The sequence below is a fragment of the Cryptomeria japonica genome, chromosome 11, assembly GCF_030272615.1.
Source record: "Cryptomeria japonica chromosome 11, Sugi_1.0, whole genome shotgun sequence".
Taxonomy (NCBI): Eukaryota; Viridiplantae; Streptophyta; class Pinopsida; order Cupressales; family Cupressaceae; genus Cryptomeria; species Cryptomeria japonica.
Genome location: NC_081415.1, coordinates 484,060,965 through 484,205,143, shown reverse-complemented (window position 1 = coordinate 484,205,143; position 144,179 = coordinate 484,060,965). Strand labels below are relative to the sequence as shown.

Genomic DNA, 144,179 nt, shown 5'->3' with positions numbered 1-144,179 from the left:
GTTAAGGTTAGAGTTAGGGTTATGGTTCAATTATATTAAGGTTACGGTTGAATTAATATTAAATTTCAATTAGAATTAGAGTTTTGGCTAGATTAAGACTAGGAATATATTATGATTAAAGTTCAGTTTGTGTTAGGGTTAAGTTTAGGATAGGATTATTGTTATGGTTAGGGTTTAGGATTATGGTTAGGTTAGTGTTATGGTTAGGGCTAGGGTAAGGATTATGATTAGGGTTATGGTTTGGGGTTATAGTTAGGTTTATTGCTTACATCATGGTTGGGGTTAAGGTTAGGTTTAGGATTATGGTTAGGGTCATAATTAGGATTATGGATAAGGTGTGAATTTACATCATAGCTAGGGTTAGGATTAAGGTTAGGGCTAGGGTTGGGGTTAGGGTTATGATTAACATCATGGTTAGGGTTAGGTTTAGGCTTATGGTTAGGATTTACATCATACTTAGTGTTAGGGTGAGGATTATGGTTGGGGTTAGGGTTTAAGATTAAGGTTAGGGGTTGGGGTTATTCTGGGTTAGGGTTTAAGATTAGGATTAGGATTATGGATATGATTTACTCTTAGGATTGGGGATACATTTCACGTTGTAGACACCTAAAATTGTCTCGTCTAATTAAATCAATACCTTTATTTATTTAATTATTTTAAGCCTAATTCTTCTATTAATTAAATAAATCCTTATTTATTTAATTAATTAATTCATCCTCTTCTAGCCTTATTTCTCATTTAAATAAACACTTTTATTTATTTAAATTATTTTTTTTCCTAAATTAAATAAATATTTTATTTATTTAATTGATCCCACTTCCTCTATTAATTAAATAAATTTTTATTTATTTAATTAATTCATTAGCCTTTTCCACCCATGACACATGTCATTCATCTCTTAATTCCTACACTACCTACTCTCTCATTATTTTCTTATTTTCTCTACCTACCCTCTAATCCTAGCCGACCATTTATCTTTTACACCTCTCAATCTTATCCCTCCATTTCTTATAATGTCTTCTATATAAGGAGATGCTTCCTTCATTATCCAACCTAAGCATTCTAATCGACGCTATAAAACTTTCATATGCCATCAAGCCTACTTGCAACCACATTTTTCATTCTTTGTTGAGCTCTTGTACACACATAAAATCTGAGAGCAAATATATCAAGCAAGATCAATGGAGATAGGAAGAATGGAGATCCAAACCCTATTGGACATGTGATGATATAATCTTTGTGATTTTATTTGATTTGAATTGTCTTAGGTAATCTTCATATGTTATGGTGGATCTTTGTTGTTGTTAGGCTAGGGTTTTGTGGTTGAATCATTTTTAGTCTTTGAACATTGTTGTTTCCATTTTCACCATAAAAATTTTGGCACGCCCCGTGGGACATGGATTTTTGTTAGATCTGTGTTTTCTTACAGGTTTTTCTAATCCTATATTGCTTTTTTGTAAAACAATTTGGAGAATAACCTTGTGTAGCTAGGGTTTTGGACACAAAATCAAGATCTTGGAGAGATTTGAACCGATCTCATAAATGGTTTGTAATTTTTACACCAATTTTGTTGACAGGTTAAAGACAACATCAAGAGCTATCAATCCAAAATTTAGAATTTTTGGAACACATTTAGATTTTCCATGAATATTTTATGAATTTTATAAAAAATTAATTTTGAGAGAAAATGAGAGAATTTTTTGGAAATATCTCAGAATTATACACAGGATCTGTTCTTTTTTATTTTAATTTTGATGCAAAATATTTCCTTAAAAATCACGTCTTTAAAAATTAGGGGTTTTCATTATTTTGATCAGATCTCACACACGACTTTGAATTTTGGCATCACATTTGGTTTTCAGATAAAAAACATTATCAGAGGAGCTCAATAAAAATTCATATTTTTTGGAGCATATTTGAATTTTCTATGAATTTTTTATGCATGTTCATAAAAAATTAATTGTGAAAGCAAATGAGCAAAGCTTTTGGATTTTCTTACATTTTTGAAAATATCACAGAATTATACACAAGATTTTTTCTTTGGGATTTTAATTTGGATGCAAAGTGGTTCCTCAAAAATTGGATCTTTAAAAATTAGGGTTTTGTATTATTTTCATCATATCACACAAACTGCTTGGAATTTTTGCAGGAATTTTTTTATGCAAGTTTGGAAGGCTATCACGAGTGTCCAGTAAAAATTTCGAATTTTGTGGATCAATTGTGCATTTTATATGATTTTTCATAAAAAAATTATTTTTGGAGCAAATTAGCAATTTTTTTTGGATTTTGTTACATTTATTGAAATGTCCTAAACTTTTACAGGTGGTCTTTTTTTAATGATTCAAAATAAATCATGGAATAATCAGATCTTTGAATCTATCAAAAAAATGCATTGTCGAAGGCCATTTTTCACAAAGTCTTTTGGATCTAAAATTTACCTAGCTTGTGCGCTTACAGGAGGGGTATTATTGCAAAACTACTAACAAATCTTTGCTACAAAATTTTTGGCAAGGGTTTTTTGATCTTTATTGTGTGCCTTTTTTTCATAGATTACCAAACAATTCAATTGGTACACTAAAATTGAACCAGTGTCTTTTGTGTCTTGAGCAACAGACTCTTTTTGTTTAATCTCTAGAGGGCTTGTCTCCCCGTGTTGTCATTAGGACTACTAGTGAGGAGAGGACAACCCAAGTGGTAGCAAGGAAAAGCCATCCTCTTCTAAATAACTATAAATAACTATATCCATGGTGAAAGCTATGGGTAATGTGTGTTGATTAGTTCATACCGACACTATGTCTCCCCATAAACCCGTTTGATTAAATTTATTTGATCAGTTGTAGGCTATAACCCCTACCGGATGGGAGCCTTCTGTATTTACAGAGCTAAAAGTACCACATGTATGACCACATGAGCGGATACCCTTACTAGCACCTTTTTGTTTTAGAAAGCCAAAATCCTTCTAGTTGTTGGGGCAGGAGGTCAGACCTCTAGATTGACCCACACACATACAGTTCTTAGTAGAGATACAAAGTTCACCACGATTAGTTTTCGTGGGGACTGATGCTTGGCTACCCTGGAGAAGTGAGTGTCAAGGGTGGAGCCAGTGGGGTCAAGCATCTAAGTATCCGCTTTGAATAGCGTAGCCTCGGGGGAAACCCTATGTGGGATCAACAACTATTGTCTTGGCCAACCATAAGAATTGTGCTTGTCTTATTTTGAACAATCAAACATTCAAGATCAAACATCAAAACATTGTGTCTTTTGTGTCTTCAAGTGTATGCAAAAGATTTTTACATCAAACAACACACTTTTCTTTGAGTCATTTTGAGTCTAAACACTTGCAAATATTGAATCTTCATCAACATTATGTCCTCTTGTCACAAAAAATAGTCAAAATTTCAGATTTGGTCACAACAAACAACTTCAGAAATTGGAAAAATTTATAGTCCAGCAAACAAGAGCATTCAGTTTCACACTTATTGAGCTTCCTAGGTTATTTCTCTGAGTTTTCATCTAGCATTCAACCTATTTCTGGGTCTCACAAAGTCCATCATTGCTTTACATCTGTCATTACATTCACATTTGTCTAAACTTGAGTCGAAAGGTCACTTGCTTGTCCTCATCTTGCTTTGTCAACACACTACATACAACAACATTTTGCTAAGTGGTCCCTCATCAAGCTCTATCACCTTTGGGTCTCATTTGGTCTTACTTAGAGTCAAGGTCAACTTACCTCATCAAGAGAAACTATCATCTCTTTGGAAGCCACACCTACTCTACTACATACATACTTGGTCTTACACTTTGGACATTGCAAGTAAACCTCAGATTCATTTACATTCCATCCAACTCTTGGTCTTTCATACTCTTTCCATCTTCATCTAGTCTCACACATCTTGGTCAAAACCTAGTTCATGGTTGAAACCCGTTCCCAAAAATATAGGAGAGAAGCTAAAGAGGCTCAAGAGTCCACAACCATGAGTACCTATGAGTATGATAATGATGTCTTTTTCAATTCTGATCATACCACATTACCTGACATGGATGCCTATAGAAACATTCCAAATGTTGAGAACATGGACACTACAAACAACAATGATACTCACAATGACAATATAGGCAACTTTTCCGTACATTCAGCAGAAGTGGAAGACTCCATTATGGATCTCCATTTCAATCGATTGGTTGAGGAAATAATGAGTAAAGATAGACAATATTTCTTACAAGTGATGGCACAAAGTGGAGCCAAGATCCCTAATGATTTCGACATGTCTCAAATAATGGAACATCGACCTTTGCAAGAACCTCAACTTAACATGGATCAAAGGAGGCCTAATAGTGGAGGCAATAGAGGACCACATATGGGGCTTGAGTCACCATCTTTGTTTCAAAAACTTGAGGTCCCACATACACATGCTCAAGCATATGATACTCACCTTCGTAGACCATTATGGAAGTCTTATGCAGAAAAATATACTCAAGCGCATACCAATGCTAAGGACCAACCACCAAAGCAATTGGATATCCAAAGGCATGTTCAAAATTTGGACACAAGGAAACCCCACATCAAATTTGGGGGCAACACACTAGAACAAACTCATAACATGCCTGTAGAGTATGGTATACATGGACAAAACAAATATTCCATTCTTCATCATGACTCTATACCAATTGGTCCTTATACGCAACATCATTATAGACCTCCTCCATATGAACATGTTTATGATTAGTATCATCCATATATGCAACATGATCCTCCTCCACTTGGTGGCTCAGGCATGGGATATGGTCTAAGAAGTCAATCTCCACCTAAGAACAATTCTGAGCAGCAAATTAAGGACTTAGAAAATAAAATGGAGGACATAAATACACCAAAGCCAACTTACGCAATGAGAGACATATGTCCCTATCCATTTGAAAAAAGCATTCCGATGCCTCCTTTTCCTACACATTTCATGACACCTAAGTTTGATAAGTACAGAGGCAAAGGAGACCCTAAGGTACATATAAGACATTTTTTCATAGCTTGCATTGAGGTAGCATCAGAAGAGACATATTTGATGAGACTATTCCCACAAAGCTTAGGTGATCAAGCTATGGAATGGTTCTCCCAACTCCCACTTGGAATTAAGTCATGGGGTGACTTAACAGAGGCATTTATCCAACATTTTTCATACAACATAGAGACAAACATATTTTGTTTGTCCACCTTCAAGGATGTCATTAAAAAAAGCTTAGCAGTAGAGAATTTCCTAATTGAGCAAGGCATCGTCAAAATATTCAAAGGGAAAAAAGAGGACTTTAAAGGAAAAGACAAGCCAAGATTTTGGAATAAAAACAAGAACACAGTCAATGATGGTGTTGTTGATGCCAATACAGTACGACCCAAACAATCAAGTGAATACTCAAATAACTTCAAAACCACGAAGGAAATACACCCCATTGGGAGAACCACTTGAGTCAACTTTCAAGAAGCTAGTGGCAAACAAGATAATAAAAATTCATGACAATCCTCCATACGATCCAAAGGTCAAACCAAATTGGTGGAATGATGATGAGTACTATGAATTTCACAAGAGCAAAGGACATAAAACAAGAAACTGTCATCGGCTGAAGAACATCATATAAGATCTTATTGATAGAGGTGACATTTAGATCGAAGGATATTCATCCAATCAAGAACATGAGATGTTTAAGGAACCATTCCCTAAACATGACAAGGGAAAATCCAAAGCCACAGATGACCAAACCAACTATACCAGAGCATCCTATAACTATTATTAAACTGTGAATCATATTTCGATGGATAATTATGTCTCTACCATTATCATCAAAGACAAAACACCTAAAAATTATACCCAAAGACCCAAGGTTGTCCTAAAAGGCATTGGATCATCTTCCAAACCTACCTCTGAATGTAATGTTACAACTCGTCAAGGTAAATTCACTTTGCAAAGTGCTCCAACTAAAAACACTGCTTCCTCATCAACCAAACTTGAGTATGACCTTGTAGAATAGTTAGGGAAGACACCCGCTTATCTCCATCCTTGAACTTTTATGCATATCTCTTGCACATAAAGCGATTCTTGGCAAAACTCTGAGAGACACTTTTGTCCCCATTGATCTGAATGTTGACCAGTTTCAAGCCAAGGTGGGATACCTTTCCAATCCACATTCCATTACATTCACTGAAGCTGACGATGCCTCCGTAAGCCAACCGCATAATGCACCTTTACACATTGAAGCCTTCCCACACAAACATCAAATAAAATCAGTCCTGATAGATGGAGGAGCAGGTCTTAACATTTGTACATTGAACACTATTATACAATTGGGATATTCTGAAGAGGCTATGAATTCTACAAACAAAATCACCATTAAGGCATATGATGACAAAGAGCGCTCATGCAAGGGCACAATCACCTTACCTCTCAGAGTTGGACCGGTAACGAAGGATATGGTTTATCAAGTCCTTGATCTAGATCTCACATACAACATGCTCTTGGGATGCCCATGGATTCATGAGATGAGCGCAGTCCCATCTACATATCATCGATGTATCAAGTTCCCACATAATAGAGTTGAAGTGAATGTCAAAGCTGACCCAAACCCATTCATATATTACAATAATCTGTGACCTAGATCAAAAATAACAATACCAGTCAATCGAGAGGCTATTCCTTCATCAACATATGTTGATCCAGAATCCTTAAAAGCTTCCACGTCAAAACAAGAAGAGATCAAAGAAAAATTCAAGGTCAAAGACCTAGGATATGGTGAGTATATCTTTCATGTTGATCAACTCCCATTATCTCCTAAGGTATTCAATCAACAGGAATAATCTACAAACAATTTGCAATATCAAGGAATTGGGTGTGAACCACCTAGTGTTGTGGCTACTAAGTCTGAATGCAAATCTCCTCTAGTGGTGCAAGCAGCACTTGATATCAATAGTCCTAAGAGTGGTTCTAGCAAGGAATCTATTGAGTGTATCGCCAATCCTCTTGAGAACTCACATAGCCTTACCATTTCATCTACTCATTCCATTTTCACTCCTCTCCTAGACTTGGATCAACAATAATTACAAAAGCCCTTACTAATTAGGGATGAAAAATCAAGCCTTGAAAAGAAAAAACTAAAGAAAAGTCCTTTAGTCCAAATCAAAATCAAAAGCTATTGGACTCTACAAAATCAAGGTCAAGGATAAAAATCCTATGAAAGAAAAAGAACAAGAGTTGATCTCCCCTAATATCAAAATAACTGGGGGCAAAAGTTTTACAATATTAAGTAAAAAAGAATACTTGTTGATCCTAAGTCTTCATCATGCCATCCTACTTTCACTTCTTTTCACAATCATAAGCCTTCATCACTCATCCTCTTGTTCTGTACATCCTAAATATCCACAAGACAAAGAGAAGAAAGGCAAGTTCGAACCAAATTGGCTTGGTCCTTACATCATTACAACAACATAAGGATCTTTTGCATATTAGCTCTCAACCCCACAAGGTGAACCTTTGGAGGATCCTATCAACAATGTGCACCTTTGTAGGTTTTACACATAGCTCTTCAGAGTATCCTAATTCAAATAATACAAAAAAAAAATTTAAAAAATAAAAAATACAAAAAAAAAAATTATAAAAATAAAAAATCAGTACTTGGTGAAAACCTGGCAAATAGGTGCCTTGTGACACAAAAAAAATTGGAAAACAAAAAAGCATTTCGTCCAGTGGTGAAAACCACTTTGGTGGTGCCCTGGGCAAGTACCATGGTGAAAATCGGGTCACCGACGGCATGTGTAGATTCATTGCTCGTCCGTCCTTCAGGATTCCATTTCATCCTTCACTTTGCACACACTCATAGCCTATCCATCCTTAATAAACACCCATTCCCATCATGGCTTGGTATTGATCTACCCAAGATTGTTAGCCATTCATAATAATCCCTCATTTTCACCCTTTCCATCCATAATAAATTAGCTCCTATCTGTGGCTAAGGCAAATCCTATGTCTAGTGATGGATGTGGAACTAAGAGCATCACACATTCTGAGGAGTACAATTTTCTTCAGTCTATCTGCGCACAATCCATAATAAAACAACACTTGCATCGCCGATCCACAATAAAGTTCCATCTTCTTCGCAATAAATTATCAGTTTCATGGATTCAGTCAGTTTCAGATGGGACACGATAGCAACAATGGCCTTCAACAAATCAAATCTTTCAAAAGACTCAAACAACATTATGGTTCAATGCTATCTATCCTTTTGTGAAGGAAAACAATGTGGCCACGATCAAATAGACTTAGACAAGTGACAAGAGACACTAAACTTGAGGACTACAGTGGATGTTGGGGTTGAGTCTTGGTTTTCTTTTGATTTTTATCTTTTTGGTGACATGTCTTTTAGCTTTTCTAGGATGTCTCTGACTAGAGATTTTATCTCCGGGATGTCTTTGACTAGAAAGGCGAGGATGGGGTATCGTCACCTATTTTTCTTTGCTGCTTGTGGATTGTCTTTTAGTAATGCTATGACTTGTCCAAGGATATGAGGACATTATGAGTCTAGTGTGAACTGGGGCATTCTTTGTTTGCGACTGTCTGATCTCCATGCAAACAGGTACAATGACTTTTCGGGTCGAACATATACCTCGATTTTCATAACCTATTTGCCATAATAAAGCTCAATGATGATAATAGCACAAGAAGCTCTTTCACTTCCATATCATCTATCTTTCATCCCCCTTTCTTGATTGACCTCCATCGTCATTGAATCTGTGTAGCCCGCTATCACACGATTGAGTATAATGACACCAAAAATATTTGCATTTCATGTAGTCTGCACCTACACTAGCACATATTAAGCATTTCATACATACATATAGATATCACAATTGCATCACATCTTGCACACAACACATGTTAGCACATTTTACATTATCATCATGTAAATAGTTATTTGCATTATCATATTCATCTGCATTTCATACATTCACATTTGCATTTGCATAAACATATTAAAAACATAAAAGAACAAAAATATTGCATTGCATCATGTACATATTTGCATCCATATCATAAGTATCACATATCATAAGAATCACATAGAAACATACATCATATAGGTACACATGCATATAGCTACGGCAAGGATGAATCATCTCATATATATATAATCATAAGTGTCATGATACAATGATGTCAAAATACATATGGCTACAATCACCCGAAGGTGTCATCATACAAAATGGTACAAAACTGATACATAGGGAGCCCTCTAAGGTTATGATGAACTCCCTCCCTCAGAGCCATCTTGCCTCCATGGATTCTGAGCCCTGGAAGGACCCGCCCCAGGATCATCTCTCCTGCCCCCTCTATCTGGTGGTGGTGGAGGACCCATGACCCCACCACTAGATGCCTGTCTCCTGTCTCTCCCTCTAGTGGTCGTCGTAGTCCACGATGGTCTCCGGAAGCTCCTAGCTCGCTGATTTGGTGGCACTGCTCCATAGTATAGGTCTCTCCAGTAGCCTATATCCTCCCCTACCCACAGAACATAGGCATATCTGGCCCCTGTGTCCTCTGCTGCCTGCCTCCCTACCCTCAGTGTTGTCTCAACCTCTATATAGTGCTGAATAGCTTGATCCCTCTCCCACTCAGTGTCCCTTAGCTGTCTCGTGAGCCTAGATGTCTCCCTCTCCAGATGCTGGATCTAATCTTCCTATCCCTAGTAGAAGTTCATCAAGGATAGTAGCTCATCCTCCTCCTCTCCCCCCCTCACCCTGTCCCTGTGGCTGTTGCTGTGGTTGTCCCTATCCCTATCCCCATCCTTGTACCTATATAGGAGCCTGTACTTTTCTGGGAACCTGTGCTTCTGGCACTTGTAATGGCAATCCACCTCTGCCCCACACTACATGAGCCTGCTGAGCTTGTCTCTCCTCTCCACCCTCTCTCCTCGGAGCCACTCTCCTCTCTATCACTGCACCCCGCCTCTACCTTCGGCCTCCATACTACACTGTCTATCTCATCAATCACCCTATGCCAATACTCCAGTCTCCCAATCTGTTGCTATGACGTAATCATATCATATAAATGCACGTAGCTATGACCATGTCCTTTGCCCTTGAAGTGTATCGAACATGTAACCGACAGATTCTCATATGCCCATACCTGCAACAATGTCACTCTGCACCCCAATCCTACTGGTCCATGATATACAAATTGATGTAGCTCATAGTACAAGTGTGCTAGCAGACATGGTCCCCATGCAAACCTGGTGTGCTCAGTCACCAATGCCTCCAGAGTCCTCCCACATGCCAGAACCAACCCTCGTGTCACCCTATCTGGACATAGGAATCCACTAATCACTCTTGCTAGCACTGCTGGTAGTGCCAATCCTGTCATTGTCATGGTATCCCAAGCCACATGTCCAACCCTCCTCTCTAGTCCTAGATCCTAAAACACTCGTCTCAGTGCATCCCTGTCTACATCTGGATCGTAAGGAACTAATCCCCATCGATCAGTATCCTCAGTATCCTGTACATATCCTCCAAGGTGACTATCATCTCACCCATTGACAAATGAAACGTGCATGTCTCTGAGTTCCATCTCTCCACTATTGCAGTCAGCAATCCCATGTTCGCCCGAAACTCAGGCACATACAAAATATATCGCAAGCCCATAGCCTGAACTTCTTCTCTATCCTTGAGTGTCAGCTCTGGTCGTAAAATCTAAGTCAAAGGGAATCTCTCCCATGACTCCAGCATCGGTATGTCCTCTTGCAATCAAGAAAATCAACTGTCTCAATCCTAGTGGCATTTCCTGTTCATCATAAAGTGCTGCTTTTTATCCTAGTGCTTATATCTATCATATAGAACTCTAGCCTAGTAGTACTCCCTGTTCATCACAAAGTACTATTTTCTATTCTAGTGGCATTCCCTGTTCATCACAAATTGCTGCTCTTTTTAGTACTCCTTGTTCATCACAAAGTACTGCTTTCTATCCTAGTAGCATTCCATGTTCATCACAAAGTGCTGCTTTGAGCCTATCTTTAGGGCACCTACTTGAGTGTATCCTCTTGAGTAGTTTATTCAATTAACAACGTATGTTCTATCATAAAATTGTCAATTTCAGCCTGATCCAATTGGCAATGTAGTTCTATCACAAAATTGTCAATTTCTTTAGTACTCCCTATTCATCACAAAGTGCCTTGCTCTATCCTATCCTAGGGCCTCTACTTGAGTGTATCCTCTTGAGTATTTTTTTTGATTGACAATGTATGTTCTATCACAAAATTGTCAATCCTAGCCCTATCTGTTATTCTAGTCTTCCCTAGAGGACCTGCTTGAGTGTATCCTCTCAACAACTTATCCAATTGATAGTGCATGTTTATCACAGAACTGCCGATTTGTCCTTGAAGACATAAACGCATCTGCTCTGCACAGACACGCCTGCATCACACAGACATGCCTTTGCTCTACATAGACACGTCTGTCCTGCATAAACGCGCTTGCATCACATAGACGCGCTCGCATTGAACGCAAACACTTCTAAAATCGCAAACGCGCCTGGCACCAACGCAGGCGCGCCTTAGCGTTTTTCCCCTGCTTGACATTTTTCTAGACCTACCTAGAGCGCATTTATTAAACTCCCTAGCATGTATTTATGACAACACTTAATGTAATAAAGTACAAGGAGTTTTTGTGGTACTCACCAACTCTCCTGCATCTGCTGGCCTCTGATATTGGCGAACACGATCAAATCTATGCACCAATGCCATCACTACTGAATGCACTCTCTACTCTCTTTGCACTTTGATCTCTTGGATGTGTGGATGACAATGAGGATGTTTTCCCTCGTAGTCTATCTTATAGACTACCCTAGCCCTAGTCTTCCGAGTTAGTCTTCTTTATCTCGTGACTCTGTCATTCTATCATAACTGGTCAGTCCATTCTACCCTTTCTTTCTTATCGAGAGATTGTCTGTGATCTTTTCAGACATTTTCATCCAATCTCTTGAGGGGGCATATCATTCCCATCTTGGGACAACTTTGTATCAATTCATCTTATCTTGTTTGAAACAACGCAACAAGCTGCATTGTCTCAAAGAGAGGCAAAATGTAGACACCTAAAAATGTCCTGTCTAATTAAATAAATACCTTTATTTATTTAATTATTTTAAGCCTAATTATTTTGTTAATTAAATAAATCCTTATATATTTAATTAATTCATTTATCCTCTTCTAGTCTTATTTATCATTTAAATAAATACTTTTATTTATCATTTAAATAAATACTTTTATTTATTTAAATAATCCTTTTTCCTAAATTAAATAAATATTTTATTTATTTAATTGATCCCACGTCCTCTATTAATTAAATAAATCTTTATTTATTTAATTAATTCATTAGCCTTTTCCACCCATGACACATGTCATTCATCTCTTAATTCCTACACTACCTACCCTCTCATTATTTTCTTATTTCCTCTACCTACCCTCTAATCCTAGCCGACCATTTATCTTTTACACCTCTCAATCTTATCCCTCCATTTCTTATAGTGTCTTCTATATAAAGAGATGCTTCCTTCATTATCAACCCTACGCATTCTAATCGATGCTTTCAAACTTTCATATGCGATCAAGCCTACTTCCAACCACATTCCAATTCTTTGTTGAGCTCTTGTGCACACATAAATTTTGAGAGCAAATACGTCAAGCAAGATCAATGGAGATAGGAAGAATGGAGATCCAAACCCTATTGGACATGTGATGGTATAATCTTTGTGATTTTATTTGATTTGCATTGTCTTAGATAATCTTTATATGTTGTGGTGGATCTTTGTTGTTGTTAGGCTAGGGTTTTGTGGTTGAATCTATTTTATTCTTTCAACATTGTTGTTTCCATTTTCACCATAAACACACGTTATGGTTAGGGTTATGTTTAGGATTAGCTTTTAGGGTTAGGGCTAATGATTATTATTAGGGTTAGGGTTTATGGTTATGATTAAATTAGGGTTAAGGTCTAGAGTTATGGTTAGGATTATGGTTAGGGTTGTGGTTTACATCATGGTTGGTTTTGGAGTTTGGGTTACAGTAATGGTTAGGATTATGGCTAGGGTTAGGGTTTATATCATGGTTAGGGTTAGTGTTAGGATTAATGTTAGTGTTTATATCATGGTTATGGTTAGTGTTAGGCTTATTGCTTGGGTTAGCGTTTAGGATTTCGATTATAGTTAGGTTTAAGGTTATAATTATGGTTATGGTTGTGGTTAGGGTTAGGGTTAAGATTTGCATCATGATTAGGATTAGGGTTTACATTATGGTTAGAATTATGGACAGGGTTAGGGTGTACATCGTGGTTAGGGTTAGATTTAGGGTTGTTTAAAGGGAAATATCTATCTAGCCCTTAGGATGCACCAAGATATTAACACCCTTCATATATTAATAATACATTATAATAGATAATTGGTACATCCTAAGGGTTGTAGTGTCATTCCCTATTTTTAGGGTTAGGGTTTAGGCTTGTGATTAGGCTAGGTTAGGGTTAGGGATATTATTAAGGTAATGGTTTAGAGTTTTAGTTAGGACTATAGTAAAGTTTATGGTTTAAATCATGTTTCAAGTTAGGGTTAGGGTTAACGTTAGTATTATAGCTAGGGTTATGGTTTACATCATTATGAGGGTTAGGGTTAAAGGTTATTGTTAGGATTAATGTTAGTGTTTACATCATGGTTAGGGTTAGGGATTTACGCCATGATTAGAGTTATTGTTAGGATTATGGATAGGGTAGGGCCTAGTATTATGGTTAGGTTTAGGGTTCAAATCATGGTTATGGTTAGGGTTATGGTTTGGGTTAGGGATTAGGATTAGGATGATAGTTAGGGTTTACATCATTGCTAGGATTAGTGTTAGTTTAGGGTTTGGGTTACAGTTAGGTTTAAGGTTATAATTTAATGGTAATTGTTAGCTTTAGAATTTACATCTTGACTAGGGTTAGGGTTATCAAGGTTTAATTAGGGTTATGGTTAAGATAAGGCATGGTGAGGGTGAGGGTTAGTATTAAATTGGGATTAGGATTCAATAAGGGTTTAAGGTTCATATTAGGTTTAGTTTAAGGTTGAAGTTGTAGGTAGGGTCTATTTCTATGGTTATAGTTAACTTTAGGGTTAGGTTGGCGTTAGCATTCAAATACAAGGATTAGAGTTAAGGGTTATGGTTATAGTTAATTAGAGTTTGGGTTCAATTATGATTAGGGTTTGATTATGGTAAGCGTTAGATTAAAATTAAATTACGGTTAGAGTCTAATTAGGGTTTGGATTAAGTTTAGGCTAGGATTTAGTTATAGTTATTTATGGTTCAAGTTGTTGTTAGGGCTTAATTATAGGGTTGTCTTGAAATTTAGGGTTAGCTTATGGTTAGGTTTGAATTATTTTTAGATTAAGGCTAAAGTTTAGGATTAGGCTATGGTTTGGGGGTAGAGGTTAGGGTTTGATTATGGCAAGGTTTTAATTATAGTTAGGGTCTGTATAAGAGTTCAGTTAGGGTAAGAATTACCTTTATGATTCAATTAGATTAGGGTTATAGTTAGATTAGGATTAAGTTTGGAGTAGAATTCAAGTAGGATTAGGGTTCAATAAGTGTTAGGGTTTGGACTAGGTTAGGGTTTAATTAGGGTTCGATTAAGGTTGAAGTTGTATGTATGGTTTAATTCTATAGTTAGAGTTATGCTTAGGGTTAGGTAATGGTTGGAATTTAATTAGGGTTCTATTTTAGGGTCTTGTTATGGTTTGGGTTAGGGGTTAGTGTTAGGATTAAGATCTTATAGTTTGGGTTTACATCATGTTTATGGTTTGGGTTAGGGGTTAGTGTTAGGATTAGGATTATGCTTTGGGTTTACATCATGTTTAGGGTTTGGGATATGAACAAGTTTAGGGTTATAATTATGGTTAGGTTAGGGTTAGGGTTTAGATTTAAATGACATAAGAGTTTAAATAATGGTTAGGGTTAGGTTTAGGCTTAGGGTTAGGGTTAGCATTAGGGTGTAGGGTTAGTGTTAGGATTATAGTTAGGGATATGGTCGACATTATGGTTAAGGTTAGGAATAGGGTTAGGGTTGGAGATACATTTTGAGTTCTGGTTAGGGTTAGGTATTAGGGTTAGGACTAAGGATTATTATTAGGGTTATGGTTAAGTAAGAGTTAGGTTTAGGGTTAAGGGTCAATGTTATAGTTTATTAGAGTTAGGGTTCAATTATGCTTAGGGTTTGATTACGGTAAGGGCTTAATTAAGATCAATGTGTGGAGTAGATTAGGGTTAGAATTTAATGAGGATTAATATCCAATTATTAATTAAAGTTAAATTAGGTTTAGGGTTATCTTTAAGGCTAGACTTCAATTAGGGTTATAGTTAAATCTAGGGCTATGGTTCAATTATTGTTATATTATAGTTTAACTTGTAGTTAGGGCTTAATTGTAGGGTTGTAGATATGTTTAGGGTTAGGTTATGGTTAGGGTTCAATTTGGTCTAGATTAGGGATATTATCAAGGTTAGGGTTTGATTATGATAAGTAGTTGATCATAGTTATCATTAGGATTAGATTTTAATTAGGGTTAGAATTACAATTAGAATTCAATTACTTTAGGCTTAGGGTTAACTTAGGGTAAGGGCTTTGGCTAGAATTCAATTAGGATTAGGGTTCAACTAGGTTCACTTTTAGTTGTAGGGTTAGAGTTAAGTTTAGGTTCAGTTAGGGTTCAAGTTCCAAGGAATGTTTAATTCTAAGGTTAGAGTTCAATTTAGGTTTAGGTTTCAATTATGAAAAGATTAATTTTAGGGTTAATATTATGATACAATTAAACTTAATATTGTAGGATTATGCATTCATTAAACTTATTATCTATTTCTTATAAAATCTTAATAAAAATATTTATTATTATTTACAATTTTTCTATATTTGTATAAAATAAATTGTTCTAAAAAAACTAAGTCATTTGAAAATAGCTTAAAGATTTTTTTAATAAAAATTATTTTCTTTTAATCTTTTAAATTTTTGATAATTAATATAAAAATTCTTTTTGACCTTTCTAAATTAATAGTTATATGATATTTTTTCATTTGGAAACATTATATTTAATGATTTGAATTTAAAAACATAGAATTTTTTTGTTATCTTCCCAAATTGAAAATTAAGATTCTTTCACTCTTTTTAAAAAAAAAAAATTGCTTCTATTTTCAATATTCCAATCCTTTTTAATCTTTCTAAATTGAAAATTAGATTATTTCCTTCCTTTTTAATCTTTGTATAACAATATGAAGACATCAATATCTTAAATCCTTTTGATCTTATTAAATTAGAAATCAATATTTTATTTATGTAATTTTGATTTTTTTTAATTTTGAAACATTATGTCTTTATGTTTAAGATTTAGAAACATATAAAATCTTTTTGATATTACTTAATTTTGGAAATTAAGATTGTTTCCTTCCTTTTTCTATCAAAATAGTGCTCTTTATTTTGTATTAAAATATTCTTTTAATTTTTATATAGATTAAATTATATTAAACAAAAATATAGATATAAATGGACAATTAGTTTATAATATATTGAAAATAAAATCTAAAAATCTAAATTCAATTTTCTATTTTATTTTTCAAATTTTCTATTTTAAAATAATTATGTTAGAGTTGTACTAATTTTTAAGTGAATCAAATAAAATCTAGATATAGAAGAAACCTTTCTTTTTCTTTTTTTCTTTAACATGCAAATGAAAAAATCATTAAATTTGAGTTATATTAATGGTTAAATTAACAAACAATTCACTTTAAAAATAATTTAAAAATAAAATATAAATAAAAATGCAATGTTTTTACATTATATACACATATTATATTTTAAAATTAAATTAAATTATATTAAAAAAATAGTTAAATTTGAATTATATTGATTTTCAAATTGACTAAAATTTGATCCATATGAACAAATAAGAAATGATTATATTAGAATTGGCAAAAAAGCATTACTTTTTTTTTGCAAGCTTGGGAAGAAAATTATGTTTCGATCCAGAGCATTACCATGCTACCAATAATGCATTTGAATTTATAGGAAAACAACACTCAAAAAATTATTAGATCCAAGTTTGTAATCCTCAAATTCCTCATGATCTCATATCATATCAATGCACTTATTGTATTGAATTTTTTTTATTTCATCACACCTTCACATTTAGAAGAAGTATTAACTATTGCTAGTTGAAAAATCTAAGTAAACTGATTTGAAATACCCTTTAATTATGAGATAATTTCATATCCTCATCTTAAATAGGAGGAAAAAAACCTCTATCAACCTGTAATATGTATACATTAAAAATGGCAATGATTGCAATTGTTTACCATTAAATAATTGCATTTTCCTCTCCTAACTTTGTCTTAAGGAAAAACTTGTTGCTGGAGAAGACTGTTTTTGATAAAGATAAATAGGTTTTACATGGACCTAAAACCAAAAGTATTACAACAACCGGCCATTAGCCAAACCAACATGAAACAACATCAAAACAAGAGGGCAACCCTGAACAGACACAGAAATAAAGAAAACGTAGATAAACAAGAAAAAACAAATGAAAAAGCTCTCAATTAAGATAGCGAACCAAATCCTTGTTCATATGGATGGAAATTTCGTTGCTTTCTTGTAGCTCTTACATAATGAATCTGGAGGTACCCTTGTTGTTGCTTCCTCTCCTAGTTCTAGAACTCGGTCCAGTGGTTTTGATGTCTCCAGCAACCATATCATCTCCTCCGAGATCTTTCACCGGTTCACTATGATAGGATATATAATCAACAACCATGTCATTAATCTTTTCAAGCCCCTCAATACTATTGTTCATGACTTCTTTACTAATGTCGACCGGGTTCTTGAGATTTTTCTTAATCTCAGCCATGGATTGCTCCACCTTATCAATCCTTTGTTTGTGATTTCATTTCATCACCTCAACATTCTAGGAGAGTTTTTGTGTCACAATCATGAGTTTCTTCAATTGGTGGGGCTCAGGGGAAGTAGTGAATATATCAATTATCTCTTTAACCCCCATTTTGAGGGTATCAATTTTGCGCTCAACCCACTTCCAGCAGATCTCCTAGCTTTTGGTAGCTTCCATAACCAGATTCATTAGATTAATAGTCTTTTGATTCCCATAGTTCTCTTTATTGGCTATGGTCCCCTATTTTTCTTTCAGGACATTGATAGGAATGTCTGGTTTAATCCCTTGGTTCATAATCTTCGGGCTGTGGTCCTTAGTTGTCAGCTTTTTCATTTTGGTGAGGGGCTCGGCCTTGGAGATCAGTTTGTTGATGGTTTTGTATTTGCTAGCCACCCATCTGGGAGGATTCTTGTTGTTGAACGTCTCAGGGGTGACCATCATCTCCCCTTCATTCGTAGGTTCATATTCAAGGTCATCAACAAGAACCCCACTTTCTTCCAGGTCCATTTCTAAGTCAAAGACATCCTATATATCCATCTGCAGGCCAGTCACATCAAGAGGGAGCACAATTTCAAGGGATTTAGTGTGCTCCATGATAAGGACAATTGTCCCTCATGGACAACAGGGTTGTTAGAGTTCTCCAAATGTTTTTCTAGGCTATTTTTGATGGAGAAGGCCATATAGAAGGGAACAAAGATGGTTTTACCGTGCCTAAAATGATTTAAGATAGTGAAATGGTAAGAAAAGATGCTTGCATACCTGCCTTTGAGAGTAATATACCTCATGATAAACTCAGCCATGTCAGCCCAGGGGGCCATGAGGTATTTTCTATTATAGCCACCACCAGCCATCTTGGTGACTCTGGAGTGCTCCTTGTCTTTGTCAAAGAAACTCGACAAGTCCTCCCCAGTTTTCCTATCACTGTAAAATCTTCTACCAGTCGTAGCCAGACCAGTGAGCATCGCCACCAAAGTTTCATCAATCTTATAATCGACACCATAAGCCCTTAGACTTCCTTTTTTCCATTCATTAACAAAGGCCCTTGTAAGCAAAGGAGATGTGTCATGAAGTCGGTCCAAGTAGGGGATGAGACCTCCATCGATGACTTCTTGCCATACATCTTTGTTCTTCTTCCACTTCTCAGAAGTAGGGGGCTCTTGTTTGTTCTTATCCCCTCCCATTATGCTCTTGGTCGCCAAATAGTAGGAGATGGGGCTCACCAAGGAAGGCACCAATGAGTCGTAGTAAATGGGCCACACCCACAAAATATCCAAACAGTAGCAAAAAAACCACATAATGAAGCAGGAAATCTAGTCGCCGATGAGGTCTCTAGATCCTTGATTAGGGAAAACCAAAAAGAGTTGTTTCCCCATCAACTTAGTCATGTCATGATGAGAGATCATTGATTGATGCAGTAATCATTATGTGCCAGCTCACATAGATTTTTGGGGAAAGCATCCCTGATGCTCCACCAGTTGGTTGCCACATATCCCACTGCTAGATTGGTCAGTAGATGCGCCACCTTGTTGCCTTCCTGGTATATGTGCGAGATTTTGAAATCTATCAGCTCATTAATTTTATTTCAGCAGTCCTTAATTAGGCTGGCAATCGTCCAACTAGGATTCATGTGTCCACTCAGACAATTGGCAGTGTTTAACGAGTCAGACTCTAGCCAAACTTTAGTAAAGCCTTCTCTTTTTGCAATGTGTAACTCAATATGGGCAGTGCTGGCTTCCGCGTAGTGGTTGGACTGGGTGATTCCTAGCCACTCCCCCGCACCCGACCGGCCCAAGATTTCCTTTAGCCACCCCATCCACATTTATTTTGATCTAGCTCATAGGGGCGAATGCCATATAACATTTTGTCTACACTGCTTAGTTTTGTGAACTGGATTGGTAGTATTCCAATCAATTTGCCACCGATTGATAGTATCCCAATCCACATGAGAGTAGGGATGGGGAATTCATTCTTTCTGTTGGGGTAGGAGTGGAGAAAGTTCACTTTGAAAGCATAGTGAATTCTAGCAGCCACAACAAAAGAAGGAATTTCCAAGTCCCTGAAGACTCTATTCTTTCTTTCTTTCCAGATTCTCTAGGCAATATGTAGAAGAGATAAGTCCAGAGAACTCCTAAGGCCTGATTATTAAAGGGTAATTCCCATTCAAACCACATTCACTGCGTAGTAATAGGGAAGACCTGGGCAATGTTTCAGATGTTAAGGAAGTGATTCCAGATATCCTTGGAATAGGTGCAATGCAACAGTAGATGGCCAGCATTTTCCTCTGACTCTTTACAAAGAAAGCATCTATTAGAGAGAGGAATACCTCTTCTGTAAATATTCTCAATGGTATAGATCTTACCCTGCATAAACAACCAAACAAAATGTTAATTTTAGGAATTAAGTGCATGTTCCTGATACCCGCTCAAACGGGGGGGGGAGAAGGATCTAGAGATGAACTTATAAGCATCAACAACTTTGAACTTCCCAGAAGAGGAGAAGTTACAATACACTTCATCCACCCCTTGAGAGTGGGGAATGTGAATACGATTCAACCAAGGTTGCATAGGAATCAAAACATTATCAACAGAAGAGAGGTACACCCAGTCTCCATGTCTAATGTAATCAGCCACCCAGGCACCAATTTTTCTGAGGCATAATTATTTGAAAGGGAGATCCCAAATAGAGTTCGATAGGGGGCCATAACCAGTCCACCAGTCGTCCCAAAACCTATTTCTGGTACCCTTACCAAGCATCCATCTACAACCATGCAAGATAACTTTGGAGGAGCCAATGAAATTGCTACAAAAATCAGAAACGGTGTTGGGAAGATCATAAGTGTCTAGAGTGTTTTGGATATCTGGAATGTGGTATTTATGTTTCAATATATCGGTCCATTCACTATTCTCTTTGAGACATCTCCATAGCTGCTTGGACACTAGGGCTTTATTGAAGTCTCTCAGATTCTAGATATCCAGACCTCCCATGGATTTGGGTAGGCAAAATTGATTCCAAGCCACAAGGTGTAATATGTTCTTAGATTCAGTTCCAGTCCACAATTTTTTTTTTGAATTCTTTCCAATTTATCAACAATTTTGGCTGGGATTTTGAATAGACTCATAGCATAAACAGGGAGGCTTTGAAGCGAGGCTTTGAGAAACTGGAGCTTATCAGCTTGGCTTATCAAGGCACCTTTCCACCCAACCAATTTGTTCTGGAATTTGTCTATATAAGATTCGCCCAAAAAGAGTTAGGAGTCGGGCCTTGGTAGAGAGGAAGGTCCAGATAGGAATCAGGCAAAGTTCCAACTTTGCAGCCAATAATCGAGGCAATCTTAACTTTCTTGTGTTTAGGGGTCTTAAAGAAGAAGATGGATCTTTTAGCCAGGATAATTTTTTACCCCAAACCATACTCATATATATTCAGAGTCTTTTTTAAATTTTTAGCTTCTTTGACTGAACCTTCCTCCATCAAGAGAGTGTCATCAACAAATTGTTGGTGTAAGCATGTGGAGGCCTGAGAGGAGGGTCATAAGCCCATAATATTGCCATTTTTGACCTTCCTCTAAATAATTCTACTAAGAGCTTCACTCATCAGAATAAAAAAGAAAGGAGATAGAGGATCCCCTTGTCTTATGCCCCTAGACCCTGAGAAAAAACCGAAGGCAGATCCATTAACCAACATAGAGAATTTTGGGGTGGAGACACATTGCTTAATGATCTGGATGAAGTTATCTCTGAAGCCAAAGGATCTGAGGATTCAGAGGAGAAAGCACCAATTAACTCTATGAAAAGCTTTCAGTAGGTCCAGTTTCAGGAGAAAACCCAATTTTTTATTGATTGAAAGGGAGTGGATGTTCTCATGAACCACAATAGAAGAATCCAAGATCTTCCTCCTAGGCACAAACCCATTTTGATGTTTAGAAATTAAAGAGGCGATAAAAATCTTAAGTCTGAGCACAAGAATCTTGGTGAAGATTTTATAGATAGAGTTGCAAAGACTACTAGGTCTAAAATCCTGAAAAGAATAGGCGTCAGATTTCTTAGGGATGAGGACCAGGAAGGTGGCATTTAGGTCATTCAGGAGAGAGCGAGATCCAAAAAATTCTTGAGCAGCAGCGACCACATCAGAGCAGATAATCTGCCAAAAATTTTGAAAGAAAAAAAGAGGGAAACCATCAGGTCCGGGGACCTTGTTACCTTCAAAAGAGAAAACTGCATTGCAAAATTCTTGAGGAGAGGGGATTCTGGTAAGCTCCAAGTTCATGTCACGAGAGATGATGGAGGGAACCTCCTGCAAGATTTCATTCTGAGTTGAAGGATCAAGAGGGTCATCCACTAAAAGGAGCTTAGAGAAAAAATTGATGGCTTCCTGGTAAATCTCATCATGCTTATTAACCCATCTCTGCCCGATCTAAATTTTGTTTATTTTGTTAGTATCCCTGTGCTTAAGAGTCATCATATTGAAGAACTTAGTGTTTTGGTCGCCACTTTTAAGCCATAAAGCTGTAGATCTCCACTTCAAAAATTCTTCTTCTTTGGAGATAATGTCATTTAATTTGGTCAAAATATCAATTTCTTTATTCAAGACATCTTTATCAAACCCGTAAGCTCGAATATGATTTTGAACCTCCACAAGATCCTATTTGAGCTTCACTTTAGCTTTGAAGATGTTGCCAAAAGTGGATTTGTTCCAACGTTGTATATTAGACTTGACATTGGAGAGCTTCTTGGCTATACGAAACATAATCGTTCCCTGGATATCAATATTCCACCATTCCAAAATTTTATCTTGGATTTCAGGGGCCATCAGGCACATTTTCTCAAATCTAAAGGGGTATGCCTTTCTGCTAGTCAATGGAGAAACTGAGAGGCAAATGGGGAAGTGATCGAATCTAACACGGGGAAAGACATTGAGTCTACAGGAGGCCATCTAAAGCCAATCAGGAGAGATAAGACCCTTATCAAGCTTGACCTGAATAAGATCCTCCCCACTGCGTCTGTTGGACTAGGTGAACTTGGCCCCAACAAGATCAAGATCCAAAAGACTCAAAGAGTTGACCATGTCAGCCAAGTCTTGTCTACTATCAATAGAAATAGGTATACCACCATATTTCTCTAGATTAGAGAGGGGTATTGAAATCGCCCATAAGGATCCATTTCTCATTAGGGAAGAGAGATCTAGCAAGGCAAATGGAAGACCATAGGGTTTTCTTTGCTGATCTCCCATTAGGAGCATAGATGTTGGAAATGATCTAGGAGGATCCATCTTTAAGATTAAAGAATCTAGTAGCAATGTGATTGGGAGAAGAGAGAACCACCTTACCACTTAGAAGTCTCAGATTCCAAAGGGTGGCAATACCTCCTGAAGCACCATCAACATCCACACAGTGAACACCACAATCTCCAAAAACTGCCAGTTTGATTTTTCCCACTTTACTACCAGGCATTATTGTTTCTTGGACAAGGCAAATATAAGGCTTGTGATTTCTGACCAAATTAGATAGAGGGTCATGCTTATGGGGGTGATTTAATCCCCTTATATTCCATGAGATGACCTTCATTTAGCATGAGGGGGGATCCCATCCCCATTTCTGGTAATGTTCTCTAAGCTCCGTCTGCAATGGCAGCCCGACTCTATCTATCTCTGCTAACTACATTAGATGGTCTCCCCACCCCCATTGTTTCTGACCTAGAGTCCACTCTTTTTCTATTTCTGGTTAAGAGCCCCCCAGAAATCGAAGTGATTTGGCCAATAGGGGAGTTTCTTCTTCTGTTTTTGGGCTTGACCTCAATAAAATGAGCGGGGTCTTCAGGAGGTGAATCCTACAAGGGATAGGTTGGGGGATTCGACTCAAAAGAGTTATCCATATCAACAGTCAACTAAATGGGATTATCCTAGGCAGATCCAGTAGAGATTGAGGAAACCCCGTCAATGCGGGGGGCATTCACATCAGAGGGTTCCCCAACAATCTCCATAGGGACCGAGATGCTCGAGTCAAGGGTAGCAGGAATGATTGGCTTAGGTTTAGTACCAACTAGATTAGAGCCCAAAACAATCAAGGAAGGCTCTGCAACCAGGGCATCCATCTTTTCTAAGAGCGGCTCATTCCTTTTTCTCCATTCCTTCTTTGGCTTAGACGGGAACTGCCTGGCCTAGTGACCAGCTTTTTTGCAATGGAAACACGTAAAGGGGATGGATTCATACTCCACTTTTTGCACCCATCTTCCAATCTTGGAGAAAAGTTCTACCTCAGAAGGTAGGTTTGAGGACTACTTGACATTAACACATAGTCTGGTATAAACCAGTCATCGTTTTGCTGCAGTCATTAGGTCGACTGAGATTAGCTCCCCAAAGCAGGAATCAATACCCACAAATATTTCTTCTCCCCAGAACTCCATGGGTAAACCTAGCAGTCTGACCCAGATAGGAGCTTCATTACATTCCTAGTCTTTGGGGTTAAAACCTAGTTCCCATTTTTTAAGGGCCAACGAAGATTTTCCTAGCATCCAAGGATCTCCCACAAAAATAGATCAAAAATATTCTTCACAAGAGAATGAAAAGGAGAAGAAGCCACCACCCATAGCCACAACATCAGTTTGACCTTTACCTTTCCATTTCCTCGCCACCCAGGATCTAACAGCCTCAATATTTGGGCGTGGGCCAATAAATTTTCCAACCAAGACCAAGTGCATGTGAGCCATATCCTGATCAACAATACTGTTCGGAATGGAGATGGAGCAAGTGCCATAATCCTGGTCCACCTTATGTGGTACTAGTGAGATGGTCTTGCCTTTAAGTTTTGTTGAAAAAAGAGAGGCCCATTTCTTGTTGCATTCCATAGAGGGAATCTTATTATTGGGGCCCTCAACCTCACCATATTTGTTGGAGGTGACAAATTTACCATTGGCAGTATTGGTACCACCATCCCAAGTATCATTCGAGGCCCCATCCAAAGGATCAGGGGGGGGATCCTCTCGGCTCCTAGTTTTAGCAAAAAGAAAATTCAAACCTGAACTAGTTCCCGCGCCAACTCCTGCTCCTATCATTGTGCTACTATTGTTATTGCATATCTTGTTGACATTTTTTTTATTTCTTTGTGTCTATCATGATGTGCTACTATTGTTATTGCATGGAGAAGACTGTTATAACCATAGGTGTATTTATTTAAATGCCATAGATTAATAGTATATGAAATTGAAATAAATATGAGAAGAAACAAAATGGCAACTATGGCGTCTCTAGCACAAGCACAATAATGTCTGCCCAGGAAACAATTTCAAGGCATGCTACTTCAAGCTTTTCTTTGATCACATCAATTAACTCGTAACCCAAGAACACTGAAAAGGGGGGGTGAATCGGCATTCTACTGGTAACACAAGATTTTAACCTTTTATAACATATACATATAAATCGGTAAATGAAGAAACATATAACATGAACCAAATATACCATCCACATAAATGAACACCATAGCACACAAAATTTATACGTGGAAAAACTCAAAGAGGAAAAACCATGGTGGGATTTGTGACCCACAATATCAATTCTCTAGCCATATGAAAGATATTACATAGCATGGACGCCTACACATGCAGGAAGGCACACTACCTAGAGCACACTGCTCAACACAAAAGAGTCTCATTGACTACAAGCTTCTATTGAAATTAAACAGTACTGGTGAACTCACAAAATGCATCTGTAATGCTAAAAAGAGTTCTAGTTAAAGCTTTGTTTTGTACCGGTTCATAACCCTGAACCTTCTACCGGTATCTCCTTCCCTCCAAGAATGCTTTACAAAATATCTATAGATATAACATTCGCATATCCTTCGCATATACCCATAATCCTATTCTCATCTCTATCATATCATAATGACCTAACAAAATGACCTATATACCCTTCACAAACAATATGCCTTATCTCGGCTTACAATTCATTACAAAAGATATACAATGTCGGCCTTATACAATAATTACAAAATGATTTTAAAAATAAAAATTTCTAATGTCGGCTTCCCTGAAGTGCTAGATGTCGGTGCCAGTGCTAGTGTCAACCTTGATTTCTCCAATACCAATGTCTACCGATGAATGCCTCCAAATGCCGATATATGACTTCTATGTAATCTTGTTGCCTTATAGAATCTTGTTTCCATCAATGAAAATATATAAATCCAATGAGTGTTAATTGCCAACAATCTCCCCCTTTGGCATTGATGACAACACTCATGAAAAATGGATTCCCTATCGATTCAACTGAAATATGACACATGCTCCCCTTGAGGAATACACTCTATTTGATATCCTTCCCATATTATTATGTTCGATATTTTCTGATATTTTTCACATATATACACTCCCCCTTTGGAATCAATGTCAAAGACCGGTGAAAGAATTGAAAGAATCTGTGCAAAAGAATTTATCGGAGCTTGACCAATTTCAAAATTTTTGGGTATGCCTTATCCAGAAATTGTAAATATGTATCCCAGCCAGATTTGAAAGTTTCAGATATGCATACCAGTCCACTCAGTAAGTGTGCAAGTTTTTCCTTCTCTGAGACTTCTGCCGATGTGGGCTTAGCAATCATATCCATACATTCTCTCTTATGTACACCGAGTAAATCCAATCATTGACTCACCAATCCTCTAAGACTCCTTTCTCTCCAAATGATCTTTTCTCTCTACTTTTCAAGAGCAAAAATTTGATTCTCCAAAGACAAAATTTTACCATCAACAGATGTTGTTAGTGAGGTTAGTCCATCAAAAGAATTTGCAATGTTAGCTATCTTATCATGTAATTCCTTTAATCTTCTATCTACATTAGTTGCAAGAGTTTCTATGTTACAACAGATCCTATAGATATTTGTACTCTACTTCAAACATATTTCAATAAGATTTAGTTTATCTTCAATTTTCTTCTTCTTTGTGTTAATGATTTGGTCAAAGGCGACTCTTTTACCCACAATAAATCTCTCAAGTGCCTGTCGATCTGAAATTTGCCTCCAAGATTGAAAATTGTTAGATATGTGCTCAGTTAGTATCTTAAGCTTGCCAGAATGGCTTGCTTCATTTTCAATCTTACAATCAGAAATTAGTCTATGTAAAATTGTGATTGAGTGATCTATTATTCCTTTATCTGCAGATCCCTCCTTTATTAGTTTTTGATTAGCCATCATCATTAACTCAGTGGGACTCATCTCAATGATTAATTTCTTCTCAACTTGAGAAGTGTCATTTACCAAAAACTTTGTCAGGGAATCAATATTAACTGTCAGTATAGTCTCAATTCCCTTTACCTTATCCTCCTTAGCACTGCTGGATTTGCCACTTGGTGTAGTATCAATTACTGTCAGTGGAGTATTATCCACAATATTGTCAGTACCCTGTACATTGCCTTGTTCAAAAGTTGTTTCTTCCGGTATTGATTGTACACTCACCTTTACTTCTGGTGGTGTTTGTATACTTATAGTTTCTGTCGGTTTATTCAAAATTGGAGCTGAACTACCTAGAATACCTTTCCCTTTAGATCTATCTGAGATGGTGGAAGTTGTTGCTTTTACAAATTCTTCTTGGGAGCTGAGAAAGTCAAGATTCTTTTGGAATAATTTGGTCCAACCATCTCTGGTCTCATTTACTACCTTATTTACCCTGCCCATCATTAGGCTTATTTGTCAGGGTTTGCTACTAAAAACTATTATGTTTGCAACATCAATGCATTGTTTCATTTCCTCACTATTTATTGAACCACACATACTCAAAAGTTCTACTTTCTCAATTTCTCTATCCTTCTTGACTGCATCAAGTATTCTAGCATCTAATTTATTGTACAGTGATAAAGGAATTTCCTTCAAAAATTTTACTAAGGCTTTCTTATATATATCTATGTGTAGCACAATTGCCTCTTCAATCTCATTATGTTCATTATCCTCTAAATCTTCATAGTAAATGGATACATTCTTTAAAATTCCATCATTTGTTATTTCATCAATCAATTCAACACAGGTCATTGTAGCCTTACCAAATTCAGTAGCATCATCACTCTTCTTCTTTTTGTTGGGGGTTGTTGGAGTGAATGGAGCAGGCTATCTCTTCTGAATAGGTTTCCTTGCCAGAGGTGGGGGTGCAGTAGGTTTTGTTGCCTTTCTTACAAGCTTCCTCCTTGGCTCCACTTTCTTCTCCAATTCTGGAAGGCTGGTCTACTTTCTTCATCTGTACCCTTCTGAATGCTAGAGGTTGGTTATCCTTTGGATCAAAATCAGAAGTGATAGGAGAAACAAAAGTTTCAGGCTTCTTCACCTTTGGAGCACTAGTCAGTGTCGGTTTTGTTGTCGGTTCTCCTGCTGGTTTGGATCCAGAACCCAGTTCTATATCTATCCTATGAATTACATTCTGTATATATGCAGACATCTTATCTACTTTCTTCTCTCTTTTCTTCCTGTTGAAGCCAGTCTTGACTTCAAGAGCCTTTTCTTCTGGAGTGCCAAAATGTGCAGTTTTGTCATCCAATGGAGCTTCTAGCAGCATCTTTGCATAAAGTTCTAGAATGTTATCATCCACCTCATATCCAAGCTCTATGACCCATATGGTCCTTGGTTCAACTTCCTCCATGAGTGTTTCATCAGTCTTCACCATAAAACAGATATCGGTGGAGTATTTTTCCATAATGTGCTTTGATATTATCTCCCACTGTCTCATATTTTCTTGAAATGTTTTGAAATAACCCCAAAGTTTTTCATCTTTGTCGGCACCAAGATCGGTGATTTCTTCCTTGATTTGCATACCTACCGGTATGTCATGAGCCCAACGCTTATTTCGTAGACCACGTAGCTCATTTATGAAGTAAAGAATTAAACAAACAATGAGATTTCCAAACCTAAATGTTCCTTTCTTAACACACTTAATCTTTCTAAGATTCAACATCAGTTCACTTCTCAGCCATTCACATAAGTCATATTTACCATCATTCCTTAGCATCTAATGTGCAACATGGATGCAAGAACTAGCAACAAAATTCAATCAGCTAGATTGAGTTACCTTATAACCAATTATTATGCTTGCAAACTTCACATCTCTGTCCTTGATTGTGCTGATCCTCATTGATCTTCCATCATGGGTTGTGCCAGTGAGCTTCTCAATCACAGTGTTGAAGATCTTCTTGCCAGGTTCTTGTCCGACTTTGGGTAAGTCGGTGACTAATTGAATAGCTTCCTTAGTGATCATGTAGGGTTGATCCAGCCAGACGAACTCATTGTGAACCCTTCTCAGAAAATGTCTAATCACCTCATCTTTAAATTTTGGTATGTATAGGATACCGGTTAACCCTAGATCCTCAATAGCTTTGTATTTTGTCTTGAATATTCTGGAGCTTCCCAGTATCATAGATTCATACATGCCCTTTATTTCCTCGATGCCTAGATCCTCCAAGGTGCAGTGAATATATGCCCTTACATCTTCAACATACATCATGTTGTCAGGAACCCTAGAGAATGCTCCCACAAAGTCTTCCTTCTTAGCTATCCGGGGAACTTCCTTGAAAATGGGTCTCAGCCAATCCTTGACTTCAACAATGGTGGGATTTGCAATGAAAGTAGGAGCAGATGATTCAGATGCCATTGTGAAGAAATACTCGAAAGTGATCGCCGATTGGAAGATTGAGTGCTTTGGAAATCCTCACAGAATGCTTTAGCTCACTCTTAATCTTCTAAGATTCACCTTTTCTTCGCTCTGGATGCTTGAATGTTGGGTGACTAAAACTGAATCCACTTTTCCCCTTTTTATCAGCGAGTGAACCCTAATTCTTCACTTTCATAAATGCTTCGTGATGAACCCTACCGAATGTCGGTTTCATAGTCTTATGTCGGGTAAACCTTCATCAATGATTAACACAACTCTCCAGATCTCTTCCAGATCTTCTTCGAGGAATATGCAATATTTTCAATGAGTTTTCCAACCCCTAAGGCGTAAGCCTCAATTACCGATGGAATTTCCTGCTGGTGCAGGAATGCTCTGGTCTACTGGTAGAGTTATAGTTGCAGTTATCGGTGTAGTTGCATATCCACTTGGTTCTTCATATTTTCTAACCCCTCTCTTGGTGTGATATTGTTGTATTTCATCTACCTTCTGTTTTCCCTTCTCATTTGCTTTATCATTGCTAACCGGTGTAGTTTTGCTTCTGCATTACTTAGCAATTTGACCTATTTTGTTGCATGCATAACATGTAACATCGTTCTTTTGAATTACTTTGATATATCCGGTGTCATTCCTTGACCTACAATGATTAGCCAAATGTCCAAACTTTCCACATGCATGACATTTAACATTCATTCTGTTGTCTTCTGACTTATGACCATATTTCTTGCAATTTGTGCATTGACCGGGAACAGAATTGTAGTTTTGATTTGCTCTATTTCTACATTGTCTAGCCATATGCCCAGTTTTATTACACACAAAACATCTACCATTGAATTTATAAGCATTAGATTGCCTTATTGGTTTCCCTTGGTCTGATGAGTTCTGCATACTGGTTGTTTGATCTTCATTTGCAGTACTAGAGCTTTCACCTTGTACAAATCCAAGTCCTCTAGAATCTTCATTCTACCTTTGTCTTCTCAATAAATCATCCAACTGCACGGTGCTAATCCTATTTTTTTCTTTATACTCACTTGCAGTGGTCAGATCATCTCTTAGAGTAGTTATTTGTCTTTTAAGCATTTGTTCATTATTCCAGGAGTGTGCCAAATTAGTTCTCAATAGATTATTTTCATGAGTCAATCTGCCACATTCTTCAAATTTGTTCTTTAGAGATATAGCAAGATTTCCTTCCTTTTTCTTTCTGTCCTCAATATCTTTTGATAACCTCACAGCCAGGTCTTGCATTTCATTCTTCATGAGAATGTTTGGTTGACTCAGTTTTTGACATTGTTCTTAAGTGCATTTTTCTCTTCATCATCCTGGTTTTGCAAAAGTTCCTTTCTCTTGGCTTGAGCTTATGATAACCTTTCTTGCAAAATAGGAATGAATTCATTAGCAGAATTCAATTCATCCTGCAGTTTCAAGTTCTTCATCTTCTTAGCATCATAGTCCTTAAGTGACATCTCAAGTTGCTTCTCTATAGCCATGTTCAATGATTCCGATTTCAGGATCTTCCTCAAGCTGTTAAACTTATTCTGAGGTACCAATCTTTGATAGCAATTGTTGGAATACAATGAACTCAAGAACACTGAGGGGGGGGTGGGGGCGGGGTGGGATGATTCAGTGTTCTACCGACAACACAATATTTTAACCTTTTATAACATACACATATAAACCAGTAAATGAAGAAACATATAACATGAACCAAATAAACCATCCACATAAATGAACACCATAACACACATAATTTATACGTGGAAAACCTCAAAGAGGAAAAACCATGGTGGGATTTGTGACCCACAATATCAATTCACTAGCCACATGATAGGTATTACTTAGCATGTGGGCCTGCACATGCAGGAAGGTACACTGCTCAACACAAAAGAGTCTCACCGACTACAAGCTTCTGCTGAAATGAAACAATACTGGTGGACTAACAAAATGCATCCGTAATGCCAAAAATAGTTCCAGATAAAGCTCTGTTTTGTACCGGTTCATAACCCTGAACATTCTACCGGTATCTCCTTCCCTCTAATAATGCCTTATAAAACATCTACAGATATAACATTTGCATATCCTTCGCATATACCCATAATCATATTATCATCTCTATCATATCATAATGACCTAACAAACTGACCTATATACCCTTCACAACTAATATGCCTTATGTCAGCTTACAATGCATTACAAAAGATATACAATGTTGACCTTATACAATAATTACAAAATACTTTTACAAATAAAACTTTCTGATGTCATCTTCCCTGAAGTGTTGGATGTCGGTGCCAGTGGCGGTGTTGACCTTGATTACTCCAATGTCGGTGTCTACCGGTGAATGCCTCCAAATGTCAGTATATGACTTCTATGGAATCTTGTTGTCTTATAGAATGTTGTTGCCATAAATGACAACATCTATGAATCCAATGAGTGTCAATTGCCAACAAGGTGTAGTTATTTAAATGCCATAGATTAATAGTTATGAAGTTGAAATAAATATGAGAAGAAACAAAATGGCAACTATGGCGTCTCTGGCACAAGCACAATAATGTCCGCCCAGGAAACAATTTCGGGGCATGCTGCTTTGAGCTTTTCTTTGATCACATCAATTAACTTGTAACCTTTGAGAGAATTGGAATTTGCAATCGATTTTTTCTCAAATACAAATCTCCCCTCCACTGAATCCAGTAAGATGGAAGCGTCACAACTCTACGCAAGGATTCAAAGATTAATTTACATGAAAGTATGAAATATCAACTAAGCTAAGTAGGTTTGAAAATTTATTGCTTATTATTACCTTGACAAAACAGTCATGGAAGGCCAATCGTACAAGGGGAGGGGCCACGGCTACATAATTCTAGAACAAGTCGTTAACTATGCTCTTCACGATTTGTTTTGCCTCTGGGAATGAATTGCGATAGAAGTCAGGGTGTAAACTAGGGGTGAAGCCATTAATCCTATTTGCCAATATCAGCAGTGCAAGAAGGCAGGCCAAAATTCCCATCTTCACTCTTCAGGCGTTCGCTAATTTGAAGACAAAACAGAGCAAATCATTAGATAGACATAGAGATCAATAAAGAACAAAAACGATTGAGTAGGGTAGACAGACTCCTTCAATCCTTCAATCCGTGCTGAATATTTGTAATTTGAAGACTCTTGCTCTTTCCTCTGTAATCTCTTCACTTCACTTATGCATGTTTGTAATGGTTAGAAGCATTTCTTTTCTTTTACACCGTTACAAATGGGTGGGTGGCATTTTAGGTTATGCCTCTTGGCGTAATTAATTAAAATACCAAAAAACAAAATATTTTTTAATTAAATTTGAGTCACATTAACCTAAAAAATATTGTCTCAAATTTCAATCCATATAACTAGAGTTAAAAAAGATTAATTAAGATATAATACAAAGGAGAAATGGATAGATAAATAGATTAATAGAAATCAAAATTTGTAAATTAGTAATCATACTTCAATTTGTAAGAGCTATGTGAAGTTTTGTACTATTTTCTTTAGCATAAAATAGATCATTGTGTTTTAGCCTATAATAATTTCTAATAAATTTTATTAATTATACAAACTTGTAGGGTCAATCAATACAATAACCATCTTGTATTTACAGTAATGGGATAGTGTATTTTATTGAGTATTTTAATAGACTAGTCAATCATTATCAATCAAAATTGTATATAAGTGGTCTTCTACTTGATTTTGTAGTGTACTATCTTTAATGCATTTAAATATTTATATGTAACCATGGGGCATGATCTGGGGCGGCTAGGGAGAACCTAGGGCCGACTGGATGTGGGGGAGATAAGAAATGAAGCTGGCTATTGTATTGCGGTGGTGGCATTCCCCATGGGATCTGAGACCAACCACTTAGCCAAAGCCATGACAACTTAACAAGCTCTTACCCTTGCTAAAAATATGAGAGATAAAAAAATTTTACTCGAGGGAGATTCAAATAGCATCATAAGATGTCTTAAGGGTCTTTCCCCCCCATCGTGGACTATCAAAAATATTATATCATTACCCAAGGAAATAATTAACTCCTTTGAGCAGTGTGTTATTTTACATGGTTATAGAGAGATCAATGCCATGGTTGATTAGGTTGCCAACATGGCTGTTCGAGCCAATCAAATGATCTTCTAGAGAGATGAGCTAGATCTTCCTGATGATACTCGTTCCATCCTCATTTATGACAGATTGCATGGAAAAGAAGGAGCTATAAGTGATGATAACAACGTACTTATCAATGAAAGTTTCTATAATGAATCGTAAAGGATGGTGCTTGAAGGATGAGCTGGCATTTAATGCTAACAAGACCTTGCACACTTTCTGGGTATCCATTTCTTTTTCAAGGGTTTCTATTCTCTACATTTTGGCCCCTATTTTTGTTCTATTCTGTGTTGTGAAGGGTGTGAGAAACTCTGTTGTGGCTGCAATGGGAGGCAATAGGAAGAGGATTGAACCGCTTTTTGTGATGAATGGAAGAAGAAGTTGAAAGCGTGGGCTATTATGGAAACTACTAAAATGATGAGGTATATGGAGCGAATTCTTGGCAAAAACCCTATTGTTATCAGGTTATTCAAGAAGAATTGGAAGGAGAGAAAAATCGCCATAGGTGGAAGGAAGGTGGAAATTGATGAAGGAATGATTGTTGAAGTTACTAGGATACCAATGGAGGGCAGAAAATTCTATACAGATAGAAAGCTCACAGAGGCAGCTATTAAGCGGTTCCCAAAGGAAGACTCTGAGAAAGCCAAATTGGTGAAATCTAGCAAGACCTATTATTCGCCAAAGGTGATTAAAAAGGTATGGAGATGGGTTTTGTTTGTTGTGATGCAATAAGTCACTCTTGATGGTAGATACTCTCGGTTTTACGGCTACTATTTTGTGCTCTTGAGTCACTTTTGCCAAAAATGATATGTTGTCAATTCCTTTCTACTTGCATTGTTCCTTGAATACTAGTATACAAGATTTTAGGGCTAACCCAGATAGAAATCTGCCCATGCATAAAGGGTTAATGTTTTGTTTATATAACCATGTTAAGGCCACCTTTGCTCAACACTCCATCACAAAGTTTTTGACCTCAGAAGAGGAGTTGGAGAACACAAATAAAAATGAAGATGAGGGGTCTGATACAGAGCTGGAAGGTGATTTTGACATGGATAACACCACTAAGGGAACTAGAAAGGGGAAGGATAAAGATATGGCTTCTAGGTCTAGCAGAAAGACTCTCGGCAAAGGGGTTAAAGGATATAGGAAAAAGGTACAGGGGGAGGATAGCTAGTTTGAAGAAGATGATAAGGATGATGATGGTATGGAGACTGAAAGTGAAAATGCCACCCCACCACCTAAGAAGAAAACTAAGCGTAGTCCAGCTATCACTGATATTAGCCTAGAGAAGGAGGTTGGTACCTCACAGGCCCCTTCTCCTCCTTTAGATCCTAATATATGGATTTGTGGTGTGGAGAAAGAGGGAAAGAATGTGGTGAAAGGGGAGACTCTGTCTCCTAAAGACAAAGTCACACTTGTTGGTGTGGAAACCCTGGAGAATAATGTTGATTTTTCAAACTTCAATAAAGATAGCAGTGATTCTCCCATAGCTATGCTTCAAAATACAAAGACTAGGGTGATGGAGTTTTATAAGGTTATAAAATAGGTCTTTTTGGAGATTGAAAGTTTGAAGTCTAAATAGGAGGCCTCTTCAAACAAAATGGACATTTTGGAAGTTGTCAAGACGGGTAATCTCAGTTCCTTGCCTAATAATCTGAAGGAATTAACTAAAGCCATCAATAATGCAAGGGCTATTACTGAGGCTTATGGTTCCAAATTCAAGACTATGGAGGCTAGGTTCAATGAGCTGGAAAAGAGGGTTTACAATCATGAAGAAACCTTGAAGAAGATCAGAGAACAAAGTCACAAAATTCTGAAAGCCTCAGTTGATAATTTTAGAGTGCTAATTAGTAAACTGGAACAAATTGAGCTGGAAAATAATATGATAGATATTTTTTAGGACAAGGACTTGATCCCTGAAGGTGTGGTTGTTGGACCTAATAAAAGAACCAAGGAAAATATGAGGAAGATGACTCATCAAGATAAGGGATTGGATGATCTCAAGAGTGTTGCTGCCTCTATGGTTCAGTTGGAGAAAGAGGTTGTGGAGCTTCTTAAAACTTTCTCTTAGTTCTATTGTACTGTGCTCTTGGATGTCCCTTTGGTGTCGATGTGTTTTCCTTCTATTACTTTTGGTTCTCTTTTTGGCTTTTTATTTCTACCAGTTGTTTCTGTTTGTTGTTATGTTCTTTCTAGCTGGGCCTTTCTTGTTTGATCTCTTTTGAAATTTATTGTAAAGGGTTTTAGTGCCCCTTCAAAACCTATTTTTCATGTAATTGAAAACCATGGGGCATGATCTATGTCATTTTAATTAGCAATTGACAAAAACCATCTTACGTTCTGATTAATAAAAAGTGGGTTAGGCATGTATCATCACATATTTGTTAAAAAGGCACTACCTAGGGCACATGAGAAGTGCACATCTAGCTAAGAAAGAGACTAGAAAATAGTAAACAACCAAAAACCACTAAACACAAAAAGGAACAAAGACAAAAGCAATAGAAAAAACTACCTAGAACTATACCAAAACCAGCTAACCACCATAGACACAAAGAGATGGTGTATTGGTAGGAGGCATTGCCTTCTTTCCAATCCTTACATAAACTAAGGAATTTATTAGAAGAACGATATTTTTTTTGTTGGAATCATTAGCAGAGTTTGGGGTACCCAAATCAGGAGTATCTTTAACCACGAGCATAACGGGCTTCATAGACATAGAAGGGGAAAGAGTGTGTCTCTTTTGTTTGTATTCCCCATAGTCAATCTCCTCCTATATAGCTTTCAGGGAAGCTCAATTCTTGAGGACTATCTCTTAGTTTTGATTATACATCTCACCACTTTTTCTTTTAAGGATCTCTTGATTTTCCTTTAAATCTAGAACCATCCTATCTTCTTTCTTCAGCAGCACCTTTTCTGAGAGCTCATTTATCTTCCCCTCCACCATCTCCAAATTTTCTATCTTCTCAGTCATAAAGTTTGTCTCTTTCTAGACATGTTCTTCCTTTAAGTCCATGACCCATTTGTCTGCTCTAGTCCCTGGCTCTACAAGTACCTCGATTCTATTAATTTTATTGATAGCCACATCAAACTATGAAAGAAGTCATTTGATAACCAATTTCTGTCATTCCACATTCTCTTCCATCTTTAAGATAGTAGATTCCAAATTAATGGGGCTCTTTTCATGGTTAAGAATCTCATGTTTAGGGATAAGAGGGGCAGTCTCCTTAGAAGCCATCGAAGACCATTCATATTTTGAATCATAAGAGGACTTTGAAACATCCACCTCCTCCTCATCACTTGACTCCATCACCTCCACCTTCTTAGGAGGTGGAGTAAAAGGCTTCTACTTTGCTTCTCTTAAGGGATTAAAGTAGGTGGGAACGAACTCAGGTCTAGAAGAGAAACCAATGGGTATGTACACAAAGATGGTGGTCAGAAAAGTGGACACCACCCCAAAAAAACATGGAAAAACAAGTAGCATGTACATGGTTCTAAAATTTTAATTCATAGCATGCGCGCTTAGGTTTGTTATTCTCGAGCCTAGAGAAGGTAGCGTGTACACGCTGATTTTAGGAAAATGAGCGCATACGCGCTACGCCTAGGAAAATGAGCACGTATGCACTAGTTATAGGAAAATGAGCACATACGCGCTAATAATCCCAACATAATGGCATACATGGTGCTTGTCAAAAAAAGTTTTTAAAAAAAAACTAGGTCTTATTTTCCCGTGAATAGCGTGTTTTAACTTTTTTTCTTCATTTTCTCTCCTAAACTGCAAACGGGGTGCTAGTTTTCTCCTCCAGACTATGGATCAAGGTTAGATTTTGTTTATTTTTTTCTTTCTTTCCCGTTTGTTCAATTTGTTTTATATTTTGAATTTAATTTCATTAATTTTGATTAGGTTTTTTCTTTTTTTGTTTCAAAAACTAGATTCTTCTAATCCACAATAGGAACAACCAAATGTACCTCCTAAAAACACACAAGAACAACCAAATGCACCTCCTGAAAACCCACAAGATACACCCCTAATTCCTCCTTTTGACCGCACACCTGGAACATAGGAGCAATTAATTAATCAGTTAGGACAAAATACGTCTAAAATCAATAGACTGATTGTTAAATTGAAAACATCCGAACTTGAGCATCATCAATCCCTCGCCACTAGCCTAGAAACATTAGCTAGTGGTGCCATAGTTGTTTCCACACAAATTACCAAATGGGGAAGCTTTAGGGATAGGTGTCGTCAATTCTGTGCCAATGGGCTATCATACGAGGGAGTAAAAAACAAAAATATTAGTAAACAACAAATATGTGCCCTTTTCATTGATCCCAAAGCTGGTCAGTAATTACCTCTTAATGCAAAGAGGTTTCCCATACATTGGTGTACCAATGTGTAGATGAAGAATCTTTTTTGTCAAAGGTGGTGGATGGTCTTTGATGATCCACCTTGTAATAATTATGAGGTGTCATTATATTTTTTGAGAAAAGTATATTGTGAGTTTGTGCTCAATGTGTGCCCAAACTATTTTGACATGAGAGAGTTCCATGGTAGAGGTGGTGCCTTTGCCCAAGATATACCTGGAGCCCATAGGCGATTACCTGCGGAGAGTCGTCGTACCTAGCACCCAAACTCGAGGTGCATCAAGCTATCCTAGTAGAGCTGAAAGAGTCGATGGAGCTACAGACTCTTCAGGAGGCCACAGCGTTGACTAGTGCCATCATCCAACATGGGATGTCGTTAGCACACCCTATTGTATTGGATGATTATCCATTAGGTTCTCCAGGTGGTGATAGAGAGCCCATCCAACATATGTGTGTCAGTTGCTTGGGGATATGCTCAGGGATAGATGTTGCAGCCGGTGCAGATGGATCCTCATCTCATATGTGCATAATTCATGGGAGTAGATGTCAGGACTGCACAACTAAGGATTTCACACTGACAGCTGACTTGATGGACATGGTGTTTGCCCATGAGCGATAGACATAGATGTGTTGATTTGAATTCATAGAATTTTATTTATCAGTCACTTTAAATTTGTAATTAAAAATAAATGAATTTTCATTTATACATCGATTTAAATTGAGATAAATAATATGCATTTTAGGATGTAGTAGCGGTATCCCATACTCCTCCCCTAGTTACTATAGCCGCAACTTCGATGCCTGAGGTATAAATTTTGTAACATGTTAAAATAAAATAGTACACTTTCAATTCAAAAAAATACAAGATATACTAACTATCTTTAATGCTTGGTCCAATTTTTGGTTTGTAGGTGCTGACAGGGGACCAAATGTCCCAGATTGATGACATCACGCTCTCAGCGATCGGTTTTGGCCTACAAGGCTATACGGTATCATATTTTGTACAACCCTTTTTATGTATTGTTTTGATGGAATATGCAAGTCATTTCATTTTAGATTTTTAAAATTATGTTTAATTTATTATCTGTACTAATATCTCATGTTAATTTATTTTTTTAGGGTACCCTCTCCACATCTAGGGCTCGTCCTAAGAAAAAGAATTTCTTGAAGATGCCAAAATGTGGGAAGAAGGTAATTGAACACATTTTTAGTTCTACAATTGTTTGAAAATATTGAAATCAAGTATTAGTTGGGGTTTGTAGATTGATTAGTGTTTTTTGTCTATTTTACATGTACAACGGTCATTGAGCTATGTGGATTTGTTGAATGCACCTGATTCACCCGTGGATCAAGAGAGGAAGGAGGTATGTATCTCTACTTTATTTTCTTGATTTCATGATTATATGCACGTGTACATGTGAACTTGTGATATTTTATAATATTATAATTTTTTCATATAGGAAATATCCATACCTATTTCATCAATGGCGAACCCTCCTCCATGCACTAGAGAAGCATCTCAGGGTCTGGTACACTTTTGTTTGATATGTAAAATTAATTGTTTTTAACCTACAATACTTATCATTATATTAATTGTATTTAATCTTTGAACATTTTTTGTATAGGTAATAGTGACAGTTTCTCCATTGATGGTGAGCCATCCTTAGTCCAATGGAGAAGCATCTCAGGCATAGGTACGTCATTGTTCTCTATATTATAGCTTTTAAGTGTTTTTGATATATTTATGTTAGTATATTGTATTAATTGTATTTTTAATCTATAATAGACCCATTCATGGTACAACCATAACGTGGATCCATTTAAGTATGTCTTCAAGAAAACTCCTAAGAGTGAAGAGGAGAGGAGAGTGAAGACATTAGCTCCTAGATCAGCCGATGAGGTAATATACATTTCAATTGCAAAGGAATTATAGTTAAATGCATAGTTATGTTGTTAATTGTGAACTATTTTCTACAAAAGAATTCTAACTTGGCTTTTGAATTTTGGTTTTACAACCATCTACAGAGTCGCGTACTACATCGAAGAGGCTTGATTTTGATTATCCACCACAAGTTTAGGATCATATAGTTTTAGTTTTGTTCATAGAATGACCAATACATGTAGATATATTCTACATTTTTATTGTATATCGATTTGGACATGGCATATGCCACATTTTTGTAATACTTGTATTGACTTGGCAGACATGCCTTTTATATATATATATAAATGTCGATATTCGATCCAATAAAATGTGTACTGAGTTCATTAGTTTGTATTCGTTGTATTTTGTGGTTGTTCTTTAATTCATTTAATTTATCATTTGCCTATGTAATCAACAATATGAATATAAACAACAAAAATATATGATATAAAACATTGCAATCATGAAATATGATTTGATAAAATTTCTAAAATGTTGAATTAACCCTACAAAAGTCCTTGTATTCAGTTCATTATTGTGTATTCACTGTATTTAATGGCTTCCCTTTTATAAATTTAAATGAATATTTGCATATGTAATCAACAATATGTGTTTGGTGCGAGAGCACCCTCACGCTCGCAATAGTAAAATTTTGTTCGTCATGTGCACAAACTGACATCGTGAGCATGTCTGGGTAGGAAATTTTATGCTAGGAATTCCCTTGTCATGTATCCCAAAGCGCCAAAACGTCGAGAGTCATACCCTATCGGTGCGATCTCTCAAGTGCCTTGAGTCCAAAAAATTGTCAAAATTTGATGAACTATTTCTTTAAATCCAGGAAACATATGGTCAATTCATTTGAACCCATGGGGTTGTGTGAGGCTCATCTACAATGGCCTATCTCATTTTTTAATGACTCAGAGCCATTTTCAATTGGTAGAATTTTTTCACCTGCTGCAAAAACCGTCAGTTGCATGCAATGCAAAGTTGCAAGATTATCTAGAATTGATTATGTTCGTCATGTTTACAAACCGACATCACGAGCATGTCTCAGTGGGTAGGTTTATGCTAGGCATGCCCCTTTCATGTATCCCAAAGCGTCGAAACGTCGAGAGTCATACCATACCGGTGCGATCTCTCAAGTGCCCTAAGTCCAAAAAATTAACAAAATTTGACGGACTGTTTCTTCAAATCCATGAAATATATGGTCGATCAGTTTGAACCCATGGGGTCATGTGAGGCTCATCTACAATGGCCTATCTCATTTTTTGATGACTCGGAGTCATTTTCAATTGGTAGCATTTTGTCGCCTGCTACAAAAATCATCAGTTGCATGCAATGCAAAGCTGCAAGATTGGCTAGAATTGATTCTATTCATCATGTGCATAAATCAACATCGTGAGCACATCTGGGTGGGAAGGTTTACGCTAGGCATGCCCCTATCATGCATCCCAAAGCATCGAAATGCCAAGAGTCATACCATACCGGTGCGATCTCTCAAGTGCCATGAGTCCAAAAAATTGTCAAAATTTGACGGACTATTTCTTCAAATCCAGGACACATATGGTCAGTCCGTTTAAACCCATGGATTCAAATGAGGCTCCTCTACAATGGCCTATCTCATTTTTTGATGACTCGGAGCCATTTTCAATTGGTAGCATTTTTTTGCCTACTGCCAAAACCGTCAGTTGCATTCAATGCAAAGTTGCAAGATTGGCTAGAATTGATTCGGTTCATCGTGTGCACAAACTGACATTGCAAGGGCATCTGAGTGGGTAGGTTTATGCTAGGTATGCCCCTATTGTGCATCCCAAAGCACCGAAATGTCGAGAGTCATACCGTACTGGGGCGATCTCTCAAGTGCCATGAGTCCAAAAAATTGTCAAAATTTGATAGACTGTTTCTTCCAATCCAGGATACATATGGTCAATCCGTTTGAACCTGTGGGGTTGCATGAGACTCCTCTACAATCTACTATCTCGGTTTTTGATGACTCATATCCATTTTCAATTGGTAGAATTTTTTTGTTTGCTGCAAAAACCGTCAGTTGCATGCAATGCAAAGTTGCAAGATTGGCTAGAATTTATTCGGTTCATCGTGTGTGCAAACTGACATCACAAGAGCATTTGTGTGGGAAGTTTTACACTAGGCATGCCCCTACCATGCATCCCAAAGTGTCAGAATGTCAAGAGTCATACCCTACCGACGCAATGTAGAAGTTGCTTGACAACAATGACAATTTTTGCTCAAATTGTATCTAGTCTCAATCTATGACCCCTATGACCCGATAATGACTCAAATAATTCTCCATGATTTTACAAGAATCAAGAATGCTCATTATTGACCAGGGACACATCACATATACTCAAAACATAGTCACAAAACATTGACACACAAAATAGTCACAAAACATTGTCACATATTATTCAAAGATTTGCCTCTAAATATGGTCAAATTAGCTCTTGGCCGTTTCATTATACAAAAAAATGTCTTATAAATCATCTCATGGGCTTTTATACAAAATTTGGCATTACAATATGTGTGATTCAACTCATCGCCATTTTAATATACAAATCATCTCATGGGCTTTTATACAAAATTTGGCATTACAATATGTGCAATTGAGCTCATTGCCATTTTAATATACAAAATTTGGTATGTACATATGTACAAATCAACTCATTGCCATTTAAATATACAAAATTATGCCCCTAAACATGTAAAAACCAGCTAATGGGCATTTATATATACAAAAAACGAATATAGAACAATTCATCTATGATTTATACAAAATTCTCAAAATTATTCTACTCTGAACCATAGAATCAATCAAGTAAGCCTTCAGGATCATCTGTAACCCGTATTGTGTCAAGTATTGCCTCGTGGTCAGATTCACGAACTTTCCATTAAATCTTGTTATGAGGTCTACCATGATACTTAATCAAATGAATATTTTTTGCAACAACAAGGTTAGAGAAATGAAGAATATGTCTATGTGTTTCAAAGTCCTCGAACAACCAAACATTAGAATTCTTGATAGGGTATCTCCAGAGCCATGTTCCTATCATGACAACAGACACTATTGGGTACTCAATACCCTCTCCGTCAATGATTGTGGTTGTCAATTTTCTATTTGGCTCAACACAATGACACAAAAAGTAATCTGTTCCTTCTTCATTGTTCTCTTCTGCAACAACTGCATACACATGACTTGCATTTTATAAAGTGTTAATTAATATAAAAAATAAAGTATGATGTACAACGAAATGAACCAAAAAGAATACTTGCAAAAAAATTAACTCAAAAAATCACCTGAATCTACTAGGTCGGATACATGGTCAAAATCCACTGATGTCTCCATCTGGCTGAATTGTAGTGCTTTGGGAATTTGATATGAATCAATGGGAACCAATGGTCTACAAGACCATTTATCAACCTACTCTTGTGATTCACATTCTTCCCACAAACAATACATGCATGAAGAGCAAAAACATACCATTTGTCTCGTGTAAATTACCAGTGAACTTGAATTTGAACTCATAAATGAGTGCATGTCACTCGATCCTACAACTGTACAACAATCTAGATAGTTTTCAATGTTAGATTTAGTGATCAACCAAAAATATCTATGAACCATTGACATACCTGGATTACTTGGACCCATCGTAGACTTACACCATTGCACAATTGTTTCTGCATCTATCAACTCAACACCACCTTCGTACTTCAATTCTTCTCTAGCTAGGGCTCTTCTCACACATGCTTCCGCACCATTGTGCTCTCCCTTACCATGTCCAGCCTCAGTGAAATTCCAAAAATGTTGTACACCACTTGTCATCTGCATCCTTGTCAACCAATAAAACATCCTTGCATTCTTGAATTGTGCGGTGCAATTATCTAACCATATTAAGTGTCAGTTGTATTGTATGTTCCTTTCCCTTAAACTATCATAGAAAACTTTAAAGAATCCTTGTACAAACTCTGATGAATGAGTACGATCATCACTTATGTAGAAGTGATACTCTCTTACAACCTTTCTATCCTCCTCTATGCTATCATCTGCATGTATGAATGCTATGTGTACAAAAATAGAAACTTGTGTAGAGTGATAATACATAGATTGCACTTCATTTTGAGGTTGTAGTGTATAATTTTCAGAGAAAACAATGATAGAGACAATGGTGCCAAGATGAAATGTGTTCTTACATAGCTTGAATTTCTCATCTAACCATTGAGCTCTATGTGTATGCATTATGTACTCATAAACTAGTTTCTTGTGAAACATTGTCATAAATTCAGCTACACATATATCATTTTTCACTAGCTCACATCTCTTCAAATCTTTTCCATCTTTAACTCCATGTGTGACTATCTTGTACTTTCTGAAAGAAACTAGTTTTGTACAAATTTCATGTTTGCTCTCCAAATGTACGCATCTTGGTAAACATTGCAAACCACCACATATAGCACAAGAACCTTCTAAACAAGGCATCTTATAATAAATTCAACCATCATGTCTATTACATAGCACTCTTGAAATAAATTCTCTTACCGACTTAGGAGGTGCTTGTATATTGCATTCCTGCAAAACATTGTTAATGTGAAAAGTAGAACAAATATGACAAAAAATATCATAGTGCATGGAAAATTCAATATGCATCCTACAACAACACGTGGTGCATACATGATTAATCTTAATTATAAAAAGGTTGTCATTTCAAAAAATCTTTGAGAAATTCTTATTTGAGGAAACTTTTGAAGGAATCTTTCATAAAATTTAGTTTGAGTCACATCGAAATAGTGTTTGGCATGTGGCTCATGATTTTAAGACCCAATTCGTCTTCTAACAACATCTCTTTGGTTGGGCGAAACTCTTGTATTGTCATGCCAAAAATTTTCAATTAATGTTCTTAGTGCATCAACAACAACCTTGTCTTTGCGTGGTAGTCTACCCGAGAATGCCCAAAGAGAATTATTGTTAGGTTCCTCTATTTTTTCCTGCCTCTTTAATGCTTTACTTAATCTTGTTCTACTAACGTTTAATGAATTACTTGTTTTTCTTATCAAATGATCTTTTTTTATTTTCTTACTCATTATGGTTGATATAATGACACGTCAAGTTGCATTAGAATCTTTAGTACATGATTTTGAACCAATAGCCTGATATGCATCAAATAGATTTCTCACAATAGTTCTTTCACTGTTAGTTTCAGATGATCTTAGGCCTAGAATTTTCATTGTCTCTCTAAAATTCAAATTTTTAATCATTTCAACAATTAATTGACATTTTGCGGTTTGATTTAAGTTTTCAAAATAGTTTTGCCATATTTTGTTAACCATTCTCCTACAAGTTCGTTCATTCATTTTATTGGGCATTGACTTCAATATATTCTCATCAATGTCAATTAAATACTTTGGTTTCCTACGAGTGATTCTAGGAGGTGTTAACATCAGTGCATTATGTACATTCAATTCATCAAATAGAAGGTGTGTGTTCATCATTTAATTGATTATTCAATGCGGTATCTTCTTCAATTGCATTAGGTTCATACGGTAAATCAAATGTCTCTTCTTCAATTGTATTAGGTGCATTATGCTCGTTTGGTAAATCAAATTGAGATGTTGAGGATGACATACCTTCTTCTCCCATTGTTCTTATGTCATGTAATTTCTTCATATGCTACCTTTGTCTTTCCTTTTCAACCTCTTGTTGTTCCATCATTCCTCACTTGTTCTTTCCCATGGTTGATATCGGTTGTCCTAAATAGAATCATATTACATATATAAGTAAACAAAAGTTCATAAACAAACAAATAACCATAAATATGAATCTTATCATTGTTTTTGAGAATCAAACTATTAAACAATCACAATACTATTGACAAAACTAATAAGAACAACAATTCAATTATTTGAAATCATGCAAAAACAAAAAATTAACTTACTTCTATGTATAAAACAGTGATAGAAGTGCAGACATAGTTCCAGTGGAGCCTTCAATGACCTCAAAAAATTCTTTTGAGGCCGTTGAGGCTCTTGGGAAACTAGAACTATGTCTATGTATCGCGTACGCGCTACATTAATAACCGCGAACATGCTGTTAGTCCATAAAATGTTGGCAAGCCCAACGATATTTTTTTTTCCCATTTTGTACTAATAAGTAGCGCATACACGCTCCTAAGCCTAAAAAATGTTATCACAGGGTAGCAAATAATGGGCTCAGTACCCCGTATGCGCTTGGGTGAATTCACAATACTGTTTCCCACTTTTTGAACAACTTTGAGACTTAGGTGAATATTTTGAAAAAAACCTTCACTTTCCGACACCTATAACTTTTAAACCGTTAAGAATTTGAAGATGATATAAAGCAGTGATTTTTAGCATCTTGTTTGTAGATTCTAAATATGTTTTTTTTTAATTTGTTTGAATAAAATTTTATTGATTTTTCCATCTCCCTCAAAAAGTAGTTTTTTATAGCAAACAACATTTTTTAAGAGTGATGTGTATCCCGAAACGCATAATTTTTTTTCTATAAATGATAAAAACTTAATTCTTTTGAATTTTGGTTTGTAACATCAATATCCAAGGCATGCAGTTGGTTTGATAGTGATATGTTGAATATTTTTCATTTTATTTAGTTTTGAAGTTCAACTAATTATAATTCAGATATAGGTGTACGTTTGAACACACAACTTGTTCTATATGTATAAAAATTCAATTTTCTTTTTCTTTTAAGAAAGAAAACACCAATACCTAGTGCATAGATATTTTTTAGATTTTTTTTGAATTAGTTTACTATTTTTCCCAATGCATTGAACAAAGAAGTTCATGTTCAGTGAAAAACCTACATTCATAAGAAATAAAATAAAAATATATTAATGAATTTAATATATTAAAAGTTATACTATTTGGAAAGCTTATAATAAGGACTAAATACCTAAAAAAATAAAAATTAAATGAATTAATTTGGCCCCCCAAAAGCTAATGTAAAATTGATTTTTTATCAGCATTTGATAGATGCAAAGGAGACTCCATTGCAAGTATGATTTAGAAGTAGAGAGCTTCTATCCAACAAATTTTGATCTAAGAGCCTTTGATTTAACTCTCTTCAATTAATTACTTCAAATGGGACCTCTTAAAGCTTAAATCATTATATTTTCTAAAAAATGTATGATTTCAGCAAAAATCAGGACGTACCAAAAAGTGGGAACTAGCTTTGTGAGTTCACCCACTTACAAGCAATAAGTACCACGTACATGCTCCTACGCCTTAAAAAAGCTATGGTAGTGTAGTTAACTAATAGGTTCAGTACCCCGTACGCGCTATTGGTAGTAGAAAAAATGTGAATGAAAAGGGAGGGAGAGAGGAGTGGGGTGGAAGGGAAGGAGGGAGAGAGGGAGAGAAGAAGGAGGGGGGGAGGGGGAGGAGAGGGGGGAGGGTGGGGGAGGGGGAGGAAGAGAGAGAGAGGGAAGGAGGGAGACGAAGAGAGAGGGAAGGAGGGAGATGGAGAGAGAGGGAGAGAGAGAGAGAGAGGGAGGAGGGAAGATAGAGAGAGGGAGAGAGGTAGAGGTAGGGAGAGAGAGAGGGAGAGAGAGAGAGAGAGAGAGAGAGAGAGAGAGAGAGGGAGAGAGGTAGAGGGAGGGAGAGAGAGAGAGGGAGATAGAGAGAAGAGGGGGGAGGTTGGGAGAGAAGAAGGGGTATGGAGGAAGGGAGAGAGAGAGTAGGGGGAAGGAGGGAGAGGAGAGGGGGGAGGGAGGGGGAGGAGGAGGAAGAGAGAGAGGGAGAGGGGGGAGAGAGAGAGAGAGGGAGAGGGGGGAGAGTAGGAGGGAGGGAGAGAGGGGGGGCGGAAGGGAAGGATGGAGAGAGGGAGAGAAGGAGGGGGGGAGGGAGAGGAGAGGGGAGTGGGAGGGGGATGGGGAGGGGGAGGAAGAGAGAGAGAGGGAAGGAGGGAGAGGGAGAGAGAAAGGAGGGGAGGAGGGAGAGGAAGAGAGATAGAGATGGAAGGAGGGAGAGGGAGAGAGAGGGAGAGAGAGAGAGGGGGAGGGAAGGTAGAGAGAGGGAGAGAGGTAGAGGGAGGGAGAGAGGGAGAGAAGAGGGGGGAGGGTGGGAGAGAAGAAGGGGTATGGAGGAAGGGAGAGGGAGAGTAGGAGGGAGGGAGGGAGGGATAGGAGAGGGGGGAGGGAGGAAGAGAGAGAGAGAGAGAGGGAATGAGGGATAGGGAGGAGGGAGAGGAAGTGAGAGAGAGAGGGAAGGAGGGAGAGGGAGAGAGAGTGAGGGGGGAGGGAAGGTAGAGAGAGGGAGAGAGGGAGAGGGAGGGAGAGAGGGAGAGAAGAGGGGGGAGGGTGGGAGAGAAGAAGGGGTATGGAGGAAGGTAGAGGGAGAGTAGGGGGAGGGAGAGAGGAGGAGGGAAGGAGGGAGAGGGAGAGAGAGAGGTGGGGGAGGGAGAGGTAGAGTGAGAGAGAGAGAGAGAGAGAGAGAGAGAGAGAGAGAGAGAGAGAGAGAGGGGGGGGGAGGTAGAGAGAGGGAGAGAGGTAGAGGGAGGGAGAGAGGGAGAGAAGAGGGGGGAGGGAGGGAGAGAAGAGGGGGGAGGGAGGGACCTATAATGACACCAAATAACACACCATAGGACCTATAACAATACCAAATAGCACACCATAGGACTTATAACGACACCAAATAGTGTCCTAAGGGGTCATAGAACACCATATGACCCCTTAGGACACCATATGGCATTGTTATATGTCGTATGGTGTCTTAAGGGGTCATAAGGTGTCCTAAGGGGTTATAGGACACCATATGAACTCTTAGGAAACAATACGACTTCTAATAACACCTAAGGGGTCATATGGTGGGCTAATAGGAATTACAGAAGAAGAGAAAGAGGGAGGGAGAGAAGAAGAGAATGAAGGATGGGGTATGGAGGAAGGAAGAAGGGGAGAGAGCGAGAGAGAGAGAGAGGGATGGGGTATGGAGGAAGGGAGAAGGGGAGAGAGAGAGAGAGAGAAAGAGAGAGAGAGAGAGAGAGAGAGAGAGAGAGAGAGAGAGGAGAGAGAGAGAGAGAGAGAGAGGGGGGAGGGAGAGGAAGAGAGATCGAATCTAGGACACAATATGACCCTTAGAACATAATATGACCCGTAACAACCTCTAAGGGGTCATAGAGTGTCCTAAGGGGTCATATGACACTATATTATCCCTTAGAACACCATAGTTACTATAACGACACCAAATAGTGTCCGAAGGGGTCATAGAACACCATATGACCCTTTAGAACACCATATGGTGTTGTTATGGGTCATTGGTGTCTCGAGGGGTCATATGGCATCCTATGACCCCTTAGAACACCATATGGTGTTGTTATTGGTCGTATGGTGTCTTAAAGGGTCATATGGTGTCCTAAGGGGTCATAGGACGCCATATGACCTCTTAGGAAACAATATGACCTCTAATGACACCTAAGGGGTCATATGGTAGGCTAATAAAATGATATATTAAATTTGAAGTTATGAATAGAACATCATAAAATAGAACATCATTAGTTTAGTTTTGATATAGCTAAGTTAGACCATTGTCAGCATAAGAGAGACTCCAAGCGAACAAACAACGAGGCTTCGCTAAAAAGCAAGTGTAAGAGCTTGACCTAACCATAAGAGTATTGCCTAAGTTCTAAAATATATGATGCTATTAAATTTGCAAGGTTATAGGACTGATCTCAATTGTGGCTATAGGAATTACACACTTGATTTCTTTCATGGGTATGTATCGTTCCAAGCTGTTTGACAAGTGATGATCATCATATACTACCACTGCCATGCATACAACAAACTTTAATTTATTTAGGTGATAGGCGTTGTGTAACAATATAGGAACTCTCGCATACTTACCACTATCATTCTCCAAGACATCATCTGTGTTACTCTCCCTCTTTCTCTTCCTACCGATTGTTTCCTTGTGAAAAAAATATTGCAGGTACTCTGACTCGTCATGTTGCTTTGTTGACACTATTTTCCACATCTTCTCTACTCATTAAAAACACATTCAAGAAGAATATTGCTGCAAGTTTACTTGTTTGTCACGGTAATGCACCCATGGTTCAATTTCAAACCCTATTCCTCCTATTCAATATATACACACAAATCCATCAGTGAATTTTCTTAGGAGAGCATACATGATAAAAATCAAAGAGGAAGTTACAAACAAGAAATAAATTCACTTACTTCTATAGAAGTGCAGACACAGTTGCAGTGGGGTATGGAGGGAGGGAGCGAGAGAAGAAGAGAAAGAGGGATGGGGCATGGAGGAAGGGAGAAGAGGAGAAAGTGAGAGAGAGAGAGGGATGGGGTATGGAGCAAGGGATAAGGGGAGAGAGGGAGGGATGGGGTATGGAGGAGGGGAGAACGGGAGAGAGGGAGGGAGAGAGAGAGGGATGGGGTATGGAGGAAGGGAGAAGGAGAGAGAGAGAGAGGGATGGGGTATGGAGGAAGGGAGAAGGAGAGAGAGAGAGAGAGAGAGAGAGAGAGAGAGAGAGAGAGAGAGAGAGAGAGATGCACCTTGTATGCGTTTGAGAGGGGGAGATAATACACTTATATGTGTATATATATACTTAATATATTATATATTATTATACACATATTATATATTACATATATTATATGTATATACACATATTATATATACAATATCATATAATAAACTAGTACATACGCGCTGTTTACAGTAAAAAGACCCCATACGTGCTTCGTACACCATAAGTACCCCGTACGTGCTTTTGACTGTTTAGGCTTGGAAATAGGCCTGGATGACAAAGCTACGGTTTGGAAGTTTGATTTCCCTCCATTTCTCTCATTTTTGACGTGTTTTATTTTATCAACTTGGTTTATCGACTTTCTCATCATCAGGTTTACACTTCATCAAGTAGGTATTTCTAAAATTGCCAGCATATTTTCACCCTTCTTCTAATCTTTCTAACCATATAATTTTTTTTCAATTTGAACAACAATAACATATTATTATTGAATTTCTTTTACCAGTGTCTCCATAGTTCTCACAAACATAGGTGTACCATTTTCTTAATAAGTTTTGATATACTTATCCAAATTTTAAAAACTTTATATATTATTATAGTGCACTTGATTATTTACAATTTAAAAAAAAAATGTATTTTCGATTTGTTTAATGCAACTTATGCTTCACGCATGAATAGGTACCTAATTTTTAAGGATGTGCTCGATTGGAAAAATCATAAAAAAAAATAATACTCAACAAAAAATTACAAAAAAATACACATCTTCTAGTTCTCACTCTTAACTATCTTTCTACTAAAGGATTTGTCAAAATACTAAATCTAACTATGAGTTTTTTGATGTGCACGTCAGACACTATGTTATGTTTTTTTAGAAAAAATTAGGGTCTATTTTCTGTGCATGAAGGATTTCACCCCCTTAATCTTATCCAATTTTTAAAAAGTTTAGTAGTTTGGAAACTAGATTCAGAGTACTACAATATTTGTTCTTTGATTATCTTCATATCTTAAGTGGGAGACTTTCAAATTTTGCCTCCAAGTTCAGGTTCACCTGATTTTAGAAAAAAAGTGTCCACTTATACCCTCCTTTTTTACCACCATCTTTGTGCACTTACCCCAATAATATGGTTAGTTTTTGGCATTGGGGCCCCTGAAATATAATCACCAAATTTAGGTCCAGTAGAGGGTTACAAGAATTTGACAAGGATCCACCAAGAGGGGTTAAGGCAAGGTGAAAATTATAAAGCTTAAGAATCAAGCCTTGATGAAGGGGCAAAGAGTTCTTAGTCTTATCCTTAGCAACATATTGAGATAAAGAAAAGAAAACACAATAAGAAAAGTTCATTTGAATACTATACCTTAGGTCATTTAGCATAGGGAAAATCTAAGCATGAAATCTTTTGAAGTGCCCATCCAAAGTGAAATATTTCATCAATAGTAGGGCCACATCCTTCCATTTGTTGGAGAGCTCCTCTCAATTATACCCACTTTGTAGTCTCGACACGCCTTCACCTACCATGAAGAATTATTTTAATTCCACTTTGTAAAATCCCTTCAGCTTCTTAGGGAAGATTATACCATCCTAGAAAATACAAGTAATGGTGACAATCAAGTCAGGGGTGACTTTAAAGGCTAAAATTTCTAATCTTTACCTCACCTTTTTGTCCAGCTAGGGAAAAGTTCTTAGAAAGGTCTGGGTCAAAGCTTTGCATGTGCTCTACATAGATATCTAGATTATATTTAACTACAATTCTTCTTAGGTATCAGGTTTCACTTCAATTAAGTCCCCCTCTATCAAACATAGAGAGCTTTGGAGAATAAACTAGGTAGGAAATGCAAAAACTAGCTATTTAAAAATAACAACACTTTTGAAGAAGAAGGATAGTGACACTACTTTTTGAGAAACATGTTTGCACCTTAGTATAAAATGAATAGCTGAAAGGACGGCTAAAAAGGTGAAAAAGGCAATTTTTGAATTATGCTCCATCATTACCTTTTTTGTCCTTAGATCGCTACACAAACCAAATTTGGTAAATCATAAATATTCGTCTGGATTTTTAAATCCTTGGATAATGGTCCTATAGATGCCATCCTATTTGCAAATTTGTTGCCTTCCTTTCTTATGTGACACATGTTGATGTAACTTACTCCTTGAATGACCGACATACACTTGGTCACTACATCTTCATATTTCTAGTCTAGTGTCACTTCATTCTTAAGAAAGGATTTTATTTTTTGAATTTCTTTCTATTATGAATCAATTGTACTTCCTTTCATTGATTATAATTAGAATATAACAGATGGTATCCACTTTCACAAAACTCAACTTTTGTGAATCTGAGTTGACAATGTAAGCTAACACAAAATTCCCCATATGATCTCAAACCACATAAAAGCCATCATATGTCATTGAAATTCATAAAATCCAATGTTTGAATCCCATCTTATGTTAGTTTTGCAATGAATCCATTGTAGAAGAATATGTAGATGCTAGGGTTTTGTCATTGTAGAAAGTCTCAATAGGTGTTTTCTAGAGTCGATGTCAAGGGGACTAATTAACTGTTTCCAGAGATGGCTAGTGAAAAGGGACAAATCTCTCTATTTGATGAGAGAAGAGAGTTGTTTGGAGATATGCCTCCGAGAGTGGTGTCTATGATGCTAGTAGGAGATATCCCCGTATCATTGGTGGATCAGAGCACCCTTTAGTATCGAGGTGGGCTTCTCCAAGACTACATATGCTAGGGATTTCCATTGCAGAAAGGCTCAACAAATGTTTTGTAGAGCCGATGCTGAGGGGACTGGTTAGTCGTTGCTAGTGGCAAGGAAAGAATTTATCTATTGGGTGAGAGAAGGGAATTTTTGGGAGATATGTCTATAGGGGTGGTGTCTATGATGCTAGCAGAAGATATTCACGGATCAATGGTGGATTGAAGCACCCTTTAGTCTCTGGACTGGGGTTCTCTAAATGGGGGGATAGGGATATTTTAAAGAACTAAGAGAAACACCCAATAGGATTTTTAAATGAAAAGCTTGCTCTTAGTGGTGCGATTGGGTAGTTTGAGATGGTCTCTTGGAGGGGCGATTTTGTTCAAGCCAAGGCACCCACTAAAAAATCTATTTTTGTGACTTTAGATGTGGAGGCTAAAAGAGAGATAGAGCATAATAAAATTTATTTTGCAAGGCTAGGCTTTATTGGGCACTTTAGAGGTCTTCGGCTAGTCTTACATGAGTTTCATAAGTGGATCTCTAAAAATAGAGAACCCAATTTGGATGGGTATGTTCAAATCTACCCAAATGCCCAAAGGTTTTTTGTGGTAGTTTTTGAATTGGTGGAAGATAGGGATAAGATTCTCTGCAATCATCAATGGAGTTGGGGTGGCAACCATTTGCTCATGTTGAAACCCTAACATCCGTCTTTCAACTCAACTACTGAATATTTTGATCAGATCCTATTTGGGAAGGCTTCCTAACCTCCATTTACATTACTGGTTTGATTCCTACCTTGAGGCTATAGGAAACTCTTTAGGAAGTTTTTTGATGGTGGATGAGGGCTTTGACAATATTTTGCATTCAACATACACATGAATTTTGGTGGAGATGTATGTTTGTTATTAAGGAAAAAATTGGTTTTACAGGGACCCCAAACCACAGAGTTTACAAGCAAGATTAAATATTCATATAAAGTCCACTAAGACAGGAAAGTTTTAAAATAGACACAAAAGGACAACAATAACGAGACAAAAGTTAGAAAAGAAAACACCAGACAAACAAAACTAACCTAAGGACTTTAAAGTATCAGTAGTCTTGGCTTCAAGGTTATTCATCTCTTGAGCCACCTTCTTCAACTCGTGGATCTCCTGAGGCGCATAAGCTACTTTTCTTTTCTAGTTGGCTCTAGTCCTCTTCGATGGGCCAAAATCCTCTTTTTGGCTTTTATTTTTGTCATCTTCCAAGTCCACAAATAGGGTCCCCTGCTAAGTATTTTCCAGCTTATCCACCAAGGTGTTCATTGTAGTAGAAGAATTCTTCACAATTATGTGGCTTTGCTTCATGATGGAATTCAAGGTTACCCGAATTTTGCCAATTTCCCCTTCTAGATATTTTATTTTTTTCTCATTTTCCTTATTCATCTTATCCATGCACTCAACAGTTCTTTGAAGGCACTCGACCATCGACATCTTCTCTTCTTCAGTCCATAAAACCCCATTATCCTTTTGAGGCACCCCTTTAGCTTCCATTTCATCCAGCTTACTAGAAACAACCCTGTTATTTATACTTAGGTCCTTAATTTTATGAAAAACCCACTTAATAATTCTAAAATAGTCAACCACCACATTTCTAGAAATTGCCAGAATGAAAACCAAGAAATTCCTGTTTAGGCTTGAAGTAGTGGACTTTAGGTCTGAGATCTCCAAGGAATCTGGGCCTATTTTCTCTATCAGTTTGAGGTTAAGAGGTATGGAAACCATCAGTGGAATTTGGGGCAGCAGAATAATTCTCCGAGGAGTCCTCAAAATAGCAAACCAACTTTTTCTTGAGGAGGGATTTCTACTTGTTTTTAGCTTTTTGGGAAGTGCTAGTGAGGGTTTTCACAAAGGCGACTTTTCTATTCAAGGGCTTGATCTGTAAGTTTTTCTTAGACCCAATATTAGGGGGGAGTCTCTTCCTCTTCCCAATTAGTGTCTCATTCACCCTCGTCCTCATACATGATAATACTAATGTTATAACCTTTCGATGCCCAAGGCAAGATGGGGTTAGATGGGGCTGGCATTTTAATATTTAATGCTCATGGATTAACTGAATAAGGCCCACATGCAGGAAAAGATATTTCTTAGGGATTTTTTGGTGTTCCTTAATAATATGTTTCAAAGAGAAAAATAAGTAGTATGGAAATAAAATCCTTACCTTGTGTCAAAATTAATTGAGGAGGGCAATGTGGTAGCCATAGACTCTAGTAAATCTGTTGTCCACCATGATATATTCCATGATAACTCTGAGAACCTCACTCTAAAGTGTCCTAACCTTCCCAACTTTAAAATAACCATTAGATATTTTGACCGGCACCTACCTTTCCTCATGAGTTTTGGGAAATTTGATGGTTTCTTCATCCGAAAACATTTTATCATGAAAGAACTTCATCCCCTCTATGGAGAGCCCAGTAATTTCCCCAATGAGATTTTCATCAATATTGACCTTTATCCTATTGAGAACAATCCCATCCTCCTTCTAATTTTTGGTAAAATACTCTATAATTTCAGAGTTAGCACCATGGAGCTTCTCGAGAAAGGACTCAAGCCCCACTCTCGATATGCCTCCATATATTCATATTTTTCTTGTGCTTCTCATGGTTGTTCATCTCAACCCTCTTCCTTCTTCCCCCAATTTTCTCATAGGTAATTCTTCTATTAATCGCAAAGAAAGTAACCTGAACAAAGAGCCAACAACGAAACCAAAGCACCCACAATACATGCCAGCCCTCGCCACCCATAGGGATAATTAAGGAGCCACCACCATATCGAATGATAACACTGATATCGAATGATAACACTGATATCGAATGATAACACTGTACTAGTATCTACTCCAATTCATCATTATTAAAAATGACAAATTTCCCATGAATAGTATTATAATCAATTAAGGCTCTGATGTTAGTTCCCAAATCTCTATAAGCCTGCCACGTCCATTGACCCATATGCTTAACCCCTTCATTGGAAAAGTATTCGACCACCTTATTAGCTTCCCTAAAGGAATGGGAAATTATTACCTTGTCAAAGTTGGATAAGATATATTTAGCTTCTTCTATACAACTTTTAATAGTCCATGGGGGGGATTTGCCAAGAAGGCGCTCAATAATGTTTTTTTAATCACCTTCAATCCAGATATTTTTGAAATTTATTTTATTTGCAAGATCGATTACTTGGAAATCTCTTATGGCTTCGGCTATGTGATTAGACTATGAGCCCAAGGAGAGTGCCATAGTCGAAATAAAATTGCCATTATGATCTCTTAACACTCCCCCGCTCCCAGCCAACCCTGAATTTCCCTTGGCCGCCCCATCAAAATTATCTTTTACCAAACCTCCTAGGGGGTGAATCCTACAAACACCATCATGACTCTTTTTCACTAGTTTAGAAGCCTTAGAAATATCAACTTTGATATACCACTCATTAGCCACCTTGAGGTCAAAGCCAGTGCAAACCACAACCTCCATCTTATCCTCCTTACCTGGGATACAATTTATATTTTCCACAATTAGCCTTTATATTCTATCGTACACAATATTCTTTGAAGCCTCCTTGTCCCCAAAGATTCTATTGTTATTCTCCTTCCACACACCCCAAGGAATGTGGGGAAAAATAAAAGACCATAACCTGCGAATAGTGGGATTCAGAGATGGGGTATTCCACTGAATAAAGAGGTCCTCTATAGAGCCAGGAAACACCATAGATCAGTTCCATAGATAGAGAACTCTTCCCCAAATAGAAGACACGTACGGGTAGTGGAGGAAAATATGATTAATTATTTTTGCCTCTTCCTTACATAGGTAGCATTGATTGGGAACCTGAAAGCCTCATTTGTAGAGATTATCAACCATGAGCACTTTGATCTGAATAAGGATCTAGAAGAAAATATTAACCTTAGGTATAAGGTATTTAATCCAAGCTTTAGCCTAAAGCGAAGGGGGTGTAGGAGAAGAGGGCATCCATGAGACAACCGAAGAGACCGAGAAGCTTCTAAACGGGTTAGGAGTCCAAACTAAAAGATCATCCTATTGGTGCAAACCCATATGAACAACAAACAAGGAAGATTGAATCAGCGCTAGATCCATGCTGACCTGACAAAGATCCACCCATCCACCATTCCTCTAATAGTCCTTAACATGATTCTCATATAGAACCTTGCAAGTATCAACCCACTCATTGAAGCTTTCATAAGAAATTAAGGGCTCCTTCATAATCCATCTATCTTCCTGAAACCTTTCCTGATTCCCTTTTCTTATACTCTAGCTGACTCCCATTTCAATAATTTTTCTTTCTCTAACCATATCATTCCAGAAAGCCAACCCCCAAGGCAAAATTGTAGAATCAAAAAATGTCTTAAGGGATCTAGAATTGGCCAAATATTTTCTCCCTAAAATATAGTTCCACTCACCATTAGAGGAAAAATTCTCCAGATTTTGTTAGCAAGGAGAGCCCTACTCAAGGTTTTAATATGCCTGAAACCCAGACCTCCCATCTTTTTGGGTCTACAAACAACCTCTCAACCAATAAGCAACATTCTTTTTCTTTCTTCTACACCAGCCCTCTCATCAATGGTTATGAGAGCCTTTTCAAAACCCATTCTTCTAGTAAGTTTTGAAAAGGCTCCCATAACTTTCTTATGGAAGGTTATGGGAGCCTTTTCAAAACCCATTCTTCTAGTAAGTTTAGTTTGTAATTATTTAATTTCCCTAGAAGTGAAGGTTATGAGAGCCTTGGTAAAACCCATGTTAAAGCTTAAGGGAGCCTAGAAAAACTCTTTATTAATGATTATTTGAGGTCTTAATGACCTAGATCTTGTTGTAGGTTCAACCAATTCTTTGATGCCTATTTATTTTGACTTGGTTGTGTAGTGGCTATTGTTACCTCTTGATGTGTTTTTTGTTGCATTCCTTGTTGGGGTTCTATAAGCCCGCTAATTCTATTGTAAATATGATTTAAGAGGAGAGATTGTATCAAAGGGATTTTGATCTAAGAGGCTTTGTTCTAACTCTCTTCAATTACTTACTTCAAATGGGACCTCTCAAGGCTTAAATCATTATATTTTCTAAAAGATATATGATTTCAGAAAAAAATAGGATGCATCAAAAAGTGTAACCCAGTATTATGGGGTCACCCTAATAATCATGAATGTTTTTTTTACTATCAATCTCAGCATGTCTAACATTTATGTCTAACCATAAATAGTTAATCAAATTGTAAAAATAGATAGATCTTATCAGATAGTCACAATGTACATCAACTCTAGTATATATTGTATCTAGCATAGTCTAAATAATTCATCCCCTCTCTATTTATATTTAGTAATGTAGCTAATAATAATTGAATTCATGAATTTAGTTTACGATTCATGCAAATTTTTATAAGCTATGTATTTTTAATAAAATTTAATGTATTATTATATTAGTGTAAACAAAAAAGGAAACCTTGACATATAAGGGAGACTTTTAAATTCCTTCATTCAATATGAAAATTCATTTAAAAATTAGAAATAAATTAAAAAATAACTGAATAAAGTATAAGATGAATAAATGTAAAATGTAATTCATAAAGAGGGAAGGATATAATTATGTATTTTAGAATATAGACTAGATGATTATGGATAACCAATTTGTAATTATAATTTTTAACATGTAATATAAGGTAAAATACTAGAATAATAGAAATGGTAAGCAATAGTCATTAAATTAGGTTTTGATTCATAATTTTAAAGTTTAAATATATATCAAGAAGTTCTTTGGAAATTAGCTTTGTATGTAATTAAGGATTGGTCATATAAGTTTTTGAGTTAATGATGGGAGGAGGAAAATATCATATATAACCTTTATGTGATTTAGTTAGGAACAATCTAAGATATACATAAAATCTTTGGTTGGGAATACATTATATACCCCTTCTCCAATATCTAATACCCAAACTTAAATTATTATTCAAGAAATTTTTATGTTCATATCAATATGATGATAAATATAATATTTACAATCTGTTAGCCGAAAGTAACCAATTGTTGATATATTAATCATGTGTGCTAATACTTATGCAATAATTTAAATAAGATATTTATCCTATATATGTACCTCCACCTTAATGCATCAATATACTCACTCAATCATCAATCTTTTATTTTCCTGCAACTTTCTCTACCTATCTACTGCAAACCGCTTTCAAGTGACCACTTTCAACGTGAAAAATAAACTTCCCTAATAGATATTTAGATTATGGTTGATTTAACCCTGTCAGTTATTCCTTCTCTAGTTTCAACTATCTGCTTTATCAACTACGACTGGTTTAATCCTTTAATTTTAGCACCTTGTTCTTCTTTATCTTCCTTTCACTAGCAGTGATTTCCTGCACCCAATGCAAATGTTCCATTCTTCTTATGGATATGATTTCTTCAAACAGGAGACAATTTCCTTACTAAATCGTTAGCGGTGGATTCCACAGGTGGTGGCTTGGGCCATCTCTTTGAGAACTACAATCTGACTTTACGATGCAAACTAAGATCTCCTCCTTAACATGTGATCTGCGACCTTCTTGTTTGACTAACTACAAACTTCTACGGTTTGACTTCCTTCGGCTTCACCTTTCTTCTACCGGCTTCACTTCTCCATATCGACCAGCACTACTAATAAGCGGCTCTCCTTGTCCAAGCGTCTACATTGATTACAACCATTATTTGTCTCTAGAATGCTAGAATATTCAATGCTTCACAGGTGTCAGCTATACACCTGATGCTTAAAGTGTCATGCCCCGACCTTGATCATCATCAAGAAATATAAAGTAAGTATAGCAATTAAAATATTGATAATTGTTTATTTACTAACTTAATATTTTAATTTATTCATTATATAAAAATGAGATAAATATAACAATCGAGATAAAGAGGAATCAAGGAGGGAAGATTACGGAGGAAGAAATGAGTTATCGCCGGCAGAAACATTGAGTTTTTATAGTGAAGGAATGGTTTCAGGTATGTTTCTACCGCCCAATGGATATATGGTAATTATCGTTTAAGAGTGCTTTAAGAACAATACGGTTGCAGTGTGATACATGTATAAATCACTTTCCACACAGATAATAAATCTGGTAATGTTCTGCTAAACAAATTCAAATGTTTACAAATTCATATGTTCTGGTTTTAAACCCGTAAATTACCACAATTCAACTTGAATGTTACATTAAACTGCAACCACTTATGTGACACGATAGTGCTGTGAATCGCTACTAATTAAGTTAATATAATGCGTGTATCTGTGGTTACAATCAATCACATTATGAAACATATAAACAGTTTACACCAGTAATAAATTTGCATAATGTTATGCTAAGAACAATATATAGTATTACACACATATAGTCATAAATAGATTACTAATAATAAAGTGAAATCACAAAATGGCACAGCAAGTTCCCTAATGTTTTTGTATTTTGTTCATCTCGCATAATGATCATAAAATTATTTACATTGGATAGAATGAACTGGTAAAATATTGACAAATTATTTATACAAGTCTGAACTAAAACATACTGCACAATCTTATGTCAATCTATTCACTGATTTACTTAAAATCCTAGTAAGGCAGAGAGATTGGGAGAGGAGGATAATGTTTGTCTCAGTTGTCCACCTACTGATCCATGTAAGATCAGTAGGCCAGTAGGGCATATGACTGCTACTGAGCCTGGGACTGGCAACAATTAAGCCCCTCTACAATCTGCTACTTCCTTGGCTTAATAAATTTAAGGGTGGGACAAGGAATGATTACGGGGATAAGACCCACAACACCATTAGTAAGCCAAAGGGGCGTGATCACTGCTTTTGGATCCAGAGTGGGATGGATGGGCTAACTGGATCACCCTTGTGTTACCCCATTATGGTTATTAAAAGAAAAATCCATATGATTTACAATTGAATAAATTCAAGTTTCCGCTGCATATGTATAATCCACAAGAAAGTAATCTCTGTATGAATTAGTGTGATTTTCCTTTGAATGTGAGCAATGTTTCCATTTCTGATTTATTTCTTCCCTATGTTATTCAAGCAAATATATTTGTGCTTATATATATCTAGTAAGGGACATTACAAGTGGTATCAGAGCATGATTCTGTTAGCCTACGGGGTAGAACTATTTTGACAATCATTCTCTTAAGAGCAACAGTGCATTCCTATATGTGTGTAATGTATGTTGAGTATGCTTAACCCATGTGTATTTTATATGAATTCTTTTGCCATGTATGATTTTTGTTGCTTCAGATCTAATATGTTTTCAGCATATGTTTTTTATATGTATGCCTTGCGACTTACATTTATCTATGTGTCTGCCTTACAATTGATGTGTCTTCAGCATGTTTACTCCATGAGTACCTTTCAACTTTATACTTTATGTATCCACATATATGCTCCATGCCTTACAAATGCATATTCAAGTGTATGATTCATGACCTGCGTGTATCTATGTGTATGATTCATGACCTCAGTGTATCTATGTGTATGATTCATGTCTTTGAGTGTATGATTCTATGCCTTGCATGCATTTGTGTATATTTCATGTCTTATGCGTATTTGAATGCATGATTCATTTTTTTAATTATTATTATTTTATTTTTTTCTTACATAGTTGCTCCATGCCTTATGTGTATTACAACATGTCTTACACATATTCATGTGTGTTGCTTCTTGACTTACATGTATCCATTATTTCATGCCTTACACTTCTATGTCTTATAATATTTATGTGTGTTACTTCATGCCTCATATGTATACTTTATACTACATGCACTCACGTGTATGCTCCATGCTTTAAGTAAATTCATGTGTATACTTCATGCCATAAGTAAATTTATGTGTATACTTCATGCCTTAAGTAAATTCATATGTATGCTTCATGCTTTACATGTATTCATGTGTATGACCCATGCCATACACATATTCATGCCTTGCATACAAATCTCACGCCTTGCAATATATATACTTCATATTCTACGTAATTATGTACATGTTTCCTGCATTAAAGTCTATTTTTGCAAATGCTTTATGTCTTACATATATGCTTTATATGCCCTATGTGTATACTTTATAATTCATATGTATTAATGTGAATTCTTCTTGTCTTAAGTATATTTATGTGTATGTTGTATGTCTTATATGAACACTTTATATTTTACGTATGTACTTGAGGTTTTAAGTGCATTCATGTGCCTTATATTTCTCTTAAATGTTTGTTTATGTAGATATACCTCATAAATTGTGGATACCATTGTATGTTTTATAAATGGACTTTCCTTATGTATGCTTTATATTGTATGTATGCTTATGTGATTACTCCATATTGTCATATTTCCAGCATGATTATGTCATGCGCCTTTCTAATGTATGCCTAATCTCTCGAATATGCTTCACATCATGATTGATGTGTTTTCAACATGTTTATTCCATGTTCATCTTATGCTTCATATCTTAAGCATAGTTTACTCCATGACTGATGTGTTTTCAAAATGTTTACTTCATGTGCATTCTCCAAATGCCTATTACATGCAATTGCTTTGTGTTTTTAAGTGTATGCTTTGTGTTTTTAAGTATGCTACGTGTTAGGTTCATACCTGATATGTTTCGAATGATAAACTTAGTTTAAATAAATAGTTCAACCTTCAAATAGAATGATAGTGTTATATGTTTTTAAAAGTGATAATCATATCACATTTATAACAGCTACTATCATACTTTTTAAAAACCTATTGTTTTGGGTCTCTTATAATGCAAGGTAAAAAGGAAGAGAGCCAAATGATTCATGACATGACAGTATTGTTCCCTATTGAAGAAGGCAGTTAACTCTAGATTGAATAGGGAGTGTATAAAATAATGAAAATGGAGTAAAGTACTATTGAGACAAGGGCAGTGGTGCAACGAAGTATGGGAAGTGTTTCCTTACACATGAATAACCATGAAAAATATAAGACCGGAATACACCTCACAGAGCTTATGCATACCAAGAATTGTGCGCAATATTAAAATGTAGTGACAACCTTGTGAAGACACCTATGAATAAGCATGAGATTACCATAAATGGCATTAGAAAAACCAATATAGAAAGTTTTTGAACATAACAATACAGAAACAAGAGTAGTTTAGGTATCTACATTCCAAGTAAGACTGAGAAATGCCAAATAATATAAGTTTCAGAGAAATTCATTAACAAGGATTTTGTGTTTCTCCAAATCAGGTCCAAAACCATTCTACCTATTTTTAGGATGCTAATCCATCTTTGTGCTTCCGTTGTTCTCCCTTTAAACAGATTGAAATCAATTTTTCTGAAATTAAGAACATAATGTCATAATGAAAAATCTGCGAAACCAATATCAGTTAATAAGGAACTTTAGGGATTACGAATCACATTTAGTAACTGCTACACCCTTATTCCCTCCAGATCTGGAAACAACTTATCCAACTGATAAGAACTGATTTCACCAGTAAACATAAAATATGTCAGCTTGAAATCTCTCCATAAAAATCTTAAGGTTCCTTTGGCAAATGAAGGGAAAATATCATCATAGAACATTACATGGACCATGACATGTTTCTAATCCTTATCCTTATATATATGTTCCTGTACTAATGTTGAGAGATATCTATGATATTGCGCCATCTATTCACAAAGTGATATAGAGAGAAAATTATCTCCAACTCAAGATTCGGTAGTTACAAGTTTGGTTCAAAATTGCAACTAGGGTAATATCAGAGTTGCGAGGAAAAGCTAATTACATCATAAACTTCAAGAGTTGATTTGCAATCAGCATAACGACAAAAGACTCGATGAAAATTAACTTTGCTTAGGGACAAGCAAATTCACGAAAGGTGGACTGTCATGCCCCATCCTTGATCATCATATTTTTTCCCAATCCTTGATCATCATATTTTTTCCCAATCAAGAAATATAAAGTATAGCAATTAAAATATTGATAATTGTTTATTTATTAACTTAATATTTTAATTTATTTATTATATAAAAATGAGATAAATATAACAATTACTGTTAATAAATTAATATTTTATTATTACTAATTAATTAATTAATATTTATTAACTGATGATATTCATAAAATGTTTTAATGAAATAAATTAATAATATTAAAAAATCATGGGTCACTTATCTCCAAAGGGGACCGCATAATCCTAAAGAAAAGTCAGCCCTTTGAATAGTGGTGACTCTTCCTTGAGTCACCACCCTCCTCCTATAAAGCATCAAGATAATGAGGAATCAAGGAGGGAAGATTACGGAGGAAGAAAAGAGTTATCGCCCGCAAAAACATTGAGTTTTTATAGTGAAAGGAATGTTTTCAGGTCTGTTTCTACCGCCCAATGGATATATGGTAATTATCGTTTAAGAGTGCTATAAGAACAATACGGTTGCAGTGTGATACATGTATAAATCACTTTCCACACAGATAATAAATCTGGTAATGTTCTGCTAAACAATTTCAAATGTTTACAAATTCATATGTTCTGGTTTTAAACCCGTAAATTACCACAATTCAACTTAAATGTTATATTAAACTGCAACCATTTATGTGACACGATAGTGCTGTGAATCACTACTAATTAAGTTAATATAATACGTGTATCCGTGGTTACAATCAATCACATTATGAAACATATAAACAATTTACAACAGTAATAAATCTATATAATGTTATGCTAAGAACAATATATAGTATTACACACATATAGTCATAAATAGATTACTAATAATAAAGTGAAATCACAAAATGGCACAGCAAGTTCCCTAATGTTTTTGTATTCTGTTCATCTCGCATAATGATCATAAAATTATATACATTGGATAGAATGAACTGGTAAAATATTGAGAGATTATTTATACAAGTCTGAACTAAAACATACTGCACAATCTTATGTCAATCTATTCACTGATTTACTTAAAATCCCAGGAAGGCAGAGAGATTGGGAGAGGAGGATAATGTTTGTCTCAATTGTCCACCTACTGATCCATGTAAGATCAGTAGGCCAGTAGGGTATATGACTACTATTGAGCCTGGGATTGGCAACAATTAAGCCCCTCTACAATCTGTTACTTCCTTGGCTTAATAAATTTAAGGGTGGGACAAGGAATGTGTAATGTCCCTACTAGTTAGAGATCACTGTCCTGGAAAATAGATTGTTAGAATACAACAGATATATATATATATATAATCTAACTTGCAATTTAACTTTAAAATACTTAATCAATATAATCACAGTTCTCATCTAATAAAAAGGATACGAATTTCATATGGCGATATGTCCTTAGGCGGCCATGAAGCTCGCCTTCTTGGAACCCATCGTGGTTCCAAGCCCTCTAGCAAGTCGAAGGTGAATTCGACTCCTGTCTTGAATGTAATTTCTTACATCCAAGCCCTCCAGGAAATCGAAGGTTAATTCGATTCCTGTCTTGAATCACTAATACATTTGGGGTCAAATTCCGACGGAGGTTTCCGACGGACAAGGAGCATTGTGTGAAAAATTGATTTTTTTTTTAAAAAATGCCCGTGTTCGTCGGAATTCCGACGACCTTGGGCATTTTATTTTTAAAAAAAACACAACGCATTTTCATTTTGAAAGCAAACCGAAGCAAGCGGCAACCGTCTTGCCTCCCTGCCCCCTCGCCGGAGCGATCTTTGCACAAGCAAGGTAAGGTTTTTTTTGCAATCAAAGGAACTCTTTGTTTTTCAATGAAGGGCAACTAATTTTTTTTTGCAATCAAGGGCAACTGGTTTTTTTTTGTGAATTAATCCATTTTGTGCATATCCTGTGATCTTAAACTTCCATGAAATGACATCTCTTTGAGGTATTCCGTCATACAGTTCACATGCCATGTGTATGCTACCCCATTTTGCAATTTTTGTTATTGGAGCATTTGCAACTAATTTCTGACAAAAAACCCCCTTCGAATATGCTTTGATGGATGTCCATACCTTGTTCCAAAGCTCCTATTTTGGCACATGTAGGGAGGATGCTGGCAAATGTTGCATTGAGATAAACATGACTGTATTTCGTGAGGATTTGAACTCAAAGCATTGGCACTATCACTTATGGCTATATTATCTTTTTAAGACACTTTCATAGTGCACTTCACCTATCCTAATAATGGACTATCATGAGATTCTTAAGAATGGAAATACTCCAAACATTCATGCCCTCTATGTTGTCATTGTGGTTTTCAATCATTGCGACTACATGCTTTTCAAGGACCAAGTAGTGTTCTTTTTTCATTGTTCTATTGTGCTTCTCAAGCTACACCAACATAGTTTTATTTAATGGCTTTGTTTTGATAGTGATTTCTCCATGGCTTCCACTATCTTTTTCTTGGCGCATTCAATGCATTGTCATCTATCACTACTATTTATTGTCCCTTTTACCTTTATTGAGGTTGTTCTCATACATGTCATTCACTTTGTCTATGAGTATATCTCAACCAATTCACTATTGTAAGTAGAAATAAAAGATTAGTCTCATCTCTTTTACTATTTTAGACCTTCATAGTAATCTTTGCAATATATCATTTCCTTCCAATTATATGGAATAATGATTTTCTTTTTATGGAATGTGATGAAGGCTTGAGTGTGTCTTCTTGAACTCACTTATTATCAACTCCTCAATGATTACCTTAGATCTTTGTGGCTAAGAATTGTTCTTGATAAACTTATGCTCTTTATTGATTTCTTTTACTACCATTATATTATCCTGAAAAAGGCTTGTTCAATGCTCCCTTAGCATGCATGTGCTCTCTTTGTATTGATCTAGGGCTACTCATTAATGTATCTATGGATTTCCCTTATTCACTATGTTGTGATAGTCATTTGCAGATTTGGGACTATCATCTTGCATAATTTGATGTCTTTAAGATGTGGGTACATTGCTTGACAAGAAAAGCTCAAGCATTTGTGAAGTTCAAAGAGTTTAAACCCCTTGTTGAATGGTCATCCAGTTGTTCTCTAAATGCAAAATGCTCAAGTAAATGAGAAATTCACTCAAAATGGTTTATCCACAACTAAAAGAAAACAACTAACCACTACATATATGCATCAACAAAACAGTGTTGTATAGAGACCTAATCATGCCTTCATGGATATGTAGATCAAGTTCCTACATTTTGGACAAAAGTAATTCACACAAAAATATATTTGTTGAACACACCCACCACAAAGATTTGGTTATGCAATAATATATTTGTTGTTAACTTTATCATAGAGGATTTGGTTATGCTTGTTACAATCAAGGTTTGACCAAACTAATTCTTAAATATACAAATGAAGAGTGTGGTTGGTTGGTGACTAATTACACTTTTTAACACCATTTACAAGATCATATCTAAATCAAGTGTCTCAAGAATTAAGCTACTACTAAGAAGATAGTTTGCCTAAAGCAAATGCGTATCTTGGGTGGCTATTTATTGTAGATAACTTAGTTCCTTCATGAGAATCAATCAATTTGGAACATGTATAACTCACATTTGTGACATGTCACTAATGCAATTCCTTAGTACTTGTTTGAGTACTATCTCCTCTATTGTTTTCTATCCACTTTTGTGTCCTTCTTAGAACAAATAATAGATTAATGAGAAGGTGGAAAAGGTGGATTCACCTAAGAGGGAGTGGATTTTTCGAATAATATGTTAGATTCTCCCAAGGATGGATGGACTATACACTTGAAAGGTAGATGACTAAGGATGATGACAAGGTGAATTTTCCTTAGAATGATAGGGTTGATTTTCCTAAGAACAAGTAGATTCATGTAAACTAGAGGATACAAATTTGGACAAAATAATGGAAGGAGACTAAAACTAGATAGATGACAGCTAAATGGGAGTGTAGTCATCTAAGGATAGGAAAAATTCACCATTTGCATAAGAAAGATGGATAAGATAAATTATTTATGTGAAATAGATTCACCTAAGAGAAAGTAGATTCACATAAGGATAGGTGGATTTTCCTAAAGATGAAGGGATAAGACTTAACAAAAAGAGGACTTAGGATGATGACAAGGAGGATTCATTTAAGGATATGGCATATTCACCTAAGGGATAGTGTATTCTCCCAAGAATATGGAAAAATTATTGATTGGTGGAATGACATACTAGATCAAGGAATGATACAAGGGTAGATTCACCTAAATATAGGGTAAATTCAGCTAAAAGGGTACCCATGAGATTGTGGTATTGAGTACCTATCTATGGATGGTGTATTTGGATACAAGTATGATGAAACCATGCTTGTGTATGATGAAACAAAGTCCAGATCTCTATTATAGGTCCAACATAATCTCTATTATTTGAGACACCATTTTATTAGCATGTCCAATTAGGGTAATTTATGGGTTTAATTATGGATCATGTTGTCTATTTCTATGCACTATTGAACTTATTTGGATGTATTGTGATTATTTTAATTTTGAAGTTATAAATAAATTATGTTTGTACCTTAGAAAGTGTAACTCCAATTGATGTTTGGGTAGTTTATATGAAAACTTATGGTGATTATTGCCCTATGTTATGTAATGGAGTTATTTTTACACTAAGTAACTAACTAGAAAAATGAATTTGTATTGTTGTACAAGTATGATGAAACCATGCTTGTGTGTTTACATGTTTGTGCATCCTATTGAGAACTAACCTCGCTGTTGAGGAACTCAATAAATGTGGTGTTAAGTAGAAGAATGGAAAACTCAAGAAGCTATGGTGACATATTGTGGCATTAGTAGGGATTATCTCTATTGACCACACCTTTCAAAGATAGTATCCCCTAGTTCTCCTCATAGAATGGACCATTGGATGGCTCATAGTGGTATCCTATCCTACATTTATCTTGATGGCATTGTCGATAGTTGGTATGTGGTTCTTGGTACAGGTTTTCTCTTACCCTATTATCTTATTTATATCTTTGTTCCAACATGTGGAGATTGATTTTTGTCATGCTATGATGATTATCATGTTTGCATGTGTTTTGACATTATGCAAATAGATATGATGTCACACCATACTTATGTTTTGATATAGTGTAGGTGATGGTTACATGTTGTTGATGGTAGCGATTTGGGTTAAAAGACACAATTCCACACACACACACAAATATTTGAAGATGCATTTTATATTACTCCTTAGTGGTGATTAGTGTTAGAATATTTGCACACATGTAGAGAGGAACTCATGTTAGGTACAATAGGTTGTGTTTGATAACATATGAATGTGCCTCATGATGTATACATATAGCTTTGGTGTGTGACATGCATGCACATTTTTCCATAAGACACATTGCTATGTGGCATGTGCCCTATGCATGTCTTCTTTATGAGGCATGTTGCTATGTGCAATGTGGCCCTAGGTGTCTCTTCTCTATGAGGTGTATTGCCATGATATGTTAGGATTTGTAGTGTGCAGGCCACAAATGCATGCATGCATGAGGGACTATTATTATAGTCATGTTTTTTGGGCATGTAGCCTAGGCATGTCTTCTCCATTAGGTACATGGCCATGCCATGTGGGAGTTTTTGTGTTCATGCCACAAATGCACACATGAGGGACTATTATTGGATTCATGATGAATCTTCACTCTATTTAGCCACAATTTCTAGTCGTATAGTTATGTAATGTGCACTTTTAAGGATTGTGAAGTTTCCTTCAATTATTTATGATCTCTAATCTTTGTTGCATGGGCCAACAATTTTATTTTATCTTGTTTGAATTAGTTTAATCAGTACTGTGAGTTTTCTCTATTGTGTAGTTATTGTGGCTATGTTTGATTTGCTATTGGAATTGAACACATTTATTTGACTTATTATTGGTACTATTTTTTCTTTCTTTCAATATTTATGATCTTTGGTAGTTTAGTGAAACTCTTGCTATTTTTAAATGTTGCCTTCTTTGTTGTGATGTGATTCCTCACCAAGATCGACATAGATAACCTTGGATGAGTGTATATAAGGAATCAAACATTGGGAAAATTTGAGGATAGGGGTAAGTGTTTGTTGTATGGGTAGCTACGATCCACTTGTACATTCTTAGTGATTATTGATGGCTATGTCTTGGAGGCTAATCCCATTAAACAAACAAGGGGGAAGTCATACATAATTGTATGGATCCTCCCTAGTTGTGTGTGGATTCAAGACCATCATTTCATATGGTTCTTGGTTACTTTGTGAGACCATGGCATCCTCTTAGACCAATATGTGAGCCTTATATTGTTATCCCTACAATGTGGATGAATAAGTGTATGTTAAAATAAATGCTTTGCATGCCATATAGTTGCATATGAGTTGTTCACATCATCAGATCATGATTTAGAATATGTGAATTCTTTTATCCATGTCAAGTCGAATGATTGATTATGAAAATGTGTTATACATTGAAGCATAATCTGCAAGATGTTCTCTTTGAAAGAAAAAATATTTATGCTTTCATAGTGAAATGTTGACGAAATGGGGTCCTAGTCTAGGAAAGTAAACTAAAAACTTATACATTGACCATTTCAAAACATTTTATTGGGGAATAGTCAATTTGGTTTGAATTTAATTCCTCTAGGAGAGACCAGCAATATGATTAATTGTTCCATTTTGATGTGATTGGATATGATTAGATATAATTTCATTGAAGATGAAAGAACTAAGTAAAATTATGCAAAATTGACAAGATTAAGCATAAACAGGCAAATAATAAAGCAAAAAGCTAACATAGAGGTACATATTTGGAAATAAGACTCTAAAATGAACCTAATCAGTTACCTATAGGGAAAATGAGGTTAGAGATAATCTACCTATATGGAAAGTGGTAAAAATCTACCTCTAAGTGGCTCATCTTGAGCATTGTCGGTATATGGGCATTGATGGCATATTATATCTAGTTCTATCATTTTTGTGGGTGTAAAATTAACAAGGCAAAATAGTATTAGGGGGATCATGATCTCATCAAAATGGTTTTGGCTTTGAATTTATGATAGCACATTGATCACACCTTACAAAAGGTTCCAATCTCATACATAGCATCCCAAAGTAAGGTCAATAATGATGTAACTTAATGCTTAAACTGGAGTTCTGGGTAGTCATATACCGATCATTTCCAGGATTGATGCTTAAACTGGAGTTCTAGGTAGTCATATACCCATGGCATAGGGTAGGGGTGACCTGTAAACAATGCTAGTTCTAGATGCCTGTTTGCTTGGTGTATAACTTGTCAAAATTAGATCGATTGGCTACAGGTCTGCCATAAAGTTTCCAACTTATCACAAGTGAAAATACAAGAACCAAGGCTTAGAATACTCAAAAATGTCTCTCAGAAAGTCTGCAACAAGCAAACTTTTAGTAAGAATTTGCAAACACAATGCTTAGAAATTCACACAATCAGCTACATTAAATACGTTCTCTATTAAGTTCAATGTTTTAAGATGAAAAAGAAGAGTTAAATAGTTTTGGTTCGATTTGCAATTTTTGTGAAGCTTTTGCACTAAAGTTTCCATAGCCTAATTTTTTTGCCTATGAATAAAGACCATGTCAGATAATATCAGCGAAGAACAAAATAAGGAGACAATTGCTAGATTATGGTCTAACTTGAAAAGAAAAGGTGATGGGAAATGTTATTGTCCTTGCAAAATTTGTAAGGGCTTAAAGACTAGAAGACATCTAATCAAAACAACTAAGAAACATTGTAGGCAACATGGTCACATTGAAGGGGGACATGATTATCATCCATTGGTAAGTTGTTCATTATATCATTTTAACAATTTATATACATAAGAAATCACTTGATAATGAGATCATGATCATGGTTTATTTATGTTGATCATTTTTATATAGGTCGAGCACCCCAGGGCACATGATATGGACCAACACAACCCGAAGAATATGGTTTTCGAAGTGGAGGAACATGGAGGTGTGAATATCGAAGCTAAAGATAATGATCCCATGGAAGATGACGATCATGCACCAGAAAACACAATTGAAGATGATGGTACAAATACATTGATCCATGACACATTTAGTACTGGCACAGCTGATCATGATGATCAGGATGACCTTGATGTTCATGATTTACCTCTTCTTGAGAAGGCATATGAGCCCCTTTACAAAGGCTCCCAAACAGCTCTTCTCTCTTCTGTATTGTTGTTGGTGAACTTGAAGGTTATGAATGGTTTATCGAACATAACAATCTCATGTATGTTAAGGTGTGTCATACATGTCATTACAATTAATAAATGGTGAATCATGTACCATTAATATTATTTATATTAACACCTCAAACTTTTTTTTTGGCTGTAGATTGATAGGTGAGTTTTTCTTACCACCATCAAATATTCTACCTCGCTCATACCGAGAATTATCTGCCATTATGAAAGATATTAGAATGGAGTATCAAACAATAGATGCTTGTCCCAATGATCATATTTTATATCATAAACAACATGAATTTGGAATAGAATGCCCTGAATGTCAAATCAGTAGATATTGAATAGATCAAATAACAAAAAAGGTGCCTCGCAAGGTTCTTCATTATATTCCCATTATTCCATGTATGCAACGATTATTCAGGTGCACTAGCTTGGCACAATTTATGGATTACCATGCATGCAATAGAAGTTGAGATGACATTATTCGAATGCCTGCGGATGGTTCAACATTTATGGACATAGAGGAAAAGTGGCCACACTTTAAAGAAGAACCTCGTAATCTCAGGCTTTCATTAGCAGCGGAGGATGTCAATCCTTTTGGAGAGTTGAGATCTGTTTACTCGGTGTGGCCTATTTTTGTTATCAACAATAATATTCCTCCATGGATGTCAATAAAGAGGGAGCACATAATGTTCGCAATGATTGTTCCAGGTATTTTATCATTTAATAGTCATCTACATTTAATTATAAATATTGCAGTAAAATGGTCATAATAATTATGTAATGTTTTTGTTCATTCTACTAGGAAAGTACCAAGTTAAAGATATGAATGTATATATTGAGCCTCTTATGGATGAGTTGATGGAGTTATGGAATGGTGTGACCATGTATGACATCTCTAGACCAATAGGACAAAGACAATTTCAATTCCATGCAATGCTTGTATGGACAATACATGATGCCCCAAGGCTAACACATTTTTGTGGTACGTTATAGTGTTCAAGTTGCACATGATAATTATAATTATAAAAATTAACAGATTTAATAGAATTATACATTATCTTGTAGGTCTTCAAACAAAGGGAAAATTTGCATGTCCAGTTTGTGGTCCAAAGATGAAATCCCGTCATTCAAAAAGTTTAGGAAAGCAGGTGTTTGATGAGTATAGGCACTTCCTTCACAAAAATCATAAGTACTGGAATACTGAAAAACATCTTTTCAATGGGAAAGAAGAGACTACATCAAAGCCACGAAGAATGACTCCTCACTTATGGAAGTTGGAATATAATAGAATTAATCATCAAGGTAATGCCATTCCATCTAATGGTTTATGTTTGGAATTTGAATTTTTCTATTGTTTTTTGTTTACTGATGATGTAATTAATGATATTGAAGGTCGTCAAGGCATGGATGACCACCTTCAAAAGGGACTAAAAAGTTACCCAGACAATTCAGTAGGTTGCCTTACTACGAGCAGCTACGAATTGTGCATTTGTTTGATACAATGCATATTGGAAAGAATATAATAGAGACATTATGGAAAATATTGGATGGAAGGCGTGACAAAGAAAAAATTGTCAAAATTTGTAGTGACATTGTGGAATCCAATCATGCTTTGAAAAATGTCATTCAATCAAATAGCAATGGAGATCAGATTAATATAAGTGCCCTTCCTTGGTTATTAACGGAGCAACAAAGCAATTCTATTAAAAAAGACATACGAAAAATTTGATTTCCCACAGGATTTGCTGTGAACATAAACAATCTCATATCAAAGAGGAGTGAATTTGGGCCAGGGATGAAAATGCATGATTGGCATACCTTCATTAAGGTAATTCGCGTTCTTGTATATTTACTATATATTTGTATATTGCACATGTACTTTTCATTGTATTATGTTAGAAAACAATGAAAAGATCATTTTATAATTGTTGCAGTACGTTCTACCTCTATCTCTCCTAGACCACTTCGACAATAATATCAAGCAAGTCATATATGATCTTGGAAAATACATGAGGTAAGTAGTGATGTTTGTTCAATTTGTTGTATAGATATTATATTTGCCATTTGTTTTACTTGTTATGCAATATATTGTATATTATTTTGTAAAGTCTCATTTATATATTTTTGCGTCTTCAATCTCTTTTAGGTGGTTGTCATCTAAAGAAATCCACAAGGAAGATATAAAATATTGGAAGAGAAAAATCCCTCATCTAATGTGTGAAATGCAAAAGTGTCTACCTTCAACTATTTTCAATGCACAAGAACACTACCTCATACACCAAGTTGAGGAGATCAAATTGTGTGGACCTGTACACACTAGGTCAATGTGGATGGTTGAGAGGCATTTTTGAAGGCTTTGGTTCGACAAAGAGCACATCTTGAGGGTTCTATGGTGGAGTGATATATGGTATACCAAACTATGGTGTACATTACTGAATATCTTCCTAAGTTTGCAGCAAAATCCACGTAGATTGCATTTGGGATCCCAACCCCATTAATAAATTCAAAGGGGAGCACTTCATGGGGAAAGGTAGATTGAAGAAAGTGAGAGGTAATTATAAGATGTTATTGTAATAAATTAATTCTTCATCTTCTAAATAAATCAGTTGTAAGTGGTCTATTAATTATTTGTACAGTTGGTCGAGAGTGGGATGCACTACATTTGTATATTGCAAACAATCTTGATTGGATGACGATGTGGATTGAACGATGTCAACATTTTGGTTGCACATTAGCATGGGATGGTGTCGCTTCATTGGTTAAAGAAGCTCATCGTAATGGAGATTCCAATGTTACACAAAGGGAAATTGATTTAGCATATGGTTTAAGTGATCAACAAGTACGTATAATTTTATTAATCACCCATATGTTTATCAACTCATGAGGAAATAATTTTAATATGTTAGACATATTGCAGGTCAAACACCACAAGGCTATGTGCTGCAATGGTCATAAATTTCGCATCAAACAATTGGATGACACGAAGAAAACTTGTGATTCTGGGATAACTATAGTCTTTGAGGTGACCAATATTTCATCTAGAAATGACATACATCCTCAAGAGTCTCAAAATCGATACTATGGCATTTTGGATGATATACTTGAGTCTGACTTTAATTCCTTCAAATTAGTTTTGTTCATCATCAAATGGTATAGGCTACAACTGAATAAAAATGATCCTGATAGAACTGTTATTGAACATGATAATGGATTTACAATGGTTAATACAAGGTCATTTAAACGAGTTGGGGATGAGCCCTATGTTCTTCCGAGTCAATGTGAGTAGGTATTTTACTCGAAGGTTCCACATAAACCGGGTTGGTCATTTGTTGTTAGACATGATCCAAGAGGAAGGCCGATAATGTATAATGTGATGGAAGAAAAAGATATCGAAGAAGTAGAAGATGATTTAAATGATGATCACGATCAACAGTTAGTCGATGATGTTCCTAACGGAAATGTACACGAAGAGGAAGTTGATGATGCTGATGTTGTTGCTGCTGACGATGATGGTAATGGTGATGGTGATGGTGATGGTGACGGTGATGGTGATGACGATGATGATGACAAACACAATGACAACGATGATGATGATGACGACGATGATGATGATGATCATGATGATCATGATCATGATGGTCATGATCATGAGTTGGATGAAGAGGAAGATCAATGACATGAATGAAATGTATGAGATGCAATTATTATATTATCTATTTAATATTGATATCTTGATAGAAATTGATTTGACTTATATGGTTACATAAATAATTCATATGTTTTGAATTCTAATGCCATTACTTAATTAATTCATCATGCACCTCTAGCTATGTGATAGATGGTGATTTAGAATACATATGTGATGGATTACATGCTTATGATGATACATGTGACATTTTTTGAACTTTGTGTTTATTTATCGAATGTAGACTACTTATTAGCTATGTGATGGATTACATGTTTTTGATGATACATATGTGATTCTTATGATGTTCAATTACATATATGATGATACATATGTGATGCTTATGATGCTTATGATATTGCAGTATTTATTGTTTATCAAATTACAAATGTAATGCTTATGATGCTCAATTGTTGGTGTAGGAACCTGAACCCCTTTGACGAGGATCCTGCACAGTCTTATGGATCGACAAGTATAAGTCAATACACCTTATAGAAATAATATATATTTTTTTAAAATTACAAGAAAAACAAACTTCCTCAGTTTTTCAAACCTCAACATTAGCAGCAAATCTAATACAGTTATCAACACTTGAGGCCCCAGTTGGACTTACTCAAATTTTAATCTCAACATCAACTTTATGGCCAACTTCTTCATCAATATTACCCTCATTTGCAAAATATCTCTCTCATTACCAACTAACTCTCTCATTTGATGGTGCACAGGTATCACCAAATAGGTATTTGTCAGATGTGTCTTCCTCGAGTGAGGGAAATGCAGGAATAGAAGAGGAAAGTGAGACATGTAGTAGATCTCAAATAGGGAGATCAACTAGAGGTCAAAAGATTAGAAGAAAATTCAATAAATGCATGGAATTTTTTCTTGCTCAAGGGGGGTCATGTTCTTATGATGATGAGACCAAAGGCAACATTGAGGTGCCCTTGAGGTACAGACATCTACTGAAACAATGTGTACCCAAGGAACTTCCTCCAATAAAAACTAATTTTTGTGTTAATGAGAGGATATATCGCATAGCACCTTCATCGTTACATGGTTTGGGCCTATTTTCCATGGACAACATAAAGGTCTGTTACAACAAAGTTGCTGAATTGATAGAGTTTGTTGGACCTTGTTACAATTATAATGATTGGATGCAGATTGTTCGATATAAAAAAAGTATGCGTAGGTATGCACTGTCAGCCAATTATATACAACAAAAAGATAATGATCAAAGTAAATGAGTGGCTATATACATTGATGGAAGGCCAAAAGCAATAGGGAATATTGCAGGTTTTATAAATAGTACATGACCTGGGTCAACTAATAAGCAACCCAATTGCATATTTGAGGCACGTGAGGGAAATTGTGTGTTTGTATGTGCAATAAAATCAATAAGTGCAGGGGAAGAGTTGCTAATCGATTACAATTTGAATCGTATAGATACAAAAAAAGTTACTATCATGGGGGTGGTACGTACTATATATATACCATTTAAGCCAACTTCCAATTAATGAATCCAATAAACCATTGTATTATTAATTTTTTTGCTAAGTCTATTGGTTTCATTTTGCTAACGTTTTTATATTTTTTCTTTGTCACAGAGCCACATGGATCTACCACATAGCATAGATAGGGGTGTAGGTCCCAATACTTCTACGGAGCAGGTAAACCTCATTGTAATTGTACAAATTATATAGAAGCAAATTGTTACATTATGATCTTTTCTTGAGTGTTTTGAAGTAATTTTGATAGTGTTAATTATATTCTTGTCACAGACGGATGTTCGGGATAAGGGAAAGGAACCTACAGTACCTCAGCACCTCCATAGGGATGTGGGGCACTCGACAGTGTTATGCGCTGATGACATCGCACTTAGCGGAAACCCTATACAATTGGTACAAACGAAGATTAGAAAAATTAGCCAAGAGATTGTTGATTTGGCAACCATAAGCCCTCAGACTGATGAGATAATAGAGAGGGTGCAACTATTGTTGCGGACAGTGGAAAACTTGCAAGTAAGCAGTAAAGAAAGATTTAATCATAACAAAATTTCAATAATGGTTTATATTTTTTTCTCTTTTATGTCATTAACTAAAATATGTATGTGTTGTTTTTATAGAAATTTATAAGGGCTCATCATCCTGGTGGCGATGATCAAGGTATTGTGGGTAGTTCAGGTGATGACCATGTTCTATATATTAAAACCACTCCTTTGGACTTGTGAACTTGTTTTTTTAATGTTTTATATATTTAATGTATTACTCTTCAGGTGCTGACATGGGTCCGAGGTCGACCCCAACTGTATTTTCGACTACAATGTCGGCAACACGTAGCATGCAGACATCATCTGTTGCACCGGCTCGTGTTGACCCGCTCACTGGTGGTAGATCCCTCTTTTTCTCTCTCTTTCATTATGTGTTTATTACCCTTGAAGTGTTCTTTCTTGGAGGCATTTCATAGTGGATTCATTTACTGTGGCAGGAGATGCACATGAGGATGCGCCAAAGGTGACTACTGGTGATAACATACCATCATTTCCTGGATCTTCCCATATTGCTAGTATGGGAATGTTGCAGGGCACATTGGTGGTGAGCAATGAAGAATTGATTCCCTTGAAGATACAGAAGGTTCCAGGTACTTTAAAATTATTATTATATATAGTCTAATTGTAATTTACTTACTGATCACTCATTTTGGACTAATGATCCCATGTTTTTTTTGCAGGAAATGATATTTTTTATAAAAATCTTAATGACATTACATTGCAGATATTTGGGCCCACCATACGTAAAAGGTGGAACATCATACATGAACTAACCCTTATCCACTATTTTGATTTCATATCATTTGTAGAATAGTTTTCCTTTTATCCATTTCTTGAACTATATCAAAGGTAGCTTCAGTTTCTTTCTAAATCTAACAAGTTTGTTTTTGCTTTAAAGGTGGAATGACCAAGAAAAAAAGTTAAAAGATGAACTCACAAACCGTATGGTAGGGTTGTTTGGAAATGACACATTCGATGAGACTAAGCTCCTGGAAAAAGCTGGCACATATCTAAAGTATGGGAGGAACCAATACAGGACACATTTAGAGAAGAACATAAAGTATGAGCGTCCCCCCATGATTCCAGAGAGGGAGTGGAAGGACTTGATTTTGGATGTAAAGCAGAGAATTGAAAGGAAAAAAGGAAATACACCACCAGATGCCAGAAGAAGGTATGTGATACTATTAAGAATGTGAATATGTACTAATTATTCATTATATTTATATAATCTAACATATTTTAAACTTTTCATAGATTGAGTGACACGTCAAAGGCAACCAAGGCAAGACAAGAAAAGAATGGGCAACACAAACTCAACTCTTGTGGTTATATGAAACTTGCCACATGAATTGTAAGAATCAGTAAATTAAGTATCACATCAAAATATTTATTAATTGTAATCAATTTTTTTTTATCAAACAATACAAGCAAAATTCACAATACTAAGCAAAAATGCAGGGCTCTGAATTCAATAGAGCGCCCACAGAAGATGACAAGAGAATTGGCTACCAACAAGGCTATATAGCCATGGCTAAACAACTATGAGAATTGAGTGGGCAAACACGAGATTATGATGCATCTGTCACAATGGTAAATAAGCTAAATGAAAATTATTTCAAATTGAATACTTAACCAATAATCTATTTGATGTTAAGTTTCAACATAAAGTGACTATATTTCTTTTAAATAAGCAAGCAATGATAACATTGCACGTGACATTGGAATGCAACATGATAATCATGGAACAAAACCTATACATGATTTCCAGATGTGCATCCTAGTAGTGGAGGTATTCATTTTCTATTCAAAATTTTTAAACATCTTAAATTGAAAATTAGTGTAGTAATTAATGTAACCTTTATTGTTAATATTTAAGAGCATGTAGTCAGTGGTGACCAAGTGGAGCATGATCCGGGTAGACAACATCAAGAACGTGATGTTCCCCAATCAGGTAAAGAGGACCACTATTTTTCCTCTAAACAAATTTAATTGCAATTGGTGTATTGATTAATGTAATGTTTCATATTTCAACTCTAGAGGATCTAGAGGGTGTTCAGCATGTCGAGGTTGAGGCTAGACAAAATGATGTGGAAGATGATGTGGCCCCATCAGGTAAAGAGTGTAATGGCTGTGTTCTTTAAATTAATGAAATACTTGTAACAATAATAAAAAAATGTTTTGAATTTAACCCAATTCTTTGTTATTGCAGAGGACACCCCTTTGGTTCAACATCCTCATCCTTTGTATAGGACTAGGCATACATCAAGAGCATGAGAAGAGGGTAGAACATCCGAAGATGGGGGAAATGATGAAGAAGACGATGCTCCACTTAGACTCTACATAGCTTCAAAAAAAAAAAAAAAAAGAAATGATTGTAATCTACCTTATTTGATAATGAGTGATTTTTATGTGTTAATGAATGTAATTATGTGCTAATGAATGTTCATGAATGATATGTGTTGATGATTATTGATGAATGTTGCGTGTTAATGAAAGTTAATGAATTTTATGTGTTAATGAACATTATGTGATAATGAATGAATGTTATATTTTAATAATGGATGAAAGAATGAATGAATGTTAGATGTTAACGGGGAATTTAGAGTGATGTTAGGGGGGGGGGGGAGGGGCCAAATGAGCTTCCACCTTCACGTGGCTGGCCCTGTTAAGTAGAGAATATTAAACTATTCTTGAAACAAAGCGAAGCTCAATAAGATAACACACTTTTCAATATTTCATTATGTTGCACAGTTAATCTTATTGAATAATGTACATATATTGAATCTTAATTGCAGGGTCCAACAGAGCCAACACAAACAACACCATGGTACAACTGCAAAAGTTGTGAATATACCTCATCATGAATAAAGCTGAATTAGCACATTCTCTATAAAATCTCAAATGCTCTATACTTTGGAAGTTTTGAAATTTTTATGATCATATCGGTCCCTTGCCTAAAAGCTTTTTTCCTTGATTTGTTTGTGATACACATTGAGAGATTTTTGTTTTCCTTTTATTTATGCATGTCTTAACCATTCTCCACATGCTTCCCATTCTTATTTAGATTGTTGTATTTTTACATATGTTGGAATCTGTAGTTCCATGTACATGTTTTCTATGTTCTTTGTAACTGTATGAAAAGGTGTAAAATTTGGGTATAGTCCAAAATCTTGATTACGAACAAGCTATTGTTGTTTAATAGTTCCAGTGTTTGTATTAATTGAAACAGTTTAACCCTTTTAACATTTTTCATAGCAAACCTGCACTTTGTATGCAATCTTATTGTTACAGTTCAATTACTGAGGTGATGTGATTTTCAAAAGTATTCCGATGAAAACAAAATTGGTTTTCATTTATGTATTTTATTAAAATTTTAGAGTTTCCTCGTGAACATTTAAACTTAGAAGGATTTAAAAATTCAATACAAGAGTACTGGACACAATTTCTGGAGATAGAACTGAAACTCTCTCCCATGACTTCAAATTGTTTCCATGCTCTCTAGGCTAGTAGCTTTCAGACACAAAACATAGGTCTTCTAAATTCTGTCCCAACATTAATTAGTTCCTTTCTCTTCTTTTTCATCCTTTTGGAAAGAAAATTAGAAATTGTTAGGAATGAACATCTTCCTAGGTGATTTGTTAAAATACAATGGAGAACTCAATCAAATTTTAATTCACTTCGTTTTAAGTTATTATCACAATTCGTTGAATTATACTTACAAAAGGCTTATATTTCCAAGGTAAAATATCAGTATCTTTCTTGGGTGATATTAGATAGCAGGGTCTCTTGGCTTAGATAAAATCACCCTCTCATTGTATTCAAAGTAAATGCGTAGCAAAGCTAGATATATCAATCGTTAAATCATAAACAAACACAAGCGCAAAAATTGTGTTACCAAGTATGCTTGGAACCTAGCCTGTAACTAACTAGTTCATACTAGATATTGTTTGGGTATGGTATTCAATTCTATTAGAATCTACAAAATAAATATTAACCTAGAAATTAATGTAAGTGATAACATTTTTAAAATTGTTAAATATAAATGATAATAAAATCAAAATAGCATAACATAGTTGATTTCGTAAGAGAGAAAATGAAAAATTTCACAATATCTTCACTCGATATCCAAGATTTTTAATCCATGAGGATGAAGATGAGGATGAGATAGAAAACCAAAAGACAAGGAATTGTTTATCCAAGTTTCCAAATTTTGGAGGATAAGGAAAAAAACATAATCCTATGAAAGAAGGAGAATGTGCAAGTCATTATTTCAAGTTAAAAGAAAGTACTTAAGTAAACTAAACAAACAAATGCAATATCATACTTACGATAAAACATATCCACTTGGTGAATAAAATGGTAAATTGGCACACCCCCTTAAGTGCAATTGAGGTAAGAAGAAATGGGTCACAAGGTTAGGTATCCATGTAAAATATGAAATAACCCCAAATTATAAAGAGAGTGTACCCTCTCAAAGTAAAGACTAGAAAATCCATAGGACAAAACTCCATCCCAAGTGACATATGTGAAGGATAATATAGACCCACCCCATCCCCTAAAGTTGGTGCCTCCACAAAGAAGAGAGAAAAGCAATGCAAAATGTTGAATGGTGAATGTTGTAGTAGGTTCATTTGCAACAAATGATGCACCTTCCTTTCACAATATGGAGATCTTGAGTTCTCAAATTGTTGAATTCCCATTCAAGTGGAATGTAGAAAGGAATTCAGATGTATGGTTTTTGAAGTGACTCATGTGTCTTGATGTTGATGTTAAGCTATGATTGTTCCATAGAAGATTCGGGGACTACAACCATTGAAGTGTGAGACCTTAATTAATGTGAAATAGAATGTGTCATGTTGCATGATATGGTGGGGATAGAACAAGTGAATTTACAATGGGAGACGATGTAACTTGATGGGCATTGTCATCAATGAGAAGACAAATATTCTCAATTGTTTCATCAATATTTGAAAGGTGAGAGTCCACAAATAGGTGTGAAATGTTTAAGTAGGCCTCCCAATGAAGTGGATCTCATAGACACGAAGAATCCTATATAGAGAATCATTGAGAGTCCTTGAAGAAGCAAATTTGAACTTCGATGAAGCAATACATGATGGAGGAATATCTTGCAAGAGGAAATCAAAGTCATTATGGTGTCATCTAGATCTGAAATGTGGTCTACTTTTCAAAAAAGTAAAGATGCTTGATAGGAATGTGTCCTAGTGGGGTGAATCTAGAAGACATATAGTCCTATTGCAAAGAATCATGGAAAGTTCTAGAAGAAGAAACTTTTAATTCTGAAGTAGCAACGTGTATAAGAGATGTTCTCATTTGTAGATGGAGTATCAAGAGGAGGATCACTAGTCCATGGACCATGTCATTGTTGTTAAATACCTACGCTTTTGTTCATAGTCACTTGGTGTAGGAATGAATTCAATGAGATAGGGTAGGAGATCCTACATAATGTAATTTTTCACTATCCCTTGTTTTGAGTACAAATGGTTCTCTGAATTTATCTTGACAATAGAATGTCAGAATTTAATACCATAATCCATGTTGAAAACTGCCAAAAATGGAAATTTATCTTAGTTCGCAATTACAAAAAGCTTTTGTATAGGCCTCTCGAAGATTAAGTACATCAAATTGAGTGTATGTATTAGCAATCTCCCAAATTGTTCAATGGTCTCCAAACCTTATCAATTTTTTATTTTTATTTTAACTCAAATATGTATGGTATAGGCATATCATTGGTTGTGTGATTTTTTTTTTCCTTAAATGCTTCTACGACCAAAAGAGAGAATTTTTCGATGAAAATGGGGTCTTATGGGCCTTTTTGACACAATGGTAGGTTCTTTAGACCTGAAAATGCCCCAAAAACTAGTCGATTGCCTTAAGTTACAAACAAATCCTTGTTTGTGAGCATGCTTCTTGATCTCCAATTTTGGTGGAATGAAAGATAATATTGAATTTCTCAAGCCTTTTGGATGCTTCTAAACCACCAAAAAAAAGCTACTTTGATCATTGAAATGTTGTAGTGACTTGGATAGAAAAAGAAAACTAAGTCTAAACTTTAGAAGTTAGTTTTTTCTTGTCAAATTGTTTTCAATTTTCAAATCATCCAAGGATGCAAGAGGATTATATTTTGTTATGACAAGATAAAAAAAAAACTTAGAATCTTTTGAAACCATTGAAACATGGGGACCCCTTCCTCCCCTCCAAAATCCCTATTTTTTCAGGATGCAATACTTAGGGGAAACATCCCCTTGCCGCACCACTTAGGGATGTCCTAGGGACTCCAAGGAGTCTCTTGACCATCTTGAGGATGCCTATGAGTCTCCCATGGCCCCCAATTAGAAACTCCAATTCTAAACAAAAGTGGTGAAATTATTGTGAAAATGTCATCCGTATTAAAGGTTTGGCAATTCCCCCTAACCTTGATGGGGGCTCTGCCCCAAACCCCCCACAAGGGGCATTACCCATTGACCCCAAACCTCTACCCACCATTCTTATTGTTAATGCAATCATTTCTATTTTTTTTATGCTGACTAGTTTAAACACTTAGTATGCCAAAGTTTCATTTGCAATTCTTATACTTATTCTTAGTTTGTTCCCAAAGTTCCAAAACTCTACCACCATTGTTAACGTTCAAATTTCAATGCAATCATTGACATATTTTTAATGTTTATTGTAAAATTTACATAGTGTGGCAAAGTTTTATTTACAGTTGTTATACTTATTCTATACACATCCTTTTATAATTAATTTTTTAAGTTGTATATATATTTGCATCCCACCCCGCCCCCTTTGTCATCCCCCTGTCATCCCCAAACTTAAGCCCTTGGTATGTTAAGATATGAAAGCTCACAATAGTTTCATTTGATATGTTAATTGAGGAAAAACCTACAATATATAGCTTCCAAGATTCCAAATCCATGAGGATCATGAAGAGGTAGAAAACCAAAAAAAGAAATTGCTTATCCAAGTTTCCAAATTTGTGACAAGGAAAAAGTAGAATCTCAATCAAAGAAGGAGAATGTGCAACTCATTATCTCATTCTACCTAAGTAAAAATATTACCTAATTAAGCTTTTTAATAGTGGAATATCATACTTAGGATAAAACATATCCAAGGTAAATAAAATATTACATTGATAGGCTTCTTTGGTTTGTCTAAAAGTGGTGCCTTATGAATTATGTTCTTGGATACTAAAGTTTCCAAATTCTGGGCACTCTTGATAGCTTCTCGTAGAGATTGTGATTAGAAGGCTTTAACCAAACCTTTCAATGGCTTCTGTTGATGTGTTTTTTATGCACTATGCAACACAAAATAAAATACTAAGTATTCTATCCTGTCTTGAACAAAATCCTCGCAAGTGCTAAACTACGTGATCAAATGGGATGACTCCAAGATTCCAATAGTCAGGTCTTGAATTTATATTGCAGATAGACTCAATGATTGTGATGTGATATCTGCTGGAATCACAAGGGGGACTTACATTGCTTGGGTCAAGACCTATCCATTCTCATGTTTCATGATTGATTTACGCTCCATGATTTACGTCATCCTTGAGCAACATCTCAACTTAGCTAAATTTTGTTTTTTGTACCCTAATTCTTTAATTTTGACCCCTTACTAGCATTGCCTTAGGTTTTATTGGAATTCTTGCTTCTTTAGCATGGGCACATTTCTAGGGTTCATTCGCACAAATTGCTCTTGATGAGCAAGCTAGTATCATGACCATGACTTAAACAAAATTTTAACTTAGTCAAATTATCTCCTCCAAACTTCTATGAGTTCATCGCCTTCATTCTTCATCATTTGGATGTCTTTTGTCATTGGAAGGTAATTCTTGACCACCATACCTCAATCTTGACCTATGCTACCCTAAAACCCTAGAACCTAGTCATGTTTACAATTGAAGATCTTGGCGACTTGATCACTTAATACAGCTTAATCATGCAGGTCTCATCTAACTCCAACTCCAACACTTAAGAAAATCAACCCTAGCAACCAGGTACTTTGGGAAATATCTTGCAACTTGACAACATGGGTAATGATGGAGGAATGGAAGGTGAGACCTATAGAGGTGAGAGAGAGAGAGAGAGGGTGAGAGGAAGAGATAATGACCTGGAGAGGGTAGAGAAAGAGAAGTAGAGAGGGAGAGAAGAAGAGAGGGATGGAGAAAGAGACCTAGAGAGGGGAGAGAGAAGAGAGATAGTAGAGAGGGATAGAGAAGAGAGATAGAAGAGAGATACGAATGTCAATCTTTTTCTATAATTTTTTTTTTCTCAAAAAATTGGCCTATCATCAGAATTCTGAAAATTACAATGGCCTCCAGGAGAGTTCCGACGAGGATGTTGTGCATCCGACGGCACTCCTCTGTCTGAATTTTACCCTTTGGAGTTAGAATTCCGATGATAGGTCGAGATCACGATGGTATTCTTTCGGGGTATGAGCATCCATGGCGACCATCAAAAAGGTTGGAGGTGATGTCGGAATTGCGACGACCACAAGGATAGTCAAAACTTCTGACACAAAGTTTTCGACGACCCTTTTTGTCGGTAGTGTGACGAAATTATGTCGGAATCCCGACGATTTGCTGTTGAAATTTTGACCCGAATGTACTAGTGAATGTAATTTCTTACATGGAAGCCCTCCAGGAAATCGAAGGTTAATTTGATTCCTGTCTTGGGTGTAACCTCTTACACCCAAGCCATCCAAGGAAGACCTTATGTCCATTCCTTTCCTTGGGTGATGCATCTCATCATCCAAGTCCTCGGAGGGGACCGACCAAATCCGTCTCTTCTTAGTTGAACTTAGTCAACCAAGCCATATATATGCATATAGATATTCAATATATATACTGCCCTGGGGATTATCATAATCGCTCCCTTAGACTAAGGGAGTTTCCTCCCTCTAGCCTCCAACATGTAATCACATTTATAATACATTTTTGCATTTTATTACTATTTTTAATTCCATAATCCATATTTACATATTCCTAATTTAACATGTATTCCTTAACATATATTCAGAAAATATCCATTAGCCCAAAATTCACATTTATTTATTAACGTATATTCCTAACTATTCATTAATATGTATTCATTAACATCTAAGAACCATTCATTAACATATGTATTAAAAATGTTCATTACTTATATTCATCAACATATGTATTAAAATATTCACTATTAATATTCATTAATATATGCATTAAAATATTCATTATTAATATTCATTAATATATATATTTAAATATTCATTATTAATATTCGTTAATATATATATATATATATATTTTATAATGAACTACTCTGCAGTAAAACAAATGGTTTAATACTATCTGAAAATATTATATATATATATATATGTATATATATATATATGTATATATATATATATGTATATATATATATATGTTATGTTCTGATATTAAATGTTAAGTACATATGCCAAGCTAACAAGATGAGAGGGGGGGGGTGAATCATACAAACTTAATCTTTACTGAAATCAACAGATTCAACCTTGGTAGCCTTACAGATATATGTAACCAAAACTGTAAAACATGCAAACTCATAAATAAATAACATCACAACACATTCAACACCAGATTTAACGTGGAAACCCAAATAGGGAAAAACCACTGTGGGATTTCAGACCCACTAAGAAATATACTCTTCTAGAGTATGCTCGGTCAAAAGCAAATCCTGTTAAAGATTACAAAACACATTGCTAGATGTGACCCGGTTAAGGGATTTCCCTCAAATCTGTTAGGATCTTCACTTTGTTAGAAGTGACCTTGTCAAAGGATTTCAAACACTCAACTAGAATGTTACCTTGCTAGAGGGTTTTATAAATAAGACCGTTAAGTCCACTCGGTTAAGAGATTTTCTGTCACTTTACAAAATAACAGTAATAAGAATATATCTGCAACTTTACATCTAAAATGCTACAGCAGATTCTTCTTTTCTCAATACTTCTTTTCTCAATACTTCTTAGTCATAGGACTTATCTTGTCCATCTGCTGGGCTCTATACTCTGTTAATCAAACAAGTCTTCAAGCTTCTGTGCTTGGTAATCACTATGTAGCATCTTTGTGCTTACACTTGCCTGCATGCATTGTTTATCAACAATTCCTTATTTATAAACAATTTGCTAACTGCTGAATCTCCTTGATCATATTTCCCATGATCAATCATAGCCATCAGATCTTCAAACTTGACCAGGTTCAATGTATCCTTCGAATTGAAAACGTTTTACCTCACCTAGAAACTTGCATACATTTCTTGGAACTTGTGCTAGGGTATTGCGGTTCAATCTGAGTTGTAGATCTTCCTGTCGATCTTCCATTGCCGTAGATTCTTTAACAGACTTCATGTATGGCATACCAATCATTTAATCAACTCCAACTCATTAGCTTCCTTCATTAAATGACGCTTTTATTCATTCAATGCATTCTGTTACAGCTCGGTTGTAACTCAGTAAATACTAAACTTCACTCGGTAGACATTCTACTTTCATTAACCGATAGTGATAACCTTAGGGTTTACTGACTAGGTTCCTTAGGGTTTACCGACTAGGTTCCTTAGGGTTTACCGACTAGGTTCTTTGCTCGGTGACATAGTATAGTATTACCTTACAATCAATAAAAAATGTAGGATATCAAAACAATCTAAACATCATGATCTCATCATTGTCTAACTCAGTAAAAGTTGCCCATTGAATAACTTATTCCTCCGCTTATTCATCACATTCTTTATGTGTCTTTTATCGACATCTTAATTCTCTTTAAATCAATCTTCTCAAGATATGGCAACATCATATTGAATCAAAAAATCAATTTCTTGACATCAATGACAAAATAATAATATTAAGACAGTAAACATCCTTGATCAGTTATATCCATAACCATTAACAACCTTCTCAATATCCTCTTAAAAATGCCAACAATCTCCCTTGTTCTGTTGTAATGCCAACAATCTCCCCCTTTGGCATTGATGGCAAAACCAATTGATTCGACCTAATTTATTTGGATTTGGATTACTGTGAGATTCTGAAATGCTCTCCCCCTATCATTAGTCTTCTCCCCCTTTGACAACAATGCCAAAAAGTAAAAGAACTAAATCATGATTTCTTCCTCTGAGAAGTGATTTCCTTGCTGTTATGTATCAACTCAGTCTTGGTCAAAGCATTTAGTCTTCAATTCCTATTCTGTATTTGTTTTCTACACACCTTTAGAAAACCTCCTAAAGTGTGTAAAGTAGCATCAATCCACACATAATATTCTATAGATTCATCAAATTGATGCTTTCACCGAACTCTGTCAATGAGTAGAAGATAGGGGTAGGACCCCTAACTTGCTTCTGAGATACTCAAAAGTGTCCCTTGTTAGTGGCTTGGTGAAGATATCCGCTATTTGTTCCTTTGTGCTAACATACTCCAACACCACTTTCTTCTCTTGAACTTCTTCTCTAAGATAATGATATTTGATAGAGATGTGTTTTGTCTTAGAGTGCATTACAGGATTCTTTGAAATGTTAATGGCACTAGTATTATCACAGAATATAGATACTGGCTCGGTAACTTTCTCATTTATGCCTTCCAATAGTTGTTTGATCCATGCTATATTAGTGCAATTCAATGTTGCCGCAACATATTCAGCTTCTATTGTTGACTATGAAACACATCCTTGTTTCTTGCTAAGCCAACTTACTAGTCTTTCTCCTAAAAAGAAAGTTCCTCCACTTGTGCTTTTTCTATCATCAATGTTGCCTGCCCAATCAGCATCAGTATACACTTTTAAATAAAAATCATTTCTCTTGTCATATACTAACCCATAATCTTCAGTGCCTTTTAGGTATCTGAAAAATTCTTTTGATTGCTGTCATATGTGTTTCTTTGGGATCTGTAGAAAATCTTGCAACTATACCTACTGCATTTGCTATATCTGGTCTGCTGTGAACAACATATTGCAACTTTCCAATCATGGATCGGTAAAGTGTCTCATCAACAGATGCAGATTCATCATTCTTTGATAATTTGTAGTTGGTAGTCATAGGAGTACTTACTGGTTTTGAATCTTCCATTCCAAATTTCTTCAAGATTTCCTTTATGTACTTGGATTGAGTAATGAAAATCTCATATTTCATTTGCAGTATCTGTAAACCTATATAATACTTTATCTCACCGATTAGTGACATCTCAAATTCTTTGTACATTTCATTACCAAATTTTTTGCATAAAGAATCATTTCCACAAAATATAATGTCATCAACAAATATGGTTGAGATTAGTATTCCATTGTCTTCATCATTTTTCATGTACATATTGTTATTTTCACTTGTTCTTATAAAACCAATCTTGATCAAATAAGAGTGCAATCTTTCATACCATACTCTAGGTGCTTGTTTCAGACCATATAATGCTTTGTTCAATTTACATACCTGATCTTTATTCTTGTCTTCAACAAATCCTTCAGGTTGTTCAATATAAACTTCTTCTTCTAATATACCATTCAAAAATGCAGATTTGACATCCATTTGATATACCTTGAAATTTTTGAAAGCAGCATATGCCAACAATGTTCTTACTCCTTCAAGTCTTGCCATAGGTGCAAAGGTCTCTCCAAATCTATTCCTTCTTCTTGAGCATATCCTTTGCAAACTAGTCTTGCTTTATTTCGAATGACCTTACCTTTCTCATTTAGCTTGTTTCTGAAAATCCACTTTGTACTGATTAGATTTTTGTCCTTTGGTCTTGGGACCAATGTCCATGTGTCATTCTTCTTGATTTGATCAATCTCTTCTATCATAGTATTTACCCAATCTTCACTGTTAAATGCCTCTTTTACTATTCTCGGTTCAAATTTAGATATCAGACATGTGTTTTGTCTTAGTTTGTTCCTTGTCATCACTAGATCATCCTTATCTCCTATAATTTGACTTGATGCATAATTCCTTCTAACATACTTGGCTAATACAGGCTTGGTATGATCTGTATGATCTTCTTCATCACTCGGTAACTGGTTATCCTCTTTATTTTCTTTAGGGTGAACTCACAAAGTTGGTTCCCACTTTTTGGTACATCCTGATTTTTGCTGAAATCATACATTTTTTAGAAAATATAATGATTTCAGTTTTAAGAGGTCCCACTTGAAGTAATTAATTGAAGAGAGTTAGATCAAAGGCTCTTAGATCAAAATTTCTTGGATAGAACCTCTCTACTTCTAAATCATACTTGCAATGGAGTCTCCTTTGCATCTATCAAATGCTAATAAAAAACCAATTTTACATTAGCTTTTGAGGGGTCAAATGAATTCATTTAGAAGTTTTGTTTTCTTAAGGATTTAGTCCTTATTATAAGCTTTCCAAATAGTATAATTTTTAATATATTTAATTTCATTAATATATTTTTATTTTATTTTTTATGAATGTAGGTTTTTCATTGAACATGAACTTATCTGTTCAATGCATTGGGAAAAACAGTAAACTAATTCAAAAAAAATCTAAAAAATATCTATGCACTAGGTATTGATGTCTTCTTTCTAACAAAAAAAATAAAACTGAATTTTGATATATATAAAACAAGTTATGTGTTCAAAAGTACACCTATATCTAAATTATAATTAGTTGAACTTAAAAAATTAATTAAATAAAAAATATTCAACATATCACTATCAAACCAACTGCATGCCCTGGGTATTAATGTTACAAACCAAAATTTAACAAAGATAAGTTTTTATCATATATAGAAAAAAAAATTGTACGTTTCGGGATGCACGTCACTCTTAAAAAATGTTGTTTGCTGTAAAAAACTAATTTTGAGGGAGATGGAAAAATTAATAAAATTTTATTCAAAAAAATTTGAAAAAACTATATTTAGAATCTAAAAAAAAAGATGTTACAAATCACTAGTTTACATTATCTTCAAATTCTTAACGGTTTAAAAGTTATAGGTGTCGAAAAGTGAAGGTTTTTTGCAAAATGTTCATCTAAGTGTCAAAGTTGGTCAAAAAGTGGGAACTAGTATTGTGAGTTCACCCAAAGTAACTCTCTCGGTAGAGCTTGTCAGTTGAACATAGACAAATTCTTCATAATCTTCTGGTTCCTTGGAATTTCCTTCATCATTTCTTTCTGCAAATTCATCAATTTTCACATTTGCACTTTCTACTATTTTGTTAGATGATTTGATCAGACATTTAAATGCTTTGCTTCTATAAGAATAACCTAGAAATGTTCCTTCTTCACTTTTCTAATCAAACTTTCCATTTCTATCATCTTTGTGTACATAGCATCTACTTCCAAACATTTTGAAGTAACTTATATTAGGTTTCTTGTCATACCAGATTTCATATGGTGTCTTCAAATTTCCTTTCTTCAGTTGTACTCAGTTCAGGGTGTAAACTGTTGTGCTTATTGCTTCTCTCCAAAATGTTTGTGGCACTTTCTTTTCAATCATCAGGGTTCTGGCACAATCCACTATAGATCTATTTCTTCTCTCATCTATCCCATTTTGTTGTGGAGTTCTCAGTGCAGAGACTTGTCTTTTTATACCATGATCATTGCAGAATAAGTTGAACTTATCAAAGGTGAACTCTCCTCCTCTATTAGATCTAAGACATTTCAGTTGTCTTCTTGTTTCATTTTCAACTCTTGCCTTATACCATTTAAACATTTGAGAAGCTTCTAATTTTTCTTTTAGAAACATAACTGACATCATCCTTGAATAATCATCCACAAATAATATGAAATATTTATCACCATAATAACTTTGAACTTTCGTAGGACCACAAAGATCAGTATGCACAAGATCTAAAATTCCCTTAGAAGTGTAAGACTTACTTGTAAAGCTTGATCTTGTCATTTTATCCATTTGACATCCTCGGCACATAGCATTCTCAGGTTTTTCTAGACTCGATAGACCTCTTACTCGGTGCTTCTTACTTATTTTGATCAGATTATCAAAATTTACATGACAAAACCTTTTATGCCATAACCAGGTATCATCTATCTTTGCATAAAGAAACTTGTTCTGAGTTGAGTCAAGATGAAATGTATTACCTTTTGTTTGAGTCTCGGTAGCAGTTAACTTTCTATGCTTGTCATGAACTTTGACAATTCCTTTATGAAATTCTATTCGCTAACCTGTGTTGTTTAGCTATGCTGCACTCAACAAATTATATTTCAAACCTTCAACCCAATAAACATCATTACATTTAGCATTGTCAAGAAGTGTTATGGATCCTTTACCTTTTACTGGACATGGTGCATCATTACCAAATCTTACATAACCTCCATCATAATCTTCTAATTTAACAAACTTGACTTTATCACCTGTCATGTGATGTTAACATCCACTATCTATGATCCAAGAATCATTTTTACTTATGTGAGATATTAGGGCTTTTTCTTCATACCTTTCTTCATCTGATCCATCTTTGATAGCCAAATAAACTACTTCCTCTATATCAGTTTCATCAGATTTATCATCATTGGATTCCTCATCGGCTATTAGGCATGACTTTCTATCTCTTCTTTTGAAGTCTCGATAGCCTCTGTAATGGTTATCTTTCTGTCTTTCATCTCGGTAATCTCTCTTTTTAGTAGAATCTTTGTCGGGACAGTTAGAAGCCATATGTCCTATCTTATCACAATTAAAACATTTCAAAGGTAGTTTTCCTTTATACCTACCTTTGCCTCTTGGTAACCTTCTGGCCAATAGTGCTTCAAACTCTTCTTGCTTTCTGATTTCCTCATACAGCTTGTGTACTTCTTCCATATTCTTACGAAATATTTCACTTTCTCCACTATGATTCCCTTCGGAATACTTACTCATCCTATCATTGTAATCATTAGATTCACCAAGATGAAAAGAATTGAATGCAAATTCAACTTTTTTTACCGAAGACTCATTGTTATCAAAATTACTTAATTCAAATGCATGTAGCTTTCCAATAGTAGCATCTAAAGAAACTGACATATTGGATACAGACCTCAATTCATTGATTGCAGAGACTCGGATTGCATAAGTAGGTAGAAGGGTTCTCAATAACTTACTTGTGACATCCTTTTCTTCAATAGTTCCTCCTGCTCCTTTGATTTGATTGACAATTTCCTTTAGTCTTGTACTATACTGGGTTATGTTCTCACCTTCATTCATCCTCATATATTCAAGTTGTCCTCTTAGACTGTCCACTTTTGCTCTTTAAACATGTTCATCACCGCCATACACAGATATGAGTTTGTCCCACATTACTTTTGCATCACTATAGCCTTCTAGATCATTAAACTCTTAGTCGGTCAATGCTGATGATATTTCAATCATTGCTTGAGTGTGTTCTTGCTTTGCCTTTATCTCTTCCATTGTCAATGGATAGGTGCTCGGTGTAATGAAATCATTCTCCAGATAATATGTTGCATATTCTCCAACTCCTGATAAGTGCAGCTTCATCCTTTTCTGCCATGTAGAGAAACTTGACTTGTTTAGCTTCGATGCATCCCTCTTATACATCTTTGGTTTTTTGCCTCAAGTACCTTTAAAAAAATTTTCCTGAGTCCGAAGCTCTGATACCAATTGTTATGTTTTGATACTAAATGTTAAGTACAAATGCCAAGCTAACAAGATGAGGTGGGGGGTGAATCATACAAACTTAATATTTACTGAAATCAACATATTCAACCTCGGTAGCCTTAACAGATATATGTAACCAAAACTGTAAAACATGCAAACTCATAAACAGATAACATCACAACACATTCAACACCAAATTTAACATGGAAACCCAAATAGGGAAAAACCACTATGGGATTTCGGACCCACTAAGAAATATACTCTTCTAGAGTATGCTCGGTTAAAAGAAAATCCTGTTAAAGATTACAAAACACATTGCTAGATGTGACCCGATTAAGGGATTTCCCTTAGATCTCTTAGGATCTTCACTTTGTTAGAAGTGACCTTGTCAAAGGATTTCAAACACTCAACTATAATGTTACCTTGCTAGAGGGTTTTACAAATAAGACTGTTAAGTCCACTCGGTTAAGAGATTTTCTGTCACTTTACAAAATAATAGTAATAAGAATATATCTGCAACTTTACATCTAAAATGCTAAAGCAGATTCTTATTTGCTCAATACTTCTTAGTCATAGGACTTATCTTGTCCATCTGCTAGGCTCTATACTCTATTAATCAAACAGGTCTTCAAGCTTCCGTGCTTGGTAATCACTACGTAGCATCTTTGTGCTTACACTTGCTTGCATGCATTGTTTATCAACAATTCCTTATTTATAAACAATTTGCTAACTGCTGAATCTCCTTGATCACATTTCCCATGATCAATCATAGCCATCAGATCTTCAAACTTGATCAGGTTCAATGTATCCTTTGATCTGAAAACGTTTTACCTCGCCTAGGAACTTGCATACATTTCTTGGAACTTGTGCTAGGGTATTGCGGTTCAATTTGAGTTGTAGATCTTCCTACCGATCTTCCATTGCCATAGATTCTTTAACAGACTTCATGCATGACATACCAATCATTTAATCAACTCCAGCTCATCAGCTTCCTTCATTAAATGACATTTTTATTCATTCAATGCATTCTGTTACAGCTCAGTTGTAACTCGGTAAATATTAAACTCACTCAGTAGATATTCCACCTTCATTAACCAATAGCGATAACCTTAGGGTTTACCGACTAGGTTCTTTGCTCGGTGACATAGTATAGTATTACCTTACAATCAATAACATATGTAGGATATCAAAACAATCTAAACATCATGATCTCATCATTGTCTAACTCGGTAATAGTTGCCCATTGAATAACTTATTCCTCCCCTTATTCATCACATTCTTTCTGTGTCTTTTACCGACATCTTAATTCTCTTTAAATCAATCTTCTCAAGATATGGCAACATCATACTAAATCAGAAAATCAATTTCTTGACAACAATGACAAAATAATAATATTAAGATAGTAAACATCCTTGATCAGTTATATCCATAATCATTAACAACCTTCTCAATATCCTCTTAAAAATGACAACAATCTCCCTTGTTTTGTTGTAATGCTATATATATATATATATATATATATATATATATATATAAATTATATTTCCTATAATATAAATGACTAGTACTGCCATTTACCAAAGCATTGATCCTTTATTCTACCTAATGGTTGTGATGGCAGACAAATTTGACATGCATTAGATCTGGTCTGCCACATTATGTGAATGCCTTTATATTAGTATTACTATTGTGAATATTGTTGTAGACTGATGTGAATATTATTATTATTAAATTCTGCCTACAACATTATCGGGCTACATATATTAAGGATACCACCAAGAATAGGGATGTTACTGTTGGTTACTTAATAACAGTTCTGATCTGCTTTGATCAGTGCTACAGATACTACCTTTCTCCTTCTTATTTCCCCCCCTATAGCATGAGTTTGATCTTTATTATATATGATGGGAAACGGTTGTCTCCTAATAGTTATGTCCATTCATCAATGTTCTTTTCCACTTTATGATAATCATTGCTCAACATTAACTATTCTAAATTGTTGTATTATCTATGAGATGTGTAAGTGGTGAACAACCCAAGCTCCCGTGACACAATATGTTATTCAGGCCTTTCAATATTAATATCTTCTATTAGCCATTGTTAATGTATCATGGCATGAATATCACCGATATCATCAATACTCTGTAATCTTAACTGAACCTTTGATGACAATTTTTACTCATATTAATCGCTATTATCAATTGATATTGGCATAGGTGATCATTGATTCTCATGAGAGCAGCGGTACATTTCAAACATCAATCCAAGATATTTGACGGTGTAATCCATGAGTCCCGTAAATATATTATAGTAAGGTTTCTTCATTTCATTTTTCGCTTAATTGGATCAAATTTCTCCATACTTGGACACCATGTATCCAGGGAAAGGTATCAGTTCTCTCCTGACTGTGATGTTGAAGTCAAATGACACACACGCTGTTTCTGAATATTGAGGCTAGTTACTAATCCACCTTGTCTTCGTATCTAGTGATTTACTAATCCATATTTTAAAAAGGCTAGATAAACTCCCATTTACTTCAGTCAACTTGAATTTTGATAGATATTGCTAAATTAATATCCTTGTAATCATCATCGATGACTAATCATTAGAGTAGTTATCTTCTCTCCTTATAAACTATACTATTTTTCAAGTCATCATTCTTTATCATTAATTGATGCTTCAATATGTCTTCATACACCATGTGAATGATTGTCACATGAGTAGTTACTATTATTTTTTTGTCATTATCGTTCCCTCCTTTTATCAACTCTACTGATATGTCCAACAAGGTATATAATATCCTCTATTTGATTATCAATTTTGTCTATTTTTGAGACTACAAAATTGCGGTGCTGGTTGCCATGGTATAAAGAGTGGGGATGTTACATAGTTTTAACATGACAGTCCAATTAAGCAATCCAATTTAGTAGTCCATTTTAGCTCCATTTTAGTTATATAAATTTGATAATATATAATATTTAAATCATGCTCATAAATAATATTTAATCAATGAATTTTAAATAATCATTCATTGGTAATTATTATATTAATTAATAATAACAATTTCTTCATTTAAGGTCTCTCTCTCTCTCTCTCTCTCTCTCTCTCTCTCTCTGTATATATATATATATATATATATATATATAACGATCCAGGAGGGGACATGACAGAATGATTATGGGGATAAGACCCACACCACCATTAGTAATCCAAAGGGGCATGATGACTGCTTTTGGATCCAGAGTGGGATGGATGGGCTAACTGGACCACCCTTGTGTTACCCCATTATGGTTATTAAAGGAAAAATCCATATGATTTACAATTGAATAAATTCAAGTTTCCGCTGCATATGTATAATCCATAAGAAAGTAATCTCTGTATGAATTAGTGTGATTTTCCTTTGAATGTGAGCAATGTTTCCATTTTTGATTTATTTCTTCCATATGTTATTCAGGCAAACATATTTGTGCTTATATATCTAGTAAGGGACATTACATAAAGCGTCGATGATGCATGTTGGAAAAAACAAATATTTAATATTTTTTCGTATTCATCTTTATCTCCTATTTAATCTAAGAACATTCTATATTTTTTTTATGTTGGAATTGTAATTTCCCCACATGCATGAGATGAGATCAATTATAGTCTGAATCAAATTTTATTGCATGAGATAAAAATATAATATTGATAATTTCTCCCAATTGCATAAGAATAATTGTAGTTTCCAAAAGCTAAAAAAAAAAGTACTAAAAATAGAAGTTGCTAACTACAGTTTTGTATGAAGTTCCATAAAATCATCTCTTTTAGTTATTCCTCAACTTGTCTAAGACCTATATATAGTGAGCCTATTATAATACATTAAATGTTTCTGATCATTTGACCATTGTTGCTTGATCATGTGATCGTGATCAAGAAGTGATTCTGTAATCTTTTGAATGAAATTTTTTATCTTCTCTTAAATAATTTATGGTTTTTGTTTCCTAATTGTGGGTATCCTTCCCTCCTTGATTCTAAACTTGGGCCGCCTCTACAACTGGTATACTCATATACTTTTTCTAAACGGCTTAACGTCCAGGCTCCCGGGCCCCTAGAAAGCTAAGATATTGACAACCGACCCTGAAAATATAGAGTACAAGGTGAAAACGGCGTACCATAATTTCGGCAAAGGAGATATTTGGTGATTCCGTTATTCCCCTCGATCTGCAGGATGTGTACCGACGCCTTGCTTTCGACAATACATGTGTGGTCGGGTTTAGGATTGACCCCGGTTCGCTCGATCTAGATTTAACCACGGTTCCGTTCTTGGATGTGTTTGATGGGGCGGTAGAGGCGCTAGTGTTGAGAGCCATTCTACCTCGCTTTTGCTGGAAAACGATGAGGTTCTTGCACCTCGGGTCGGAGGCCCGGCTTATGTCCGGTCGGGCGGTCATTTATCAGTTTGTGGATGGCTTGCTTTGCCTGCCTCTCCGCCGTTGGTTATGATCTCTATGATTCTCCATGCCTAGGCGCCTTTCGGACCTACATCCGACTTGAACGAGAAAGCGGACGGGTTTATTCTCTTGACATGATCCGTTTGTCGATGGTTAGTCTCATTAGGGCGGGCAAAGATACGCTTTCTGTCGGGCTGACATTTTTTTTTCTGGTTGGTGGCTCAGCACCCAGAAGTTGAAGCCAAGATTTTAGCAGAGCTGCATTGTGTCCTCCACAAGAGGAGTACAAACAGGGAGGAGTGGACATTCAGGTTTGAGGAAGTGAAGCAGATGGATTATCTGCACGCAACACTTTCAGAGAGTCTTCGACTCTACACGCCCATTGTCGAGGAGGGCAAGGAGGCAGCCAAAGACGACATTTTGTTGAACGGTACGCAGACAGAGAAGGGCGCCCAAGTGCGGTATTCGATTTACTTGTGCGGAAGGCTTGATAGCGTGTGAGAGGAGGACTGCCTGGAGTTCATGCTACATAAAGGGGTCATTTAAGACGTTTATTTAAGAAAAAATATTATTATAGTTTTAAATACATATTTTATATTTAACTTATATTTTTTATTGTTTAATTGTCTTAAATTAAGACAATAGGAAAAAACTTTCCCCAAAATAAAACTTCTTTTTCCCTCTTTGCTTCTAACTCAACTCATCAACGACGCATCTGTCTCTGCTCACCGGACGGGCAATTTGATTAGGGGTTACTGGCATAGCTACAATCTCCTTCATGCCAAGCACATTGCAGATCTGGTTTCCCTGGGTTTTAGAGATCTCAAAAAGCTATTATTCTTGTACAGCAGCATTGGCATAGCCTCTATCATTTTACAGAATTTTTTTTAACTGTTCAGCAGGATTAACAACATTTTCTTCGGTATCCAAGAGCTTTCCGTTGAATTTCTCAGTGAAGGAAGGAACCCTTTGTGCCTCTTACTAGGGCGCATAGACCTAGAGAAGCTGTGTGCATGTAAAATTCATCTAAATGTAAAATAAATTAGGAACGTAAGGGAAAATCACAAATCCCTATCCTAATCAGAATTCAACAAATATACAATGAAATAATGCAATATCAAATAAATAGGAATTAAAATCATTCAATGAAACTTCCTATTCCAAGATCGCATATAGCTTCCATTGCTCTTCTCTTCTCTGTGGTATGATGGCTCCTCTCAGATATTGCACTGGTAACCTGCAAGTGACACAAAGATTCAAAGTTCGTGATTATTGAGAATGGAGATTGGTTGCTCAATTTATAGATTTTTTAAGAATATTGATTGAAAGATGGAACAGATTGATCAAGAGGTGGAACTCATGTGAGATCACATGTTGATTGATAGTTGAATTGTTGACTTGAAGGTGAAACTGAATAGATTGAATATATTAATTGAGTCAACTGATTGAGAAACAACTAACTGAAAGAAGAAAAAAAATAATTGGAGGAAATAAAGAAGATGACCAAGAGAACTAGGAGATGAAAATAGAGATTGGAGAGATAAATGATTTAATTAATTAATTTAGCATGTGCTTGCATTTAGACTTAGATTTTCAATTTAATCTTTGCATGAGATTTATTCAAATAATTGAATTTATTTAATTCAATTTAGTATTTGAATATATTTAGAACTTGACTTTGATTTTCAATTTGATTTTTGAAATCATGCACATGTATTTGAATTTAGAAGAAATTAGAAGAATATAAAATTAAATGAAATTAGAATTTAGGGATTTGGAAATGGAAGAATTAATTAGTTAATTAAATAATTTAAAGAAACTATTTAATTAATTAGAAATTGAATTTTAATTAAACAATAAAAATTATTTAATTAAAGGATTAATTCATTATTAATGAAATAATAAATATTTAATTAATATTGGAGCCACGAGTAGCTAAAATCCTTGCGAAGTGCTAAAAGTTCGAAGTGGAATGTGCAGCAGGCAGCGAAGAGCAGTCAGGCTCTGATTTTTTCAAATCATAACGGTTGGGCAAGGGAAAGAAGTGTGCGACTATAATCACCTTTGCGCAAAGGACTTGGACTGTATTACCATCCATTAGGGCAGTGTTTGCTGCAACATTGATCAGAATTGGTGTGGAAATCGTGTTGGCTTCTGCGCAGACCCTCCTGCCTATTTCCATTAAAGCAATGCTATAACCTGATTATTAAAGATGATCGAGATTTTATTGTTCTCCGTCATCACATCAAATATTAAGGGGGAGCCGGGACGGGGGTATTGAAGAATAATTATCTGATAAGAATCAAACCTAAGTGAATTCAGGGAGTAGGATAAAAGAGCAGACCTAAGGTTTTCACCAGCAGATCTGGGCGAATTTGAAAGGCGGACTTGCGGATCAGATTAAGGATCAGAGAGGAGCAAACTATTCATTTCAATCATCAAGCCATTCATAGTGAATCTAGAACAAGCCTTCAGAACATAGGAGCAGACCAGCATACCCAAGCAAAGAGAATGAATTAATCAGGCCTTGGAGGAGATAAATCAGGCCTAGAAGCAAAATTCCAAACTCAAGGCAGGTAAAATCAGTCAAAATCTAGAATTACAAAAACAAAAGGAGGTTTTCAGATATAAAAGATACTATATGAAGTCAAAGTTCAGAATAATAACAATATAGACGTCAACAATAATATACTCCAGGCTATTCCAAGGAGTTCAACGGAGTGAATATTTGACAGTTAGGGTTTGCTGCAACAATAACAGATTTTTAGGGTTACAAATTTCAGTAAATGAATACAGTCATGGCCGATAGAAGGCATTTGGGTTCATGGGTGGATGTGGGTTGGGAAGACCTGCCTCATGTTCTGCAGTGGGTTTACACGAACGGCGGATGGAAGGACATGGCGATATAGGTAAACCAGAGTGGAAATAACAAGGTTTTTCGGCTAGTTTCAAAATACTTTCAAGGTTTCTTTCAGAATAGATGTAGTGTGGCATGGAGGTAGAATAACAATGAAAGGAGATTCACTCGAGGGCATTTTAATAATGGTGAGAATCAAGGGAATTCTGAGAAGCAATTGAAGGGTTTTTCGGGGAAATGGTCTTTGGATGTAGGAAATCAACGAATATTTGCTAGGGTCGTTGGCAATAAGGAGACTGCGGCTAGGGTTTTTGTTTCTTCACAGCAAGTGGGAAATAAGGTAAATATGAACCTCAAGGAAGCTAGTCTGCAAAAGGTAAGTAAGATACCTACTGATCCTATTCTGTCGGGGGTTTCTTCATCATAGGTTTGGGCTCCTATCCCTTGTATCGATATTCTGGGTTCCTATGTCGATCAGAAAGCGAATTGCTTGCATTCGAATGCTATTTCTAGGGAAATTTGGGGTGATCAAATTAGTTTGTTAAAGCTTTATCATAAGTTGCAGAAAAGATGGGGGGATATTCATTATTTTCAATTATTGTCTGCGAATGCTTTTATTATTATCTTTGATTCTCCTTCTTTCAGAGATTAGGTATTAAGAACTTCGCATCATTGGTTTGGAAAACATTTAATTTCAATTGCAGCTTGGAAAACTTTTTTTGTTCTTGCTTGGTCTAGTTCAAAACTTATTCCTTTCTGGTTTGGTTTACCAAAAATTCCTTTTGAATTTATGGATCCAGATGTTCTTGAGAAAATTGGAAATACTATTGGAACTTTTTTAACATCTAAAATGGACTTTGTGGAGGGGGAGGTTCTGGTAAAAATTTGTGTTCTTATTAACCCTAACAATGTTTGCCCCATACTTGTAATATCAAGTCTCGTGATGGTATTTGGCGCCAGTCAATTAAGAAATTAGATACATAGCTTCTTAAGTCTCCTTTATTTTTGGATGCTCTGTTGCTTATGGATTTTAAGAAAAACCAGCAGGTTGTTAGCTCTATCCCTAAATCCCTTATTAAAGATAGTTTGTCAATGGGACCTTCGGTTGAAGGATGTGGAAATGTCTCTTTGCATAAATTGGTAGAAACAGGTCACATTAATCTTGAAAATAATCCATTGTGTCGTAATTCTGGGAAACCAAATGATCACACTTCGGGTTTGGTCTCACTTCATCTTTTCTGAAGACATTTTCTAATAACAGGGGTATAGTGATGGATGGTAATCCCTTGATAAATGAAGTAGATCATTCATTGACAATAGATTGCCCTAAGATGCCAAATAATCACATAAAAGGTAAGGATGACAATTTGCCTTCATGCACTCATAAAGAGGTTTTTGATTCTTCAAAGAATGTGAATTTAGATAAAAATGTAGTGATTGATATGGAAACTATTAAACGGGTACCTGCCATAGGTCTTCCCAATGATGCTTCTTTAGTTCAGGAAATTAAGAATTTGGTGTCTAATAATTCCCCTCTGAATGTTGAAATTAATATGGCTAATGAATCTTCCTTAGGGAATAGTAATCCGTCAGAGGTTGTCCCAGTTATTATGCCAGATGAGAATCTGGTTCAGCAAGTAAATGATATTTTTAACAATCATGCACATCAGATGGATGAGGGTATTACTGATAGAGTTGTTTGTTCAATTGAGAATGATTTGGGGGGTATAAACTCAACCCTTCCAATTTCAGAATCTGCTAATCCTTTTGCAGTTTTGGCTGCAACAGAATTGGGTTTTGAAGATAATCCAATTATGTTGGCTTCTCCAAAGTCGTGCAAGAGTTTACCAATTGTCCAAACAACACTAGTTTTTTCACCATCAGTGGTTTCTCCTGGGAGAGGTAGGCCTCCAAATAATCTTAAGACTCAAATGGAAATTGATGCTGGAATTCAAAAGACTTTGTCCCTTTCTCCTGCTAGTGGGCAAGGGAGGCGTTTGGTCTCTCTTGGTAGGCCTAAGAAAACATGCCTAACTCTTGTAAGTGTAAAAAGAAAGAGGAGTAAAAGATCTATGACTAGTCCTCCTGTGACAAGGTCAGGGGCTGTGAAACGTAATTTGCAAGGTTGCTTTGGGGAAAGCAAAAATTCTCCAACTAATGGGAAGAGGGGAGCTTCGGCCTCCCCTCGAGGACAATGAGAATTATTTCTTGGAATGTTAGGGGCTTAAATGCTCCTAACAAGAGATGCTTAATTAAGTCCCAGATGGATTTATTTAAGTGTGATATTTTTATGTTGCAAGAAACAAAGTTGTCAAAGGAGTTTGCTGATTCGGTTTTTTCATCTTGGAGAAGGTGAAATTTTCTTTCTTCTCCTTCTTGTGGTGCTTCAGAAGGTTTGGCACTACTTTGGAATAATTATAATATTGAGGTATAGTTAGTGGTATCTGCTACAAATTGGATGTTGACTTTAGTTATAAGCAAGATTTCGAAGGTTAAATTCTGGCTTTTTAATATTTATGCCCCGTCAGGAATTCAAGGGAAGAGTAAGTTATGTGGTGAATTAAAGAGGATTTCTTCTCCCTTAAGACATGGTTCCTTTATTATCTTTGGGGATGATTTTAATGCTATCACTGATTTAGATGAGAAAAGAGGAGGTGTTTTCCCTAATAAAAAGATTATGGATGACTTTGGGGATTTCATTTCTGATATGAGCCTTTTTAATTGTAAGTCTCAGAATGGGATTTTCACATGGACAAACATGAGAAGGGATTTTTCTCATATTGCTAAGAGATTAGATCGGTTTTTGTTATCTAAGAATTGGATTGATTCAGATTTTGAATTCTTTTCCTCTATTCTACCGGTCTTGGGTTCTAATCACTTTCCAATTTCCCTATCAGTTATTGAGGATAGGGCTTCTTTTAAGTCTTCATTTAAATTTGAGCCCATGTGGTTTAGGGATTCTTCCTTTTTGCCTCTACTTATGAAATGGTGGAATTCTGCTCCTTTCTATTTTGAGTCCCATATGTTTCAGATTTCTAAGATGTTAAGCTATTTGAAATTGAATATTAGGGAATGGAATATCTCGAATTTTAAAAACATTTTTTAGGAGAAACAAAGGATTCAAGATATGATTGAGTGTCTTAATACTCATGTGCTTCAACATGGTATGGTGGCACAAGTTTTTGATGAATTGAAGTCACTAAACTTACAACTTGAGGAGGTGTTAGCTAGAGAGGAAATCTATTGGAGGCAGAAATCTAGAGAGTTATGGCTTCCAGATTGTGATAAGAACATAATTTTTTTTTTTTCATTCTTCAACTAAGATTAAAAGATGTAAGAATAGGATATCTTGTATTCAATGTCAGAATGGGAATTTATAGACAGAGCCAGAGGATATTGCTTCAGAGGTGGTTAGGTTTTTTAAGTCATTATTATCTTCAAAAAATGGAAATCTCAGAAATGATATTATATCTAATATTACTCCTTTAGTATCTTTGGAAGACAATAAGATGTTGATGTCTCCCTTTTCCTTAGAAGAAGTTAAGAGTGTTGTCTTTTCCATCAATCTGAATAAAGCTTCAGGACCAGATGGTTTTACTCCTTTATTTTTTTAGAAATGTTGGGATTTTGTGGGAAATGATGTTTTATTGGCTCTCGAGGAAGCTAGGAGAAATAGGTCTATTTTAAAAGAACTTAATACTAAAATGATTGCAATTAATCCTAAAAAAGAGGATACTAAGACTTTTGTTGACTTCCGCCCCATTGCTTTATGTAACACTTTGTACAAAATATTTACGAAGGCAATTTCCCTTAGGTTGGCAAAAATTCTACCTAGGATCGTTTCATTGGAGCAAGGTGGTTTTGTTCCTGGAAGGGAGACGACAGAGGGTGCAATTGTAGCACATGAGGTGCTTCATTCTATTTCCACCTAGAGAACACTGGCCATGATACTTAAACTAGATATGATGAAGGCTTATGATAGAGTAGAGTGGGGGGCTTTATGTGTTGTTCTTGAGAAGTTAGGTTTTTCCAAAGCCTGGGTCAAATGGATTCATGCATGTATTTCTTCTGCAAGATTCTCAGTTTTAATTAATGGTTCTCCTTTTGGTTTTTTCTCTTCCACCAGGGGTTTGAGACAGGGAGATCCCCTTTCTCCCTTTTTGTTAATTCTCCTAGTTGAGACCTTTAGTTGGGCTATTAGGGCTACTAAAGTGGGGGGGCTTTGGAAAGGTATAAGGATTCATAATATTCCCCAAAGTATTTCTCATTGTCTCTTTGTAGATGATACTCTGTTATTTGGACATGCTTCATTAGTTGAGACAAAAGTGATTAAAGGAATAATACAAAATTATGCATCATTTTCTGGTTAGAAAGTGAATGGTGATAAATCAAAGATTTTCTTCCTTAATACATCACAATTGGTTCAACATAGGTTGCAATCCTTTTGGGGATTTAAGACTAGAAATCTTCCATGTACTTACCTTGGGATTCCTTTCTTTGTTAAACAAGATAAGATTGGTTTTGGGGATAAGATTATTTTGGTCATTTCTGAAAGAATTCTCTCATGGACCCATATATGGTTAACTTTGGCGGGTAAAATTGTTCTCATCAAGTTTGTTTTGAATGTTGTTCCCATATATCTCATGTCTGGTTTGAAGTCTCCAAAAGCAGTTATTGTTAGTTTACAGGATACCCTTAGAGATTTTCTTTGGAACAATAATAAAGATGGCAAGAAAAAAATTCGTTTAGTTGCGTGGGATAAGGTATGTTTGCCTAAGGAACTTGGGGGAACGGGAATTCAGAGTCTAGAGAATCAGAATTTAGCCTTAGGTGCTAAGTTGGTATGGAATTTATATGACAAGCCTAGCTCCTTATGGGAACAGATTATGTTTGCCAAATATTTAAATAATGGACCGAGAGAGTACATTTTAAAAGTCTCAAATTTGCCTTCGGGTTTTGCCATTTGGAATTTCCTTTGTAAATGTAGATCAGTTATTTTGCCTCATCTCTCATGGATTGTTCACAATGGTAGAAAGGTCAGATTTTGGGATGAAGTATGGAATGGATACACACCTTTGGTGAATATTAGGGATTGGTCTCCTCTGATCACTATTCTTTCCTCCCTTTGGGGTATTTTTGTAGCAGATTATTTTGAAATTGTGACTAGTGGACCCCTTAAGCTAGCTAGATGGAAGTCGATTGATTTCTTAGATGTTGATCAAAGTATGAAATTAGATTTTGAGAAGATTTTGGGGGATAGAATTGTATTTCTTTTTTATTTTAAGGATGAACTTATTTGGAAAAAGAATATTTCTGGTAAGTACACTGTTAAAGATGGTTACAACTCTCTTATGGTTGCTAAAGATTTGTCATCCTAGCATTATAAGTTGTTTTCGCATTTGGCTTGTCTTCCTAAAGTTGGAGCCTTTGCTTGGTTGGTAGTTCAGGATAGAGTTCTTACTAGTATGCAACTTGATAGGCTTGGTATTACTGTTGTTTTCCTTTGTGTCCTTTGTAACAAAAATTTGGAATCTTCTTCACACTTGTTCCTACATTGTGATTATGCTTATGAATGTTGGCAGTGGTTGTTTGAGAAGTTAAATATATGCTTTGTTATTGGTAAGGATCTCATTTTCCATGTTAGATCTTGGCCCTTTATGTTTGCCTCATCTTTTTATGCATGTCTTTGGATCATATCTCCATCTATTGTTATTTGGAATATTTGGCTAGAGCAAAACAATAGGATATTTAAAAAACAAGTTCTCCTATGTCTGAGGTTCTATTAAAAATTGAGTCTTCAATCTCTGAGGTTGCTTTGTCATTTATTAATAAGAATTTGGACAATCTTACTTCTTTTTTGCACTGGGATAGTAGAGTTACTAGAGCTTGGAAGATGTTGTCAGTTTTACCCTCTCATGGTTCAATTTTGAAAAAGAATGATGCAATAGGTAAGAGATGCTCTACTAGATGGAAACCTCCTCCGAAGGGGCACTTTAAATTGAATTTTGATGGGACCTCTCATGGTAACCCTGGGCCAGCTAGGGTAGGCATGGTAAATTATGATCACAATGCAAATTTTATTCGAGCTAAGTGTCATGCTATTGGTTTTAAAACTAACAATTATACAGAATTTCATGCTTTGTCTTCTGGATTGAATATGGCAATCTCTTTGGGAATTAAGGACTTAATAATTGAAGGTGATTCTATGGTGATTATTCAATGTGTTATGAAAAAGAAATCAAATTGTTGGAATTTGCGATATATACTTGATCTAATTTTACAAAAATTAGAATTGTTTGAATATTTTTTGTTATCCCATTGTTACAGAGAAGTTAATAAGATTGCAGATTATTTGGCAAATTTAGCCATTGATAGCAATGCTAATCAGCAAGAGGTGGGTTTTGAGGAAATTCCTTCTAGGGTATGGGAAGGTTTGCAGTAATAGTTATGTGATTTTCTTGAGTAATGTTGATGTAAAATTTAATGATGATAATTATTCCCACTTTCCCCTTTCATTTCAAGTATTCATGTTCGTTGTCTAGAGAAGTGTTCGAGCTCATGGTATTTGATACAATAGTGTTTTTCCAAAGGTTTTTTGATACTTTCTTTTTTGGCAGGAAGGTTTTTGGCTCATGGGATTTGGCATAGGGCTTTGGAAAATTCTGTCTTCTTCCATTGAAAGAAACTGTGGAGTCTACATTTGAAAATTATATGGGCTCTATGTTAATTTGATATTATATGTGTTGTGACCGCATTTTGTATGTGGTTTTGCACAGGGTGTATAAACTGATCTACTAGATACTATAGGTTTATTTTATGAGTTGTGACTAGAGGTTTTCTTCCCAGGGTTCTTTCCTCTGGTATGCTCTTTGAATCTTGTGTAAAAAATAAAATTAAAAAATATTAATAAAAAAGTTTAGTGGAATAATCCACTTTTATTGAAAAAAATAAAAATATTTAATTAATATTTAGAAGAGAGTTGAATGATTAGATGATGATAGGATTGAGATAGAAATTGAGAATTAATTTATTTAAATAATAAAGATTATTTAAATTGGGGAATTAATCATAATTAATTAAATTATAAATATTTAATTAATATTTAGAAAATTGTTAAAATGATTAAATGATGATAGAATAGGAAATAGAATAATTAGTAAGATGATGAAGAAATATGAAATTAGAAGAAATAATTAATTAAATTAATTAAATAATTAAAGAATTATTTAATCAATTAGAGGAATATTTAGTACATGATCAATGAGACATTTTTAGGTGTCTACATTTGCCCCTCTTTGAGAAAAAGTCGAAACAACATTGTTTCAAATAAAACTACAAATTCTTCCCCAGTATGCCTTGGTACTGTTGTATAGTGTAAATATGCCCCCTCGGAAAAGGTGGGCAGAAAATTCAAAAATTGAGACCATGTTTATGATACCAGTGTAACGAGAAAACGGGTGAAATTTCGTGCAATTTCGAGATCGTTTGAGTAGGCTACAAGATGTTTGAAGCTAGCAGGGACCACGGGCATCAAGGTGTCAAAAAACCCTAATTTTGAGCTATAAATAGAGATTTTAGGTTTTCATTTGCTCATTTGGTATTTGGTAAGTTATTTGTTTTCTCTGTACTTTTTGTGCTTTCTTTTGAGGTTGATCATCATGGTTGTTTATAGAGCTCGATTGCACCTATCTGACCGAGTACATTCATATCAGAGACCTCATGGGACTAGCAGCATGGTATTTTAAAAAAAAATTCTTGATTTTTTTGCCTGTTTTTCGCTTTTTTCCAAAAAAAATTCAGTGATCATTTTTCTTCTATGTCACGCATCAGCATATCGATTTTCATGCATTCTTCTTAACTGTACTGCAAATGCTATAACTGTTACACAATCACCTTAACTATTATGCATTAGTGTATAATGTACCACATTCATTCATATCATCATGCATAAGTGTTTAATGTTACACATGCGCTCATATCATTATGCATTAGCTCTAAATGGCACACAAAAGCTATAAGTGTATCGCATTAGTAATAACTATCATGCATTTGTTGTATGTGAAATGTTTTGTCATGCATATGAAAATATTTTAGTTTTTCATGATCCGATATCTAATATTTTTCAACATTTTCTCATTGTAGGAGAACATTGGAGTGTTATACTGTCGACAGAGTAGACCAAGTGGACTTGATCTTCATTTTGACTTACTTGATTGTCACAACCCTCCTTTATCACTTTTTGATTTGATACAATTCTATTATATTTTTGGTTGAGCTATTGAAAATAATTAAATGAATATTATAAAAGAATAATTAATCGACCCACACACACACTTGGAGAATATAATTCAAAAGGCATTATTTATTTTTATTTTTATTTTCCCACTCCCAATTATGGCACATGTTGTAGGAGGAATTAGAAGCTTCTAGAGGAATCTTCAATACCTTGCATGTAACTCCCCCATTAGGATTTTAATCAATTTTGCATGAGTCCAATATTGGAAAAGAATCTCATTCTTAATTAATTTCTCTAGATAGTGGAATTAAGGGATTTTTCCTATATATTGTATACAAGTTTTCAAAAGAGGGGGTTGATTATGTTTTGAAGAAAAATTTCCAAGTTTTAGTAGTAGGATCTTCTTTGGTAGTCTCATTTTTTGTTGTAGGATTGTTAAGTTGTTCTTGAACATTTCTCTCAAGTTGTAAGGAAGGATCTAAAAAGGATAGCTAGAGGATTCAACATCGAGCTTCAATAAGCCAAGTTCTCTTCCTTGTCATCTCTCATTTACATATGAGAAATAAAGTATAAATCTCCCTCTGTGCATATTAGTTCATGTAAATCTTCTTGGAAAGCCTTGTTTATCTCAGCGTAATCATCTACCATCTCTGTGATTATCTGTACAATGCTGAAACAGATTTATTTCTCTATGTTATTTCATCCCCATGATTCAATCTTTATCCTCATTTCTTTCACATTAATATTTCTCTTATACTTATATCTTTTATGCTATTTAAACAATAAAACTATATATATATATGAAATTTATGCAAAGAAAAAATATATATATTATTAATTCATACCAAAAAAAAAGGGGTAATAAATAAATGAGTTAAGCAAGTCCTTATGCACGAAATATTTATCGAGCAACGTGCAGGGGGGAGGTTGTATTAAGGCAACCGCCGGGAGTGGTACCCCCACTACCCTGTGGTCACTATTACGGCAGTGGTCGCAGGGCAGTGGAGGGGACCACGGCGGTCCCCTCATCACTATGGGCATGCACCCGCAGGTCCGCAGTGGTGATGGGACCTGTGGGCCCCACTCCACTTGACTTCAAAAAGCCACTTCAAGAAATTAAAACCCATGAAAACTTAGTTTTATTAACTATATCTTTATCCAAATTTTAATTAAAAAAAAAGTAACTTAGGTAAATTTAAAATTTAATCATCCTTAGTAAATTTATAATTAATTTACCTTTAGCAAATTTATAATTTTGTTAATTAAATTATACCAAAATTTATAATTAGAATTTTACAAACTATTTAAGATTCACTTAGCAATTGATTCATATTAATATGATTTGAACCAAATATCTAAGCTAATTGCTATTTTTGGGACTAGTGACCTTATAAGCGATTATTCTCATGATAGGAATCAACACATTGCTTAACCTTGCATGTAACTTACACTATCCTTGTTTCATGTGAATTACTTATACATTACTTGCATTTATTGATGACAAAGTTACATTTTCTTCACCTTCATGCAAGTTACACATTAATTATTAATATGCGAATTTCATAATTGTCATTATTATGCGAGTTATATTTCAAGTTTTGAGTATTAAATAATCTAGTTATGGTTTTATTCCATGTGGTTCATCAAATAGTTATTTCAATTAATTAAGTTTTACAATGTCTAATTATGCACGTTCAATTCATAATTGCTTCCAAGCATGATGTTTTTCATAGCTTCTTAGTTAGAAACTAAATAAAGGAAGCCAAAAAACCAAAACCTAGCAGTGTTCGGTATATACAGTGCCTCTGGGTCACGCTTACAGGTAATGTCATCGTGTTGAACTACTGCACTTAACGCCTAATAAAGATACATCAACGACGTTTGTGGCATCATCCCTATAAATCGTCGAGGAGTAACAAGGGACACTTGGAAGTTAAAATCCAAGGGGCGGGTAATCCCCCTTGGATCGATAATCTAATAAGATAATCCTTAAATGATTTTCCATCCACTGAGTTAAACCATAGTAAAACCCCTTAAGATTGATTGAGTGAAAGGCTTTTATGAAATTGATTTAATCTCGAAGAGTTGTTAAGGATCGGCAATTTGGTTAAGGGTGACGCTTATGATAGGTATTAGGATCTAGTTGTTTTAGGCCATAAACAATAGGCCATCTTGAGCCTTGGCTTAAGTGCTACCACCATGGGTAGCAATCACAGAGAAACTATCTGGAGAAAGGGTTGCATACCCACTAATTAGTTTACATGAAACCATGGAGTAGAAAATAGAACTACATACTTTACGCCTTGATCCCATGCCGAAATAGGTATGTAGGTAGTTTAGGGACGGAGTTGTCCCTAGTACTCAGGGATTCGTGGATGGGGTCTAGGTTTGGTAAGAAGAAGGATTGAGTAGATTCCTAAATTTGAAAGACAAGTACAATAAAAAGGAAAAAGTAACTCAATGCATACATGGAAGGAATCCCGTATGGATTCGCTTGACTTCCTAAGGCTTTAAGCCAAATTCTGAGGCAGAATTCAAGCTTGTATTATGTTGTTTTAATTTTCTCCTAAGGACGACGACCTCGGTGCACTCCTATTAGAAGAGTGTAGTACTTAGTGAGTGACTCAGGACCTAAATGGTCCCAATGAGTCTAAGTCTCTAGCCAGAGCACATTCTATCCCAATTGGATAGATGCCTACCTCGTATGGGTAGATGCCTATCCCGTAATGGATAGATGAAACCTCCTGCCCTGTATGGATAGATGCCTAACCCATATGGTTAGATGCTCATCCCGAATGGATGAATGCCTAATCCTAATGGATGGATGCCCAGAGTATGCAATTGAATCAAACACAAATGATTAAATTAAACAAAAAAAAAGTGGTCAAATTTTTGTTGGGTTAATTAAGGTGGGTTATTACATTGATGACGAGATTGAGCATATCCACCAACTTGGTTTATATCATGTATTACACTTGCCAGAGGTTACGGCCAACAGGGCCATGATTACAGCTTTGATAGAGCGGTGGCAATCTGAGACTTGTTCATTCCATCTTCTGACTGGGGAGGCATCCATTATGTTAGAGGATGTATGGCATATACTACGTATTTCAATTAATGGTGAGAGAGTTGTGTACGACCATGATGATGGCATTGCTGGATTGTGTGCACTTTTCAAGTGTGAGATACGGGACTTGCAGATCAGTGGCCCGGTTGGATTATGATGACATGACTATTGTACTATGCGGTGTTGTTGGCGGTTTGTTGATACCTGACAGACGAGGTCATGGATTTCCAGTGGGATGGGGCAAAGTTCTCCATGATATGATTGTTCATCGATGAGTATATGTGTGGGGTCCATGTCTACTAGCCATATTGTATTATCAGATGCATGGGATTGTATATCTTGGATATCGGTCTATCAGTTGTGGTGTGACACTACTCTAGACTTGGGCATGGGAGCATATTTCTATTTTGAGGCCTGTTATTCATGTTTATTTGCATCCTGGTGAGCCTTATGCTTTTAGGTACACAATAGGTATTAGACATAGGGGTTCGGGTAACACCTTGTACTGGAGGCATCAGTTTGACATTTTGCAACATTTCATTTGTAGACCATACTTAGATTGCCTCGGTTGGGTAGATGATGCAATGCACTTGTCTTTCTACTGACAATAGAGATATCTGATTGGTAGGACTTTTGAGACACAACGGATTATCGAGATGTATCTTCTAGGGTGGGTACTAAGATAGTTTGGTGAGGTACAGGTGACACCAGTGGTTACTGCTTATTTTGCTCGTGTATCTTGAGAGGTATCTGATTGGGGTGTTTGTATTCAACCACATGTTGCTTCTACTAAGTTTGATGCTCTTCAGCCATTACTTTGGGGTTGGGGTAGAGGTGCAGTGGATCCAGGGACAATGTCAGAGTACGATTCATGGTTTGCCAGACATAGGCCGATTCCACTTACTGATCCTGTTGTTCCAATTACAGCACAATAGATTCACCATCCTAGACAGTGCATGAGGATAGATGTGGGGGAGAGAGTTGGAGGAGGAGAGGAGGGTGGAGCCGAGGGAGGAGGTGAGGGAGTTGAGGGAGTAGAGGGAGAGGATGAGATAGGAGAAGAGGATGTAGACATTGGTGGAGACACCAAGTCTATCAACAATGGGGATAGCGATGATTCTTCAGAGTCATCGAGCAGCGAGGATGGAGATGATGATGATGATATGCTGAAGCTAGAGGATGTGCCTACTACAGAGGGTGGGAGAGGACAGGTGGGCAATGAGGACAATCCGCAAATTCTTAGAGCATGAATCCAAAGTTTGGAGGAGGAGGTCGCTAGACGAGATGTCGAGCGGGAGGCCTACCATGCAAATTATGGTGCGCTTGAGGCTGATAGGGATCATCTCCAGAGGGAGAGAGATGAGGAAGTCCGGAGAGGTCAGATTACCATGGATGCATTTGATCAACTTTTTAGACCAGGTATAGATGCTCACGACCAGGGTGATAGGTATTTCACTGCTACACAGGAGGCTATATACTATCGGAAGGCTTATGAGAGAGAGCCCAGTTTTAATGCCTTTATGGGGAATAGATCGAGTAGATCTACTTCTTGACAGACTAGCAGTGGTGGTGTTATGCGACCACCTCGACATCCTGGGCCAGGATCTAGTGGATAGGATCCACCTGTTGACAGAGGCAGTGTTGGTTGAGACATTTTTTTCATGTTATCTGAGCCTTTGGGCCTATTTATTGTATTCATACACATTATCATTTTTTAGTTATATATATATATATATATGATATGCAGGTTTTGGCAGTGATCTATTTATGTTTTGTTTTCCATGTATGTTTATATGATGCTATGATTTATATGATGTATTTCTATTTGAGTCTATATGATTCATGAATGCAATGGTTTTTATATGTATGTATCAATGATGCTAATGAATGCAATGGAATCTATTTGAATGTATCAATGAATGTTTATGAATGCAATGGAATTTATATGAATGCAATGGAATCTATTTGAATGCAATGGAATCTATTTTTGTTTTTGTATGATAATGCCAGAACAAATTTTTAACTCAAATACACCGTAAAGAAATGTTAGTTAGATGATAGAAAGAAGAGATTGATAGAAAAAATGTTAGAAAGAATGTGATTTAGAGAGCAGACAAGAACTCAACAAACTATCAATAAACATATGAGATGAGAATGAAATTGAAAGAATCATGAACCCGTGTCACATATTTTATTGTGCAATATATATACATCATTGAGCCTTATTATTGAACAATGAATTTTAGCACATCAGGGTATAAGGAACCAATATGTAAAGATATCTCATTATAGAAACAAACACGTAGCAGACAAGGAGTGAACCCTCCATTCTAGGAAATACACTAGGGGTCAAGGTATGTGTGGCATCCAATAGCAGAATGCTCCTATCACAGACACCCACTAGAGCAATTTCCCTAGAATTTCATCGGTTCACACCACAAACAACAAACAAAGAAAAAGATAATGCCCATCATAGCTCCTCTAGTCACTTGTGGATGTCCCTGAGTAGCATAGGAACATAATCTATCACCAAATGATAAAAGATAAAGACTAACCCGAACAAAATTCAGCAGCTATACTGACCTTGTGCCTTCATTCTTAGTTGCTTGATGTGATGGTTGATAATGTCTGATCTCAGAAAGTTGTGGACCCCGTTTAAGATTGACTTGTTTGATTTCGAGTGTATCCTCTTCTATTTAAGACAAGACAATGATTACTTGATATGGATATGATACGATTGATAAGACAGTTTGATCAGTTGATTACAGATGTTTGAATGGATAGTCATATCCCTTGTTAACTCCGTGTGAAGTGTTTGCTGGATATCTGCTAAGGTATTTGTTTCTCACAAGACATTTTATTGCAAGTTTTTCTGATTGATTGATTTTCAATTTTTAGTTCTTTCCAAGAGTTTTTTCTATGTTTTTGGATTATGTAGATCGATATTTGCATGTTTTTGATATTTTTTCAAGATATTTTGTAGATGTTTTTGGTTGATTTTTTTGGACATTATATGGATGTTTTTGGATTTTCAAAGGACATTATATGAATGTTTTTGGATTTTGAGTTTTTCAGTATTTTTGGATTTTTGAGTTTTTTTAGTGTTTTTGGATTTTTAGTTTTTCAGTGTTTGGGGATTTTTTCAGGACTTTATATGATTTTTAGGATTTTTTTAGGACTTTATATGATTTTTTGGATTTTTCTAGTTATGCCCCCAGTGTGCAGACTCGTATGACATGATGATCTACATAATGCATATGGAGACAATGAATTTTTGGTATGACCTATGTTAATGCAATATGCATGATGAAGATGCATTCCTATTCGAACAAGGTTGAATGTGTTTATTTTAGCATTTGTAATACACAAATTGAAATGGATGTGCAAAACATTTCATAGATAAGTGGTCAATCGATCCCTAAGGTCCTTTGGAACATCCAACTCAAAACACTTAGTAACTAGAATTTACAAATGGATATGCGGAAAACTTCCCCATTAATTCTTGAAACTTTGATCTTCTTTTGCCCATGTGTGTGCAGATGAGTTAATTCCTGCTCTTGTGTTCACTAAAGATCCTTAGCATCCTATATGACTAGCTACATGGATTATCCTCACTTCAAAAGCATCCCGAATAGAGCCTCGCTAGCAACAAGCTTTTAGAGCCCCGACAAGGTTATAGACTGTAATTTCTCAAATATTGTTCCATTGCCAGTAGGCATTCATAGCCCTGATGGAGTTACTCACATGTTCCCATAGTCAAGCTTCTTGTCACACTTGTATGTGTGATATTTCAGTTATATATCATTGCTCTTTTGCCTTGAGATGAATTTGGCATAGCTCTTTGTCTTCTTATTTTCTTGCCTTGACTTGTAAGTAATGAAACCTACTTGGGTGTGACAATTACAATGGTGCTGAAGTAGAATTTTAGATTTTTCACTAGTCATATGATGAACTAGGTGTCTAGAATGAATTAGAGATTTTCTTAATATGTTTGAGATATAGAAATTGATAGATTTTGGGTTAACACACTAGTACATTCGGGTCAAAATTTTGATGGCAAATCGTCGGAATTCCGACACAATTTCGTCGCACTACCAACAACAAAAAGTCGTCGAAAACTTTGCGTCAGAAGTTCTAACTATCCTTGTGGTCATCGCAATTCCGACATCACCTCCAACCTTTCCGATGGCCACCATGGATGCTCATACCCCAAAAGAATACTGTCGCGATCTCGGCCTATCATCGGAATTCTGACTCCAAAGGGTAAAATTTTGACAGAGGAGTGTCGTCGGATGCACAGCATCCTCATCAGACGTTCCATTAGTTGTTGTCAGAATTCTGACGGTGAGAGATGATGTGGGTCAAATGGCTTTACTGTTGGTGAATGAAAGCATTAAACGAGTTCTATTTTTAAAAATTGCATTAAACATTTTAATTTATTTGATTCAATGTTATTTGCAAAAAATGATTATCAATGATGTTTCCTTTCTCCAAGAATTGTTTAGGATCTTTCTGTTAGATAATATGTAACATCGAATGACTAAATTTTTTCTTTACAAACGCTTATTTAATTAAATTATTATCTGAGCGTGAATTAAAATCTATATCTATATGGAAGCAGAACATACAAGTTGAAGAGTCATTTGCAAGCAAATTTCCTAAAAGAAAGCAAGCAGGCATTATCTTGAATGACATGGAAACAAGCTCATCAGCTGCCTAGAAGAGAGCAATTGGAGAATGACAGAGGAAAGTGTTTAAGGGTGATAAATAGATAGATAGTATGCAATACAAACAAACAATGTCTGGAGTGTCTGATGTGACGTCTCTAATTTATGTCTGGATGGACAAATTGGTTTTGGAGTTCCTGTGAAACCTATTGGGCCACGCTTGGGGGAAATCAATGTGTTCATGCAAGGAGCACCTTTTTTCTATTATGAGAATGATACTTTTGCACTGAGAGATATTTGGAAGTCAATATCCAAAAATTTCTATAGTGTGGAACAAGAGTTGGTGGACTTGAAGTATAATTGTCATATTTCAGAAGACCAAGAGGTTATGTACACAATCTCCCAATAAAAGAGCGATTTCAAGAATTACCTCTCCCCCCATGACTATTTAGGAAGCACTTCTTCAAACAAAGGACTATTGGCCTCCATGGGATCAAAGAAAAAATTAAAGCATAGACTCTAGACGATGTGGTGGTGTCCTTCATGAAGAACTCTACACTATAATTGAAAATTCATGAGGGAAATTGCAAGATAGTGAAGATAAATACAATCTTGAAAAGTGGGAAGAATGGATCTTGGTTTGGGTGGGGCCAAGTCAGGTGGCTCCTCTAGAGGTTGATGAGATAGAAATCATATCAGGATTTGAAAAATATCACACTTGTGGAACTTCGTGTGCAAGTGATCAATTGCGGTGTTTGGGTAATGCATTCCAAATAGATACAGTTGCATTCCAAATGGGTAATGTCTTGATTAAAGACTTTTATCCTAATGGCATGCAACTATATCTATTTGGAATGCATTACCCAAACACCACAATCAATCACTCACACACAAAGTTCCACGAGTGTGATCTTTTTCAAATCCTAATATGATTTCTATCTCGTCAACCTCTAGAGGAGCCACCTGACTTGGCCCCACCCAAACCAAGATCCATTCTTCCCACTTTTCAAGATTGTATTTCTCTTCACTATCTTGTAGTTTCCCTCATGAATTTTCAATTATAGTGCAGAGTTCTTCACGAAGGACACCACCACATCATCTAGAGTATATGCTTCAATTTTTTTCTTTGATCCCATGGAGGCCAATAGTCCTTTTTCTGAGGAAGTGCTTCCTGAATATTCATGGGGGGGAGAGGTAATGCTTGAAATTGCCCTTCTATTGGGAGATTGTGTACATAACCTCTTGGTCTTCTAAAAGCTGAAAATTACTTCGAGTCTGCCAACTCTGGTTCCACACTATAGAAATTATTGGATATTGACTTCCAAATATCCCTCAGTGCCAAAGTATCATTCTCATAATAGAAAAAAGCTTCTCCTTGCATGAACACATTGATTTCCTCCAAGCGTGGCCCAATAGGTTTCGTAGGAACTCCAAAACTAGTTAGTCCCTCTGGACATAAATTAGAGACGTCACATCAAACACTCCAGACATTGTTTGTTTGTATTGCATACTATCTATCTATTTATCACCCTTAAACACTTTCCTCTACCATTCTCCAATTGCTCTCTTCTAAGCAGCTGATGAGCTTGTTTCCATGTCATTCAAGATAATGCCTGCTTGCTTTCTTTTAGGAAATTTGCTTGCACATGACTCTTCAACTTGTAAGTTCTGCTTCCATATAGATATAAATTTTAATTCACGCTCAGATAATAATTAAATAAAATAAGCATTTGTAATGAAAATATTTAGTCATTCGATGTTACATATTATTTGATCGAAAGATCCTAGACAATTCTTGGAGAAAGGAAACATCATGGATAATCATTTTTTGCAAATAACACTGAATCAAATAAATTAAAAAAATTTCATGTAATTTTTAAAAGTAGAACTCGTTCAATGCTTTCATGCACCGACGGCAAAGTCGTCTGACCCACACCATTATGCATAATAGAACAAATCAATATAATAGGCTATTATAAAGAATATATACAAAAATATGAAAGAACATGCAATTAAAATTACAAACCCATGAACCATTAAATAGTGAAAATAGATATAAATTTGTAAATGTCTCCCTATACACACCACAACCATAACCAAAAAAACTTAGCTGGTGAGTTGCAAGTCTACAAAATCTCTCAGATGATCAAACCGTTTCTTAATTTTGTTCTTCTGGTTAGTCAATGGATTTAGTTGCATGTTCAAGTTTTCTATTTGAAGCCTTTTGTTTCCCTATATTTGAGACATAATAAAATTCTTGTGAGTAGGAAATTGATTCAGGAGTTAGGTGTGAAGAATTTGGCAAAGTAAATGATGACAATCAAACTCAAATTTTATCTGTCTTGATTAAAGAATTTTAACCTGATGGCATTAAATTAAAGTTCTTTCTCTATTTTTTGGTGATCTCTAGAGAAGAGGTTGCTTTGCATCGACCTAGGATACATTTAACTTGTGTTGTATCTGCAGAAATATGTATCCTAGGACGATGCAATGCAACCTCTACTCCACCAATACTAGATAGAAGAGAAAGTACTTTAATTTAAAGCCATCATGATAAAATGCTTTCAAGACATATATTAGGTATAAAAGGAAGCCTACCCTATCATTTGAAGGGGTTTACCTACAATTCAAGTGATCTCTTAATTATAAAATCAATTCAATTCCAAGTGAACATGCAATCAAGCATTCATCAAGAATTGAAGGAGAAATCAAGTTAATAAAGATATTTAATAAAGATATCAACTTTTAAATTAAGAAATGGGCAGGAGATTAAGAATACAAACCTTCCATATTGCACACTTCAAGGTATATTAAAATCAGTTTAAAGTGCATTCATTTAGGGACCTTTCATAAAATATTCTCAACTTACATATCATAAAAGGATCTTAAAATATTCATTGTTTATAATGATCAGAACTTGGTTGTTCCATGCACCTTCCTTTACTATTTTAAAAATATCATCACCCAAAATATTGTGCAGCAGTAGTATGGAGTGCATTTCATCTATTTTATGTCTAAATATTTCATCATACCACTTTCTTTTCAAAGGTGACTATCGATCACGGTGTTTGGGTAATGCATTCCAAATAGATCTAGTTGCATAAAATGCTTTCAAGACATATATAAAGTATAAAAGGAAGCCTACCCTATCATTTGAAGGGGTCTACCTACAATTCAAGTGATCTCTTAGTTATAAAATCAAATCAATTCCAAGTGAACAGGCAATCAAGCATTGAAGGAGAATTCAAGTTGGTGCAGGTGAATTTGGAAGACAAAAAGACTCAATGAAGCCATTAAAGACTTTTGAAGGTCTTAGGAGTGAAGAGCCAATCAATTATGATGTCTTAAGGGGTCAGCCTTAAACAACACACACTAAGCTTTGACTAGTTAGGTGTTTTGTGGGCCCCTTCCTTCCCTTGACATCCCTTCCCGTCTGTTTCCGTTAAAAAGACAATCACCGTTAGCATTTGAATTCAAATAGTGTTCTCACGTTTGACTGCATAGAACAAAGCAAATGATATAAGAAACTCTCATCTACCTCGCAGTTGTCATAGAATACCTCCCCGAGGAGATATTCTCATGTCCTTTCCTGCTTTATGTTGTCGATGAAATACATAAGTGTCCTCACAATGCAGTCAATGCAACAAATAGATTTCCATTTTGATCAGTTTTATTTGCCAATGTACTCTCTACTTGTGCCAAAATGGGAGCTTTGGAACAGAGTATGGGCTTCCATCAAAGAAGAAGGTAAGGGCAATTAATATTAGATGCTTACGATTGGAAATGCTCTGTTTGACATGTTTAAAAAATGTGGAAGTATAGACATGAAAGTGCATGAACTTTTTAGTGAGATGCATCAAAGAAACGCGATCTAATGGAATGCTATGATTGCAGGATATGCACAAGATGTGTTTGAAATGGATTTAGAAACTTCCAACCAAATGTGATTAGTGAGTATAGATGTTGTAGTGTGCAACTGCCCAGGTACACATTCATGCAAAATATGTAAGCTTAGATAAGGCACATGAACTATTTGACATAATGCCTCAAAGATCACCCAATATCCAATGACGGTTGGGAGAAAGAAAACATCAATTTTTTTATAATCTTAAATATTTCTTTATTCATCACTATAAATCTATTATGTATTTAGTCTCAATATTGCAGAAATTTATTCTATTATGAATGCAATATTTAGGGATGTAATCTTTATATATTTTTTTTAATTAGGAAATGGTCCTAATAGATTCCCCAACTAATTAATCTAGAGAAAGATACCACTAAAGAAAGAAATTCAATCCTCACCACTATGGTCTTGAAGTCTTTTAAGACACTTGGATTCCTATTTTGGCCCACTTTTCCTTGACCCTATGTTAAGATAGTAAACTAGTTTGAGAGAATCTATTGGGTGGGAAATTGTGTATGGTTGCAATTATTTTCATGCATGGAAAGTGATTTAAAGTTTGGACCAATAGAGGATAAGTATTTCTTGAACCTTCAAGGACATGTGTAGAGCACCGCATGGATGTTTCTCCATTATTGAACTCTTTGAATATGTAAGTAGATTATTTTTGGTTGATGACACAGTAAGTGTGGTATTTGTCTTTTCTATATGTTGTGGATAATATTAATCAAAAATGGAATTTTTTTGATGCTATATACACTATGTTTTGGATTGAATTTAGGTAAGTGAAGAGGTAATGGAAGAATAAAAGAGGTACACAAAGGAAGAAGAGTGAAATAGGTGGTTTGGGATGGAGGTTACAAGTATATATGATAATTCGTATGGATAATTTGTTGTCTATAAAGAGGCAAATAAGCTATCACAACTTCAACATGAATGAATGCCTCATCTATAGAAGCAAAAGGATCCTCTAATGGTTTCAAAATTTGTAAAAATAGTTATGATATACCAAATAATCAAGTGGAATATCCTTTTGGTAACTAATATTATCTTCAAACTATTTATTTTGATTTTCATCATATCCTTTCCATGTGCATTTACCTTGGTTTTAGTCCCATTTTTTCTTTATTTTATTCAAAACAAAATTTATAGATGCCTCTACTTGTCTCACCACTCATTAATTGTTTGGGATTTTCATTCCATTCACCAAGGTTGGCATCTATTCTAAGACTTTGTGTCATGGCCAAGCTAAATGATTTGCCTCTAGTTTCTCTCCAATCTAGTCACCTAGTAGCATGTGAAATCTATCTCTTCCTAATTATTATTCTCTCCATCTTGTTAATGACCATTTCATTAATGAATCCTTCCTCATAATTTTTAATAAGTGAGACAATGTTAGCTCAAGGAATCTTTTCAATCCTCTTTCAAGATTCTTTCCCAAGTAATAATCTTGCATATTGGAAAATAAATTACGCTTCTATTTTTCCAAGCTACTCTTCCTTATAATGTTTAGATTTATTCTAAAGTGCTCATTGTGACTCATGTTTACTACTCTTCCTATTAGTCTCATTCCAATATCTCCTACAAAAATATGGAATGATTACATTTATATTTTATTTGTGTCTCCTAAATATCCACAAAATTTGGAACAATAATACAATTTTTTAATAATATTTAATTATAACAGAAAGGATTAAAATGGAACTAAACACTCTAAATAAATTAATCAGGGTTAAAGGGATAAACTAGGATCCATCTTCTTATAGTCTAGGCCTTAGAATAGATTTTATTAACACTTCACCTTTTGCCCTTTTTTCAATTCAAGATAGTTTAGGACAAAAAGCATCGCAAGATTGAAATATCAAATGATCAAGTTCCAGCTATTCAAGCATTCGACAATTCAACGTAAGTCCCCTTGTGATACCAGCAATCACATCAACCAACTATGTTTATCCACACGTCGTGACCCGACATACCAGAACCTTGGAGTTGTCTCAAGTGATCCTTAAGCAAATCTCCAGCATTTGAGTAACTTTGTTCAAGAGAGGATAAGATACTTTTGGGTATTTTATTCTACGTTCACATGTGCATAAAAAACGCATCAACACCTCCCACTTGTCAATGGATAAGCTAAAGTTGCTCTATAATGAATGGTTTATAAGGCACACCACTTGATTAAGGTTTTGCAAATGGGGTGGCAAGTTGAATGGGTTTGATCTTGGGACAATCTACATGGTTAAACATGCTTGATTTAGAGTAGTATTAGTATGGGTGACCTCCTAGGAATCCCTAATGCTTCACTTCTATGGGCATCACTTTGATAAAATAAGTACTAAGTTATCCATTCTTATGAGGGGTTCATGTAAACTACTCATGAGAATGGGTCAGCTTGACTCTAAAACTATGCAAGTGAATCTTGATATAAATATCATAGTATGAAAGTCTTGTGAAAACACTCATTCTTCTAGCATTGAAAGTTGTGAGAGAGTTATTAAGGGGATTCTCGTGTGTATAGACTCAATGTATAAGTTCAAGACAGATTCTGAGGTGATATTTCTTTCCTTTTGGTACATTAATCTTTAAATTGGATGTTCTTTTGCCTTCATTGTAGGGAGTAAGTAATTTTTATGTGGGTTCCTTTTTTCATTCTTGGATTATTAAGGAAAACATAGTTTGTGAAGAGGGGGTTTTGCTTGTTATCTTATAAAAAAATTGGGTATTAGCTATTAAAATAAATGATAGACAAAACAATGTCCTCTAAGGCTGTTGAAAAGAAATATCTATATGATGGATTCTCTTCCCAATTTATCTTCAAAGTTATTTTGTAAATATTTGGGAAACCAAAATAGGGTATGTTGATTTGCAAAGGAAGAACTAAATACAAAAATTCCCAAAAGAAGATGTGTTAGCTAATTATTTTTGTTCCTTTGGTATTTTGGAAGTTGAAATGTTCCTTATATCTCTTCAATCTCCCAACCTTGTTCCAACAACCATAAAATTTTATGATTGGGATGCAAGGGAGATTAGTGGATTTGATGGGTTTGTTTTGGCTAGATTCACCTAAGACAATTGATGATTTATTAGGCATTGTTGTCATCGATGCATTGTTAAGGTTATTATGGTTGATTATCAAAGCTAGTGGGATTCAAATATAGAGGCGTGTTTAAGATAATTCTTATCATTGGTTGGTTAATAAAAATATGGTTTCAAGATTGATGCACGAACATATTAGAAGGGCACTTTTATGATGTATGTGAAATAATCACATTATTAAGCAAAATAATAGGTAATCTATAGGCAAGAATACTCCATATATAGATATTCTATATGAGGGGCATGACTAATTCCACAAACTATAAGATTGACTAGGCTTTTCTCATTAGTGGAATCATATAATAGCTAGTGTGTATTGTTGCCTAGATGCATGAATTTGTAGTTTCCATACAACTAAGAAATGATAATGTTTCTAAGTACAAACCAAGTGGGAACTATGGACCCACTAATCTTATTTGTAACCACTCACCACAACTATATTATGATAACTCTCTTATTGATAATAGAGAGTATCTAATACATTTATTAAGACCCTGATTATGGTCATGGTAGACCACACAAAGAATGACTTCCATAGGAGGCTAAGAAGGTGATCCATGAACAAGAGTTTGTTTCATTCAATCCTTAACATTAACTATCATTAAGGTGGAAGAATCTAGTGAACAACCTCTTATGCTACCTAGGTACCCTAATGTCATATTCTATTAGAATTAAACAAGTAGTTGGAGTTCATTCTATTTTTAAATCCAAGCATAGAGGGGGGACTATAATGATCCATCATCATTGAGTGTTTTTAATTAGATAAGAAGGGATTTTGATAGGGCCTTGATCCCTTGTGCAAAGAGAAAGATGAAGCATTAATCCCAACAAAACAACAAAACAAAACAACTCCAAAACAACAAAACAACAAGAGGCGGAATAACTAAAGCAAAAATGAACCATCCTAAAATCAAGGTGGTTTAAAAAATTGATCCAAAGCTCTTTGATTGAGCACAAAGGAAGGACCCTTCTCTCCAAATCCTATTTTCTTGAGACAATGAAGGGACATAATATCATTGGCACATCCATCATTAGAACCCAAAGTATTATATATCCTTGAACAATCCAAAGGGGAACTCCCTTGATTAGAATCAATATTTTGAATCTCCTAGGAAATAGGGAAAGTTTCATCCTTATTTTTCTCCTTACAAGCATGACAAATAACCGAAGAGTACTCATACTCAAACTTCTGCACCCATTTTCCAAATTTAGAGATAGGTTAATCTGAGTAGGGAGAGCTTGATTGCCATTGAGTGAGGATGCCAAGAATATTTTGATATAGATTAAAAAATGGGATTAAACCAGGGCTTAAGGACCCATCTACACAATAGCAATCATATGACAAGAGTAGCCACTACCATGAGATATGAAACTTAAAACAATGTGACAAAGATATTACTATGTACAACTTGAGAGCATTCAAAATTATACCCTTATTTGATCCAAGGGGTTATATGGAGGAGAAGATAGTGAGAAAGTATGTTTATGTGACTAATTTAGAGATTTTTTTGGAAACTTTTGCCAAAAAATCTCAATTTAGAGAAAGTGATTATTGTACTACCTTACTTTCTTTTGTCTTAGCTTGAAAAAAAAAGTCTAGTTTAGATTATTTTCCTATAAAGAAAATTGCTCTAACAATATTGTTATCAAATGCAAATATTTAGAAGCTATTCCATATGATATTCTTGATAAAACCATTTCTTTTATAGAATCTAGAAAGGTAAATATTTTAAGATTTGACTATGGAGATAGCCACCCAAGATCTAGAGGTCTAATGGAAAGCACAACAAAATGAGAAGATCAATATGACACAAATAAACTATATTCCTATCAATGAATGCAAGTTTACAATATGAATGAATGAGATTATAAATAGAACCCCTTGATTATATAGGTCAAGATGAGACATGTAGGAGATCATAAGATTATGAAATTATCTTAATCTTATGATATGAGACATAAAGTGATAAGTATCCTATTTATACCTTAAGTAAACTTAAATGATAAGGCATAAAAATGACCTAATAGTGGAAGTAGCTAGGTAATATCCCTATTACACCAACAATTATTGCTACTTGTTCTTTGATTCATCTCATTGATATGGCTCAAATTGAAATAATTCATTTCATCAATCAGAACAAATATATTCAAAATTTTACTAAGCAATAAAACAAGTCTCGTGATCCTTACTTTCCTTAAACTGGCCCCTTTGGTTGCTAGCCCTTTACTCACAAGCATTACTCACACAAAAAATACAAACTCATTTTTTTGTAAGTGATCCTTTAATCATCATCATTTTCATGCTCCGAGCACACTTACCTTTGCAAGTGCAAGTATCCCAAGCCTCGATCCAAAACTATAATCTACTATATTTGCAACAAGCTTTGCCACATCACTTCAAATTGCTCTTGTAAGAACACAATTGTTAAATTAGTCTACATGACTAATGAAATATCATGGAAGGGTGTAGTAGAAGAAGACATATATCTCTATAAACAATATGACTTTTTTGAATCTGTTCTCAAAGATCAATGATGAAAATAATGAAGATGGGGTTTTTAGTATGATATATGATTTAACTGAACTACATACTATAAGAATGAATAGGTCTCAAGAAGATCAAGGAATTAGAGGAGAGAGGATCTCCCTATACTAGTAACACATTTAGAGGAAGGTAAATCACAATCTTCTTTTAAAACTTTTATAGTGACTCTACAAGGTACTAGACCTTTCCTAATTTCTTTCAAATTAGTAAACTAATGAAGACTAGTTAATAAATAAGTTAACTAGGAAGCCAAAATTCCTTCATGAGATTCATATAGAAGGCCAATATCTTAATTGTGCAAATGGGATATAGAAGTGAAGAAGAAAATTTTGAAGAACAATTTTGTGGAAGATTTGAAGAAGGGTGTTCTTCTAGCCATCCTACCATCGATCATTCTTAATTTTGAAGAAACCAAAGGTGAAGAAGCAATTTCCCATATTCATAACTGGTTGCATTTAAGAAATCAAGAAAAGCAACCTACACACCTTGAACCTAAACGTACAAATTGAAGGACAAGATGACTTCTTCCTCCATCTGTAGCTCTTATTGTTGTTGACAGAGGCCCAGATGTCACCGTTTACATAGCCCATTTTGGGCTCCCTTGCGGTCATCCTTGCTGGTTATGTGCCATCCCTTGGCACTTTATGCCTGTGGCACTTCGTTCCCCCGTTCCCCGCTGCGGCCGCGTTTGTCACACCAGTGATCTACATAGGTTCACTATAGAGGCAAGACGAATGAGAGGCGGGATTTATGAAATGACTTGGTCTTTTCTTTTTTTTTTAAGTAATGCACGTGGTCGTCGGAATTTCGATGAACGCGGGCATTTTTTCCAAAAAATCCCTAATGTCATTGCCAATTCCTTCTCCGTCGAAACCAAATGTTGCATTATCGTCAGAATTCTGACAAAATCGGGTATTTTTTCAAAAAAAAATCAAGTTTGATCACAATATACCTTCTCTGTCGGAAACCTCCATAGGAATTTTAGGCTAAATGTATTAGTGACAAGTCTCAAATAGTGAAATCACTACCCAACTATAAGTAAAGCATCGTCACAAGGTGATGTTGAAAATAAATAACCTTAAGACCTCGAAGATTTCATGTCCAAATATCTAAGAAAGGAGATGACCCTTGCTTCTCTTGAATGCAAACGTATGATAAACTTGAATAGTTGCCTTGTTTTATTGGTGTTGTTATATGAAAATGCAGAAAGTTTTGAGAATGTGATGCATTTAAAAAAAAAAACTATATGTGATGTTGTGTTTTGAATAATATGATATGCAATGCGGAAAGTAAAACCTAAACTAACCCAACCCTTAGGTATAATATTGTTTAAGGTGCATGTTGTTCATAGGGTCAGAGAGTGGATCTCCCTCCATGGTAGCCAAATTATATGCTTCGTTACCTATAACCCTTGTTATGATGAAAGGACCTAGCTAGTTAGGTTCGAATTTCCCTGGCTTTTCTCATTCCGCTAGGTTCCTTTGATTCTCTTTAAGAGCTAGATCTCCCACTTCAAAATTTCATGGGCAGACTCATTTATTATAACTTTGTCTCAGTCTATTTTGATAACCTTGTAGATGATTGAACATTTTTTTATCTTTTTTCATCAAGCATTTCTAGTTCTTGTAACCTTGCTACTTGGTAGTCTTCCTCTGATATGATGTTCTATAAGGAGACTCTTAGAGACGGTATTTCTATTTCAATGGGGAGTATTTCTTTTGTACCATAGACCAAGGAATATGGTGTTGCTCCTATAGGTGTGCATACTCTTGTTCGGTAAGCCCAAAGAGCAGGATTTAACAGGAGATGTCAGTCCTGTCTTGTGTCAGTGACAACTTTCTTAAGAATTTTCAATATTGTTTTATTTGTTGCCTCTGCTTGCCCATTGCTTTGTGGATAATATGGTGTGGAAAATATTTGTTGTATTTTTCACACAACTCTTTCACTTCCTGGTTTTAAATTGACATCCATTATCTATCACGAAGCACAATGGAATCTTGTATCTACATATAATGTAGTTGAGCATGAATTTTGCTATCTGTTTTCCAGTAGTGTATGTAAGAGGAATTGCCTCAACCCATTTGGTAAAGTACTCAGTAGCCGTTAAGATGAACTTGTGCCCATTGGAAGAAGTAGGGTTGATTTTGCCCACTAGATCTAATCCCCATTATGAAAATGGCCATGTTGATGTAATGGGTTGAAGATCTTGTGTTGGTGCTTGAATGAGGTCTCCATGCATTTGGCATTTCTATACATACTTATAAGCATCATGTTCCATAGTTGGCCAGTAATAACCTGTTCTCAATAATTTCTTTGACAATGGTGGACCACTTTGGTGAGCCCTGCAAATTCCATCATGGACTTCCTTTAAAGAAAGTTGTGCTTCATTCTCATCAAGACATCAGAGAAGAGTTCCATCAAAGCCCTTTCTGTACAAAGTATCATCTATAATGGTGTATATATATGCCTGAGGAATAAAGGTCTTCTTTTGATTTCTGGACAAATACGGTGACATGTACTGAGTATGTGAATATGTATATATTTCATTGTACCAAAGTGATCGTGGACCCACAATTGCACATACATATTATGTTGGGGGAGTCTCATATGCTGATAGCATCAACTATTCTATGATGAACTCAAACTAAGTTTCATTAGCAGGCATATTCAAAAGAGATCTTATGGTAGCCATTGCATTTGCTACCTTGTTTTGTATCCTTGGGATCTATTCAAAGGTAATTTTGCTGAAGTGCTCCTTGTAATCTTCTACCACCTTCTTATAAAGCATGAGTTTGTCATCCTTTGTGTTGTAATCATCATTGACCTTGTTTACAATCAATTGTGAATCACCATAGACCTGTAATTCTTGTATTCTCCACTGTACAATTGTACAAAACCCTATGAGGAGAGCTTCATATTTAGCTATATTATTTGTGCATTGGAAATTGATCCTAAATGACTTAGGTATAACATCCCCTTGAGGGGTGACGAAAAGAATCCCTACTCCAGATCCATGACTTGTATATGACCCATCAAAATATAATTTCTACATTATAGATGCAGTCAATGTAAACACGGATTCATCTGGAAAGTCTATTAGCAATGGGTGACTGTCCTATAAAGGAGCCTTTGCTAATTGATCTTCTATAATTTGTCCTTTGATGGCTTTTTTGTCTACGTATTTTATATCAAACTCACTCAGGATCATAACCCACTTAGCCAATCACCTGGTCAATGTTGCTCTGCTCAATAGGTACTTGAGTGGGTCAAAGCATGCAATGAGTTGTACCTAATGACTTAGCATGTAATGTCTGAGCTTTTGGGATGCAAATATTACTAATAAGCATGCTTGCTCTATAGGGGTGTAATTAACCTCATAGTCGATTAGACTCCTACTTATATAATAAATGACTCTTTCTTTTCCTTTTTCGTCATGCTATGCCAACAGAGCTCCTAGAGATGAGTTTGTTGTTGATATGTATAACAACAGAGGTTTTCCTGGAGTAGGTGATACTAACACTAGAGTGTTTAGAAGATAGTCTTTAAGAGCTTGGAAAGATTAATGGCATTGTTTTGTCCATTTAAAAGTAACTCCTTTCCTGAGTAAATGCTGGAATGGGTGACACTTATCTGCCAACTGAGCTATGAATCTCCTTATGGATTGCAGTCTTCCTTGTAACCCTCTTAGTTGTTTAAGTGTTGATGGAGGTTGCATATCAATGATTGTCTTGACCTTGGCAGGGTCTACTTCAATTCCTTTGTTTGACACTATAAACCCTAACAGTTTACCTATTGTTATGTCGAACACACACTTCTTCGGATTTAGTCTGACATTATACTACTCCAACTGATCAAACATATGTGCAAGGACCATAAGGTGACCTTCTCTTGTCTATGATTTAGCAAATATGTCATCCACATAATCTTTCATTATGTTGTGGATCATATCATGAAACAGCGTTGTCATGGCTCTTTGGTATATTGCTCTAGCATTTTTGAGACCAAATGGCATCACATTCCAGTAGTATGTTCCCCATAGGCATGTAAACACCATTTTATGTTGATCTTCTGGTGCAATTTTAATCTAGTTGTATCCTAAAAACCATCCATTAAGGATAGCATTTCATTTCCAGCTGTTAGGTCAACTATCATATCGATATTGGGTAACGGGAAGTCATCCTTAGGACAAGCTTTATTTAGATCCCGGAAATCCATGCAAATTCTTATGCCTCCTATGGGCTTAGTCATAGGTACCAGGTTGGATATGCATTCCACATAGTCAATAGGTCTAATGAAACCTACATCCAGAAGCTTTTGTAATTCTATTTTAATGAGTAATGCAATACCTGGATGCATTTTTCTTAATTTTTGCTTGTAAGGTTTAACTACTTATATCAAACATAAATGATGCAACACTAATTCAGGGTCTAAGCTTGGCATATCTACGTAGGACCAATAAAAATTGATAGGTTGTTGCTTTAAAAAATGAATGAATCTATCTTTTTCTTCTTTTCTTAGTGATTTTGCCAAGTGGATGTTATGTAAAATCTCTCCTTCTACTATGTTTACTTCTTCTGTTTCTTCTATAAGCAATGTTGAACTTTCTCTTTTAATAGGAAGGTTACCCAACTCATTCTTGCCATTGTGGGTAATTTGATCTTTATCTTCTGTTGTAGAGGTACTTTCTTCTCCAAAGTATGTTGTTCTATCTAGGTCTACAACAAACCCTGCTTTGTGATCACCTTGTGGAATTCCCTCTCTCACCTTGAGAAATTTTGCAATTGCTTCATTGTTTTCAAACCAATCCAGTGTTGGTTTTCCTTCTTGCCCCCAATAAATCAAGAGTGAATGTACAAGGGGTAAATCATTACTCCCTTCCATAGTAGACTCTAATAACATGAAGACTTGATTGTTTGAATAACTTTGTGTATTTTCATCTTGTATAGGCTTTATTTGATACCTTAATATGACACTTGTTGGTGGGGTAGAATCATGGAGTGATAAGAACTCGTAGTCATGAGAGTCTGTCTCACTCTCAATGTATGTTTCATCATGTGATCTATCATCACTTATTTCTTCTTGTTCCTACCATTGATTTTGTTGTAGATTGTCTGGTCTTCTTTGGACAGTAGTTACCCTTCTTAAGCCTAGTATAAGCCTTTTCAATCTTTATTCATCTTATTCGTTAGGTTGAGTGTGAGTTGTTTCTCATGGCAGAAATAGTGGCAATAACCATGGATGCGATTCATTTGGTGGTGGTGAACCTGCATCTATTGCAACATTAGCTTGTACTGTTGTGTCAACAACTACATCATTTTGTGACTCGGTGCTAGGTTCTTGTAGGAGTTGTCTCATGTCCTACCCATCTGATTCTGTACTAGGGGATGTGGGTACTTGATTACTTATTTGAGATGAATATGGAAGTACCTACATGGACAAATCCTTGTGTGGTATGTAGTCGGACAATTTCGTTAATCGATTTAGTATATCAAGGGTACGTTGTCTTGCTTCTATGATATGTTGTACATGCCTATATCCCACTCCTTGATTCCCTGGATTATCATTAGGAATAATAGGCTCTAGTCTTCCTTGTTTCTATAACCCCAAGCTTGTGGTACCATCATATCCATGTCTCTGGAGCATTTTGAATCCTTTGCCATACTGATCTGTGGGTATTCTGGGTATTGTCATATGATCTTCTTTTCTATATATCCAATGGTTAACATCTTCGTTCAGGGATTCTTCTTGTAAGTCACCCCATATAATGAAAGAGCATGAGTCTGTATATCTGACAATTTCTTTTTGTTTGTCTTGTTTTTGTATTGTATTGTGAGGTTTCCCAAAATACTTAGGAGATAGAGACAATTGTTTTTCACTTAAAGTATTTGCAATAGAATACTTTCCACAACCCATATCTTGTATTTGTAAGGAGGATGTTGAAGGCATATCCTTTTTTGTTTCTGTGGTTGTTAATGCCTTCAATTGTGTAGTGAGAGGTGTTTCTTGATTAATAGGTACCTAATTATCCACACTTTCTTTCAAGTAATTGCAATGTTGGAAGGGATTTGGATCACCCTTTATGGTGATTTCAATATCATTATATGGGAATTTGACACACAGATGAAATGTGGATGGTATTGCTTGCATGGTGTGGATCCATGGGTGGCCCAATAACATGTTATATCCCAGTTCTTTGTCCAAGACTTGAAAAGAGACCTCTGTTGTTATAGGTCCCACTTGTATGGGTAATGTTACAATGCCTTTTGATGGATGTTCTTCATCATCGTATGCCTTGATATTTATCCTCTTGGATGAATCAATGTGAAGTTCAGAATATCGTAGTGCCTTAACTAGTTTTAAAGTACAAATGTTGAGACCAGCTCCTCAATCTGTGAGTACTCTTCTGATTCTTCTCTAATGTATGTAAGCTTCCAGATGTAGTGGGTTGTTATGAAGGATTCTATCACTAGAACAATCGTGTTCTCTAAATGCAATACATGTGCCTTGTGTCAAATTTCCTACCATAGACTGGAAGGCATTTTCATCTATATCTTTGTCCACTACCGAGTCTTGAAGTGCTTTGTCCAGTATAGCTCTATGAGTAGGTGAAATATGCAAAAGTTTGAATAATGATATGTGTGCTAAAGTTTTCTTAAGTTGCTCAACAACATTATAGGTCCCTACTACTGGTGGCTGATTTTTGTCGTATTCCTTGTAAAGTTACCTTTGAGTTGCGAGTAACTACTGCACAGTCTCTATCTCTAGGAGTTATGGTGATTGTAGCCACTGTATCATATGACTTATGGGTTTTGTCGATATCATATGTTGTGTTATCTAGATTTATGTTAAATCCCTCTTCATAGTCTTTATGTGTATGTTTGACATCCATGATGTGTTCTATGAGTTCATCTTCAAACCAACCTGAATGAGATGGTTGATCATGCTCCCAGTCTCTGAGACAAAGATTTCTATCATCATGGTTCTTTGGTGCCTCTAATATCATGCAAATTTGGTTATCATCTGTGTGAGTGTCCTGATATTGCTCATCTTGATCAAGTGTTTCTTGTGAATCATTGTTTACTATATCTCCTGAGCTAATGGAATGAATAGTGTAGTCGTATGAGACCTTTGTGTAGTTAGCTATATTGTCTTGGGTACTGGATGTGGTAGCTTTCCCTTTGTCATTCTTAACAAATGTATCCTTAAAAATTGTATGATTTGTGTTTGTTGAGGTTTTATCGGTATCGATTGTGATGTCCCCTTGGTCTATCATATCTTGGACCAAGTTTTTTAATTTGTAGCAACTTATTGTTTTGTGACCATTAGTCTGATGATAATCACAGAAATCATTAGCATTCCACCATGTGGGTTTGAAAGGACCTAGTTCATATACTCTTATTTCTAGTAAAGTGATCATGTTTGTCTGTATTAATTTTTTGAGTGCTGACTCAATAGGTTCTCCTAGAGGTGTGTAATTTCTTCTTGCAGCATTTACCCTAGGGTACCTTGTGTTCATGTTTTGTGTAGTGTCTACATTTGTCGAGGTCATGTTATTCCCTATATATGGATTAGATGTCTGACTTGTTCCCAAAGATAAAACCGGTTCAGTTATGTTTATCGTTCTGGTGTCTACAATACCATCATTGGTCACATTTTTGTTTTTCGACCAAAACTTGGACTTGTCATTGTTGTTGGTGTTGCCATGCTTAATAAGACTGTGTTCCACTAGTCCCTTCTCACATTTTAGAGCTTTTTCCGTGATTTGTTTGAATGTGGTTAAACATTGCATTTGTATCAGATATTTAATCTTGGGAATCAAGTTTTGTGTGAACATATCCAGTTGCTCTGTTTCTGGCATAACTGTCTTGCACCTCCTATAGAGAGCTCTCCATTGTTGTATGAAGGATGCAAATGTTTCATTCTCATATGGTTTACCGGCACACAAGTCCATCAAAGTAACCAGGGTTTCAATCTAATGCGAGAAGTTTGCAACAAACTATTCAGCTAATTATCCCCATGATGTGATGGTAGGTGGTAAATGTGAAAACCACTCTAAAGTTGACCCCCCTAGACTCTTAGGAAATAGTCTCATTAAGTAAGTATCTTCTATTGCAACCTCTATACATGTCATAAAAAAATCTCTGATGTGGTCTCTAGGATCACCCTTCCCTCGATATCTGTCAAATTTAGGTGTTTCAAAATATGGTGGGAAAGGCAAAATGTATAATGTGATAACTTAATGATGAACGAATAGTACCAAACCGGTACTGAGAGGGGGGGGGGGGGGGTGAATCAATACAAACAAAAACACAACCTTATACTAGTTTGTCAGTAGACACTGTGCATTGACAGACAAATAGTAACACCGGTCCTTAAACAGAGTACAACTGGCAAAACCCAGAATAACTGGGACAAGCATAGACCAGTTGACACTTATCTTCTCTTATAATCTAACACTTCATTTCCATTTCACCCTAATGCATGAACAGTTAATCTACCATCAAAGATGTACATATTACTGCTAGATCAACATGAATCACCGCTTAACAGAAAACAATCATAGCATCACATCAAGAAGACATCACACTTGACACAAATATTTTTCACGTGGAAACCCAATTGGGAAAAACCATGGTGGGGATGAATACCCACAAGCTTGTTTTTGAACTCTTTAGAAGTTCGCTATGTTAGGAGCCTTGTCTGGTTAAAGACAGATACAATAGGTTCTGTTAGGAACCGATCCTATTAGGGATCACCCAGTTAAGGGATGGCTAGAATACCCGGTTAAGGGTTAAACCCTGTTGAAGGTTACCTTGTTAGAAGATTTCAAGAACTCAATAGCTAGAGGATTTCAATAACTCAATAGCTTCAAGTTACCCTGTTAAAGTATTTATAGCAAACCGGTTAAGGCTACCCTGTTAAGGGATTTCACAACTGTTGAAGTGGTTAAAGATCAACAGGTATTACAATGACTTGATAACAGCACTCAATGCCAATGCAGATCCGCTTAAGCTCCTCTTCACCTTCTGCACTTACACTTTGCAGGTATCACTTCTCTCCTTTGGTCTTGCAAGAATCGTGTATCTCCTCTTTAGGATACACACACACAACTTTTCCCAACAACCTCTGAAAGAATCACAACATCGACCTTATAGGAAAACAGATAGGTCGGTAGCATAAACCCTATACCCTAAACTTGTTAGGTTAAGGAATTCAAACGGTTCAATCCTGACCATTGAGCACACTGCATGAAATGCAACAGTCTTGATCCAATCTCAAGACATTCTCCATCATTCATTTTCCACCGATTTCATGGTGACTAATAACCCATCACACATTTTCACCATTTACAGACTTCGCACATTCTCGAGGTAGATAGGAACAATCTCCTTCATGCAAGATCCTTCACGTGCACAAGGCTTACGTGGCAACATGGTCTATTATTCGTTACCATGCTAACTCATCACACAAAGTCACCGGTTGAGCCACACAAGCTTGAAGCACTCCAACCGGAAACCCTGAAGTTGAGACCACCAACCAGTAGTCATACACCACTTCCATTTGACGGTTTCCATAACCATATGCCAGTTCATCTTAAACAAACACACCGCTTCACTTTGGCACAAATGCCAGTTCACAGTGTTATACTGGTTCTTCTTCTCTTCATCATATTGATATCAATGACAACACACAATGTCATTATGTCCTCATGCCAGTTCGCATAATGCCAACAATCTCCCCCTTTGGCATTGATGGCAATATACAAAGATATCTCTTCGCTTCACATCTTCTCTCCCAATTTCTACAAATATCTTCTCCGCTTCACATCTTCTCCCCCTTTTACAACAATGCCAAAGTGGAGGCACAAGTTTCCCTGCTCCATTATGCTGCTCCCGCTAAGGATTAGCATCCTTCAACACATCAGTCCAAAAAAAATGACTATGCAATACCTGATTGATGTGAAGCAAATACCGTTAGTTCACCTCCTGAAGGGGCAGTACCCCTAATTCACCTCTTAAGTACATAAATGTAGCCTTTGGGAGAGGCTTGGTGAATATGTCTGCTAACTGCTCCTTACTAGAAACATGTTCCAGTGCAATCTCTTTGTTCTGAACCTTTTCCCTCAAGAAATGACACTTAAGCTCAAAGTGCTTGGTTCTAGAATGTAAAACTGGATTCTTTGAAATATTGATAGCACTTGTGTTATCATAGAATATGCTTACCGGTTCAGATACAGGAACTTTGAAGCCATTTAATACATGCTTCATCTAGATTGTCTGAGTGCAGTTCATGAAAGCTGTAACATACTCCGCTTCCACTGTAGACTGAGAGATACAACTCTTCTTCTTACTCATCCATGAGACCAGTCTACCACCGAGAAAGAATGCACCACCGGTTGTGCTCTTTCGGTCATCCACATTCCCTACCCAATCAGCGTCTGTGAATACTTTCAGGTTGAAATCATTGCTATATGGATACCACAATCCATAGTCAACTGTTCCCTTTAGATACCTAAGAATCTGCTTGACTGCAACCAAGTGGGATTCTCTTGGACTTTTTGGGAACCTTGTAGTAATGCCAACTGCATGTGCAATATCCGATCTGCTATGCACTACATAATGCAACTTACCAATCATTGATCGGTATTCCTTCTCATCAGCCAATGTTGAGTCATCCTCTCTAGATAGTTTACAACTGGTCACCATCGGTGTACCAACCAGTTTGCTATCTTCCATGCCAAAGGTCTTCAACACCTCTTTGACATACTTGGACTGAGTGATAAAGATTCCATCTTTCATCTGCTGAATCTGTAGTCCAATGAAGAACTTAATCTCCCCTATGAGTGACATCTCAAACTCCTTCTTCATCTCATCTACAAACTCATGACTCATCTTGTCATCTCCACCAAAGATAATGTCATCAACAAATACCTCACAGATTAGAATCTGATCTCCTTCAGTTTTCAAGTAGATATTGCTATCTTCACTTGTTCTCTCAAATCCAATTTTCACAAGATGGGACTGCAGACGTTCATACCATGCTCTAGGTGCCTACTTTATACCATATAAGGCTTTATGTAGCCTACACACCATGTCACTATCTTCAAATAGGGAAAACCCATCTGGTTGCTCTATATACACCTCCTCTTCAAGTACAACATTTAGGAATGCAAATTTTACATCCATTTGATATACTTTGAATCCTTTAAAAGTTGCATATGCAAGAAGCATACGAACTCCTTCCAATCTGGCTACAGGTGCAAAAGTTTCTCCATAGTCTTCTCCTTCTTCTTGGGCATCTCCTTTACACACCAGTCTGGCTTTGTTTCTAATCACCGTGCCATCCTCATTTAACTTATTTCTAAAAACCCATTTGGTACCGATGACATTTTTATGCTTCGGTCTAGGTACCAAAGACCATGTACCATTTTTCTCTATTTGGTCAAGTTTCTCTTCCATTTCCTTGATCTAGTCTTCATCTTTATGTGCTTCTTTGAATTTCTTAGGCTCAAATTCAGATATCAAACATGAATTTTCTCTGACCTTTCTTCTTGTAAGGATTACAGCATCCTTATCTCCTATGATGTACTTAGGATCATGATTCAGGTTGACATACCGAGGAATGGTCTTAACAGATTCCTCTTGCTTTTCTTCTTCATCCTCATCTCCATTAGTATCAGCATCTACATCTGCCAGTGTAGGAACACTGTTACTGGTACTTGGTTGACTGACAACTGGTTCCCAAAAGGTTACAACTAGTTCATTTACCGCTTGCTCATTGCCGGTTTCCTCAGTTTTCTCAAAGGTTTCATCAACTCTTACATTGATACTTTCCATAATTCTCTGAGTCCTATTATTGAAACACTTGAGAGCTTTTCTCTTGGTAGAATACCCTAGGAATATTCCCTCATCACATTTCGCATCAAATTTACTCTGGTGTTCACTCCTCTTGATGTAACATTTGTTACCAAACACTTTAAAGTAGCTAACCATAGGTGTCTTACTAGTCCAATACTCATAAGGAGTTTTATCCTTGCCTTTCTTGATGAGTACCTGGTTCATTGTGTAGACTGCAGTGCTCACCGCTTCTCTCCAAAAGGTGTGAGCTACCTTTCCTTGAATCAACATGGTTCTAGCTGCTTCAACCACAGTCCGGTTATTCCTCTCTGCTAGGCCATTCTGCTATGGAGTCCAAGGGCCAAACAGTTGCCTCTTGATGCCATGTTCTTCACAGTACTTGTTGAATTCACCAGAAGTGAATTCCCCTCCTTGATCAGTTCTCAAGCACTTGATCCTTTTTCCGCTTTCCTTCTCCACTAATGCTCTAAAAGCTTTGAACTTTATAAAAGCTTTAGACTTATCTTTCAAGAATGTGACCCACATCATTCTTGAGCAGTCATCAGTGAGAATCATGAAGTACCTATCACCCTGCACACTTCTAGTTTTCATAGGACCACACAAGTTAGTATGCACAAGATCAAGCAAATTGTCAGCAGTGAAAGGTTTACCTTTAAAGGTTGAATAAGACATTTCCCCCAATTGACACTCTCTGCACAAGGTATTATCTGATTTGCTTAGCACCAGCAACCCTCTAACTACCTTGATCTTACTAGCCTTCACAATGTTATCAAAGTTTACATGGAAGAGTCTCCTATGCCATATCCAGCTATCATCAAATTTAGCCATAAGACATGTACTTATATTTGCATTCAGCTGAAATAGGTTACCTTTGGTCTGCATGCCGATGGCCACCAGTTCACCATTCTTTCCTTTGATTCTGCACACTCCATTCTTGAATTCCAGAGTGAGACCACTGTCATTCAGCTGGGCAACACTCAGAAGGTTGTGTCTGAGACCATCAACCCAATACACATTGTCAGCACTACTCTTTCCATTCAGAGAGATGGACCCTCTACCTTTGACCATGCATGGTGCATCATTACCAAAGCGAACCACACCACCATCATATTCTTCCAAGGATAGAAACTTGCTCTGGTCACCAGTCATATGGTGAGAACAGCCACTATCAATGATCCACTCATTGGAATTATCGAACTGGGAGACAAGAGCTTTACTGTCTGACACATCTTCCTTGATAGCAACAAACACAATATCTTCATTTTCTTCATCCTCTGATTTCTCATCAGTGACACCTTCATCAACTGCCACAAAACAGTTTCTCTGGTTTCCTCCTTTGAATTTCTTGAACCTTTCCAGTTTGTCCTTGTTGTCGCCATTAGGACAGTTTACAGCAATATGTCCTATCCAGTTACAAGAGAAGCATTTCAAAGGAAGCTTACCTCTATATTTGTCGGTTCCTTTAGGAAGTTTCCTAGCAAGAAGAGCTTCAAATGCCATCAAAATCTCCTCATCATCCATTTCTCTGTTCTGTCTTGGTTCACCACTAGTGCTAGCTTCTTTTACTTTTCTCGATGGTACAGCGGAAGCTTTAAAAGTTGATTCAGTCTTTTGAACACTGCCATCAAAACTATTTAGCTCATAGGTTGTCAACTTTGCAATGATGGAGTCTAGGGATACCTTAGTCTTGTCTATAGATCTCAACTCCTGAATAGCAGCAACCCTTATTGCATAGACCAGTAATAAGGATCTCAGGACTTTGCTTACCACAGTGGAATCTTCTATTTTACCACCTGCACTCTTGATATCTCCAACAATGGTTTTGATTCTTATTCCATACTGTTGAATGGTCTCACCTTCAACCATCCACATGTCTTCAAACTTCCCTCTAAGGCTTTCTTCCTTAGCTTGTTTTACATGCTCATCACCACCATAGATATTTTCAAGAGTATCCCATACCTCTTTGGGATTTACCTTATCCTGGAGATCAATAAACTCAATGTCAGATAAACTACCAATTAGGGCTTCCATGACTTGCCCATTCTCCTGCATTTCTCTCTTTTGGTCATCGATGAGAGTACCGGTAGGAGCAACATAGGCATTCTCAACATAGCTCCAGTGTTGAGCACCCATGCTTCTGATGTATATCTTCATTCTATCTTTCCATATACTGAAGTTTTCTTTGTTAAACTTTGGACCTTCCCTTTTCATCATTTAGACTGGGATCTTTACCTCAAGCGATTAAGCTTATAACACAGAGGACCTGGAGGATGCTCTGATACCAATTGATAACTTAATGATGAATGAATAGTACCAAACTGGTACTGAGAGGGGGGGGTGAATCAGTATAGACAAAAACACAACCTTAAACCTGTTTGTCAGCAAACACTGTGCATTGATAGACAAACAATAACATCGGTCCTTAAATAGAGTACAACCGGCGAAACCTAGAATAACTGGGACAAGCATAGACTAGTTGACACTTATCTTCTCATATAATCTAACACTTCATTTCCATTTCACCCTAATGCATGAACAATTAATCTACCATCAAAGATGCACATATTACTGCTAGATCAACATGAATCACCGCTTAACAAAAAACAATCATAGCATCACATGAAGAAGACATCACACTTGACACACATATTTTTCACATGGAAACCCAACTGGGAAAAACCACATTGGGGATAAATACCCACAAGCATGTTTTTGAACTCTTTAGAAGTCCGCTCTGTTAGGAGCCTTGTCCGGTTAAAGACAGATACAATAGGTAATGTTAGGAACCGATCCTGTTAGGGATCACCTAGTTAAGGGATGGCTAGAATACTCGGTTAAGGGGTAAACCCTATTAAAGGTTACCTTGTTAGATGATTTCAAGAACTTAATAGCTAGAGGATTTCAATAACTCAATAGCTTTGAGTTACCCTGTTAAAGGATTTACAGCAAGTCGGTTAAGGCTACCCTGTTAAGGGATTTCACAACTGTTGAACTGGTTAAAGATCAACAGGTATTACAATGACCTGATAATAGCACTCAATGCCAATGCAGATCCACTTAAGCTCCTCTTCACCTTCTGCACTTACACTCTGTAGGTATCACTTCTCTCCTCTAGTCTGGCAAGAATCATGTATCTCTTCTTTAGGATACACACACACAAATTTTGCCAAAAACCTCTGAAAGAATCACAACATCAACCTTATAGGAAAACAGATAGGTCGGTAGCATAAACCCTAAACCCTAAACCTGTTAGGTTAAGGAATTCAAACGGTTCAATCCTGACCATTGAGCACACTGCATTAAATGCAACAGTCTTGATCCAATCTCAAGACATTCTCTATCATTCATTTTCCACCGATTTCATGGTGACTAATAACCCATCACACATTTTCACCGTTTACAGACTTCGCACATTCTCGAGGTAGATAGGAACAATCTCCTTCATGCAAGATCCTTCACGTGCACAAGGCTTACGTGGCAACACGGTCTATTATTCGTTACCATGCTAACTCATCACACAAAGTCACCGGTTGAGCCACACAAGCTTGAAGCACTCCAACTGGAAACCCTGAAGTTGAGACCACCAACCAGTAGTCATACACCGCTTCCATTTGATGGTTTCCATAACCATATGCCAGTTCATCTTAAACAAACACACCGCTTCACTTTGGCACAAATGCCAGTTCACAGTGTTATACTGGTTCTTCTTCTCTTCATCATATTGATATCAATGACAACACACAATGTCATTATGTCCTCATGCCAGTTCACATAATGCCAACATAATGTGTGATCGAATGGATAAGGATGTAAGTCCTACATTGTGTAGCTCTTTTTATCGTTATCGGTCTGCATGGTCGTCATTTGTTGTTGCAAATTCTTTGATTGTTGTGTCAGAATATCTATCTGGGTCAAAGGTACACCTTGTGTTTGTGTATGTCCCACAAAAGGATTCGTGGTTGCATAACTAGGAGCATGTTGGAAGGTACTGTGATTATAATTTTGTGTTTTGTGTGCATTCCACTAGGTACCATGAAATAAGTGATATGCAAACCCATGTTTGGTTGAGTTGTACTTGTTGTATTGGTAAGACCTACATTTACATTTTGGTGACTATATGTTGATCTTATAGAATAGGAAACCAGAGGTTGGGTTGCTCTTGTTGCTTGTGTTTGAATAGGTGTTGTGACACTTGATATTATCGGTATGCTTTATGTTGGTATACTAATATTGATAGCCTAAGATGATGCACTTGTTTGAAAGTTTGCATTCGTATTGACATTTGTTTGGATAGGTACATTTTGAGGAAACCTAGAGGTTGTTGCTTGCATTTGTGTTATGGGCGGTGTTTGACTGTTATCTTGACCTAAAGTTTTTCCCAGTGGTAAGATTTTTGTGACATCAAAATCTTCAGGTAGTTTCGCCCCATTTTGTAATAACAACGAGAGATATTTGTCCCTATCACTATGTATAAGTGCATCTAAGATGTTAAGCACATGTGGATCTTGTTGAGCTGACTCAATTTATCCTTTTGTTAAATGCTATTGTAACTCATTTATGGTAGACATTGCCTGAGAACTTTATTGTTGACTAGTTGATATGTCCATATTCCAAGTTGGGTTTACATATTGGTTGTTGTTTGGGTCCATTATACCTTTTGCCTTTTGTGACCTTGTGACGGGCATTTAAGACTACTATATGAGGGTGGTTTTATGCAAGACGATGACTAATGCTAGACTATAGACATAGGTATGAGGTATGCAAAACTAGACTAGACTCTCTATTGGGGATTTTGACGCGAGA

The 144,179-nt window shown here is 35.9% G+C and overlaps 1 protein-coding gene across 1 annotated transcript; it reads left to right on the top strand.

Moving 5' to 3' along the window:
• Positions 1 to 34,909: 34,909 nt before the first annotated feature.
• Positions 34,910 to 99,650, top strand: LOC131061785 (cytochrome P450 86B1-like). The gene is made up of 2 exons (XM_059214646.1): positions 34,910 to 35,239; positions 99,375 to 99,650. Exons 1-2 carry the CDS (start codon positions 34,910 to 34,912, stop codon positions 99,648 to 99,650), a joined length of 606 nt encoding a protein of 201 aa, XP_059070629.1.
• Positions 99,651 to 144,179: the final 44,529 nt, after the last annotated feature.

Coding starts and splice junctions, on each gene's coding strand:
- LOC131061785 (XM_059214646.1), top strand. CDS start 34,910: ATGGAGACTGAAAGTGAAAATGCCACCCCACCACCTAAGAAGAAAACT. Junction 35,240..99,374: donor GGGTGATGGAGTTTTATAAG/GTTATAAAATAG, acceptor TTGGTGGCTCAG/CACCCAGAAGTTGAAGCCAA.